At 37.7% G+C, this 144,179-nt stretch overlaps 1 protein-coding gene across 3 annotated transcripts; it reads right to left on the bottom strand.

Annotated features, from left to right (window-relative positions):
* Positions 1 to 45,448: 45,448 nt before the first annotated feature.
* On the bottom strand, positions 45,449 to 122,231 carry INO80D (INO80 complex subunit D). Of its 3 annotated transcripts, none has more exons than XM_020972803.2 (13): positions 122,143 to 122,231; positions 119,281 to 119,356; positions 108,666 to 108,761; positions 108,323 to 108,569; positions 102,542 to 103,287; positions 96,497 to 96,605; positions 72,325 to 72,549; positions 69,790 to 69,899; positions 66,957 to 67,090; positions 63,624 to 63,841; positions 59,124 to 59,281; positions 56,777 to 57,972; positions 45,449 to 51,022 (listed from the first exon to the last, which is right to left on the bottom strand). In XM_020972803.2, exons 4-12 carry the CDS (start codon positions 108,538 to 108,540, stop codon positions 56,804 to 56,806), a joined length of 3,087 nt encoding a protein of 1,028 aa, XP_020828462.1. In that variant the 5' UTR covers positions 108,541 to 108,569; positions 108,666 to 108,761; positions 119,281 to 119,356; positions 122,143 to 122,231; the 3' UTR covers positions 45,449 to 51,022; positions 56,777 to 56,803. The 3 variants fall into 3 exon arrangements, with proteins under 3 accessions (XP_020828462.1, XP_020828467.1, XP_078003597.1); XM_020972808.2 differs by having other exon boundaries at positions 56,860 to 57,972; XM_078147471.1 differs by lacking the exon at positions 122,143 to 122,231 and adding an exon at positions 119,568 to 121,049.
* Positions 122,232 to 144,179: the final 21,948 nt, after the last annotated feature.

Raw genomic sequence — 144,179 nt, 5'->3', positions numbered from 1 at the left:
TTCTACAATGGCCCTAACCTTTGATGCCCAGCACAGTGACACACACTTCAAGGGAACCTCATGTGGACTCCAGAAAAAGAGAGGAAAGAACTTCCATCCAACCAAGAGCTCTGGGTTATCCCTTGTTCACATGTTGTCTCTAAACTTGGTTACATTTTCCCCTGGACTCTATGTACTTATGGAAATGTGTTTCAGACTTTTGGGGAGGAACATTTTGTGCCATCTCAGTAAATACCCCTTCCTAAAAGCTAATTATCTCTAATCAATGATGAGCATGCCAGTGACAGAGGAAATTCCTCAAACCTTCCATTACTCCTAGAACCCTGAGAGATGAAGTAATCAGCTGTCCTCTGCAGTCTTAGCCCACCAATGTGAGTGGGAATTGGGAGGAATTAGCCCTTTATAGGTAAGAATTTATGTAGTCCCATGAAATTAACTGGTGCTTACACCACACCTTCTTCCCCTACCCCCATCCCAACGATTATTTACTCCAGAGTAAATGATAATGATGGTGGTTTGGGGAACAGAAAGATAAATAATAGTGATTCTGACCATAGCCATGCTTTCTCCCCCTTACTGAGAAACATAGAGACTATACAGAATACACCTTTGGATAGTTCAAAGCCTGAGAGGTGCACAGAGGGACACAAAGAAACTTTTTGATCAAGCATAGATCTGCCATAGCCCTTGCTCTTCTGGGCCATGTTGGAGACAGCGAGAAGACAGTGGAAGGGTGACTCCCTGGGGGTCAGCACTACATAGGTAAGTGAGATCCAAAGAGACCACGCTGTGTAAGCAAGAGCAATGACTGTCAATGTGGGACCAGACCTAGAAAGCAGACATTGAAGGACAGAAAAGAGAGACTTACCATGGAGATCCGCAACTTTAGCTAGGTTCAAAACAAAACCTCATCAACTGGTGAGAAGGCTGGGAAACTGACCCACACCCCCTGCTACTCCCTATTTTCCTTTTATTTTATTATTCTAGACTAATACCCACAGTAAAGCCTCAGCCATCAACCTCTCCTTCTACTTCCTTTCTGTAACCTACAGGTGCAAGAGAAGTTTCCTGATATAGGGGTGGGGGGGGATCTATATAGGATCACTGAAACCATTTTCCTTGTATTTACATCATGTTAAATTAAACCATGTAGCTTCAGAAAGTTGATTTTTGGTGCATTCTAAATGGAGTGGGGGAAGAAATTCCAGATTAAGAAATAAGAGATGTGGCAAATATTGCTTTTTTCTAGAATTTTCTAATAATTGGGGACCATATTTTGTTATCTCCTTGTCTGAATTCAGAATCCAGTCTACATGCTAGTGGTAGTGTTGTTGTTGTTGTTGTTGTTGTTGTTGTTGTTGTTGTTGTTGTTGTTGAATTGTTCCTCTCCCCTCCCTGGACCCATGTACCCTGGGATGTGAGAGGCTCATTCCACATAAGTACCAACCATAGTGCTTCTGCCTACTATCCCTGTTGCTTGGAGTAGAGCACCACCTGGTGAGCTAACGATAGATTACACTCCTTTGCTAGTTAATGCAGTGACAACATAGCCTTCTTTAAGGAATACACCTCATACCCCAGTTTGAGTTGCCTGACTACCAAAGGGCCCAAGTGTCTCATGAGGTACCCACCAAGTAGCCCACACAGCCTAGAGTACTGTTATATTTGGAGGAAGGATTAGATCTACGATTTCACTGACATTGTGAACATTCTCTAAGGAAGCTCCCTCTATCAATTGAGATTATGTGTGTTTGATGGACTTACTTCAGGAAACACTTGATAAAACATGTAATGGAATGCCCCGTGCTCCACTTCAGAGTATGAATGTTTCCAGTCCACTAACCATGAAATGAAGAAGCCAACATAAAGAAACAGACTTGATTGGTTACTGAGTCAGAACTGGGAGTGTATAGTAGACTCCCTCAGGGAGGAGTCAGTTCCTTTCCTCCTTCCTTGGTGTCCAGCAAGTCATGCTACTGTGGACTTCTGGACGGGCTTCAGACAGCTCAGATTAGAGAGAATACACAGGAATGATTTTCATTGAGGGGAGTTTGCTGGTGCCATGATTTAAGTCCTCATTCTAGTGTGTTCACCCTATATTAGCTGCCATTGCTTGATATTACTGCTCACTTAACCAATGAACATCAGTTGCTTTTACACAGAGTTATTTACTGAGAAAATAGAGCAAGAATGGACATACAAAACATTCCCCAAAGCACCCAGGGCATGCACTTCCTTATGCCACTTCCTTTCCTAAGGAGAGTCAGTTCACGCTTAACTCAGCTACATGAAACCTTTGCCCTACCAGGCTCATTTCCCAATTAGAATTTGGCATAGAATTTGGATAGAATGTCTTCCTTGCTCGTAGGACTCAGCATGTTGGTTTCAGGGTCAATTCAATGAGACGCTGGATACTGGTTGCTCCTTTGGGTTGAGCTGCCAGCCACCTGTAAATTCCAGCCTTGACTCAGGCTCTCTGACCTCTGGGCTCATTCTCCCGGCCTTTCAAAGCTCACAGTATTACAGTCTAGTCCATTCTGTTTCCCATACTCCACCTAAGGCAGGAAAGAAGAGATGCAATTAGGACAGAGGAATAAACAAGTCATACACTTATGGTTCCATAACTTGAATGGTGAGATGAGGCTACTGTTGGGCATTACCTCTCTCAGTAACAGCAAGGTATGCACTCGTGGCTTTGTACTAGCTCCCAAGTGAGATCCCTCGAGCACCAAGAGGCCCACAGCAGCTTGTTCTACTTGTCCCCGCTGGACGAGAAAGCAACAATTGGAGTTTGAATTGCTCCCATTGAGTCTTTGGAATGCACTCCCCAGTCTAAAGTCTGCAGCCAACCAAAAGTCCATTTACCTGCTCATGCTCTGAAGTGGATAGCAGGGCCTCTTCCAGGACACTTCCAAGATTGAGTCCTCAAATGGCCAATCCCTCATCCCCACCCCATATAGCAATGCTGATAATAGTGTCTACTTTGTTTACAACCCAGAATCTCTGATAAAAGTCTCATCTTTAAAATATACAGAGAATTGGGAGCAACTAGGTGATGCAGTAGATAGAGCACTGGCCCTGAAGTCAGGAGAACCTGAGTTCAAATCTGCCCTCAGACACATAACACTCACTAGCTATGTGACCATGGGCAAGTCACTTAACCCCAATTGCCTCACCAAAAAAAAAAAGAGCTATGGAGTCTGAATTCAGATTGAAGCATACTATTGAGGCAGCTAGGTAGATACTTCCTAACTATGTGACCTTGGGCAAGTCACTTAACCCCACTTGCCTAAAAACAACAACAAAAAAAAATACAGAGAACTGAGTCAAATGTATAAGAATACAAGTCTTTCCCCAACTGATAAATGGTCAAAGGATATGAACAGGCAGTTTTCAAATGTAGAAATTAAAGCCATCTATAGTCATATGAAAAAATGTTCTAAATCACTATTGATTAGAGAAATGCAAATCAAAACAGTTCTGAGGTACCACATTACACCTATCAGATTGACTAACATGACAAAACAGGAAAATGATAAATGTTGGAGAAGATGTGGGAAAATTGGAACACTAATACATTGTTGGTGGAGTTGTGAAATGATCCAACCATTCTGGAGAGCAATTTGGAACTATGACCAAAGGGCTACAAAAATGTACACCCTTTGATCCAGCAATAGCACTTCTAGGCTATATCCCAAAGAGATCATACAAATGGGAAAAGAACCCACATGTACAAAAATATTCATAACAGCTCTTTCTGTGGTGACAAAGAATTGGAAATTGAGGGGATGTCCATCAATTGGGGAATGATTGAACAAGTTGTGGTATATGAATGTAATGGAATACTATTGTGCTATAAGAAATGATGAATGGGCAGTTTTCAGAAAAACTGGAAAGACTTATGTAAACTAATGCTGAGTGAAGTGAGCAGAACCAGGAGAACATTGTACACAGTAACAGCCACAATGTGAGGTCACTAACTTTGATAGACTTATCTCTTCTTAGCAATGCAAGGATCTAAGATAACTCCAAAAGACTCATGATAAAAAATGCTATCCACATCCAGAGAAAGAACTATGGAGTCTGAAGGTAGATGGAGGCATACTATTTGCTCCCTCTTTTTTTTTGTTTCTTCTTTCTTGTGGTTTCTCCCATAGGTAATCTTATTCTTCTTTACAACATGACTAATGTGAAAATATATTTAATATGAATGTATATGTAGAGCCTATATTGCATGCTGTCTGGGAGAGGGGAGGGAGGGGATTTAGAACTCAAAAGTAAATGCTGAAAACTAAAAATAAATACTTTTTTTTAAAAAAATAGCATTTTGGGTTTTTTTTCTTTGCAAAAAGGGATCTTATAGAATTACCCGAGGGCACTACAGGGTTAAAAAAAAAAACCCTGCTGTGAGACACACACATTATATATCAAAGCAGGATTTAAATCTAGGTCTTTCTGGCTCTCAGGCTGGCTCTCTATTCACTAAGCTATGTTGCCACTCAGTGTCATATTTCATATTGCTTAGAATAAATTAGTTAATGGCAGCTAAGCTATGTGGGAAACCCCTCCTGCATGTTCCCCCACGCACACCCAAACTTCCATGGTCCCTAGGAATGGAGCATGTTCCTAAGAGGGGAGCAGGCACAGAACAGCAGCTGCTACCCCGGAATTTGAATGTTCAGCCTCTACCCTTACACAGTATTACCCAACATGGTTCAAGGAGGCTCCTGGTAATGATGAAATTTTGAAAGAAAAGTAGCCAAGATCTTGGGAGGACACATTCACCCTCAACACTAAGGGGTTGCTACATCGATTCAGAAGTTCTGGGAAGGCACACATATCTGCTAAGAAAACCCACCTATATGCAACATTTAGGCTTCACATATGATCAAATGTCCTGTTAGGTGCCCCAAGAGCTAGGTTACCTCTGAGAAGCCATGGTGGCTGATATAATTAAGCGTTTTCTTGATTACTCCTCTTCCTAAATCTGCAGTCCAATCAAAATGACCCCCTCTCTCTCTTCCTCATATACAGCTCCTGTGCCTGGAGTGCACTTCCACCTCACAGAATCCCTCTCTTCCTTTGGAATACTATTCTGTTGCCATATTCTGCACGAAGTTGCATCATACTCTGTATTTGTGTCAGGTAGCATACATAGCAGAATATTATTGATTAATGCCTTTCTTACTTTGGTGTTAAAGAACTTTCCTATTAACCGCTTCTCATAGAACTATTCAAAGTATGGCAGGGCAGCTAGGTGGCACAGTGGATAGAGCTAGAGTAGCCCTGAAGTCGGGAGGACCTGAGTTCAAATCCAGCCTTGGACACTTACTAGCTGTATGACCCTGGGCAAGTCACTTACTCCAGATTGCCCTCAAGAAAACAAAACAAAAGTATTGCTAAGTAAAACAAGTCAACATATTGGTTATGAATGATACTAAATAAATTTCTCATCCCTCATGATTTCTCTGGCAAGAAACCTCAAAGCTTGATGTACTTACCTGGCAGTCCTCTGAAGTCAAGACTGGGGATCACATTCTGATGCATCCATTTCCTTTAGCATACTATAGTGGAAACATCACTTGAAGTCAGGAGAGACCTGGGCAGGAATATGCTGGAGAGGACTGTTAAATTTTCAGTGTGAGCATTTACACCTTGATTTATTGTTTTGTTTATTATCTAGTCAAGAAAGTGATGGAGAAAATGTTAATAATGCAAAATAAATTTTTTTTGAGCTGGAGGCAGTCGGGGTTAAGTATTTGCCCAGGGTCATACACACAGCTAGTAAGTGTATGAGACCAGATTTAATTCAGGTCCTCCTGATTCCAAGGCCAGCACTCTACTATACCACCTAGCTGCCCCCCAGATTAAACCTTTGGTGGTTTAGTTTTGTTTTTGGTGAGGCAATCGGGGTGAAGTGACTTGCCCAGGGTCACAGAACTACTACATGTCAAGTGTCTGAGACCAGATTTGAACTCAGGTCCTCTGACTCCAGGGCCCATGCTGTATCCACTACACCACCTAGCTGTCCCCAGATTAAATTTTCAAAAGTGTACCTTGTATATGTTTTTTTCCAGAGAACCTGGTGCTAAACTGGCAAAATTTACCAACATATCCCTGGAACTGGATTTGAATCCCACCCACGTTAGATGCTATATATGTATCTATATAGCTACAGATACATCTCTATATATCTAGATATCTCTATCTATCAGGGGTGGGGAACCAGCATCCTCAAGGCCGCATGGCCTTCTAGGTCCTTGGGTATGGCCTTATGACTGAGTCCAAGTTTTACAGAACAAATCCTTTTATTAAAGGGATTTGTTCTGTGAAGTTTGGATTCAGGCAAAGGGCCACACCTGAGGACCTAGAAGGTCACATATGGCCTTGAGGCCACAGGTTTCCTATCCCTGATCTATCTGTCTATCTATTTATCTATCTATCTATCTATCTATCTATCTCTATCTATCTATCTATCTATCTATCTGTCTGTCTGTCTATCTATCTATCTATCTATCTGTCTGTCTGTCTATAGATATAGATATAGATACAGAAATCTTTTTATCTATAGTTAGATACCTTGGACTAACCTTGGGCTAGTCACTTAGTCTTTCTAAGCTTCTGTTTTTTTTTTAAAAGGATAATACTCCAAACATGTCAGTCAGAGGCCTTTTCTGAGGATCAGATGAAATAATGTATGCAAAGTGCTTTGTTACTCCTGATAAAGCGGCTGTCTGCCTCACAGACTGTACCTTCTTTCCCCTTGCACGTCCTTAAGCACCAATGAGAGATAGGATGCTTGTCAGAGGTCAAACTCAGACAAAACTTTTCTTTTCCTTTTTAAAAAAATATATTTATTTTCTATTGGACAAGACTTTTCAAGGAGGCCAGACCCATTGCTTCTGAGGTGTCATTATTATGATATCAATCACACTGAAACAAATTCGTGTTTTCAAAATAAGCGTTATAGCAGAACTGCCAGAAAATACACTTAGCCTGTTTATCTCATGCATGAGGTCTCTGGAGCTATGCCAAGAAGAGAAACAGCACTGGGGACTCCAAATGAGGGTGACAGCCATTTTGACAAATTATGCTTTTTGAGGAAAACAACCCTACCCCTAGGTAAAAATGGGAACCCAGAAACACTAACAGACATACAAAGGTTGGGAGACAACCGGAAAGTACACGAACATGGCAGGTTTGCCGAGAGCTGGTGTAGCTAACAGTTCAAACAGCACCTGGTGACATGCACAGAAAGCAACTGTAGCCATTGATTCAGTGGAGAAACACTGTACAAGTGTACTGTATCCATTATGTCAAGTGTTTTAGCTTTATAAGCTTCAAAGAGCTATCTCAGGGTCAACTGTTATTTTTTGGGTTAGTTACTGGCCCCTTCTTTGGTTATGAACACTCTACAGTTTGGTGGGCTATAATGCTAGTGCGAACTCATAGGAGATATATAATACACATAAATATATGTACATATATACACACATATGCATAGATACATATATACCATGCATGCCTATATACATATGCACACATATACATGCATACATGTATGTATACATATACACACATAGGCACAGACACACATATATGCCATGCATATATGTGCCTATATACACATATACATACATATGCATGTACATGTCTGTATACAAATATGCACATACACACACATATACATATATGCCAACATCTAAGAAACTGAAGCTTAGACACATTAAGTTACCTTCCCAAGGGCACATGGGTTGAATAGAGTCTGGATTTGAACCCAGGTCCTCTGACTTCAAATCTGCTGCTCTTTCAACGATGCCAACTATTCTGGCAAGGACTAATGAAACAACCTTAATGATCCAACCTTAGTACTTAAATAAGGAACTGCCATTCAGAGAAAACAAGGCAAGTCCCAAGGCTACTCCTTCTTCCGCGCAAGCCTGTTGGCCAAAATAATTGTCAGGTATCATCCCTGAGACCTGCTGATAGCTGTAAAGTAAAATGGCAGGGAAAGAGAAAAGAAGGGATAGATTTTCTCTGTCTTACTTCAGCTGCAAATTTTCTAGGCTCTATGACCATGACAATTGATTTATTTTTCATTTAATACAGATTTATTCTGTGCAGCTTTGAACACTCTCTACCTGAGAGTGGGGAATTTTCACTTTAGCAAAGCAAACGCTCAATAAATATGATTGGATGTGAAATTTGTTAATCTACACTTTCCCTGTTTGGAGATAACCAGGTTTTCTGCTGCCCCATTTGACATATCTCCAACATTTAGCATTTCAATGTTAATCTGAAATGATAAATAATCAAAGCCCATAACCCATTTTCTTTTCAAAACTTAGAACTAACATTAAAAAATAAAACAACCCCCCCCATCAATTTTTAAATTTCCCAAAGAGCTAGTCAGGAATCCCTAGAGAAATCTAAGCAGATCTATTATGTTGATCATAAAGGATGCTCCCACCCCAGGAAAGAAAAGGGATTTTTCAAGACTAGAAAGCAAATTGCCAAGTCTAATGGATTCACCATGTGACCAAATCATTGTATTATTTCTCATGTTTGAGGATACATACACATTTCATGGATAGGCTCACTGGCTGCATCAATACTCCTGCTTTTACAGCTGTTGACCGTTCTAGTATCTAAGGTCAAGCCTGCCAAAGGTAGAGCCCAGCAGCTCTTTACAGAATTGGGCCAAAGACATGAATGAATAAAATAATTTTTTGTGGTTTTATCTTAATACTTCAAGAACTCTTTCCACCTTGCCCCAGGGTGGAAAAGTACCTGATGGGAAGAAGGGAAGAAAGGAGAAAAAAATCTCTCCAGCTCATGATGGGAGGTGGAGAGGATTAAGGGATGGTAGTAGATGATGAAAAGTTCTTAAGGGTCTGGGAAGCATGAGATGGTTCAATGAGGTAGGATCATAGGATTTAGAACTGGAAGGGACTTGAAGGGACCCTCTAATCCAATCACCTCATTTTACAGATGAAGAAACCGATGCCCAGAGAGATGCAATGACCTTGGCCTTCCTCTACAGAAGCTAGAAGGTGCCCTAGCACTAAGTTTACACTGCCAAGCTGCCCCTCCCATGTTTTCTCCAGCTTTGTCCTTCCTTTTTAACTTTCCTTTTTCAACCTTCCTTTTCAACCTTCACGATTGCTTCTTCTGACTCTTTAGTGATCATTACTTGCACTCACTCCAAGGAAACACAGTCTTTTATCCTGGCACTTTTCTTATACTATATATCCAGAAAGCTCTACTTTCATCTCACTATAACTTAAATATCAAATATAAGCTGGCCTTCAAGGCAATCCCCAAACTACTGTATTCTCCCATCCCATTTCCCTCCTCAGAAGGTTTGACTCCAGCCCTGCTAATCTGTTTACACACAACTTGCTCATTTCTATGGCCAAGTCTTTGAACATGCCATTCCCTCAGCCTGGAATGTTCTCCCCCTCTTCTTTTCAGTCCACATCCTCACCTCCTTCAAACCCCAAATCAAATCAAGATTCCAAGAGGTCTCCCATGCCCTGAGAACAAAATAATGGCTGCTAGAAGCAGACGCTTTGATCTCTGTTCAAGAATGTGCTTCTTACCAAGATGTGGGAAAGGTGGGAAACACAAGGCAGATCCAAATCTCAAGTGCCTCTTTGGTCAAGAAAACAGGAATTGCAGTAGGATTTTCTTATTCTGAAACAAGAATAAAAGGCACTATCTTGGAAGAAAAGTCCCTAATGGAATATTTGGTCAGAATTAGATCTAAGAAATAGATCACTGGAACTAAAATGATTTTTTGCTGGTCTTAAAAAGGAGGGAAAAGGTCACTGTCCCACTTGGCTTCCCTAAATATGTTAAAATATGTGCTAGTTGATAAGCTCCTTTATGAATTTTCTTTAGTTAATACATCTAACTAATAATAAGTCACATTTTTCTTTTTTTATTATTAATTAATGTGTTTTTAGTTTTCAACAATCACTCCCATAAGCTTTTGAGTTTTAAATTCTCTCCCACTCCCTCCCCAAGAAGGCATGCAATCTGATATAGGCTATACATGTATATTCCTAGTAAACATATTTTCATATTAGTCATGTTGTAAAGAAGAATTTAGAACCAATAGGAGGAACCACAAGAAAGAAGAAACAAAACAGAAGGAAAAAAAAGAGCAAATAGTATGCTTCAATCTGCATTCAAACTCTACAATCCTTTTTCTGAGTGTGGATAGCATTTTCCATTATGAGCCTTTTGGAGATGTCTTAGATCCTTGCATTGCTGAGAAGGGCTAAGTCTATCAAAGCTAGTCATCGCACAATGTGGCTGTTACTGTGTACAACGTTCTCCTGCTTCTGCTCACTTCACTCAACATCAGGCCATACAAGTCTTTCCAGGTTTTTCTGAATAAGTCATATTTATATTGCACTGTGAGGTTTGCAAAGCACTTTCCTCATAATAAATCTCTGAGGAAATTCTGAGAATCTAGACAACTTCTTCATGGTCACACAGCTTGTAGGCATCTAAGATAGGATTTGAACCAGGTCTCTTGAATCTGAGCGCTTCTTCCTCGACACCACGTTATCTCTCAATCTGATTATAAATTCCATAAGAACAGGAATCATGTCTTCAATATCAGTGGTATCCTGACTACAAGGCCTCTACAATCTTCTGAACTTGGCGAGTTCAGGTAACAAAAGTCAATTGACTTTCAAAGTTAGCCACTCTGGGAATTTTTGCCTAGGAAGCCCAATAGTTTCTATGAAATTGTTTCCATTCCCCAACATCAGTTTGAATACTGATTAAGTAGGGGTTCTGAAAATAACGATACCTACATATTAGAAAGGGAAATCAGGAAACACCTCTGTTCCTTCTCAGACTGCTCCTTTTCCTATCAAATTGTCATTTGGGATGGGCAAAGGAAAGGAAAAGAAATGTTTGAGAGCCACAAATGAAAAGCGCAGCAGCTTAGGAAGGTTCATTACACCTGAAAATGAGATAGACAATCCGAAAGCAGGAATCACTATCTGTCTTCAGAGCAGAGGAGAGCTCACCCTGAATAACAATTTCAGGTTAAATCCCAAAGGCCGCTAGCAGGCAGAGAGGAACTAAAGCCAGCCCCAGAACACACACAAAATAAAGTCAATCGACCAACAAGCATTTATAAAACACTTACTATGTGCCCGGCACAGTGCTAAGCACTGGGGGGGATACAAATAAAGACAAAAGGACAGCCTCTGCCTTCAAAGAGTTTGTTTTAGAATAGGGCAGACCAAGGCGGCAGCTAGATGGCGCAGTGGATAGAGCACCAGTCCTGGAGTCAGGAGGACCTGAGTTCAGATGTGACCTCAGACCAAACACTTGACACTTACTACCTGTGTGACCCTGGGCAAGTCACTTAACCCCAATTGCCCAAGGGAAAAAAAAAAAAGAAAAGGGTAGACCAAGGGAAAATTACTTAGGTACAAATGAGATGTATGTGGAGCAGATGAAAAGTAACCTCATAGGGGAGGCACTAAGCAACAAATGCAATCGGTTTTGAGTTCAGGTTGCATTCTCATAGTGATACTCACAACTCTGAGACAAAGACAAATAAAACAGAAAGAACAGGTCTAAGAAAACACTTAGAGCTGGCAGCGGATCCCCATGTGACTTCTCCAGACCTTGAATTTCCTCCTCTGTAAAATGTAATTTTAAGGGGCAGCTAGGTGGCGCAGTGGATAGAGCTCTGACCTTGAAGTCAGGAGGACTCGAGTTCAAATCCACTGTCAGACACATGACACTTACTAGCTGTGTGACCCTGGGCAAGTCACTTAATCCTAATTGCCTCACCAAAAAATATATATATATAATTTCATTTTAGATTATGGTTCCAGTTCAGTCATTTTCAGTAGTGTCTAGGTCTTTGTGACCCTATTTGGGGTTTTCTTGGCAAAGACACTGGAGTGGTCTGCCATTTCCTTTTCTGGGTCATTTTATAGGTGAGGAAATTGAGGCAAACGGGATTAAGTGACTTCCCCAGGGTCACACAACTAGTAAGTGCTTGAGGCTAGATTTGAACATTAGAAGATAAGACTTCCTGACTCCAGGCCCAGTGCCCTATCTACTGTACCCCCTATCTGCCCTAAATATGGTTCCAATAACTGCATCCAAATTGAAAAGGGTCTCTTAATAAACCCTCTGCCTTCCTTTTCTGATAAGATACACAGATGACATTTTGGAAAGGTGTGCTCATATACGCTTGAAAAATAAGAAGGAAAGCCTGTGGTATTTAATAAAATCAAGACTCATGATGTGCTTTAGGAAGACAACAGCGCCTTCTGAGTTTTATTTCCCTTCCTATACTATCAGTTAGTCACACAGCATTTTTCCAATGTGAGATGTGGTTGGTTTTTGGTTTTTTGTTTTTTTCCCATCAGTTCAAGTGAAGCTTCTCTTGGGGCCTTCAGTTTCCAACAACTTTCATTTGGTGAAAGAATGATAACACCTGAATCTTGAAAAGTTACAAGATACAAGGGAAAGAAAAGACAAAAGAGCTATTAGGCAGACTTCTTGAAGAACCAATTAAAAAAAAAACCCTCACAAAAATGGCTGGAAGCAGCTTTATCCTGAAAATCTGGGACTGTGAGCCTTTGAGTTGTCAAGATAATCGAGGAAAAGCAATTTCCTAAATGATAATGAACTAAAGTGGAAGAAATGGATTTCTTTAGCACTGGAAACAGGTTGTACCGAAATATCAAATTTAGGGAGATCCCAGTGAGACAGCTTGACATGTGTAGCTCTGGGACTTTAAAAAATGGCATCCCACACAGCAAATTCTGTTACAGAAATCAAAATGAAAATATTTAACCAGTTCCAGAAGAAGGTGTGGCCAGGAGTGATGAGGTCAATTCAACCACATGAAAGGATAAGGCCTTTGCTCTGAATCTCCTTGATGGGCATAGACAAGGTATCCTTGCTGACCCATAACTCTAAACTTTGAACCTTTGAAACCCTTGAACTAGGACTTTAAAAGGGAGCAGATTGGACTTGAGTCCCTAGGAGGCTCTCCTCAATAAGGTTTCAAAAGTATCAAAAGGTATCCAAAGCAAGGATATTTGTCTCCATCAAGGAGACTTGGCAAAATCCCAAATGTGGCACCAATGAGAAGCCTGGTGCCCATCTAGGAGACACAACCAAAGTCAGAACAAAGGCCTTATCTTTAACCCGATGAAGCTGATCAGATTAATCCTGGTCATACCATGTATATCCCTTTAATACTAGAAGTTCTCCCAGTGCACGTTGTTGTTGTTGTTATTTGTGACTCCCAGGGATCATACTGGCCGTGGGGTTTTCTTGGCAAAGAAAGTTTGGAGTAGTTTGCCATTTTCCTTTTCCAGTAGATTAAGGCAAACACAGACAAAGTGTTCACAAGTTAGCTAGTAAGTTGTCTGAAGCTGGATTTGAACTCCTGACTCCAGGCCCAGCACTCTAACCACTGAGATACCTAGCTGCCTCCTAGGCAAACAGAGGTTAAGAGACTTGACCAAAGTTGTTGTTTGGTTGTTTCAGTTGTGTCCAACTCTTCATGACCCTATTTGGGATTTTCTTGGCAAGGATACTGGAGTGGTTTGCCATTTTCTTCTCCAGCTCATTTTACAGATGAGGAAACTGAGGCAAACAGGGTTAAGAAGCTTGCCCAAGGTCACACAGGTAGTAAGTGTCTGGGGCCAGATTTGAGCTCAGGTCTTCTGACTCCAGGCCCAGAGCTCCATCCACTGAGCCACCTAGCTGCCCCACCTGACACAGAGTAGCTGCCTATTAAATACTTGTTGATTGATTCAGCCAGTGGGAACTGCCTGCTATAAACAGCTCATCCTTCTTTTAAGAAGAGCTCGGAGGCAGTCCATAGGCAGGGAAGGGGACACTCAGTTTCATAATGGGGAAACCATTTGATTAAGAGTCTCCCTAGAGGATATAATGTTAAACTTCTTGATCTTTCAATCAATCAATGAACAGGCATTTATTAATGGAACCAAGCACTGTGCTAGGTACTGGGGATTCAAAGACAAAAATAAAATGATCCTTGCCTTCAAGGGGCTTATATTCTAACAGGGGAGACAAAAATATACACAAATACAGAGCCTTCAGAAGGGGATCTACAGTCAGTCAGAGGAGTTTGTCCTATCTCAGACTGTACGCAGTCTTGAGGAGGGAGGAAGAGACGGAGGGGGAAAAAAATTTAAAACTCAGGGATTGTTGATAAATAAAAATAAATTAGTTTTTAAAAAGGGGGGAAAAAGGAGTTTGTCAAGGAAAGACCAAGTGTATAAAGAATATCTATTGTTCATTTTTTTCAACATTCATCTGAACGGACATCCAAATGGGTCATCCAACAGAGAGACAAAGAGCTGAACCCAGAGTTGAAAAGGAGGAAAGAGTGGGCTGGATTGCTTTTGGGAATTTGAAAAGCACTTTTACTGACGCCAGACTTCCCACAAGAACGAAAGCCCATCTTTTCTGAATTCTTCCTTTTTCAAGAAATTACAAGGCAGAAAGAATAGATGGGCTGGCTGTGAGGTAAGAATGAAGGATGATGGCTGGATGACCAGATTGTTCCACTGGAATCTCAGATCTCTCTGTGGTGAACTTCTAGGAGAACATGCAAGAAAGTCATCTTGGATAGGAGATTTTTAAAAATGGGGGAGAGAAAACACTGGTATCTAGGGGGAATCATGTAAAAGGGAACATGAGCAGAGTTCTGAAGGTAAAAAAAGGAATTCTTAGAAGTGAAAGCAAGGTGGGAGTGCTCGTGCAATGGGATGGAGGCAGAAAATGGGTGGTCCAGTGAAGTCCAAGAAGCCCAGTTTGGTCAATCAATCAATTAATGAACATTTATTAGGCACCTACTACATGCCAGACACTGCTAAATGCTGGGGATACAAAAGCAGACGAAAGAGTGCCCCTGCCCTTCATGGTGGCCCACACAGAGTGCAAGACAAGTTGCATTGTTTAGCAGGACTGGAAAGGCAGATTGAAGTCACGTAGTGAAGGACTTTAAAAGCCAAACAGAGGAGCTTATATTCGATCTAAGTTTGAGAACTCTTAAGCGAATGGCATCTCTTCCAGTACTATACCTCTGCTATTTCACAAATGAAATAGGTTAGCGTTCTAAGCTTCAGTTCCAAAGAAAGCAATGTCAAGTTTAAAAAAAAGGAAAAAAAACATACCCAGTTTTATTTCCCCTACTATCAGGAATATCCCTTTTTATTTTCTCTGAATTAGGTGTGGTTTGTGATTGGAGCCTAGGGGAAGGAATTCTGGGCCTGGAGCCAGGGAAAACCAGGCTTTGGCTCTCACTCTGACTCTGGTTCCGCCATCAAGACATCCAATGTGACCTTAAATAGGACCCAGCCTCAATTCCCCACTCTGTAAACAGGTATAACAATGCATGTTGCAGCTGACTGCTGATGGGGTGGGGATAAGGGAATGCTGTTTGGGGAACATATATTCACAGCTATGGGATATGTATGCTCTTACTTTTTCTATTAAAAAAAAGAGCAGGAAAGTAATAGAGGAAAGACAGAGTGGAGAAAACATGCTATAGAAAATGAATCAAATTTGGAAGCCATTCTTGTACCATATCAGAAAAATCATTCCAACCCACACAAAACACAAATATAGAAAGGAAACAAAAACGGAAATGAGAGGTGGAGGAGAGACTTCACTTTAGAAAGTAATAAAGACTGCTATTCTCCACCTCCACCCTCCTTTTCCTGTTCCTTTCCTTATCTCCCTCTGCCTCTCAGCTCTCTGTCCTGTGTGTTCTATCTGCAGATGGATCCTGTACTGAATGCCACAAAATAGGCTACTTTTTACTTCTAAAAGGAATTCAATAAAAATGAAATACATTAAAAGCCATGCTTATAGATTTTTTTATTAAGATCCTTTTTGATAGGTTTTTGAAAGATTCTCTGATGTTGGGAGAAGTGGAAGAACCAGTGTATACTTATTGGAGGTTCCGAGACATAAGAAAACAAAGCTGGATTGTCTACACAAATAGTCTCCCAGCCAAAAATAAGAAGTCAGCCTTCTGCAGGAGCCCTGCTCATCATCATGCTTCCTTAGCAGACTCTTGCTGCTGAGTGAGCCTTGACCAGTTGGGATACTGAGGAGGCATCCCCCAAAGGTTAGAGACCTTTCAAGAATTTTTCATGGACATATATGTTTTTTGGACATGACCGATGTCTTAATTTGCTTTGTCTGACCATACATATTTTTTTTAATAAGGATTTTGTTTTTCTTCCTTTCCCCCTCCCATTCCCAGCGTTAGGATGGAAGTGGAGGGTATAATGGGAATGCCTAACTCAGGCTATTATCCAAGTTTGATATTGGAATGAAATGAGACACAACCTGCACTAGTAGATTGTTAGTTAACAGAAGGAGATTTACTTAATCTTAGCACAGAAAGGATATTTAAGAAGTATATTGCAGCACTTAGCTTAAGTAGACGGTCCTCATCTTCATATGGAAATGCATCTGGTTAGCAGGGCAAGGTGTGGCAACTTGTGAGGTCTTGGGATATCTGCCATGTTTAACAGGCCCTGACTCTATGTGACTCGGTCTCTTTATGCCCGTAGGTAACGATGAAGCCATGTCACTATAACCAAAGGTTACAGGAGGCTGCTTCCAGGGAAGCCAAGGTGAGCCTTAGCTCCCTAGCTCAGTCAAGACCGAGGGACAACTTAGTCACCTCTTAGGGAAAAACTAGTCTGTCATGGAAAAGGGCAAAATATTGGTTCCATCAGAGAAAGATACACACACATACACACAGAGAAAATACTTTTTTGCTAATTAAAAAGATTAAATGTTTAAAAAATAATTTCTCATGAATGCACTTTTTTTTTAAAGCAGCAATAGACAGGGAAAAGTTTGTGTGGACTGATGGACTTGGTTGTCTATAGGAAATTAGATAAACGGAGATTGAGGTGAAAGATGTACTCCTAATGCTTATGTAGCCTCATCAATTGACAGGGCTCAAAATATAACAAGCACTAAATCTATGGTGTGGGGAAGGACCTTGGGAAAGGTTATCTGTCACTTTATTCTTCCCACTTCTCTCCCAAAGCTTGATGTTTCTGTTCAGTGAAGGTAAACAGCTAAGTCTAAGTTGGCTCTAGTGTGGTACCATGGGGAAAGTAATGGATCTGGAATTAGGATACTAGAATACCATATTTGCTACTTACTAGCTCTATGAATTTGGGCAAGTCCACTTTAATTCTCTGGGCTTTCCTCAGCTAGAAAATGAGAGAGGCAATTAGTTAGGTGGCTGCAGCAGACACAGCACTAACCTTAAAGTCAGGAAGAATCTGAGTTCAAATCCAGACCCAGGAACTTACTAGCTATGTGATTTAGGCAAGTCACTTAACCTCTCAACCTTAGTTTTCGTATCTATGAAATGGAGAGATTGGACTTGACAGCTTCTAAGTTTCTTTCAAGCACTAGATCTATGATCCTATGAGTCTGATGACTTATGTGACTTCCAAAATTCCTTCTAGCTCTAAATTCTATGAAATTTTTGTTATGCGATAAACTTTGCTTTTACTATAACAGACTGGTAGAAGCATTCAAATATATGACTATATGAAGGAAAAATACTGCCAGCAAAATAACAAGAAACGTAAAACATCCTTCCTCCTCACCCCCAACTAATTCCTCAAAAAAAACTAATCGGGGGGGGGGGCCAAACAAAAAAATCCATCACAAATCTTGAAAACAATTAAGTAAAACATTTGGGGGGGGGCAGGATCTGGACCTGCCACTTTATCTATGTGGGTAACTCCCAGAATGGAAATTTCCTTCACTAAAAACCATAACTAAGAATTTGGGGGCTGAAGGCAAGTAACAAATTTCTGCCTAGGAGGCAAAAATAAGAAAACCTAGGTATATCCTGAACAACAACAACCCCCTCCCCAAACCCAAGGGGAAAACTTTAGGCTGTTTGGTTTGGTTTGATTTGGAGAATAGGTCTCCTTCTTTCATCCAGACTGGAAGTGCAGGGGTCATTCATAGGCTCAGTCCCAATATTGATAAGCACAGAAGCATTTTGCATTTTGATGATCTAGGCTGGTTCACCCTTCGTCAGGTAGCCTAATGGCCTTTGGCTCCCACAGGGCCCACCATGTTTGTAACCTTAGCCCTATTCTGTTTGGCTCAGAACTCTGGAGCTCAAAAGAATCCATCATCTTCAGCCTCCAGCTAGCAGGAGTTACAGTCATGGGCCATCATGCCTGGCTAGGCTACTGCTTTAACTAATTATTCTTGAAGCTAGGGCCCTACAATAGTTATTTGTTCATATTTGCCAACAAAGAAGTCTGATTACAGGGGGAAAGATAGTGAGTAGGGAGCCCTTCAGTAAAAAGACCACTTTCCTGTGACTGCCTCACTTACCTCAATAGGTGATCTTACAGCTATGGGCACTTCCTCCCAAAACTCTAGGTGAAACCCATCCATGCTTTCTCCTCCTGTGTGAACTTTGTCCAAGCCCTCCCCAAAATTATCTACCCAACATTCAAGAGGCTTTCCTCTGGATTTCTTAATACCAGTGCCTCCACAGCTGTCCTTGAATTATCCCTCATTCACATGATATGCCCAGCTTGCCCCTTTTTTCCAGTCATATATATGCATGATAATGTCCTTTAGACAATTTATTTTTTTTTCCAGTTTTCTGTATGTGGAATTAGACAAACATCAACTGACATGAACAACATTTCACTATATAAAGAACAGAAAATGAAGGTTGTATATAAAACTGTGGAATTCTCTTATTTGTGGGTTTTTTAACATGATTTTAAACTTAACATGGTAGTAATAAAATTGCCCTGCTTATCTATATCCACTTCTCAACTTCCTTCTTCTTGTATCTTCCCTCTTGTATTTATGCTACTTTTCCTGTGCAAATCTTCGCTGGTAATATGTTGCAGTCCACTGATAACCTACCACATGGCCTTTCCATGGCTCTTGGACCCAGGAAGCCCCTAGTATATATGGATCACCAGGGCATACTGCTGCCACCAGTCTGATCCTATTCACCATAAGAACCAGTTAGGGCTGGCAAGTCAGCCTAGCTAAAGCAGCATGGGATCCTGAGGAACAGACAGGAGGTAGCATGTGCCAGGCAACAATCACCACCTTGACTGAACTCAAGGGCATTGGGAATACCCAAGCTTCCAGCCCAGTGCTCTCAGTCATCATCCTAGAAAGCAAGCCCTATGGAGATTTAGCCCAGCAGTTACTCTTAAAGGTTTTACACCACAGCTACTGAAGACCCAGGAAAGAAAGTCTTTGCCATTAAAGTCCTTGGCCCTGACAAATAGTTCAACATCAAACCCTGATGTGATTTTATCAGTGGGAATGACGTTAAGGAAGAGGCATCATTGTCTACTTTGCTGATGCACCCTAAGGACCAGGGGACCTTCTCATCTAACTTGCAGTTGAAACCTTCCATAGGTGGGGTCTCCACCATTAGACTGTGAGCTCATTGAGAGCAAGGGATGTCTTACTTTTTTATTTGTATCCCCAGCTCTTGGCCAGTGCTTTGCACATGGTAAGCATTTAATAAATGCTTCATTCAGAAGTGACAGAATCATCCTGGCACTCCAGAAGGTGCTCAGGTGAAGTTACCCAGCTCTCTTTGGTTCTAAGAGATATGTTACCACCAACTGTCAACTCCATCCTGTCCTTGGTGGCCACTGCTCACCTCTTTAGTCTAGGTTAGTAATGGTTAGTGCACATTGTCCAATCAGAATCTAAGGTCTCAAGCACCCAGCCACTGGAAAAACTCTACCTTATTCCCTGACTTGTTTGCATTGCAATGAACCCTAATCACTTAGCCTTGGTAACATGAAGTTAATCGCACAAGCATGGTATTTGGCAGTATGTAACTTCTTTATTCATGACCACAAAATGAGAATAACTACTGCCTGAGTTACTAGCCCACACCTTCTCCTAGATCCAGGCCACCCACAGCACCTCTTTCCATGCTCCAAACCCAAGCACGAGAAAGCCACATCCACCAAGAGTGGGCAAACATCCCAAATGTTACATTTTGCTGGAAGATCAATCCTGTAAGGCCAATGGAATAGGAATCATTATTCTCATTTTGCAGATGAGAAAACAGATTCAAGTTAAATGACTTGTCCAAGGTCAACGACAACTACTAATAGGCAGAGGGGAACTGAAACTTAAGTCATCAAACCTAAGGCCAGTTAGTAGTAACTATATAACAGGCTTCCAATCCAAGGGAAAGAAATCCAGACCAGGTATACTCTCATAAAACATCTAGCTCCTGTTTGCACTTGGATCTTCTGCCACTGTTGTTGAAGCTTATGCCAAAACAGGTGGCTTATGGAACTTGGTTGCCTCATTTCATTAGGAGGGAAGTGAAGCTTCCCAGCTCCCCAGCTTCCCATTCAGAAGCAGGAGGTTCATGTCACTAAGGGATGAAGAAATCGGGTTCTGAGGATCCTTGGATTTAACTCCAGAAGGAACCTTAGAAATCATTTGCAGTTTCACATACAATCCTCTTTGTTCTATTTTGTATATGCAAATGTTGGCTTTATTTGGTGTTTAAGTTCCAAATAAAAATAAAATTAGAAATCAACTTAGTCCAATCCTTTTATAGAAGGGATGAAGAAACTGAGGTGAGGGTCCTCCTGGTGGCATCTGGGACTGTCTAGATCAGAGGTTCCCAAAGTGGGCCATACCATCCCCTGTGGGGGGTGCTGGAATGATGGGGTGGTGGTGGTAGTAGTCTTGGGTGCAGCTGGGGGCACTGAATAAAAATAAGGTGATGGTAGAAGCATAAGGAAAGAAGAGAACAAAATTTTGAAAACTCATTCGTATGTGTTTCATCTGTTGTATAAGAGTTAAAATCATAGTGATTATATTATTTTCCAAATAAACAGACAAAATGCAAGTTATAACCAATGGTCAAGTCTACCAATCAGGCTTAACAAGCAAGTGTTGGCAGGCTAATTTGTTACATATTGGTGAGAAGTATGGCATGCATCAGCACATATCATATTATACACATACATATGTGTATAATATGATACTATACAAGGTACATGTATACATGATATAATATTGCATTATCAAAATTTCAATGCAGGAAAAAACCCACAAATTTGCAATAAATTATTAAATTTAAGATGCACCATTTTTAAAAAAATATTTTTTCTGTTTTTTTGAAATGATGCAAATTTAAAAAACAAACAAACAAACATTAAAGGGTTAAAGTTTCCAGGGGGGTGCTGAGTAATTTTTTTTTTTGAAAAGGGGGCAGTAGGCCAAATAAGTTTGGGAATTTATGGTCTAGATGGAGGTAAACATGTAGGAAAGAGAGGCTGATTACATATCTAAAGCACAACACAGTCAGATAGACAATTAGCATTAATTAAATGCCTACTAAGTGCCAGGCACTGTGCTTAGTGCTGGGGATACAAAGACAAAAAAAGTCCCTGCTCTCAAGGAGCTCACATTCTAAACAGGAACAAACAACAGGAAAACAACTATGTACAAACAGGACAAATCAGAAATAGTCTCACAGGGAAGGCAGGAAGATAAAGAAGGACCTGCAAAGGCTTCTTGCAGAAGATGGGACTTCAGCTGAATCTTGAGGGGAGCTAGGGAAGGTAGGAGTTGGAGATGAGGAGGAAGAGCATTCTAGGCCTGGGAAACATTAGAAGGTAGTGTCCGTAAGTAATCTCCATAATAATAACTGATATAAATTTGTATGGTGATATAAAGTTTGCAAAGCATTTTAAATTTATTAGCTCACTTGAGCCTCACAAAAACCCCTGAGGTAGATACCACATGTATTATTCACATTTTACAGATGAGGAGACTGAGGCTCAGAGGTTAAGTGACCTCCACCATTACACAAATAGGAAGTGTCAAAGACAGATCTGCTTGAATCCAGGTCTAGGACCCTACCCACTATATTTTGTTGCCTCTTCATTAAAAATCATCATCATCATCATCATTATCCTTCTTTGGTCTTTGGGAAAAGGGTGACTACAAAACCTTCCTTGGTAACCCACTACAATGTTTCATAGCCCTGGCAGTTAATTTTTCTCATCAAAAATCGATAGTGCGCACATTCCGTGTTGTCGCCAAACTGGACTACTTATGGTTGCCTAAATTCAGCACAGGCTGACCCCCATGTCTCCTTACTTCTGCCACTTCTAATAGGTGGCCTCCCTGAAGGCTCAGCTCAGGTGCTGCCTTCTATGGGAAGCGTTCCCAGACTCTAGTGGTCTTTCTCTTCTCAAACTATCATGCGTTTACTTACCTGTGCAAATGTTGAGACCTCTCAGTAGAATGAAAGCTCCTTCAAGACTGGTTTTTGTTTTCTCTATGTATACCCAGCTGCTGGCACACGGCATATGCTTAATAAGTGCTTGTTGAATTGAATTATATTTTTAGTACTTTCTTACAGCAAAACTTTATCCCAGACAGAATCTTCTGGCATCACGATTTCAATTTAAAAACTATGCTCTGAGGCTGAGGCAACTCTCCCAATACCTGGGGAGTGCAAGCTCCTTGTGGGCAGGAACTGGTTTTTGTCTCTGTATTGCCAGTGCCTCATAAGGTGCTGATGGAGATGGGATCTGGACCCCAAAAAAGAAAAGGCCCTAGACTTTCCCAAGTGGCCAAGGTCCCTGGCATTTCTCTAAGGCTCATCTCAGTATAATCCTTCTAACGGTCCTTGCATTGTGACTGTGACCCTGCCCCAAACTCCAATTCTCTGTTACCTCTAACCCAGCCTGGCCCCACCCTAGACCACCACTCCTTAATTCCATCTGGACCCCTTCCAGGAAGGCCCAGGTCCCGGCTGATTGCCTGGGGCACCTGCTCTTCCCAGCTTCTCTTCCATCTCCTCCCAGTCAGCCCAAGCTATTGGCCACAGTATAAAAAACTCAGTCTGGGCTAACAAATTGTTCAGATTCGTTAGGCCCCTTTGTTAAAAAAAAAAAAAGCTTGACAATGCAAGGATTCTTAAAATCTTGCCTACCTCAGTTGGTGTTTTAATAAACCTTGCCTCTGACTGAAAGAAGGCTTGAGTCGAATTCATTCTAGGCAGGACCTGCATCTTTTGCCCTTGAATTTCAGGGTTCCCAGCATCCCTAGACCTCAACAGTGCTTCAAATATAATAGGAAGTAAATAAATGATTGTTGGGTAGGATTTAAGTAGAATGAATGCAATAGTGATCTGTAGGATGAAAAGGATGCAGAAAAGAAAGAAAATTTCTCCTGCCTACATATTTCCTAAAGCTGAATTAAAGGGTAGAGGAATAGGAAGGGTGTTGGGGGAAGAACCTTATGCTCCTGCTGCTGCTGGACCTCGTTGGCACCCTTTTCGGGTGCCATATACATTTTCTTAGTAGGGGACATTTCTTTGCACATATTATTTACACACACAATAATCATGGGCTTGAGTTGAAGAGAAGGTCTTAGAATCCTGTTGTGCATTGAGCTTTGCCTATTTTTCTTCATTTGAGGCATTATTGGTCTCTGTAGAGCACACATCCACATATGGCTTCATAAACCCAGCTATCCCAGTCCCAACACTTGCACTAGGATTTTGAAACCTCAGTAAAGCTTCCTCTCTTCTCTCCTGGCATTTCTCCCTTCCTCCCCTCAGGGTTCTGCCTGTTTTGCACTCCATTTGCATGGATACATTGGATATAGCATTGGCCAGGGAACAAGGAAAGCCTAGGTTCAAATACTACCTCTGATACTTAATAAGTACGTGGCCATGGGCAAGTTATTTAAACTCTCTGTGCCTCAGTTCATTCATCTGTAATTCCTCTGTAATTCATTTGTAATCTCTACAAAAACTGGTTGATCACTTGAACTTGGGAGTTTCTGAGATGCAGTGGAACTAAAGCTAACCAGGTGGTCTTATTCATTCTGGCACCAAAAGGATGAGCCCCTGGGAACACAGCTGCCTAAGGAAAGGCAAACTGATTCAGTCAGAAAAACAGTGCAGGTCAAAGCTTCCATGCCAATGGGCAGTGGGATTGGGCCCATGAATGGCAGCTGTACCTCCAGCCTAGGCATGACTATGGAGATTACTCAAAAAAAAAAAAAGATATATGTAAATCACTTTGCAAAATTTAATGTGAGTTATGATGGTGGTGGTTGTGATGACAGTAATAATTATCCACAAGATAGTCCTTTCTTTCACTAAAAAAGCAGAACTCCTATAAGCATTTCTCTGGTACTAAGATTCTCGCTCTCCAAAGTAGAGAGGAGACCATGCAATTTCTCTCATCTAGCCTGTAAAAAGTAACCTGCGTCAATTTTCTTCATCTATTTGTCCCATTAAAAAAAAAACAACACCAATAGAAACAACAGCTGAAGTTGTATTCTATCAGAAAGAAAATGTGTTTTTTAAAAACTATACATAAATAAATAATGCTGAGCAAACAAATATTGGCAGAGTGAGGTTGCATTGAGGGGATGTTGGTAGGGAGATCTATTTATGGTACCCTAGCAAAAAACATCACCAGCATCTAAGACAAAACAACACTAGATTTAACTTTCCAAAGTGCTTCCAAAAAGTAACATTTTTTTAAAACAAATCCACTAGCATAAATCTAGAGCAGCAGTATATGGTTTCCTCCAGGTATTTCAAGAGATGAGGAAAGCCACTTTCAATAATTTTCTAATGTCACTGCTGCACCATCTGGTGGCCAAAAGTGAAATTATCTTATCTACACCACATTTTAACGAAAATGAATACTTAGGGGCTGCCAAAAACTGCCCCAAGCATGGGTTTGACTAGAAGGAAAATTGAACCAAAGGTACTAAGCATCTCTTGCTCTAAACCTATCCAGGAGATAGGATTAATAATTATTGTTGCAATCATCAGACCACAGGTACACCTTCCAGCAACATAGAAGGGAAGGAAAAAGGAGGAAGGATTTATTAAGCAGCAACTACGTATTAGGCATTGTGCTAAGTACTTTACAAATATTATCTCTCTCTCTCTCTGACTCTCACAACAACTTTTCACAGTCGAGGAAACTCAAGTAAGCAGAGGCTAAATGACTTGACTGGTTCACAAAGCTAGTCAGTGAGTGAGGCTGGATTTGAACTCAAGTCTTCTTGATTCCAGGGCTAAATGCTATATCCATTGTAGCGCCTAGCTGCCTCAATGTAGAGCATAATCCATCCATGTTGGCCCTTCTTCAGTGACTTTTGCCCATGCCCTCCAATAAATCCCCCAAAAGAAGTCCACCCAACGTGCTAAGGGCCTTCTCTAGTTCTTTTGACATCAATGGAACACAAAGGCTATACATGGGCAACAATGACTCACTTTGTGACTGGGCCATACATTTCTCAGATGACATTCTTTGCATATCTTCTCCTGCATAATTCTTTGTTTACAGTGTATTTTTACCTGCTCATGTCCACCATGGGCCTCTCCATTTCCCTTTGGGGGACCCTCAAATTCAGTTTGTCACAGACTCTGATATTCCATGACTCAGGGCTATACAACATTATCAGGAGAATAATAGCATTTTAAAAGATGGGCTTTTGTTTCAGAGACAATATTGAAGTCACTGAAAAAACTGCAGTCTTCCAAAGGAGGCCTGCTTCTTTCTTCCTGTTCAGTTCTGGGGACACACACACACACACACACACACACACACACACATACCCCTTACCTGGGCTCTGAAGCATTTTGAGCCTAATAACCAATCACAAAATATAAAGGTAATAATAAATATAAAATATGGATACGCTTTACTAATATGGAAACTCTTCAGGTTTACAGATGCTGTTGGGTTCTCTATTGTTAGCAAAAAGGTGAACAAGAAAAGTTTTCTTGTGATGGTAAAATTGGAAGAGGTAAAGAAGTAGAGCGAGAGCAAGGCCATAAATGAGACTCTGTAAGCAGATACCAGAAAGAGCAGGGTGCATGTGCCTCTTGTGAGGCAGTATTTTCTAGCAGAAAGAGCATTATTGGATTTAGAATCACAAAATGGTGGTTATTGTCCTAGCTCTGCTATTTACTAGGTTTGTGACTTTAAGCGGGTCCCTTCTATCAGAGCCTTGATTTCTTCATCTTTAAAAAGAGGGGATTGGACTAGATGGCCTTTAAGGCACTTTCCAGACCTAAATCTATGATCCTGTGAGTCTCTTCTGGGAATTGGGAATCAACTTTGGAAAAGAGATGTGGCAGCAACAGGCAAACCTAGCTAAGGAAAAATGGGTAGAGGAAGGAACGCCACTTGGGTGTAAGAATAGCAGCAAAAGAAGCAACAGCAAATAGACCACCTTTCTAATGGCTTCATCCAAAATTAATCTAGAGAATCTAGAGCTGACCTACTTGTCAAATAAACTGGGTCAAACTTTGGCCCATTGGTGGAAAGGTCTACCTGTAAATGGGCCAAATGCCCCTGCTCTACTATATGCATTTTAGAGATATCCTAAAATACCCCTTGCACAATATATCCCTTTTTTATTTTAAGTCCAATTTCCCACAGGAAATTGGAGGCGGTGAAGGTGAAATCCATACTACAGAGAAAAGCAATCTAAGGGGAAATATCTATAGCTAAAAAGAAGACAGGCAATATTAGTTTTCTTTCTAGTGTTCAAAAGAACATGTGACATCCCACAAATGGAGTTTTTGTTGTTGTTAGGAGGATAAATATTATGTACTTAATTATAATCTTACAATAAACCTAAAGAAAGTGCTAGGAGATAGGGAGTAAGATTCAATCATAAAGTCTTTATCCTTCTTGATTTCTCTGTAGGTATCTGACTTGCAGATTACCCTTTCTCTTTCTCTCTGCCCTTGAATTTTGCAACACTGCATTCTCATGGTTCTCCCACCTGTTTGATAACTTCTTTGTTTTTATTACCGGCTCCTCCCACCCCTTAAAAGTAGGTGCTCCCCCAAGGTCATTGATCTCCCTCTAGACTCTCTCCCTTGGGAATCTCACTGTTCTCATGGTTTTAATTATTACCTTCAACCCAGTGATTTCCACATCTGTTTCTACCCTGAACCCTGCCCTGAACTTTGAGTTCCAACTGTTTGCCAGATCTGTCTTCATCTGAATATCCAACTAACCCCTCAAATGGTCTAAAATTGAACTACTTTCTTTCTCTTTTTTTTGGTGAGGCAATTGGGGTTAAGTGACTTACTTACCTAGGGTCACACAGCTAGTGTCAAGTGTCCGAGGCCAGATTTGAACTCACGTCCCCCTGACTCCAGGGCCGGTGTTCTATCATTGTGCCACCTAGCTGCCCACTACATTCTTTCAAGACCTGTCCCTCCTCCCTAATTTTTCCAGTGATGGCGCTAGCGTCCTGACAAAAAGTAAGCTCCTTGAGGACAAATGAGGAACTGAGGCAAACTTGCTTGGGGTCATACAGCTAGTAAGTGTTTGAGATTGGATTTGAACTCAGAGTCTCCTGGCAAAATATCCACTGCACCATGCCTGACAGAGGTCCTAGAATCCTCCTAAGAGGATTCCTCCCACCTTAGTGAGGTTGACTAAAGGTCAATAAATCAAGAAGTAAGGCTAGAATATTAAAAAGGTTAATTAGCATCAGCTGATGGGCAACTGCCTAGTGACTGGCAGTTCTTCAAAACAGAGACACACACACATACATACAGGGTTTGACACAGTCTTAGGGCAACATTACAGGCTACAAAAGGAGCCTATGAGGTGAGGCTGCTCACCCACTTTCCTTATTTGGAAGGTTGAATAATAGGGACAGGATGTCAGGTAATTTGTGGGAAGAATGTCTTAATTGGGGGGTTGTAACTTGTTGATCTTTGTGCCTTGGGAGTTGCCCAAGATCAGTCTTATTCTAGTGGTGATGTTTCTTTGTAGTTAATCCCATCAGAACATCTTGGTGGGGTAGAAGGTCTCTGGCTGATCCCATCAGAATATTTAGGTGGAAGAGGTGGTCTTTAAGATAATAAAGGTTTTCTTCCAGACAAAACAATGGGTTTATCCTGCTGTTGAATAAAATACAGACTGAGGGACTATTTACACAACTCTGTGGCATTTTATTTTATTTTAACCACTAAGGTTGCTTTTAAAGGGGAAAAGATGTTTCTTCCAAACTCAGAGCACACAGATTTTGTTTCCTCCACAGAATCATTCCCCCAATGGACAAGTGGTAAAAGGACATAAACAGTTTTCAGTCACATAAATTTTTTCATTAATAATGAAATAAATGCAAATCAAAACATCTCTGATATTTCCCCTCACATGCAGGAAACTAGCAAGGGTGACAAAACATGGAAATAATCAGTGCAAGAGGGGCTGAGGGAAGATAGGACACTAACATACTCTTGATGGAACTATGTAATGACCCAATTATTCTAGAAAGCAATTTGAAATCATGCTAAAATTGTGATTAAAATGTCTACACCCTTCCAACAGCTAGATTAGTCCCATAGAAATCCAAATATTCATAGCAGCATTTTGAATTTCACAAAGAACTGGAAACAAAGCAGATTCCCATCAAATAGGGAATGGGCTAGACAAACTGTGGTCCATGGATATAATGGAACATTATTGTTCTGTAAGAAACAATGAATATGATGAATACTAGGAAGACATATGAACTGATGCCAGATGAAATAAGTCAAACCAGAAAAGCAATATGTGTGATTACAACAGTATAAATGGAAAGAAGAGTAGCAACAACAAAATCAACACTGAATGCTGTAAAATTATAATTATAATGACCAAGCTTGGCCCCAAAGAAGGCCAAGACACTTTTTTTTTGGAAGACACAGGCGATCATGATTGTAGAAAACAACACAATGTCAGACTTCTCCATATGTTGGTTAGTTCTGCTCAACTTTTTTTCTTTTTAATTTTTTTTATTATAAGGACTGACTCTGGGAGAGGACAAGGGAAAGGATAAAATGGGAAATATAGATAATATAAAAAATAGAAGATATCAACAATAATTTTTTAAAATTCTGAGGTACTCTATCAAATCCCCTATTTAAATCCAGATAAAGTATAGCTATAGCATTCCCCAAAGCAAACCTGTCAAAAAAGGAAATAAGGTGAATCTAAAATGACCTGGTTTTTTTTTTTGCTTTCTTTTTTTAAAAAAAACATTTAAGGGCAGCTAGGTGGCACAGTGGATAGAGCACCAGCCCTGAAGTCAGGAGTACTTGAGTTCAAATCCAGCCTCAGACATATAATACCCACTAGCTGTGTGACTCTGGGCAAGTCACTTAACCCCAATTGCCTCACTAAAAAAAAAAATAAAATATATATATATATATATTTATTTATTTATTTATTTATTTATTTATTTATTTTGAGTTTTCAACATTCACTTCCATAAGATTTTGAGTTTAAATTTTCTCCCCTTCCCCTCTTTCTTCTTCCCCAAGATGGCACACAGTCTGATATAGGCTCTACATATACATTCATATTAAACACTTCTCACACTAGTCACGTTGTAAAGAAGTATTAGAACCCATGGGAGGAACCATGGGAAAGAAGAAACGAAACAAAACAATGAAAGAAAAAAAAGAGATCAAATATTATGTTTTGATCTGCATTCAGACTCCATAGTTCTTTCTCTGGATGTGGATAACATTTTCCATCATGAGTCTTTTGGAGTTGTCTTAGATCCTTGCATTGCTGAGAGAGTCAAATCTGTGAAAGTTAGTCATCACACAATGTGGCTGTTACTGGGTATAATGTTCTCCTGGTTCTGCTCACTTCACTCAGTCTCAGACCATACAAGTCTTTCCAGGTTTTTCTGAAGTCAGCCTGTTCCTCATTTCTTACAGCACAATAGTATTCCATTACATTCATATACCACAACTTGTTCAGCCATTCCCCAATGGATGGGCATCTCCTCAATTTCCAATTCTTGGCCACCACAAATAGAGCTGCTATAAATATGTTTGTACATGTGGTCCTTTTCTCATTTTTATGATCTCTTTGGGGTACAGACCTAGAAGTGGTATTGCTAGATCAAAAGAACAAGAACCAGTCTGCCTCTTTGGAATTACCTTTCCTTTTCTAGATGTTCTCTAGTCATCTGTTCTAGGATTTTCCCAGGAATTGAAATCAGCTCACTGACCTGTAGTTTTGTGCTTTTCCCTTTTTGGAAAATTGAGTAATTTGACCTTCTGAGATGCCTCTTCAGGTCTCTGTGGTCTTTGAAATACCACTAACTCAGAACATTTCCCAGTTATTTCAGCACCTAAGGGTACAATTTATTTGGCTCAGGTCACTTGAATTCATTAAGAGCAATAAGATGTTCTCTTGACTTATTCTGGGAATCAATCAGTCAGTAATTTTTCATTAGGCACTGTGTTAAGCCCTAGAGATACAATCAAAGGCAAAAGATAATCCCTGCTCTCAAGGAGCTCACAGTCTTACAGGGAGACAACATACATACGAGTATATATAAACAAGATATATACAGGATAAATTAGGGCAGGGGTGGGGAACCTGCCACATGTGGTCCACTAGGTCCTCAAGTGTGGCCCACTGACTGAATCCAAACTACACAGAACAAATCCCCTTAATAAAAGGATTTGTTCTGTAAAACTTGGACTCAGTCAAAAAGCCGCACCCAAGGACCTAGAAGGCCACATGTAGCCTCAAGGCTGCAGGTTCCCCTCCCCTGAACTAGGGGTAATCTAGTGGGAATTAAGTGTAGAGGGAATACACTAGCTTCAAGGGGGATAAAAACAATATCACTCCACCCAGAGGCAGCAGGGAGCAGAACCCAGCTCTGTAACAAAACTAGTTCATAGAAACTAAGTTTGAAGTGATGATAAAGGAAAGAAAACATTGACCTGTATAAAGAATTACTAGATCTAGAGATGCCTAAAAATCCATCTTGGAAGGAATGAGTCCTGCCATAACAACTCCAGGCAGAGACGAAAAGGAACAAATGGATTTTCCACAAGGATTATATTGTGCAAGTATATTTTAAAAACCTCCTTTTTGGTTTCCTCAGCACTATGAAGAAATAACATTTTCCTCTAACACCCTTTCCAGACTCCTGGGAAAAGGACCTTGAATAGGTGGGTGATACTCAGGACAAAAGAACAAAAAGACTTTTTCTTAGGGAAAAAGATTAAAGTGATAACAAATCTTATAACAAAAAATAACTCCAGTCCAGTTTACCCTTGAAATGCTTTGGCTATTGACCCAAGTAAGTGCAGTCTCCAGAAGTGATGTGCAGGCCACCCTTTTCCATTGAAAAAGGATTAAGATATCCATGAAAGGGAAGTGGTCCAGGGAAGAATGGGACTGTGATTTGGTTAATCAATTGATTAATTAAGTAATAGTGTTTAACTAATCAGTTCTAGATAGTTAACCCTGACTCTATTTTAAGATATCTTTTGCTTATTCAAAATTCCTATAAATGTTATCTGAAATCTTCTAGGGGCAGAATTATTTATAGGGCATGGTGGGCATGATGGACTATGTCAGTTTGCACATCTCTCTCTCCAAACTCCAATGTATTGAAAATGGATGAGCATAAAATTAAATAAAGATGTTTCTGGCAGACTTGAGCCTAAACTGCAGAATATAGTTTTAGTATTAACATCTTTTTCTTTGACAACACAAATCCTAGAATAAATGAAGCAAGAATTTTTTTAAAAAAGCTATTGAAGGAAGATTTGGAAGGAGAATAAGTGGCTAAGAAGAGAAAGTGGTAATAGAGTCCCTGGGAAATAGAGTCCCTGAAAAATAGAATGATCCAAAAAAATTTTTTTAAAAATTAGTGACTCCATGAGACAGCAAACAATATTAGAAATAAAAATTCCAAACATTGGAAAAATAGAAAGGAAAGAGAATCTAAAGCCAAACCTTAGCAAAAAGATAAAAGAAGGATGGAGACAAAGACAAAAGTGAGAGAAAGGGAGAGGGAAGAGATTCATAGAGAAACCAGATGCAGAACAGGAACGTATACTGTCAAGGATGGTAATAAGAACAGAGTAAGTACATGGTATCATAAGCCACAGACAAGTCAAGAAGGTTAAGTACTTACCAAAAAAGACATAATAATAGCTACTATTTATATAGTGCTTTACATGTTATATCATTTGATCATTATAATAGCCTTGTAAGGTGCTACAGGAATACTGCAGAGATATTGTAGGTTGGGTTCCAGATCACCATAATAAAGTAAATATCGCAATAAAGTGAATTTGCATGAATTTTTCTGTTTCCCAGTGGCATATAAAAGTTACATTTGTACTATACTGCAAGTATAAAATAGTATTATGTCTAAAAAATTGTAAGTGTGCAAAAGTATTATGCTAAAAAAAGTACATACCTTAATTAAAAAATACTTTATAGCTTAAAAAAATAGTAATCATCATCTGAGCCTGCAGCAAGCTGTGATCTTTTTGCTGGTAGAGTGTCTTGCCTCCATGTTGCTGGCTGCTGACTACTCAGGGTGGTGGTTGCTGAAGGTTGGGGGGGCTGTGGCAATTTCTTAAAATAAGACAACAATGAAATTCGCCACATCAATTGACTCCTTTCACTTGAACACTCAGAGGCCATTGTAGGGTTATTCATTGGCCTGATTTCAATATTGTTGTGTCTCAGAGAAGAGGGAAGCCGGAGGAGAGGGAGAGAAACAGGTATAGTTGGTCAGTGGAGCAGTAGAGCATACACAACATTTATTAAGTTTGCTATCTTATATGGGGCATGGTTCATAGTGTCCCAAAACAATTACAAAAGTTACATGAAAGATCACTGATCACAGATCACTGTCATATAATATAATGATATAATGATAATGAAAAAGTTTGAAATATTGTAAGAATTACCAAAATGTGACATGGAGATACAACATGAGCACATGCTGTTGGAAAAATGGCACCAATAGATTTGCTCAAAACAGGGTTACCACAAACCTTCAATTTGTAAAAAACACAGTATCTGTGAAATGCAATAGAGCAAAATGCAATAAAATGAGGCATTCCTGTATATATTTTCCCCATTTTACAGATGAGGGAACTGAAACTGAGAAAGGACAAGTGACCTGCCCAGGGTCACACAGCTAGTGAGTGTCTGAGGTGGGATTTGAGCTCAGGTCTTCCTAATTCCAAATCTAGCACTCTGTCCACCCAGATACCTAACTTTTTATATTGGGTTTGGTGATAAAAAGCCCACTAATGGCCTTATAAAGAATTGTTACAGCAGAGTGCTGAGAAGAGAAATCAAATTTCAAAGGGTGGAGCAGTGAGTAGGTGTAGATGAAGTGGGAAGAAGGAGGAAAAAGAGTGCTTTATACTCTTCCAAAGGAAAGCGCCTTACATATGAAAGATATTATTTTTAAAATTCCCACCACTCAAGAATTTGGCCATAATGCCCCTGGGAAGATCAAGGAGTCAGTCATGGGAAGATCAGCAAGTGACTCCTTTCTGCCCTCCTTCCGTCTTCTTTACATGCCTCGATGAATTCAAAAATGAAGGATAGAAAGACTGAAGGAACGCCTGGTCACACTGGCTGTCTGGCCACTGAGAGACATCAGAATGACTCTGCTATCTACAGAAAGCAGAGAAAACAGCTGTGGTTGGCCTTATTGCTCACAGCTATTTGGGTCACTGTTCCTCCTTCAGGGAGTTCGCACTGTGAGCTATCCAAGGTCCTAGGAAGTAATGGTCATAATGGATATTTTCGGGGAGGAATTAAGAGGTGGGAACTGAGGGACCAGAGAAAGATTGGGGTTGAGGGAGGAACACTGAGTTAGCACAAGAAAGAAGGAAGTCAATAATATATGGGAATAATATTTAAGTATGAGGATCACAGAAAAGAGAAGGGGAAAAAAATGATGAGTGACCATTAGGAAGCCATATTCTTAAAAGATTGAGTGAAAAGAGAACTGAAAAATCATTTAAGGCAATTTTAAAATCCTTAAGATCCTTAACGCAAAAGGAGAATATGGAAAAAGGAAGAGGATGAAAATTAAAAATTGCAATAATCATTAGCAATATATTCTCAAATTTCAATAGTAATATAGATGGGAAAAAGGCGAAGCAGAAAAATGCCAGACTTGGCACCTCCTAGATTGCCAAACCTGGCCAGGACTATTTCTCAGAATTTCAGTTTCCTCATCTATAGAATAAGGATAATAGAAACAGGTATATGGTATAGTGGATAGAGCACTGGACACATACTCAGGAAGACCTGCTTTCAAATCTGATCTTAGACAATTACTAGCTGTGTGTCCCTGGGCAAATCACTTGACCTGTCTGTGCCTCAGCTTCTTCATCTATAAAATGGGGTTAATAATAGTAGTTATTCATCCCTCCCTCCACAATGGTTGTGAGGATAAAATGAGATATATTTGCAAAGCACTTTGCAAATCCTGAAGTGCTACATGAATGCTAGCTATTATCATTACTTTACAAGGATTATTATAAGGAAGAGTTTGTCCTTAAAGCTCTGTAGAACTGTGAGTTAATCTAATGATGTTGATGATATATAAGAATAACAATAATAACAACACATAATTGTCATGTCAGGAGAAAATAAGCCTCCCCTTCTCCCCCCTTAGTGTACAAATTAAATCTGAAAACAGAAAATAAAACTTGATTTCCAATCACAATCTTTTCTTCCCTTCATAATATCTTACAATCTATGATTAAAGTAACAACTTTCTCATAGATGAGAGAACTGAATCTGAGAAAGGATAAGGGCCTCCTTTTCATGTAGTCACTTGCATGGTGTCTCTGCCATTAGAATGTGAGCTCCTGGAGGGCAAGGAACGATTTTTTTTGGCTTTATTTGTATTCCCCTCACCCACCCCCGAGCCCTGCTTAGCACTGAGGCCTGCCACAGAGAGCTTGATAAATGCTTGTAGATTGACGCTGACCAGCTGAATATCCCAAGTCTCATTAAGGGGAACAAGAATACTGTACAGGGGAGCATTTGCATATGTCCAAGGCTTACCTCCCAGTCAAGAGAACCTTGAGCCTATCAGAGTTTCATTGGCCATGGCTGCTAAGGTAGGAGGTAACAGATATAGATATAGACTTATTTACATATATACACGTTACACAGAGATAGACAGTAGATAGATATGCATTTGTCTATCACCTCCCTCCTTTAGTATCCAGGCAAGAAGGGCAGTGATAGACAAATGCATATCTATAGACATGTATATAGATGTGAGCCCTAAGATTCCTTCCAGCCCTAAATGCCGAATCTTATATATCTTGTTTAGGCAGTTTCCTGGTGGTCTGGCCACCAAGTGATATCAGAAAATTAGGCTAGCATGGGATCTGGAGTCAGGAATACCTGAGTTTAAATCCAGCCTCAGACACTTACTAGTTGGGTGAGCCTAGCCAAGTTAATCTTAGTTGATCTCAGTTTCCTCATCTGTAAAACAAGGATCATAATAGTATCTACCTCCCAGGGTTGTTGTGAGAGGTACTTTGCAAACATTGATGTGCTCCATAAATGCTATTATTATTATTATTACATATTATCATGTATTGTATAGTATATATTAAATATATTATATTGTGTGTTATATATATATCATATAATATATTATATATGTATATTATGTAACATGTAGTATTATATATATCTGTGTGTATGTACATATGACTGTATATGTATATGTATGTATTAGTTTATATATATGTAACTGGACCTGTGATTTCATCCAGTCAGGAGCTCCACGTAAGGAATTTCTTATTATAATGTAGATCAACACTTTCTCTGCAACTTACAATCCCAGAGTTTCCTAGGGGCACTGAGGACATAAGACGAGGCTGGATTTGAATCCAGGTGTTTAAGAAGGCTTAAAAATACTAAAGTAGACAAAACCTTAATGAGAAGATGGGGGCAGGGAATAAAGATAAAACATAAATTGGGAAGATAGAAAGAGAAGGGTATTTAGATTTAACCTTTCAATTACTTTAAGCTGTTCCCCTCATTTACCTATGGAGTTATGCAAATTTCTCTTGGGTTATACTTAGAGGAAATCTTTTGATTGAAAATTGGTATTCTTTTTATACATAAAGGGAGGAACCACCTACTTAGATGCAGGGTATAAAATTGTTAAGCTAGAGTACACAGCAGGATATGCCTTATTGGGCATGAATGTGCCAATGAATGCTTTGTCCTTGTCAAGTCTTTACTGTAATTATACATCTCCTTAGCGATTTCAATGGAAATGAAGCTCTGAGGGGTTCTTAAGGAAGAAATGCACAAACCACAGAGCAAATCTCTTTGCTTCAGACTGGTAAAAGCCAGGTAACTTGGGACTCCCCTCAGCTTGATTTCTGGAGAGGAAAAAGGAAAAAATAACTAAAATAAATCTCCTCTTTAGAAAGGCCTAAAAACCTTCGAAAGCACAGAGGGCTAAATTTACATTTTCTACCTCCACAACCTACCTTCTTTTCTTATAACAACCCAGATTTGAGGTTCTATAAAAATGAACCAGTCTGCAGGAAAATGTGGTTGATATGGTATTAGGGAGATGAGCAAGAAGACAATTAGACCCAGGTAACCCCTCTCCCCCCCACAAAAAAAAAAAAGATCAGTGCTATAATGTGAAAGCTACACTGTGAGTGCCCAGAATTTACAGTACATCTTATTTACAGTGTTTGCAATACAGCTCCTGAGGAAAGTGGTGGAGCAGTGTGGATGGAGTGCTGGGCTTGGAGTCAGGAAGACCAGAGTTTGAGCATGGCCTTATCCACTTACTAGCTGTGTGTTTGCCTCAGTTTCCTCCACTGTAAAATGGGCATAATACCTACAACTTGATGGAGTGTTTCTCACCATCTCTGTTTCCATGCTACGATTTATGGAAGAAAGTATGAAATTGTGGAAGGAGAGAAAGACCTGGCCTTGAATCCCAGTTCTGTGACCCACTATCTGTTACCATGGCAAATCATTTCATGCTTCGGTTTTCCGGACTATAAAATGAAGGGCTTGATCTGGATAAGGGGTTCTTAACCTGTGTTCCATGAACTTTTTAAAAAATGTATTTTTTTTGACGAGGTAATCTAGTTTAAGTGACTTGCCCAGGGTCACACAGCTAATAAGTGTCAAGTGTCTGAGGCCACATTTGAACTCAGGTCCTCCTGACTCCAGAGCTGATGCTCTCTCTGTTGTGCCTGGCTGCCCCTAAAAATACATATTTTGAAAACTCCATTTCAATATAATTGGGGTGTTTTTATATATGTTTCCTTTCTTTCCTATGTCTTTTATCTTACACATTTAAAAACATTCTGAGACATGGTCCAGTGCCTTCACCAGACCCTGTCAAAGAGGACTATGACATAAAGAGGTTAAGGACCCCTGAAAGACGTGGTCACTAAGCTTCTTTCCAGCTTTTACTAGTCAGTAAAACTCTGTGGTCTTTATTCAGGTAAAGATGTAAGAATGTAAGCCCTCTGTGGAAGAGTCTGCTTGGCTTTTGTCCTTGCAACCTCCTTTGCTTAGGATAATGCTACGCATACACTAGGCATTTCATCTATGCTAACTGACTGACTGACATGTACTTTTTCCCATAGACTTCACCTTTAGGTCTAAAACATTGCATAGAGAATTTGACCAACTTGACTTTCTCAGCTGAACAAAACAGGATTAGGAAACATAGCAGAAAAGAAGTGGGAAAGCACCTTATCCTCAACTAGGTTAATGGCAGAGCAGCTGCCCAAGCTCACCAATGCCATCAGAAGCTTAGAGATGAAAGATGCATAGTTTACCCACAATGCAATACCCAATAAAGCCCAGTTTTCTCTGTTTGTTCTTTTTATCAAATGGCACAAAAATACCCCTTGGAAAATTTCTGTCAAGAAGTTACAGGAAAATGATTTAGGATTGAAAAATGTCATTATCTGTTTTTAGCCAAGAAGGAAAGGAAAATACACACATATAAATGAAATGAGTATTCATAACTACCGTCAAATATGCATTTCCCAATTGTGTTATCAAGGAATTTAGAATAAAAATGAAATAGTGTTTTAATATTCCACATTTCTGTTTCAGTTGGAAAGGCCCATTTGGCATGTTAAAGCATGAAGACTTTGACTGTTTTTCCTCTGCATGTATTAATCATTTTGATATTTACATTTGTGCCATACATTTATATGTATATTTGTTTTCCTTATGAAAACTATAAAATGTTTTTCCTTCAAAAAGCAAAAATATCCTTACATGTTGGGGTGTCCCTTGAGATTCTCAGCTCCCTTTTACACGTTAGGAAGAAATATGGTTTTCAAGAAAAGTTGATTATTAGATTTGTTTATTTGCTGAAAAAATAATCCATTTTCCAGCTTTAAAATGAATTAGAATATGAAAAAAAGTTACTTGGTAAAATCTGACTGTCAAGTCTAGGTTTAGCTAACATATCTCTGCTACAGTTTACTTCTACAAGAGATGTGATCTATGAGATGATGCCAGATTAACTGGAAATTTTCAGAGAAAATGTTTTCTAGCCCTCAATCAATCTTGACGTAAGCATTTTCAAATACAAGAGGGCTGATGAGAACACCATCAGTTTTCTGCCTCATGATAATAAAAGTAATATCAGTGGCATGGCTGGATGGAGTAGGCAAACCCCAGTTTGCCCCAATTTCTTCATCTGTAAAATCAGGAAAATCTTGCTGACTCCAAGCCCAGTGCTCTATCCACAGTGCGACCTAGCTGCCCTTTACAACCTCATGGCATATATTCCCATAAATGCACTGTATCGAGTGCATGTGTTTACACACATACACAGGTGGGAAAAATTTTTATTGCGACTTTGCACCAAATCCTTAGCATCTGAGCAGAAAAGGGAGCATCCTGTAGAAGGCAAGTCTTCATTAAAATACAGGAGCCCATGGTGGAAAAGTGAAACATTAGAGTGAAAAAAGACAAAGTTCTTATTTTAAGCCCTTGAGTTAATGCTCAAGCACTCAAAGAAAAGGGACAGTTAAGCCAGTGGACTTTAGTTTCTGGTTATTTTCCTAGGAATTTATATGGCCCTCATGGCACTACATATCCAGGCTGGTGAACTGCAGGCACCCAGAGAAGACTGAGCTCAACAAAACCAGCAAATCATATAAACCAGATTGTTGAGCCAAGAAAAGAAGGAAAATTTTGAACTTTGTAATTCCCTTTAGCTCCTATGATCTAAAAAAAAGCCTCTTTGTGCTCCAGTGTTTCTTTCTGTAAGAAAAAAGGGTGGATGGGAAGGTAGAGGTGACCCAGTGGGTCAGGAGTCAGGAGGACCTGAGTTCAAATATGGCCTTAGACACTTGACAGCTGTGTGATGCTGGGTAAGTCACTTAACCCTGTTTGCCTCAGTTTCCTCATCTGTAAAATGAGCTGGAGGAAATGGAAAACCACTCTAATATCTCTGCCAAGAAAATCACAAAGAGTCAGACTTAATCCTGTTTGTCTCAGTTTCTTCTTCTGTAAAATGAGCTGGAGGAGGAAATGGCAAATCACTATAGTAGCTTTGCCAGTGGAGTCACAAAGAGTCAGACACAACTGAAATGACTGAACAACAACAAAAAAGGGGGAAGGAGGGTAAGGCTATATCCCCATGCTAGCAGTTTATAGATTTGCTGGAAGAACATAACCCACAACTTAAATAACTGGGGCTATATTTCATAATATGCCAGATACTAGAAGGCATACTGTTGTATACTTGGGAAAAAAAAAAAAACATTGGCCCCTCGTTTAGTCAGGAAACCTAGACTCTAGTCCTGGATCTACAAGTAATTTTGTAAGCTTGGGTTAATTAATCCACTGCTCCTGGCTTCAGTTTTATTAACTGTTTAAAAAAAAATTGACCTCGATTATCTCTTAGGTCCTTTCCAATATTAAAAGCACTTTCCTAGCAAATAGTGGGCACTCTGTGTAGTTTAGGGGGCAGGTATGTATCATCTAATCCAAAGACCTTAATAGATATGGAAAATGAAACCCAGCAAGATCCTACAGAACCACCCAGAACAAATCAAGTCCCTCTTTCCCAGCAAAGACTGAAAAACACTTCCAGGAAATCATCACGTCTCACCATCCCCCTCTTCCACAACCATTAAAAAAAAAAACCCTTGCCTAGTCAAATTTACAGGAGGGGGCAAAGTACATCTAATTATGCAACAGTAAAACTCTGGTAGAAAACAAGAGAGCCTCTTCTCTCCCTCCCCCCACTCCTATCCCACACCAAAAGTTTTACTCTTAGGCCTCATCTCAGCATGAATGTGACTCTGGGTCCTCAAGGTTATGCAATGGAACGTGGATTCTATCCACCTGGAAAGGGGTTGAGTATGGGTTCTGTGACAGAGTGTGTACCTCCTTTCTGAGGGCCAGGTCAATTAAGCTCCAAGGTTTCTCATTGGAAAGGTGTCCACTAGGTGATGAGTTAATTAGCCACAGCAACACACAGTTCACATCTACTAATGCCTAATGAAGCTGTCCTGCATATTTTGAGATATGGAAATATGAAGTCATCATGAAGCATTTATTAAGCCCCTACTATGTGCTAAGCATTGTGCTAAGTCCTGGGGATATTGTGAAAAATAGCACCTGTTTTCAAGAAGCTCAGTCAGATGGGGAAGGGGGAAAGGAGCTGACTAGTTGCTAGTTTAAACCTGTGCTTTGATTATAGACAGCAAAATGTGAAAAAATTTAAGTGATTTGGCTGGGATTGATCCTGCAGGAATCATTCAGTGTTAGTGAAGGATAGAACATAGACTAGACCCCAAGCTTCAGTGCTCTTCGGGGAAATGCTAGTCTTGTGATATTCAATAACATATTTGTGGAATTCAAGATCCTTCACTGACAGCCACTCACGCTTTAAGGAGAAAGACTTTAAACAGTCAAAAGATTAGCATTAAAGTGACAGAAGTGTGTATAAAGGGCACTAATGACTTTACAAATTAGGCCCTCTGTTATACATGTACAGTAATACTCCATTGCATCAGTGATCCCATCTAATTGAGTATTTTCTCCAACAATGCAGATCAACCCATCCATTCTCATTCATATCCTTCAATAAATCTTCCATAGACGGTACACTCGATGTGGAAGGGACCCTTCTGGTGTGCTTTTGAGGCTGTCTGGGTACCACCAAAGTTTGATGCTGACTATCCCTCACTGTCCCTATATGACTTGGCCAACTTTTTCCCCTCCACTCATACATTCATTTGATTGCATCCTTTACACAGCTCCTCCTGCGTAATTCCATATTGTAACATGTTACGTAGCTTGAGCATACCTACCATGCCCTTTGTGTGACTCTCAACCTCATAATTACAAAATTCATCTATTATACCTATTGACAGAGAATGCTTGCCCATCTTCTCACTCATTCTGTTATAGCTAACTCTCACGTGAGGGGATTTGATCCACAGTACATCAGGTTACTGTCCACTTTGCAAATTGGCAGACAAGGCAGAAAGTGGGAAGTGGCCCGGCTAATAGGAGAAAGGAACAACTGAAATATACAAATCACTTCAAAGCTACTTCCCTCACAAAAACTCTTCCCAGAGCTGCCGAGAAACTAAAAACTGAAAAATAATACTAAGTTTTATCTTCCTTCACTTCCCCAGATCATTCCCAGGTCAAGGTACATAAGCAGAATGAAGTATCTAGATAGAAGACAAGTAGCCAGAAAGAGAAGTAAATGATTTATATAGTTTGGAGAACAAACAGATCCAATAATTAATCCCTGAATAGTTGATTAATCAGACTCCAAGGTGGTTATTTTGACAAGCATTCTAATTGGTAATAAAATTAGAGTTTTCCCTAACCCCAATAAGTAAATAGGTATACAGGTATATTCCAATGAAAGGAAACTTAATTTACCGAAATGCATGCTTAAGAAATCAGGACATAATTAAATTGAAATACCCATGGGTAAAAGGAGTGGCTGCCACAGAGAAGAGATTCTCTTTTAGATACTGTAAATAAGGGATTCCCAACCTTTTTCCTTTCAGATCATGCTTGTAAATTTCTAAATTTGATACAGTAAATTTGGAGGAGTGCTGGAAGCAAAAGATGCACTATATCCAATAATGAAAAGTAGTATAATATTGTAAAGATTATGAGGGGCAGCTAGGGGTGCAGTGGATAGAGCACAGGTCCTGGAGTCAGGAGGACCTGAGTTCAAATCCGGCCTCAGACACATAACACTCACTAGCTGTGTGACTCCGGGCAAGTCACTTACCCCCAATTGCCTCACCCCCCAAAAAAAAAATTTTACATATATATATATATATATATATATATATATATATGTATATGAAGGAGAATACCAGGAGGACAGGCTGAAGGGGTTCAAATTAGGAACCAAAGATCAACTGTGACCAATTTAAGATGGTGGAAGAAGGGACATAGGGGAGGGATAAAGGACACTATGGAGGTAATCCAAATGAGAGAAATGGTACAGGAAAACTTAACCATGACACAGTGTAATGTCTGAATTTTGATTTCTAAAGACCCTTAAAACTCCAACAAATGAGATAGGACTCAAGCTGCACATTGAAGGAAAGGTCATATTTGGAGAGGTAGAAAGGATGAGGAAAAACATTTCAGATAGAAGATAGTATGAACAAAGATACAGGTATGGGCATGGCATTTTTAGGAACAGCTTAGAGCTACTCAAGGTGGGAAAAAAGTGAAGGTTCAGCACTGTGCTGGGTACTATGGAGGATACAAAAACATGGTTTTCCTAGCCCTCAAGCAGTTTTTAACTGCTTAAGGAGAATTAGAGTAATAAGACAGTTAAAGAGAATTAGGGTAATAAGACTCAAACCTAAAATGTATTGTACTGACAGTAAGTATGCAATGGGATACTATATATTGTACCCCTAAGTATAATAACGGACATGTTACCTTATAGTTTTGTTTCAATTCAATTTTGTTATTTGTAATTTCTAGGTTAGTAGTTAGTATGGTGATAGCCTTTATTCATTAAACTTGACATATGTAGGAGATATCAGGACTCTATTCTGTCAAATTCATATTAGTAGTAGATTTTCCATCCCAGTGCACAGTAGTATGGCTACAATATTTTGCTCCATTAAATGGTACTTTGTATTACATAAGATGCAGGGGAAAAGGAAAAGAAAAGAAAAAGAACAGGCCAAATTGTAATTTAAATAAATGGAATTTTAAGAACTAGATGTGTTCGGAAAGACAGGGAGCTTGCTTGTTTAGGTAAGTTACCCTTTGTGATATTTCCTCTTTTATTTTCTAAAAAAATATAGACAAATGTCAAATTGCCCAGCATACCACAGAGTTCCCTCATTCAGAAAGCTGAACCACTGGGCAGCTTCTCATTCACGTGGCTTTTAAATAACTATAGTAGAAAAGGTTTGGATAAAGAATTTCCCAGTGAGTCACCTCTAAGAAGAGAACAGATTAATATTGTCTTAAGCTTCAGGTCCACATATTCATGAAAGGTATAAATTAATGCAAATAACAGGTTTCCAATAATGCAGGCTGATGTTTTTAAAAGAATTGCTGCTAAATTTCAACAAAGCAGAGAAAGAAGGCCAAGGAGGTAGTGCAATGTTCAAGAAGAGAAGTAAAAAGAAAATATATTCTTCTCAAAACTCTAATTTTTGCTTTCACTTGCCAATCCATCCAAGATTCCAATGTTACCCTTTCAAAGAGATCAGTTCAATGTGGACGTTAAGTTAATGAACATGTCACATAAGGGTATGATTTTTTATTTTTAAAAATCTGAGGCAAGAATTAAACTAGTTTCTAAATATCTGTACTGCATTTTTGAAAAGCCTAATATGCAAAGGCAGGAAAAAAAACAAACAGTCAAAAGTTGACAACTCCATCTCTACATAATAGAGTAGGACTGAGTTGATCAAAAGACCATAAATTTAGAGCTAAAAGGGACCTTAGAGGCCTATTCCCCTCTTTTTGTAGATGAGAAAAATCTGAGGCTCAGGGAGGTTCTCGCATTTATACAGCAAGGATTTGACTCCAGGTTTTCTTTACTGCAAGTTCAGCACTTGGTGATGCTGATGATGCCTCACCACTTTCAAGTGGTGGAATGAATGAAGCTCTAGCATCAGTGGGTCATTGGTTGGATTTGCTACATTCATATACACGTCTCTGGACTCATACATGTCAAGCCTTGTGTGTACTAGAGGTTATAGCAGGCATATGGCATGCATCTTGCAGTCTATTAAAGATATAAGAACAATACCAAAAGGGCAGAATACACATGTATACACAAACACAAATGAGAGTCTGGTCTTAGTCTATTTCCAGAGATTCATGATTTAATTAGTATGGGAACTCCCTCTACTGACCCATCGCAAAGTAGAGGCATTTGCTACTGTGCACAAAAAAAAAAAAGCTGTCATTTGTGGCCAATCTTTGGGTAATGAGACTCTCCATAGGTAGAGATGGTCCTTAGATGACATTTTCCATTCCTAGGATGGTTCCATCCTAGGACCATATGCCTTAAACCTTTCTAGTTTGATAGGAATTGCTGTCATGTCTTGAAAGAATGCCTTTCAAGGATCCAAGGTCACCTCTAGGCTATGATGAAATGTATGAGTAGGATTCAGGGAGGAAGTGAGAACTAATTTTAAATATTTACGGCAGTCCCTTGGAAGAGGGATTAGACACGATTCTACTTGGCTGCAGAATCAGGAACAATGGGGTGGCAGTGGGGAAGAAGAAAACTTAGGCTTTATGTAAGGAAACACTTGTTTGCCATAGGAGCTACCCCACAATGTACAGGGCCCCTTTGGGAAGAGGTAGATTTCCTCTCCCTTGAGGCTTCTGAACACAGTTTGAATGTTAACTTGTTGGAATGTCACAAAGAGGGCTCTTGTTTAAGTGCAGGATGGACTGGGTGAGGTCTCTTCCAACTCTGACACTCTGGGACTTTAATGGAGGCTTAACCTTCCTCTCTATATTTTTTTAAATGTACACAAAAGCTTCCCACACAAAGAAAAGGAAGTACGGAGAAATTTTCCAATCAATAAACACTTAAAATTCTAAACATATGGAAGGCAAGCTCTTTTGCATCATTCCTGAATAAAGAGGTTGTATCTTGAGAGAAAAAATAATTTTTGCCTTTGGCCATATAGCCTTTACAGTCAATCTTGTACCTGTGGATATCCTGGGAAAATCTGGGAGGTGTGGTTTTTTGATGAAGTAAATTTTGGGGATATTTATGTCAGGTAATGACACCTTAAAATAGTTTTGGGAACGAACAGTAACATATTAGATTTCAAGGTTAGAAACAAAAGAGAAAAGTGTTGCAACATCATTAAGTTGGTCACCAACTACTAAATAAATTAATGTTAGTTCAATCACAGAGGCATGAAAATAAAGAACAGACAAGCTTATCAAAAAATGAGGGTTATTCAAATAACAAAGAATAAAAATGCAGTAGATAAATATCAACTTACATCAAATCCCCAGTAATGGAAATTACACCAAAGTAAAACGAGGCTATTTCACAGCAAGATTTATTAATACATCCAAAAGAAAGAAAGAAAAATCATTTTGTCACACTATATACAGATAATACATACAGTGTTTTATACACATATTACATCAGTTTTTACACAAGAAAAATATACATAAAAATGTAAACTTTTGTATACAAAAACCCTTAAACAAATTAAACAAGGACCAGATAACAAAAGGAGACCAATCCATTATTATTTCATCAAATTTTTTAAAATGGTCATACAGTACATTCATTGAGAAATATATGGAAAATGTGAGCCAAGTCTTCCTGTTTAAAGGGAAAATACAAACCAGAAGCCTACCTGCTCCTAAAATGTGGTCCTCCAGCACACCTGCTTTAAAAGCCATTGGTGTGAATTTTGATCAGAACTGGGGGCTCTGGCCAAAAACCATTTCTCTCCTCATCTTGCTCCCACACACTGTTTAAAAGCGGTCTCTGCAGAAACAAATGGCATCAGGCTTTTGTGCATACTAACTAAGCTTTCAGCCACTAGTAAGACAGAGGAGAATTGAAGTTTGTATGTTCCCTTTAAGCAATTATTATTTTTCTTTTTTGTGAGCATTTTTAATGTATGGCATGTTAGCAAACTTTGTGTGCCAAGGTGAGAGGGGACAATGAAAAAGAAGGATTGGGGAAAGGACTGCTAGTCCTTGCTACCGTGCAGCTACTTTAAAAAAAAAAAAAAGAAAGAAAGAAAATGAAAGTGTGCAAGCTGTCATTCACTGTTCGTATGTGCTGCCTCCTATTGACTTCCCCACCGCAGCTGGTTCATATTCTATAGCCTTCTAGCAGTTACACAACTACCAAAAGGCTTTCTGGTGTAAGGCTGCTTCTGATATCTGGCTGTGGCTAAGCTAACTTTCCAAATGACAGAAACACGAACCTCTCTAGGACAGTCTTACAGTGTACTCTTAGTTAAGTCCACTGTTTCCTGTAACATCTTGAAATGTACGATTGTCCATCTACTTTGTTTCTCTATTATGTCTTGAGGAGGTAATCTGTTCTGCCATTCAATCACAAAATCAAATGGCAATTAAGAGCTTTCTTAATGTTCTTGCAATCAGCATGATAAATCACTGAAAAACACTTGAGGCTGTGGGTCTAACAAAGAGTTAGGCCTATGTCCAGTATGAACAGTCTCAAAATTCCTTTAACAGAATTCTTAGTGAAGATACTTTTAATTAAATAAATGAAAGGCTCACTTCAGACAGCTTCATGAGAAATCCACACTCTCTAAGGTGTATTTTGAGCAAGGCTAGGTAACAATGAGGTGATATTTTCTCCCTGCAGCAGGAGGAGAATATTTAACTCTCCTCAGTCAAATCAATTTTAGTTATCATTATATATTAATGAAATAAACAGGCAACCAATGGTGGACCACTATTGATCTAGGGGATAGTAGACAAAGTGTACTAAAGGAAAGGTTAGGGTGTCTTTGTAATTGAAATGACCAGACTGGTTGTAGCACATCTCTGTTCAGAGACAGGAAAAACCACACAAGTTCTTCAAGTGCACCTCCAGCTCTCTCTCACTCCCTTTGAACAGATGACAACTTTTAGGACCGCTTCCCTTGCAATTTAATTTATAACAACAACAATAAGGAAACAAACAAAAATAATAAATAAATAATTTTGCAATGACTTTAGATGATTTAAAATTTTTAAATGTTTTTTAAATATTTTTTTATAATGTTACATTTTTTGACAATTTGTTACATACACCTGCCACTGCAGGGACAATATTCCAGTAGGGGCAGCATTTTGCTAAATGTAAAAGATTGCCATCCAAAACTCATACATATACATGTGTATATACAGTATATCCACACTACTTATATACATATATTAATATACATATGCATGAGTATATATCAGAAGGACAATTATTTATTGTCTCTGAATATCTATATATTCACTCACATAATATATACTAAAGACATACTGTGTGAGTATAGATGCTAGTATATGTACACATGCTCCAACATGTATATATACACTTTGTTTCGTGTGTGCATAAGAGTTTAGAAGGCACAATTATAAATGGATGTAAGTTTTCTATAAAACTGCAGCAAAGTTAAAACTCAATGTCACTACTGTGAGAATATCAAAGGCCATATTGCCAAGAATTTATCATATAAGAATGAGATTTCACTAGAAGAGATGAGAATTTAAAGAACGATTATAACATGAATTAAAGTATGGGTTGGCCACAGATTTTAAGAGGCTTACATGTGATTGAGTAGGCTTTTAACTGTCAAGGAAAAAGAAAGTGAAAATGCCAAGCTAACTATAACGTGAACCAAAATTTTCAAATGCCAATAAATTAACAATATAAAGGTGGGAATAAACATGTTTTCTCTACAGACACTAGTGTAACTTATGAAAAGCTTTAACTGTTACAATTCTTACTCTTTTAGCAATGACCTTATAAAATTTTCTAGATAAAATTCCTAAATTGGTGGGACATTTTTTCAGATAGACAGAATTTAAACAACCACCTTTCCAAATCTGTGCAGTGTATACTACCGAGACCTAAAGTTTCTAGGAAACCTCTAAAATAAAGGCCTTTTAAAGGAACAAACAACAGTGACACCCAGGAAAGACGGGGTGGTTAAACCAAATGCTTTGGGCTGGAATGGAAGTGATTAAAGTGAGAGAAGCATTGAAGTCTGGCTTTTAAATGATGAAAGTGAACAACAGTTGGTGATGACAGTAATAAGGATCGGGGGAAATGGAAAACAGAAGTAATTTTTATAGGGCATCAATTGATTATAAACAGAAACAAGACTATAGTCCAAGGGACTTCTATCCCAGGGAGTTATGGTGATGTGCCCTAGATAGTCATTTTGTCTGGTTTGCAGTTTCATCTAGAACCCCACTGCTGACATACTAATCTTGTTAACAAAGGCTATTTGTCTATTATACACACACTTTTGGGGAAATATATGTATATAGCTCTATCTATATACACACATATACATACGTGTATATATAGATTTAGATTATACAAATGTATAAATAAACATAATACTTTTTAATCTTTCCATTGACAAGGGCAAGTTTACATTCAGCAAAGTGCCACCACATCTGATATACACATCTCTATACAAATATACATTAAAAGGGTCTTTTTCCCTCCATTGATGAATGGGGAATTTATTTTGGTAAATCCCATTACAAACAACTGAAGGGAGAATGGCACCAGTACAAACTCTCCTCTTTCATTTGCATGCTTATGTACAAGAAATATGCAGGAAACAAATTTTTTAAAAATCCACAGAGAGAGTGAACTTCGGAGATGCTGGAAAAGTACAACTGTAAAAAGAACCACATACAGAGCTTTCCTAGGTTTTGACTGCATTTAAGCAAATGTGGCTTCAAAATCAAATGACAAATATCTGTGTATTATGAGAAGCTGTTTTAAAAGATTTTAAAAATACATGATTTTCATTATTAAAAATATGAATGAAAAATTCAGTAACATCTATGGTTTTAGTTACTTCAGACTTCTGGATATTACAGTGAAGTATAACAGAACAATGACTTTAAAAACCAAAATAAATAGGAATGTCTCTTCTGAAGTTAACTCTTAGATAAAGGTCTAAGAGCAAGCATCATCATCCCCTTGGACAAAATATGGAAAATAAAATTGTCCTAAATTCAAAATGGATAGCCCAGTTGAGATAAAAATATGTTTAAAATAATTTAAACTCTCCCTAGCTTTGAAGCATAGTGAAATGATCCCACCAAGTCCTCAGTAAAACAAAGCAGTCACCTATGAAAATGGCATTCTTAAAAAAAAATGACTACCACAATATTTGTCAAATCAAAATAAGGATGATGGGAAATATTTTAAAGTCAGAGTATAAAGTAATTTACTATTAACTTAAAAATTTACAACGGATATCTGGTCCCACTACCCCACAATAAAATATAGAAACACCTCATTTCCTCTCTCATTTAAAACAAAACAAAACACACAAAAAAAAGAGGGGACAGAAGGGTGTCTTAGAGCCTGGTATTTCTCATGCCATTTTAAAAAAATGGAGCACAATGCAAGTCAATCAAAAGTTTTAAAATAAAATGCACATGATATCAGAGCTAGCCTTTTAACATAACATAATAAAGAATTTGGTGTATTTATACAATAGTGACAATGAGAAAGTAAGTCCAATCCCCTCAACTAAATAAATCATATTTCTACAATACATTCCATCACCTTGTGTTACTACTTTTCTCTATTTTACCCTACACACACATTCATCATCACACACACACTCCCCCAATGCATATTTTTGCATGTGTGTAAAACACAAATACATACATGCACACAAGTAATTTAATTCTATTTTTAAGTCACAGTGGGAATTCCTTAGTGAGGAGGGGTAAAAAGTTCCTGAATAAGACACTGAGAACATCTAGATTTGACATTTTCTCTCTTTTTGATTTCCCAACTTACAGAATGAACTGTAAATTAAAGAATAAATCCATAGGAAAAAAAAGAGGTCTTACAAACTTAGTTCACAATTCCAGCTACAGTAGTTGGAGTTTTTATTTGATCTATGTATTTTTCTATTTACCCTGTAACTAAGCTTCTAGCCGTCTTAAGTGTAAACCACGATCATTTATTTACTAAAGAATGAAGTACTCAAGAATTCTATGAGCAGTAATAAATGGGCTAAAAGATGTTCTACATTTTGAGACTGCAGGATACCATTTTACTTTATATATCTGCAAGGTAGCAAAGAATAGCTATACACCTTGACACGGCAGAGATCCAGTGTAAAAAGGTGCTTCACTAGTTTGTTTTTCACCAAAAAAAAAAAGCTTGTATATAATTTTATAGCTATTAAAACACATAGGAAACATAATTCATTACACTCAATACAGCTTTAGTATAAAACTTATAATTTATGAGGTGATGTTAATAGCATAAATTAATATACCTTTTTCTCTTAAAATCTACAATAAGTATTCTGAAAGCTCATTGGGGAAGGGAACTTTTAAATAAAACTTTTAAAGCTGAGCGTGATGGAAAAATATTCTGTATGCTGAAATTGAGATGAGAGCTCCAAGGAGAAAGAAAGAGTCCCTAGGCAAAACACTGTGGACTACAAAACTCAATGTGTTTTCTCTTACTTGCGCTCTCTTTGATGATATTCTACCTTTATTTTCTTTTAAAACTACTTAGTTTTTTTTGTTTTTTATTAAATTGCCCTTATTTCCACAAGGAATCCCTGAGACATACTCAAACTGTACAGTGAAAATAATCATCACTGTTCAGAGGAACTGGTTCAACCCATCCAAGCAGATGAAGATACTATCAACAAGTATCAAACTTTCCATCATTGCAGCATTGATCCACTGGAACCAACTGTACCTTAATGCTGAAGATTGGAGTCATTTCAGGGCAAATCAGTCTACTCCCAAAGTAAAAGCAATGGTGTGGCATTTAGCTGCATTGAAGCCTTCTGCACTGCATGTTGAAAATTTTCCATGGGGAACTCTGGGTGCATATAGAGCTTAACTTCAGTGGTCCCCAGCTTTAAAAAAAAAAAGTGAAAGATGTTTCTATTACTCAGACCAGAATAAGGTATAGCTCATACACTACGTGTATGCGTTTCATTACTGAGAAGTGGGCAGAGGCAAGTAGGCAGAAGAGAAAGAAAAGAACTGTGCTGTCTTAAATAGATTATATATAGATTTCTAAGTTTTTCTCACATAGATTTTTCTGTAGACTAAACTCTAGAAGAGCAAAAAAACGTGTTAGACAAACTAGCCAAAATCCCTCAGTGATAGGAGATGACGGATAAAAAGGAAATGATGTCATATTCTCCCTCCAAACTGCCATATAGAATATATTTCCTTCTACCAGATGCAAGACATATAACACCTTATCATTAATACCAAAGTAATGAGAGATCTAAAGCAGGTGATACCACAAAAAGTAAAAGCAGTGAGGAAAGCCAACAACCAAAAACAGAGTGAAAATGTTTGTTGTTTAGAAAAAAACTCCCTGAAGTTGATTCATATTCAGCATTTACTGACATAGCAACTGGCAATAAGGAAAAGAATCCATATTGCCATGTGTTTCTGGTTTTTTTCCCTAAGTAAATGTTTAGAGGAAAAACAATAGAGCTACATGAACAAACTCAGCTCCTTTCTAGTATGCCAGTAAAAATCATCCATTGAGAGCTATTATTTCTAAAATACTCAGTTATTTTTAACATGGATTTTCTCCTGGCCATGTTTTAAATCTTGGGTTTGAATCTTCTAAAATGTTACTCTACTAAGAAGAAATGTTTAAATGGTTCTACTTCTACGCAGACTGACAGAGAGAAGGATAATTGCTTCCAAATTGAAATAAAACATCTACTCTATTTCTGAGCTGTCATATATACACTGTGTGTGTGTGTGTACATACACATATGTATATATGTACGTATACACACACACCCCTACATACATATGAATGAAAACATTTAATGTGATAGCTTTTTCTTCCAGTCAGGAGAAAATTACTCCAAAAAGAATACATTGTCTGTCAGACATTCAATGTTTGGTACAGGGAAGCCTTTCCACTTAATCACAATTACTTATAAATTTTGAAGTGATTATAAAAGAATCTATCTGCATCATTCTGACTATCCTAAAACCCCAACCTTTGGTGTAGTCTGAAGGGCCTCTGAGAAGGGGCAGACACACATGCAAATTGTCGAATGTGACTAGATTTTCTTTTAAGGTATCCTCAGAAATGTTCCACAAAACCTCAGGTTCTGTAAGCCACATTGAGAAAAGGACTGCATTTAAGGCCTTAAAATACACCAAATTAAAAACTTTTGGCATACTTCATTCACAAAGGAAGGGGCAAGAGCTAGAGAGGAACAGGAGGAAGAAAACAAATTACAGACATTAAAAGTTAAAAGAAAAAAACAATTTAAATGGATTGCAAAATTATTGAACAATTAGTGTTGTAAATCTTCCTACCTGTCCTTTTTGCAAGCACTGTACACACATTTTACTCAAAATTGGTAGAAACACTTATTCCTGCATCATTAATACTCCCTCTTAAATGCTGTTCAAGATCTCAGAAAGGATGAGAGGGAAGTTCCTAATAACAAAATATCTATGATTTCAAAATTCCTATGACTATAATTTCTCATACAAATGTGCCCAAAGTTTACAGTTCCAATTTACACAGCTGGTTGGTCCAAGTCACTAGTAAGATAAATTCTTTGATATAAGCAATTATTCAAGAGGGAAACTGAACTGAAGGGACACCAATATGCAGCAAATATTTCATTTTCTTACCTTTTAATGAATAAAACTCGTCTCTATGGATTAATGTAATCATAGGCTGAAAATGAGCTTGAGTTTAGTGTCATTAAAGAAAACAATACTGATCATTCTGAACTTTGTAGTTCAAGATTCATTGAGCTTTTAAGTATGCAGTCAACTACATAAACATTTCTTTATAAGAAATAAATTCCCTACTGAATTATTGGCTGAAGAAAAAAGCTGTTAGCTTTCTTTAGACTTAAACTACAAGCTATACCACCACCAAAAACAAAATAAAACAAACAAAAAAACACACACAACACTTCGTACTTGATCTCCATATCCACTACCTTTTTTTTTTTCAATAAATTATAATTTTCTCATGGAGGGGCATTTTATACATATGCCACATTGCTTGCCAACATGAAATTGCTCAGAAAAGTTATTTACAAGCAATTTTCCCACAAATGGTAGGCTACTCAAGAAAATAATCCTTCACTATATAACCTACAGAACAAATATTAGAAAATCCTTCCATTGCATAGTCTGTTACTTGGTGGGTTAAGTGTAACCGCCATTCATTATTGTGAACAACTGTATACTAGCTACATAACCTACCCAGATGTGCAAAATGCTAAGCCAATTCCACAGAGGAAATGAAATAGTATTTTAACTCAAATAATAATAATTATTATTGTGTGGGGGTAATAAAGGAGAGAAAATACAACTTTTCTTCAGATGCTAAATTAGATTAGTAATATAATATACCAGCAGAAGATAGCATACATTGAAATGGTGATTCTGACTCCTACAGCACATAGGATACTTCCATTAACTGCAGCAACTCTGTAAACGAAATCAGTATTAACTGTACCTAACTGGCCTTTTACAAATGGTCCCAAACCACTGCAGAAACAAAGTGACTCTTCTTGTGTCATGGTATTATTTTACTATGCATTCTGTACCTCGTTCTAAAATACCAGCAATTTTCCACCCAAAGAGGACCATATTCCTAATGCAAGATTTGCTTTTGATGCCAGTATTACCTCTAAACATTCCACAGAAGTAGCTTATTTTTAGATTTTCAGAATGAAAAAAAAAAGCTTTACTCCATTGTTTTCATATAAATAAATATATCTCCCAAGAGATTAAAATTGCTACACTGACTCTTTGGCAAGAGGGTAATTGTTCTAACCTCTTGGTATTATAGAAATGTACTTCTCTTTTCAACCAAGGGAACAATCCAGGCAAATGGCAAGAGCAAATCAAATCAAAATCTATGCAATCTTTCAACTGGGTGAGATGTGAGGAAAGGGAGTACTTGCGCTATCTTCAACCCTGCACCAGTGCTTTCTAAAGGTGTTCCTCCCACTGGCCTCAGCACGGAGGACTCCATGAACACTAATTTACTCAAAGTTTTTGGTGTGAAGCTATAACTGGCAACATTCCTGACCACTGCATGCCTCCTTACTAGAAAGCAGAAAAGGGCTTTTCAATGCACACAAAAAAGAAAATCGCAAACAACATAATGTGCAACTTACTACAAGTTTTGTTAACTGAAGAGTTTTAAGCAGCCAATGCACAGGACAAAGAGCCAGGATAGATAAAATTCCAATCTATGATTACCATGATTATGAATTTCCCTTTGCTAAAAAAGGAGAAGTGATGAGGAAGACATATTATTTTGCAATAAGCTTTAATTAGTACATAATGGGAACTGAGTTAAATCTATGGGAATGGATGACAATTATCCAATGATACTTACATCTGTACTAAAAATTGGAAAATAGTCCAGAAAACTAAATGACACTTTCTGAGCCAAGGTTAACTACCCATAATCATGCCAATACAGAAAGGAGAGCTCACTAACATAAGGTTCACTGAAGAAAAACTGTCAAATTATCTGTCTTCCTCACCACTGCAGAATAAATTTATGGTAAGAAATCTTGCTTCATAACATGATTTATAATTTAGAAATTTCTCAATATGAAGACAAAGCTATTCAAAAAAATAAATCTTCCAACCAACTTTTCATGATTAAAAAAATTAAATACATTACAAACACTTTTTTTGGCCCCTAAACGTAAAAGAGTTTAATAAATACTTGTTTTAAAAGTAGGCCATATAAGGATTAAAGACAGTTATGACATTTCCCCTCCATAAGCTCAGGCACATGGTTTCAGCATAGTACATGCTGATCACTGCCATTCCTTTAAAAAGCAAAGAAAAGAAGCTTTCAAAAGAAGGGAGTGGCTAAAACTAGCATGGCATAAAGAGATACATACATGAAGTAGGAAAATATATCCAAAACTTCACTCATTTGGAAGGAATTAAATTCAAATATTCCCTGACTCAAAGGAACCTATTGTCCCACCTCACTAAAGGTTATGTTCTACCTGGGTTGTTTTTTTTTAAATATATAAATTAGGCTAGATTCAGTAATAAACAGCCAATAACCTATCTCATGGGATGGCGAAACCTCTCTGCAAAAAAGAAGAAGCAGATTGCTTTTTAAATCTCTTTCATCACACATCTAAAAGATACAAAAGCAGGCAATAGAGAACCCTCGTACGTAATTTTATAGTCACTAAATTACTAAATCACCCAATATTTTAATCTTACTAATCATGAATAAACCTATAATTTTAAAAAATTTCCCAAAACCAATTTTGAACTTCCTTTGCAAAGAGAACACCACACAGGTCCAATTCTACTTACACTAACAAATCCAAATTTACTTTGCACCTAAGTATTTAAATTACTTTAATAAAATTAGGAGGTAGGTGAATTTAAGAATAATTTCTAATTTCCAGGTTTGCTTTAACAAAAAACTATCAGTGTACCCTTCAGGTAGTACAATTAATTCATAATTGGAACATTGATTTCATAAGCATCTTCAACATTTTTACAACTCCTATTGAAAAGACACTACTAAGAAAATGAAAAAATTCTAAAGCAATAAATGGCTTAAGGAATTCATAGATTCCCAATTATTTGAAATCCATTTGACTTATCCTGCTTTACACACCAAAATAATTTGTTCTGTTATTCTGGCAAATAGATTCATGAAAAGGATTTAAAAACAAATGCTAGCCTGACAAATGCTGCTATGAGGCCACAGAAACCTTACAATAATTCTGGTCAGTTTTTCCTGGGACTATTAAGTCTCTCATTCCATTTACCAATCAAATTTTTCCTTTTACTTTTTTTCCCCTTGGGCTGCTAACCTTCAGAAAAAAAGGCTGCTGATTACAAAAGTGCAACTCATATGACCAGGTCACTTCCCTCCCTTAATCAATTCAAGTTAACACACAGTAGGAAAGAATGATGGATTTCAGTAAGGTTGGGAATTGGGAAAAAGGAGGAAAGCAAGCAAAAACAACCTTTTTTCCTTATTAGAAAAATATGGGACTGTTGCTTCCTGCCTATACATTCATACACACAAGCACACGTAGACAAACATACACAGAGGAGGTCAAAAGACTTTTTTTTTCTTCTTAAGCACTATCCTACTTAAGAATGGAACTCTAGCCTCAATGCAGTGTTTCAGCAGACTAGGACTAGTGCTAAGTTAGAGGCCTAATCCACCTCTCCACACCATTAGCTATTTTCTTCAACGGGGACTCAGTAAATTAGCAATCTATCCAGAACCGCCTCTTCTAAAATCTGGCAATGGGATGGAAAGTATTGATCTGAACCCTAGGAAGTAGTAAAGGGCACTGGTTATCTGAGGTATCTTCTCATTTCTCAGTCTCACTGCTAAAAATCAATGGCATCCAGTCACTGTGCTGAACCGCTAAGGAAAACGTGAGGGTAACGTGAACCTGTCAAGAGGAAAGGAGCACCGGTGGACAGAGCACACGTCAACACTGAAGCAAGGTTCGCTTCAGGGGAACCCGCCCAACTGCGAAGCCAGGCTTCCCGCTGGCCCCGACCTTATTTTTTTAAATGCTGAAGAAGGGGAAGCGGGAAGGGATGCCTAAAGAGGAAACTAAAGACAGAAAACACACGGTCCCCACCTGCCTGCAAACACACAGACACGCCGCTCAGTTAGGGGCGGTGAAGGGAGAAGATGAATTATTGGTACTTGTAGCAGTGGCACCTGTTACTGTGAAGCCTGTCGGAGGGGCTATCGAGCTGTGGCTGGGCTGCAGGTCCTTCGGAATGCCACTGTGAGAACTCAGCTGGTGGCCAAAGGCCGCACTGAACTGAGGGAGCTGCTGCTTAGGAGAGGTGGAGGCCATCAGGTCAGCAGAAGAAGGTCCCATGCCACTGAAGCTGGTCTGGGGTAACCCCGGAAGCACACTAGAGCTGTTTGGGGTCACGGTGGCGAAGGCAGGCTGTGTGGTCTCTGAGTTCGAGGTGGTAGGCGGTGTGGACAGGGAAGTGGAAAGGAGATGTCCATCTGCGCCGAGAAGGTTACTAAATGGAGAAGGATCACCAAGATTGACAGGGAGATTGCCCCAGTGAGTTCTGGGGTTCACCACTCCACCAAGGGGCACCTCGAGTTGGGTTGGGAGCAAGTGCTGTGCCATGATGGGCATTTCTGCTGAGAAGGTAGCTGCCATGTTATCACCAGAGAAGGTCGTGGCATGGGGAGAGGTGATATGATCACTGTAGGGAGACGGCACATGCTCGCTGTCATAATGGCTTCCGTGGGGCGAGGAGTGTGAATGATCACTGCTATATTGCTGTCGTGAGGTGATTAGGTCATCTGCCTTGCTCAGCAGCTGGGCAGGGTGTGGCCTCTGGGAGGCATGGCTGCCATCATGAAGTCCATGAAACTGTCCTGGGAAGGCTCTCTCCCCAAGCGCACTCTGGCTTATCAGAGTAGCAGAAGTAAGGCCAACATTGGCTGGGGCAGAAAACTGCCCCTGGATCTGCCCTGCCAGGGGCGTAGGTGGGTTAGACAAAGTAGCAGAACGGAGCAAGTTCTCATCCAGCTCTAGACTAGAGAAATTATCGTGCACTATACGGCCATTCAATAGCTCCCCTAGGTCTGTGTTAACTTCTCGGCTCAAGGACTGTATTCCTGAAGCTCCAGTACCTGTGGAGAACACCCCTATGCCTCTGTCTGAAAGCTCCTGAACTGGCACACCGTCTGACTGGGTAAGTACTCCAATGGTACTCAGGCACTCAAGGGAAGTTACAGCCTGCAAAGCCCGCTCGAGCTCCTCCGCCTCTTCTGTTGTAGGAAGGAGGTCTCCATTCTTACCTAAGGAAACAAAAGTCACCAAAAGGATCAACCCTGTCACCTGACATTGATGCAATACATTTAAACTGTTGTAAACAGTACTCTAATCAAAGAACTGGATGAAATAAAATATTTCGATGAATTGGACTGGAAAGAGAAAAAATAAATACTAAACTGTGGAACACAACTCAGATTTCAGACTGTCATAGCAACTGAATCACCAACAATTTTATACATGAGAATCTAGATCTCCAACTCATAAAACTAAACAATCAAATTATTCAATATCAGTTCAAAACTCCCAACTGTTTACTTGCTCATAGGCTTCGCATAAACCTAGATTATATTAACATTATGAATCACAGCAAACATATCATATAAGTTGAGCTTTGAGACAAAAAGTTCAGAAGGGAAGGTCCACCCTTAGCTCCTCCACCTGGAATGGTAGCTGTGAAAAACTAGAACAAAGATTTACATTTCATGCAAGACTTAAAGTGTTTGGCTCATTTCGCAGATTATCTTTTAAAATTCTTTTCTTTATTCTCCAAATCTCCCCTCTACTCTTCCATGTGCTACCAAAACTTTCATAAAACTGAAGTCCATGAAACTATTTTGTTCTGCTTTATGATGACATTACAAGGAATCTGACTGATCCTAAGGGGGAAATAACTCCAATCCAAAAGGCTGACAGAAACATTCAAAAGGGCACGAAACCAATAACTAAAAAGTTAAATTCTGCAATGTCTAGGAACATTTCTAAAAAGAACAAAATTTCTGTGGGATAAGCAAACATAATTTTTGAAATGTATACTTCAACTGAGGTTGGGGTAATAAAGTTAGGACAGGTATTCATTTCTTTGAAGATCTATAATAAACTTTTTTTTAACATTTAAAATGACTAATTTCAAATGACTCTTACAAGGGTACCTACCAAACAAATAATCAATCACCAAAACAACATTACAGTCATGCAGACAACAAATACTACAACTTTTAAAGAGGGTGAAAACAGCTTTTAGCATTTTGTAGTCTCTACCTAAAATGAGACACTATTAGTTGATAAGAATGTTTCAACTACATCTCAAAAAGAAAAATCTGCTTCTTCCTTTTCAACTCATTTTTGGAACTTGTTTCCTGAAAAATAAATAATCAAAACAAGGAATCAAAAATACCTTCAAAAAAATCAAAATCTTGTAAGTCATCGGGCAGCCGTGGCAGGACATCTGAAAAGTCCTCCTGATTTAATTCCAAGTCATGTGGAATGTCAGTGATCTCATTGGCAATGTCATCAGGCAGCTCGTCAGTACTCAGCTCCGGTGTGGAAGGACTCCTGGGAGAAGAGAGGAAACTGCATCTTTAATTAGTTTCCCTCAACTTCTTATGTTTGTTACTAAAACAGATTCATTCATCCTTAGAAAGTTTTCTATATTCATCACAAAAGTGGAAAATAATAATCTATTAATAAGTTTCATATTTTCCTATATGAATAGAAAACATATGCTAAAGTAGACAATTCCTACAAGACAAGTAGGAAGACTGGCTTGACAGAAACTACCCTAACACTGTTCTAAAATGAGCAATTCCATAAAACAAGATTCTGTTCAATGGTATACAGATAACAGATAACTTTTGCCAGGTATTAATGATATATACTAAAAACTATATTAAATATGCCCATTTGAAAACTTTTATTTGCTATAATTTCAATTATTATTATTAAATTTGCATAAATACAAGAACAACAAAGAAAAATTTGGCCAAGAGAATTTCTTACATATAGAATAAAAGGAGGGATTTCCACCTGGCACCCCTCATTTTTCTAAAAGAATAGTAAAAAAAAAAAAAAGGAAAAATAAAAACTTTTCTTTCTCCTTTAGTTACTGAAAAAATGCATCTCAAAGAGTAGTTTGTAAATTCAACAATCATGCTGACTCCGGTATCCTCATCACTTCTACCCAAATTAATAACGTACAAGATTATATAATTTACTTATTCAACGCCATACCAATCAAACTACCAAAAAATTACTTTATAGAATGAGAAAAAAAAATTCATCTGAAAGAACAAAAGGTTAAGACTATGAAGTGAATCAGTGAAAAAAAAATGTTTAGCAAGGAGGCCTAGCAGTATCAAATCACATTGCAAATGATAATCATCAAAACAATTTGGCACTGGATAAGAAATAGAGTGGTCACTCAGTGAGATACAGCAGGTACATGATACACATGACTAAATGAGCACAGTAGTCTAGTGTTTGATAAGCCCACAGACTGCAGCTACTGAGATAAGAACCCACTATTTGACAAAAACTGCTGGGAAACCTGGAAAGCAGCAGGGCAGAAACTAGGCACAGACCAACACTGATACCATATAGCAAGATAAAGTCAAAATGGGTACAAAATTTATACATAAAGAGTGATAAGGGGATCATGGAAGAAATTACCTATCAGATCTATGGATAGGGGAAGAGTTCATGACCAAACAATAGAGGAGTTCATGAAAGGTAAAATGGGTAATTTTGATTATATAAAATTTAAAAAGTTTTTGCACAAATAAAACTAATGCAGCCAAAATTAGAAGAAAAGCAGGAAACTGGGCGGTGAGTAGGGGAGGCTGCATCAAGTTTCTCTGATAAAGGTCTCAGAGAACCGGGCCAAATTTATAAAAAGTAAGAACTACTCCTCAATTTATAAATGGTCAAAAATATGAATGGGTGGTTTCCAGGAAAGAAATCAAAAGCTATCAATATGAAAAAATGCTCTAAATTGCTAGCAATTTATACAACTCTGAGGTATCACCTCACACCTATCAGACTGGCTAAGATGTCAGAAAAGAAAAATAACGAATGCTGGAGGGGATGTGGGAAATTAGGTACACTAATGCACTGCTGGAGTTGTGAACTGGTTCAATGATTCTGTAGAACAATTTGAAATTATGCCCAAAGGACTATAAAACTTTTCTAGCCCAAAGGGCTATCAAACTGCATACCCTTTGATCCAGCAATACTACTACTATATCTATACTCCAAGGAGATCAGAGAAAAAGGAAAAAGACCCCACATAAAAAATATTTATAGCAACTCTATTTGTGGTGGTAAAGAATTGGAAACTAAAGGGATGCCCAGCAACCATGGAATGGTTGAACAAGTTAGGGTATAGGAATGTGACGGATTACTATTGTTCTATAAGAAATGAGGAAGGGGATGGTTTTAGTAAAACCTGGGAAGACTTGTATGAACTGACGCAAAGTGCAGTGAGCAGAACCAAGAGAACAATCTACACAATAATAGCAACATCATAAAAACAATCAACTATGAAAGACTTAGCAACTCTGATCAATACAATGATCCACCACAACTTCAAAGGACCCGTGATGTAACATGCTATCCATCCCCAGATAGAGAACTGATAGACACGGGATACAGATTGAAGCATATTTTTTCTTTCTTATTTTTCTTGCTTCCCCACTCAACCCAAGGCATGGCTAATATGGAAATATTTTGCATGATTTCACATTATAAGGCATATAACATTTCTTGCCTTTTCAATGGGTGGGGAAGGGGTTAGAGAGGAGAGAATTTGGAATAAAAAATATTTTAAAGAATGCATATGATTTTTCATTATATACTTAGTTTATGATAAAAGTAGCTTATTCTCAAGTAGTTTTTATAAATAATCTCATCTGCTCCTGATGACAACACTGTGAAGTGAGCAGGGAAAGAATTGTACTTCTCATTTTAAATAGAAGAACAGGTCCATTAAACTTTAATGACTTAGCCAGAGTCACATAATTAAGAAAAGGAAGAGCCAAGACTTAACTCCAATGCTCCTGGGTTCAGATGCAATGCTCTTTTCACTGTCTTGCCACATTACTCCCCAAAACATAGCTGGTAAAATAGAATAATTAGACACTACTCCCCAATTTTCCATTTCTGCACCTGTTCTCCTTATCTTAATAGAAAGTTTTGCTTTAGATCTAATATAACTAGATGCCATAGAGATATAATTAAGTATTATAATGTTAGTAATTGAGATTTTTCTCTCTTTTTAAAAAAAATTTATTCTGAATTTAAGAGATACAACAAGTATTTTCATAACAGAACAGAAAGAAAAAAAAGATGATTATACATGAAACTGCAAATCTTTTATGTACAATTTGCTATTCCTTTTAAATATATGCTAACTTTTTTTTGGTAACTTTCTTTTTTTCCCTTTCTTTCCTTCCACTCCCCTACCCTTGCTCTAGAGATGGCTACCATTAGACACAAATATGCATATATGTAAAATTATTCAATACACACTTCTATTTATCAGTTCTTTCTCTAGATGCATATAGCATCTTCGTTCATAGATCCTTTGTAGTTAATTTGGGTACTTATAATAGTCAAAATGATTTAGTTACACAAAGTTGTTCTTAAAACAATACTGCTATGGGCATCTAGGTGGTGCTATGGATAGAGCTCCAGCCTTGGAATCAGGAGGACCTGAGTTCAAATCCGACCTCAGACACTTGAGTGTACTAGTTGTGTGACCCTGGACAAGTCACTTAACTCCAATTGCCTCACAAAAAGCAAAAGAACAAAACAAAACAAAAAAAACCCCAATATTGCTGTTACTGTATACAATGTTCTCTTCGTTCTCCTCATTTCACTCTTTGTTATTTCGTTCAACTCTATCCATGTTTTTCTAATATCATCAAACTCTTTATTTCTTATAGTACAATGGTATTCCATCGAAATCATATGCCACAACTCGTTCAGCCAGTCCCCAACTCACTGGCATCCCTGCAATTTCCAGTTCTTTACCACTACAAAGAGAGCTACTATAAATATTTTGCAACATACAGGTTCTTTTCCCTTTTCCATATTTATCTTTGGAAACAGACCTAATAGTGGTACTGCTAGGTCACAGGGTATAGGCAGTTTAATAACTTTTAGGCATAATTCCAAATTGTTCTCTAAAATGGATGGGATCAGTTCACAATTACACCAACAATGAATTAGTGTCCCAATTTTTCCACATCCCCTCCAACATTTGTTGCTCTCCCCTTCAATCATTTTAGCCAATCTGACAGGTGCGAGATATGTCAAAAGTTGTTTTAATTTGTATTTCTCTAATCAATAATGATTTAGAGCATTTTTATATGACTGTAAGTCATTTTCATTTTTCATGAGAAAACTGCCTGTTCATATCCTTTGACCATGTATCAATTGGGGAATGACTCATAATCTAATAGATTTGACAGTTCTTTATATATTTAAGGTATGAGACCCTTATCTGAGAAACTGTCTATAAAATTGTTTTCCCCAATTTTTTGCTTTTGGCCACACTTGTTTTATTTGTACAAAACATTTTTAATTTTATATAATTGAAAAAGTTCTTGGAAGAACTTAAAAAGGACTTCAAAAATCAAATAACAGAGACTGAGGAAAATTTAGGAAAAAATAAAAGCAATCTAAGAAAATCAAGAAAATTATGAAAAGAAAGGAACTGAGATTTACGTAGCTGCAAAAACAAAGTGATCAGCTTTTCTCTTCCAGAATGGACTGCTCCAAAGGTACAGGTACTAGAATGATCTGGATGCTATGTTTTAGACCTAATTTCTTCCATCTCCTCTAACCACATTCTTCTTCCTGCAGAGAAGTAAACACTCTAATAATGAAGGTAACTGACCGCATCTGGGAGATTTCCACTGGCAGTGAGACGCTGGTGGGCATGCTGAGGTTTCCTTGGGGCACTGCAGGGGGAATGGGTTTCTGTGGCCGACGTGGTCCACGCCTTCTTTTCTTCTTATGTTTTTTGGTAAGTGCAGGTGGCTTTGTTTTTTTCCTGGGTTTCCTCTGCTGCTGGTGCTGAACTTTACGGGAGTTATCTCCTCTCAAAAAATTATCCTTTTGTAAAGAGTATGATATAGAAACAGTAAATATCATGGTTTCAGTTGGGCTGTTTACTTTTTTAAAAATTAATTCACTGTAAAAAAAAAAACTACAAACAAACCCCAAACTTTAAAATCCTCCCTAAGAAAACACCTATCTTGTTACACTTGTTAATTTTAATAATGATTTCAATAGAATCATTATTAACAATTTGTATAAAAGACAATTATAAGAGAGGAACAAAGGAATCACTAAAAGTAAGTCCTGCAGTATCTCACCTAAATTTTCTACCTCCTGTAGCACTAAGCCTAGGGTTCTGCAACACAGAACTGAATTAGACTACAAATGGATTTCTCCAAACCAATTAAACACCTGAGATCATTTATTCTAACCTTCATAAACACTTTGGAGCACAGAAACCAAATTAGTTGTATTTACCTAATAAATACAAGGTCAGGACAAAAAATGTATTAGTGGTAGCAGTTCTACAAAATGCTTTGAGCCACATGCCTCATGCACAAAGTCAGGGTCAAGAAATATGTCACTAGGGAACATGTTTGGAGAGAGAGAAAAGAAGTTCAAGAAGTTCAAAAGTACAGTGCACATCTTGGCACTCATAATGAAATCCCATAAACAATTCTATGGGAATACAAACCAACAGAGTTTATATTCTCATTTTAACCTAAAAAACCTAAAATTCATGTCACTATAGGTAGTCAGATGCATAGATACAAAGAATGCATATGAGCAAAGTAACTGCAACAAATTATGGAAACTCTCAACATCTAGAAGAAATTAAGAGATGAATGTAAATGGATTAACAGGCTTCTTGGAGACTAGAAAGAATGTCTCTCATCATAAACTTGATTTCTTTCGGATATTTTATGTTAAATCCAGCTATGGAGAGGTAAAGAAATACTTTTGGCAAGATGAATGTAGAAGTAGCTCTGAACAAGGAGGAGTTAGGAGTCCTGAGACTCATCTCTTCAATTATTCAACTATGTAAATCTGGGCATATCCCAACCTTTCTGGGCTTCTATTTGTTTATCTAGAAAAAGAGCAGGACTAGATGATGCCAAGACCTCTTCTGGTTCTAAAGTGCCAGCCGCCGCCTCCTCCTCCTCCTCTTCAATTTTATCAATAACAAACAGGGAGTAATGGCAAAATGAGCCCCCAGGGCAGCTAGGTGGTACAATGGATAGAGCACCTGGATTCAGGAGGACCTGAGTTCAAATCCGGCCTCAGATACATAACACTTCCTAGCTGTGTGACCCTGGGCAAGTCACTTAACCCCACTGCCTAGCCAAAAAAAAACAAAAAACAAAAGAGCCCCCAGGGGACCTTCTCACTTCCCATTTTGAGCATTTCTAAAATGTACTATGCCAAACCATACTTTCTTCCCCCTTACTTCATTCCTTGCACAGGACTGACAGTGCTTAGGCTCTTCCACTTTTTCCCCACAGTGGGTATTACAATTGTAAGGAAGGAGTAAGGACTGAGAAAACGGCAAAGTTTATGGTGGAAGAGCTCAAACAGCACTCAAGAAAACATCACATTATAACCTGTCAGAACATGGCCTCCTTGGTCAATTATACTTTCTTTTTTTTTTTTCCCTACAAAAAGATTTCACATCATGGTGGAGCTTTTCTGGTCTCTTTTTTAAGGGTACATGAAACTTGAAGCTGATTCTCCCTACTTGGCACATGCCCGAAGGCCCAGTATTCAAAGATGTTTGTCCTCTGGAGAATCCCAGAAACAGTCACCCATGTATGTGAAGGATAACCTGTATAGTTTTACTACTGAATAAAAATTAACAATAAGATAAATTAACTTTTAAAGATTCTGTAGCTCCCTTTGGATAGAAACATAAAGGATACTGCTTAATCTACTTAAGACAACTGCCTCTAAACCCCTTTTAGGAGCACTCATTTTCCCAGAAAATTGATGGTATTTATAAACTATCCTTATCAATACAAAGCAGGTTCTGAAATACTATACCTTTATTTGGAAACAGTTAGCCTAGGTGGTGTTACTATATTCAAAAATATTTAACAGGTATTTATGAAGTGTTTACTACATGCAAGACATTGCCCGTATTATATCATAGCATGTTAGAGCTGAAAGGAATATTAAAGAACATCATCTAGCCTAAAACTCTTTAAATGACACATGATAAAAATGAAAGCTAGGATTGAGGCTGCTAGTGACACACTGGACAGAGCTTTGGTGCTGGATTCAGGAAGATCTGAATTCAAATCTAGCATCAAACACTTACTAGCCGTGTGACTCTGGGGAAGTCATTTAACTTCTGTTTGTCTCAGTTCCCTCAACTGTAAAATGGGGATGGCAATAATAGCACCTGCCACACAGGGTTTTTGTGAGGATTAAATGAGATAATACTTGTAAAGTACTTAGCATAGGGCCTGGCACAGAGTAGGCATTACTACATAAAATGTTAGCTATCATTATTATTATGACCCTGGTCTTCTCTTAGTTGAGGGACCTCTATATCTTTAAAACATCACAACAATATTTCTTTAAAGAATTTTTAAATTTGGATACTTCACTAAATCATATGGGCTTCTTTCTTTCTACTCCTCCCACTCCTCAATTGCTCTGAATCAGAGCTTAATATATTAGCATGGGCAAAAGCAATAATTAAGTCCATTTTTCAGAATTATACAAAAGCAAATGTGGAAAAAACTGTGAATATAAAAACTTTGGAATATACTCAATTTGATACTGTAATGGCTCTAGTTAAGAAAACATATGTTTTAGGGATACTAGAGTAATGGGGGAGAAGCAGGGAGCAGAGTTATTGGTAAACAGGGAAGAGAATGCTCAGTTTTTTCATCTGTAAAATGGAGGAGTTGGCCATGATAGACTACTAAGTTCTCTTTCAGCTATAAATTTGGTGATCTATCACATAAAAGGAACCTTATTTCTTCTGGGTTTGTTTTTTTATTTTTGAGGGGTCTGAACCTGCGAATTCATAAGTATGGTAAACTCTCTTTACTAACACAGATATGCAACTTTCTAGAACGTAAAGACCAGCCTAAGTAAGATGAGAGAGTAAAGTGATTTGCCCTTGGTCACAGAGATATGTCATAAAAATAAAACCTGAACTTACCATTTTTTTGGCATGTTCTTCACACAGAGGCGTCTGGTGTGTAATGTCAAAAACTGGCACACAACACTGCTGCCCATCTGCAAACTTAGCTGTGCAACTTGAGAAGAGCTGCTGAGAGCGGTTCAAGAGGATATCTGTGTTTTTTAATATCAGGAACAACACACAGCAAGCCATGATGGAAAATTCCATTTAATTTTTCTAACAATAATAATAATAATGGTGTACAGTATATAAAAATATATTTTAAAATAAATATATGACATATAAATAAAACACATAAAATATTTAAGAAAATGCACCTCTTTTCATCAGAGAGGTGGGAGGCAATTAGTCTGGAATGATGCCTGTGCTATCACATGTAGCTAATGTATATTGTTTGTTTTTGCTGCATTTTTAAAAACGTTGTTATAAAGAGATGATGTATTGGGAAATGAAAGGAATATATTCAGAAATGAATGTGAAATTTTAAAAGAGATCAATAAAATTTCTTTTTAAAAGGAAACATTTTTAATGTACCTCACAATGCTTGTGAAATATAACTTTCTGAATTTTATCATTAAGACAAAAATTAAGACAGCAGCCCAATTACTAATGCAGGGGAAATGGTAAAGCTGAATGTCCAGTCATTTATTAGGATATGTTTCTGGAGGTAGTCCATTTTGCTAATTGTCTTCCAACAAGAGATTCCTTGAACAGTACACTCTTTAATCAATTTTGTCATTTTGGAAAAACATGGCCAATATGTACATTTCCTTAGAAATTCACTAGTTCATAAAAGCCTATGACAGTAAGAAGCTTTTTTTCCAAAAGAAGAATACTTTCACAAGCAATCTAACTCAAGGGTAAAATCTTATACACAAATAACAGATCCAAATCACTGAAAGCCAATCAGCATAGAAGTGAATTTTATATTTCACATTTCCAAACAAAAACCCAAATTTAAAGATGGCATTTTTATGCCAAAATATTGCTTTAAATTATAACTATTCAGCGATTGGTTCCCCAAAACTAAGTTAATATCCTATACTAAGACTTGAAATACTGCCCCAAGCAACATGGGCACAAAACAAGTTGAAAAATAAAACTATCATAGTGAAATAGACAATACTAAATTTGGAAAGTCAATATCCTTCTCAGGGTGAACTTATACCCAAAGAAATATCTTTCCATTTTTCACATGTGAACTACTAATAATTTTTTTTTAACTTTAGGATAAATGCCAAAAAAAACTATAAAGAAGGAGAACTCAAAATTATGAAAAGGGAAAAAAACCCAGGAAAATATGAATTTTTTTTAAAAAATTGTTTCTACAGGGCAGCTAGCAGGCACAGTGGAGTCAGGAGGACCTGAGTTCAAATCCGGCCTCAGACACATAATACTTCCTAACTGTGTGACTCTGAGCAAGTCACTTAACCCCAAATGCCTCACTAAAAAAAACAATTTGTTTCTACCACTAAAAGAATCAAAATAGAAAGCTTGTTAATAAAGAATATAAGACTCCTGTAATAGCTAAAGGTGGAAGCACCCAAATCTAAATGTCCTTCGGTTAGCCCCCAATGGAAGAAATCTCATTTCCTAGACATTGCCTTTCATTCATTCCAGACTACCTCTTCAGTCACTAACTCTAACAAGGGCTTACACAACTTTTCTCATAGCAAAAGGTACATTATTAAATTATACAGTTATTCTACAGGATCTATAAGCGGTTGTTGAAATTGTTGAAATGTAATCTATAGAATTACAGAATTGTCATCTCTTAATAGCTACTTATATCACTAATAATCACAGAAATGCAAATTAAAGTAACTCTGAGGTTCTCTCTCACATCCGTTACATTGTCAAAAGTGAAAAAAAAGAAAAGAAAAATGACAAATACTGGAGGTGCTATGGGAAAACAGGTATATTAATGCACTATTAGTAGGCTCCGAATTTGTATAGCAATTCTGAAAAGCAATTTGGAACTATAGCCCAAAAGTCATTAAACTGTTTATACCATTTTGACCTAGTGATACTACCACTGGGTCTAAACTCCAAAGAGATCAAAGAAAGAGGAATAGGGTCCATATGTACAAAAAGATTTACTAAAGCTCTATTTATTTTGGCAGAGAATTGGAAACTAAGAGAGTTCTCATCAATTGGCAAATGGCTGAAAAACTATGGCATATGAACTCAAAAGAATTCTATCGTGCCATAAAACATGAGGAAAAGGATGGGTTCAATGAAAACTGGAAAGACTAGCATGAACTGATGCACAGCGATGTGCACAGTATCAGGAGAAAAATGTATACAACAACAACATTGTAAAGACTAACAACTTTGAAAGATTTCACTCTAATCAATGAAATGACTAACCATGATTCCAGAGGACCAGGATGAAGTATGTGAATCATCACTTGACAGGCAAGGTGATGGATTCAGGAAGCAGAATGAGACATACTTATAGACATGGACAATATGGGAATTTTTTTTGCTTGACTATGCATAATTGCTACAGGGGTTTTATTTTTTCTTTTCAATTGGGGGGTCATAGGAAGAGAAAACAAATGCTTCTTGTGCAACTGAATTTGTTTATTCTGAAATGACTATTTAATACAATACTGCAGCAATTTCCTTAAAAGTAGGAAAGAGTAGTCAATTAATTCTTATGGCTATCACAAGAAAATAAGAAGAATGGGTAATATTTATGCTAAACCTATTACAGTTTTGCAAACTATAATTTTAAACATTAAATAATCCTGATACCAAGTTCACTTGTCACTGACTAAAGAATGAAAAACTGTAGTACAAATAGGTTGCGGCTTCCAGCACACACTGAATTCTAATAAGAGGATACGTTGAAAACAATGTCTGGTGAATGGAAGGGCTTTATTAGTGCATGGTTCCCCCTTCACCATTCCACTACATGGTGCTGGTTCCACCTCCCTCAATTGAGCCCGATTTGTGCTGAGGGAGGAAAAAGAGAGAGAAAGACATTTCATGAAAAAATACATTAAGCGTCTCCCAGTATAGCATTTGAATATAAAGCTGCTATAAAATGTAAACTATATAACATAATTAACACAGATATTTCTATTACACGTAATTCACTAATGTTTATTATATCAGGTTATCTATCCATTATAAGCTACCATTTAGATTTTGTGCCAAAATACGGAAATGATTTCACTTGAATTATTTGCTAAATGTATTTATCAATAAATAAGAAATTGATGAAGTAAGAGTATGTTAATATCAATCAACTTACAATCACATACTTTTTTTAAATGGATTCATAAGCAGCAGTAAGGCAGTGAACAGAATGCTAGACCAAGTCAGGAAGACCCCCTTTCCCACACTGCCTCTGACATTTACTAGCTGTGCAGCTATGAACAAGCTACTTAACCTCAAGTTTTAGATAGTTCTATATGACTAGATACTTTCCAATATGAAATACAATGTTCTATTCTAGCTCGAATAGTCTATGATTTAAAGACAGAGCCCAATGCAAAGCTATACCTCGGTCTGCATATTTTTTTAATTATTAACTTACGGAGGCTCATTGCCTGGAGTCACCACTATAAGACCAAGGCAGTTTGTCACATATACAAAGCAAAATGATGACTACTAATAAAATAGCACTGGTGAACCATTAACTTTTCTCAAGTAAGCTGACCAAATTAAGTGAAGAACTATACTGGAATTTACTTTTTACCTGCTTATTATGAACTAAGATTCCATGCATATTAAAAACAACAACAACAACTATTACTGAAGTTAACTTTGTATAAATTTCTATATGCTAGAAGTAGCTTCTGCCTAATATATCTCCTTCATTTAATGTTTATGGGCAAAAAGCAACTTCCCACTAATACCAAACTGTCCCTACCTCATAGTATAACTGCATTGGCAGGGTCCATACAAACACTATACTAGAACCAAAATATATAACTTGCCACAGATTCAGTTCATGCTAGAAGGATAACAAATGCAATCTTAACTTCATGGTTGTGCCATGAGCAATGAGCAATTCCAAACTCAGCTGAGATAACTATTTTGGGGACTTACAACAGTTCATTCACTGAATAGAGATAAGACATTGGTTTACCTAGTTCTGGATGAAGTATTCCCTCCACAGGCCTTGAAAGCTATGAGAAGCAAAGAACTAGAAAATGGGAACTGCTACCACCAGACATAGCACCAAAGGCTGCCTTTGTTCTGTCCCAGCCCATCACATTCATACGAGTACTGAACAATGATGTATGCCAAGAATTACAGTACTCTCAGGGGGCACACCATGTGAAATGCACAATTAAAAATTAAGATACTTAGTTTGCATATACTGAAAGAGCTGACAAGAAAACCAAAACAGATCATTTAGTGAATGTTTACAGAGCAGGAAACACAATCAACAATTACATGGCTGAGATTTTATTCAAAGAAAAATATCCACATGTAGCCATAAACTATATTAAGGAAACAAGTATTCTAGTTTTAGAACTCCAATTTCTGGCTCAAATGGGGGAAAATCTTGAAAATTCTAAAAAGCATTCAAATTAGTATGTTAAAAGTACACAGTGGCCTACATATAAGGAAATACATGATCAAATAGCTCTTTCACACACACACACACACACACACACACATATACACACAACAAAATTCTACAAAGCAAAACAAGTTATATAAAGTGGTTTCAAAGTTTTCTGTATATGTTGTTATATCTAAACAAGTTTATTTATATTCTTTAAAATGATGTACTTATAACTAGACCACCAAAGCTGCTAAGTAGCACAATAATTATATGAGTCAAAAAAAAACAATGTTTTTGATGAATTTTCAAAGAATTGCTTTATATATAAAATTTAACTTAGGAGAGTTTTGTAGAGAGTGAACAAAGTTACCTAGCTATAAGACAATAAATTTGCAACAGACATTAATATATACTCTGCATTATTAATATATTAATTTATTTTCTGCATATCACAACAAAGGCTAAAAATGTTTTTTTAGTATTTTGGATTTTTTTAATTGGATAACTAATCACAAATGATCCAACTGTTAATAAGCAGTAAGTACATAGCAAAATGACTGTGACATTTCAAATTTTATGTGAGATTTATTTTTTATTTTGCTTACTTAATGAGAAAACTACCTTAAAATGTATATCTGATTTAAAGTTATGCATTAATTTACTGGCATAATTTGTCACATAGAAATGTAATTAGGGTTATTTTGGCTTTGCCACTGAGATAAAGAGCTGTGCACCACCCCTTTTATTAGGGTGCTCAATCTTCCCCTGGGTCTCAGTCACAGTAAGAAACTCACAACTAAAACAAAGCTGGAGACGACAATGCTCCTACAGAGCCGAACATGACATCTTTGCTCTAACCTGGTTCGAGTGCATGCAGCTTTTCGGAGTTCTTGTATCAATTGCCCAGCACATTCTGGTTCTCTACTGGCCGCCTGCAGCAAGGCTTTTCGAAACGTATGCCGGCATTTCTTTTGACGAGATTCTGCCCGCTCCAGGCGGCAGAGGTGCTTATATTTCTGCTGAAAGTAAGTGCAAAGTTGGGTCACCCTGGAGCTCCTGCTATCTGTATCATCATCATCTGACCTGGAAGGATAAGGAAGAAGAAAGGAAAAAAGTAACTTTATTAAGCTTTCAATTCATTTTACAGAAGTAAAATTAGGGGAACAGAGAAACAAATTTCATAACTTATACAATGTGCATTAACACCCATCTATCAAAGCAAGACTTGAGAGAAATCCACTAAATAGAAACAAACCCAGTTTTCACATAAGAACCAGACAGTGCAGACACTTTAATATGCCTTCTGAATTTTAAAATGCTTAACCTTCTTAGCACATCATAATTAGAGACTGAACCAATACATCATAGCATCTTCGACATATTTAATTGTCAAGGGACTTCTGGAAAAAAAAGAAATCCATATCTTTACCTTTACTTACTGTAAATGTCTCAGTAAAAGACATGCCTTTAAATCAAGCAACAGTTATGAGGAAGCACTCAGCATAATTTCACAAAAGAAAGGTCACGACAGAAACACTGCTTTGAATTTTAGCAGTAGAATATCAAAGAGTTGACCTTTTTGCCTGACATTTTTTTTTTTGGTGCTATATTCAACTCCTCCCCTCCTCAATATAAAAGGAGCAATCTTTGAGCTAGTTTTACTGCCCTAATTCTGACAGACCCTTAGTCTTTGTGTACTATCAATTGACCTCTGCTGTGATAAAAGAGAGAGCAAGACTATAGGATAGGAACAATTTCAGTTTCTAAGTCTTTTGCATTTATGGGAAGATGTGGTCAAGAGGCTAAGAAAGCACGGGGCAGTTGTGCTCTGCATCATTGAAGGGGACTGCCCACATTGGTAAGATGATAGATTAGCTCCACTTTCTTCCATATTACAAAACTACTGATATCACTTTAGGATCCTAAGATCCCAGAATCTAGCATTTGAAAGATCTTCTTTGTGACATATGACTCTAACTACAGGTAGGATTCTGAAAACTCACATAGTCCAGTGCAATTCCAATTCAGCTTTCTCTTCCCATCTAGAACTAAAAGCACCATATTTTCTTTCTTTTGTGATACCACAGTGCCCAAAATAGTGCAACCAACAGTACACTACTAGTAATTTTTTGATTAAAGTAGGATGACAAAGCTTTCAAATGTTTCTCTTTCAGTCACTTAGTACAGATAGGCAAATCAAAGAATCCACTTCATTCTTTCATTCAATCAATAAATACATAGTGAATGTGTACTTTGCTATTTGCAATAGGTGCCAATAAAGAAATATAAAGCAAGGTTCCTTTCCTTAAGCAACTTACAATCTAGTTGAGAAGCAAGGTATTTTTGGATGTATGCATGTATGTGTATACCCATATATATTTTTTAAACTTACATATTTATGTATGTGTATGTATGTATACACATACACACATATATGAAAACATACATCACACTGTTAAGGAGCAAGAGTGGTATAACTAATAAGTGTTACAGGAAGTCAAAGATAGGACCTATTGCTGCAGTCTGAAGTGATCTTAATGGTTTACTGAAGAATAAGAGTAAGGAATGAAGTGGAGGAGATGAGCATTTTTAGAGGAGGTACAGCACAGTACAGTGGAAGACCACAGGATGGGTGGTCAGTGGTCAGTTCCACTTCTGCCACTGATTAAGTTGGTCACTTACTCTTCTGGTCATTAGCTTCTTCTCCTACAAAATGACACAACTGGACAGAGATCCCTTCTAGCTCCAGATGCTATAAGCAATATTGGTTCAAAGGACAGAGAGAAGAATAACCTGCCAGGAACAGAGCTGATGCTGAGGGATAATGGGAAATCTGCTTAAAGGAAAAAAAGGGCAAGAGGCAAAATGTGGAAGGTCTTGAATACTAGGGCTAAAAGTTGTCTGGAAGACAACGGAAAGTCAGTGAAGTTTTTTGAACAAGAAAGCAAAAAGGATAGAGTGATCTATCAGGAATATTAGTATGACAGTACTAAAGGGGGAAGAGACTAGAGGAAGAGAACAATTAGGAAGTTTTGTAGTAAATCTAAATGTAACATTATGAGAGCCTGGATCAGGTATTAGCAGGGAGAATGGAAAAGAAGAAATACATGTGAGAAATAGTAGGAAGGAAAAATGGTCAGAATTTGATAGCTGACTAGATATGGAAGATGAAGAAGCAAAGAAGGTTATGACCTTGAAATAGGATAACTCAGAGAATGGTGATATGAATGATGGCTATGGAAGTTGGAAGGAAAAGCCGGCTTTCCAGGAAGGAGATGAGGACTTTGATTTTAAGGTGATGATGGAAAAATGAGAGGCTGGAATGTGGGTAAGAGGTCAGGGCCAGAATTGGTCATTTGGGCATTATCAGCAGAGATGACAAGATACAAGAATAGATATTTTGTAAATGGCAGGATAGGAAAGTCAAGTGCAGTAAAGGGATATAGTTTACTGAGCTGAGAGAGGATTATGAGCATAGCTCTGGAGGATTTACTAAGTAGGGAGTAGGTTATTTGAAAAGCAAAGGGGGAAAAAATTGGCTGGAGAGGGTGTTTACAGAGTTGGCCAAAGAGCAGACATATACATTCACCATTCTAAAAGTAAACTGTGTAAGATACATGATGATGAAAATTATCTGTTATATTCCCTTTAAATGATTTAGAAACTCCATTGTGAATTATGAAAATGCAAAGCATCACTTAATATTCATAAATTAGAAAAAATAAAAGTAATCAGCACTGCAAAATGGTGATGAACCTACCAAAGCAAAATTCTTTCCTTCTTTCTGTAAGTACATAACTTACTGTTAAGTAAATCTCAGTTTACATTCGATTCCCTTGACAAATCACACCACACTCCTACCCCTTCCCACCAACAAATAAACCACAGGTATATGATGCACTAGACTCAGCCATTTAATATTTCTGGATTATCCCTAGAGGGCAACAGACCAGGGCAAATTCCATGGAATGCTTTCCCTCCACATTTCCATAGAGGCAGAAATCAAGTTAAAGTTAACAACAAAAGCAAAACTGATGCAGTTAGGAGAATTTCCTTGAGTTAAGTATGCTTGTAGTCTAGAAGGGGGAAGTGGCTGACCAGAAACATTTGCCTAGGGGCTGAGGAAAAGGGAAGAGATAAAGAGCTTAGGAGGTATTGGTTTTAATTTTTACTTACAACTTCACTAATGTGAAAATAGGTTTCATGGGTATGTAAATGTAAAGCCTATATCAGATTGTGCACTGTCTTGGGGAGGGTTGGGGGGAGGAAGGGGGAGAAAAATTTTCAACTCAAAAGCATGTGGAAGAGATTGTTGATAAATCAAAATAAATTAATAAAATTTTTTTAAAAAGAGCTTAGAAGGGGGCCTTAGGTGATTAGATAACTGTAACTAATAGCCTCAAGTCTTTCAAATTCTGCCACAAGTTTTTTTCAGTGAAGGGAGAACCAACTCAGCAATACTGTATAATTGCAGAGAGCTGACTGGGGCACTAAGAGATTTGCGACTTACTGCAGGTCCCTCAGATGGGGGGGGGGGCCCAAGCTAGACTCAGCTCAGATCCTTGGCACTTGGAGGTGTTGCCATAGGATCCCAGAATCTAGCGTTTGAAAGCTCTTTAAAGCTCACTGGTCCAAATTCCCATTTTACAGCTCAAGAAACAGGGCAGGAAAGAGCCTGAAGGTGATTTACTCAAGGACATCAGATAGTGAATAGCCTGGGTGTGACCCACGTCTGCCAAGGTGTAGCACAGAATAATGAAAAGAACCCAGATTGGGGGTCTGGAGGGCCAATGCCAGTTCAGATCCTAGCTGCCACTTAGTGATCTCAAGCAAGATGCTTTCTCTTTCTGGATTTCAGTGTCCTTACCTGTAAAAATGAGGGGAAGCAACGGCAGTGGGGGGTGGGAGGGGTGTCGAGGGGAGACAAGAAGATGCTGAGGTCCCTTGCAGCTCTAGAGCTATGATCAGTATGTAAACCATAAGTACTACATAGAGATGTTTTCTGCACAAAAGTACTGACTCTCAAGCTTTTCAGTGGTGCTGAGACAGCCTTGAGATCTGCAAGGCTCTGTCAGTGAAACACAAGCTCTGACAGGTTCTACTTAACTGAAAGAGCTTTGAGCAGGATCTGAGGCAGATCATGTTAACTGTCCATCCTCAATAAGTGAAAAGAGGCTCACTAGGAGAGCCAGGATATCTACGCTTATGGAGGATTTATAGAAACAAAGACAGAATTGTGTAAGAAGAGAAGGCATGAATGGGCTGTACTTTACATGAATTGAGGAATTTTCCACATGGATTAAATCAGAGATCATCAAAGTGTCAAAATAAGTATGGATACATACGAGACATCTTGCAATCCTACTTCTGAAGAGGCTTTTTACCTTTAAATAAAGCTAATGAGCTTTGTAACAGATTTGTTTTTACCTTTTCAACTACAATTCAAAATGAAATATGCTATCCCTACAACGGCATACTCCCAAAATTGAGATTAAAAAAAAAAGTTGACGAAATGCTGACTCATCCAGACATACCCTTCAAATGAATAAACAAATAAACAAAAAATCAGCTTAGGAAAAATCCCTTAGAAAACCTAAAGTCTGATGAAAACTGCAAATATAAATTTCTACAGTGGTTGAAGATCTATTGTAACATTAATTTTCTATAGATAATACCATACAGACAACGGTAACATTCCCATACAAAACACTACAAAGGAAAAAAAAATAAGACTGCAACAATTGGAGATTTACCACAAGAAATCCCTTAGGTTTTAGAATTAGTTCATGCCTTCCTATTCTCATTGGAAGGGATCATATTGTAGTATGATCACAAGTACATTCTCCTGAGGAATCTTTTACAAACCACATTTTTTTCAGTGTTAATATTCACATATTCAGAGTATCAAGTTTCACTTTTACATATTGACTCATTTAGCTAAGAAATTAACTACAAGGGAATCAGCTGTCTACATCACGTTGAAAGCATTCTTGCTAACTGAACTGGGAATACAGTATTGTTTATACAGTAGCCAGTTTTTTAGGCCACTGACCCTATTTCAATTTAACCATCTAAAGAAAACAAGATGACTTCTAAAACTAGTCTCTTATCTCAAGAAGGTTAAAAAAAATACCTTAAAGACAGGATTTATATTGCCTGCAACACAACAGAAGATATTCAGTATACCGATCTAAGTAAAAATATCTATGAGGAGGTGGGTGTGTTCTATTAGAGCAGATGCCACTAAAATAATTACAGCTTAGTGTGTGGAAACTACAGGTTCAAGAAAGAATTTTAGGAATGTACTTTTTATACCCCTGGGCCTAAAAAGTCTAGCTATCAAGAATAGCTTTGCTTTGATGTAAACATCTGTTTATGTAAATTCTTTAACTAGGAATAGGGCAAAGAAAGTAGAAAGACATGAAGGAGAAAAATGGAGATATCTTTTATAGCTCTAGCTAGGAGAGTTTTTTTAAAAGGGATAAAGAAAATGCAAAAGATAAAAGGACAATTTTAATTATACAAATTTAAAAGCTTTTACATGCAAATAGGATAATATGGGAAACTCAAATGGGGGGAATCTTTTAATCAAATATCTCTACTTAAGATCAGACATACTTTAGATATATAGGGAATTAACACAAATATATATTAGGAAGAATCAATTCCCAAAACAGCACTGTAGTAGAATATTGGTGGGATGGAGAATTGGTCCAATCACTCTAGAAAATAATTTAGAATTATGTGAATTAAAAAAAAAACCCTAAAACGTTCATACTCTTTGACTCAAGAGATCTCAATGTCAAAAAACAGAAAAGTTCCATACATACCTACTAGTGAAGAAAAACAAGCTCACAAGAATGGCTTTTTGTTAATGTCCTAAAATATCCATCGTGGCACTTTTGCGGTCAGCCAGGGACTAGGAACAAAAGTAGGTGCCCATTGACTGAGAAATGGCCAAAGTGTGGTATATGAATATAACAATACTACATTGCTGTAAGAAGTGATGAACACAATGAAAAGAGAAAACTATGCAAAGATTTAAGTGAACTAATAAAGCAAAGTGAAGTAAAACAGAACCAGAAAATAATATTACAATGATATAAATGAAAAGAACTGGGAGTGGGAGTAGGAAGTGGGGAAGGAAACTACCACAAAATTATAAAGACTGAAGCTTGGAAGAGATATCAGACGGCAAGTAGTCCCATTCCTCGTAGAGTTGGGGGGCAATGAAGATGTAGAATACTGCAGATAACATCAGATTTCATTTCCTATCTCTACATCTTCCTGACCATCATCTCTACTTCCTCCACACCTGAACCTTGAGACCACAGAACCACCCTGGGCTCTGCTAAGCCATCTTTGACTCCATCCTGCCAGGATCTGGAGTTCCAACACACTTTCAGGACATCTCCATACCAATCACTGTTGCACACGCAGAACTTATTCTCTTTTAATGTCCCCCATTAGAATATAAACTTTTTGAAGGCAACTGCCTTGGTCACTTGCTTGCCTTTATATCTCCAGCTCCTAGTATAATGACTTGACATAAGCATCAAATAAATGTTCTGTCCATCTAACATGTTAGCTATGCTGAAATTTTTTTACCTCTTTTTAATTCTTTGTTACAAGAAGAGATGGCGAGGCAAGGCTATGTTGGTGATATAAAAAATATATTTTGAAAAAGCAACAATAAAAAAGGAAAAATTGTTTTTTGGCGTATTTTAGTAGATCTGTGATCTAATCAGTGTCAACATTTCTAATGAGTTTTTTTTTCAACATTTCTTTTAGCACAGGTATAGAATACTAGACTTGGAATCAAGAAGACCAAGATACAAAACCTGCTTCAATATTTACTAGCTATGTGACTCCAGAGCAAGTCATTTAAGCCCTCTTAGCCTCAGTTATCTAATTTACATAATGGGAATAATAATAGCACCTATTTCACTGGGTAGTTGAGGTCAAATAAGGTGATATATATGTGTGCATACACACACACACACATAAAATAGATAATATATATGTATATATGTGTGTATAGAAAACTATTTAAACAGATCACTTCACCCTTTTAAGTTAGCACTCTATGTAATTTTGTGGAAATGAGTATATAAAACTAAAACCTCCTGTCCTAATGGCATGATACATTTGGGACAGTACTTGCATATTTTATATATTTTTCTATCCCTCTAAGTTTTGTGTGCTCTAAGCAAGTGTCTCACTTATAGCTCATATTCAATTTTAATTAATATGTGATTTTACTGTATCTCAGTTGCCTGACCTTGTTATACTTCTGTTCTAAACCTTTTTCCAAGGTTACCTTCTATTAGTGCCCGAGCCATGTTGAAAACCTAGGTCATTTAACTCATATTTTTTTTCACTAGATCATGGTGACTTACAGGAAATTTATTAGCTAGAGGTATGAAATGCAGACGACTAGAATCAAGCAAATATGACAATTTTTCATTATAAACAAAATTAGAAAAGATGCTGAGTTGAAGAATAAGTGAGTTTAATTGATTAGAGTGCAAAGGCATGTAAGTGTCATTTAAGAATTTATCAGTTACAGGTTTGCAAAAATGGTGATTAATTGAAGTGCATAAAGTATCAAATTTACATACTGATGGCCATTTACATTTCTACTTTGGATCAGCATATAAAAAGAATAAGGAAAATTAAATGTAAAATGAATTTTAAAGTGTTGGCAAAGAATGCAGATTTTTAGAAATAATCAACTTAGGTCAGAGAAAAACTATAAAAAACACATGATAGACAAATAACCTAATTTTAATTACTTCTAGCATTACTCACTCAGACCTACATCATTTCCATAAGCTGATTTCTTGAAGAATTCAATTATTACAAACCTTGCCTTGTACCTACCACTACTTAATAATGGGTTCTTCTAATATTTAAAAAAAAATACTTCAAACTCATCATTAACAATATGTATAACATAAGTTTATCCTACCTTACCTGAAACAAGCAAATGAAAGTTTTTGACATAAGAAAGATATAGAAGCAGATGAAGTTAAATTAATTTAAATGCAAGAAAAATTAATTTCTGCCACATTTTAAATTTAGAATCTAAAACTTCTAAAATGTATACTATAATTATCATATTGTATATCATATTATGTATCATTATATCATATCTTATCATATTATATTATAATAATTATGCGATCAAATCCTTTGTCATTCCATTTTTCCCTATGCCTTGTTTTTTGTCCTTAGTAAGACCTCCATTCCCTTTACCTCTTAGTTCTTTGCTAGGCTATCACCTATGCACTGACTAGACTTTGTTCCTTTCCCTATACTGACCCCTTGATGAAAGAATTTAATTATACCATCTTCTACTCTAGAATCTCATGCCCCCATATCTTATCACCAATCATATCTTTCCAAATCCCAACTCTTTATTACTCCTACCATCCACTTTCTTTCCTCCTATTCATACTCTCCTGAACACAGCTGGAGGAAATAATGAAATCATGAGCACTGGTTTCTGCACTATAAATTTATGTTATCCAATCTGAATTGGGCCCTCACTGAAGCATGGCAACAATTCCACTCCTCCCTAACAGAATGGACTATTCCACTCTCCACAAGTACTGTTGTAAACATTCTCATCACTCCCAGTTTAGCTCACTTGCAGGACTACTCCACTTCATCACTAGCAGCCCTGTCCAGGCAACTCTTGCTTTCTCTCTCTACCTTCTCAAACCTTCCTTCTACCCCTCCCACCTCTCCTTTATATTTTGTCTTCTCTGATTAGAAAGTAAGCTCCTTAAGAGCTACAGTCCTTTTTTCTTTTTTACAGGTATTTCCTTTTTTTAAATAATATTTTTTCCAACTACATGTAAAGACAATTTTTAACACTTTTTTTAAGTGAGGCAATTGGGGTTGACTCGTCCAGAATCACACAGGTAGGAAGTATTATGTGTCAGAGGCCGGATTTGAACTCAGGTCCTCCTGACTCCACGGCCAGTGCTCTATTCACTGCGCCACCTCGCTGCCCCTAACATTCATTTTTTAAAAATTTTGAGCTCCAGATTTCTCCTTTCCTTCCTCAACTCTCCCCTCCCTGAGACAGTAAACAATTTGATACAGGATATACACATGCAGTTATGCAAAACATGTTTCCATATTAGCCATGTTGTGAAAGACACAGACCAAAAGAAAAAACACTAAACAAATTTAAAAAAACTTTTAAAATAGTATGCTTTGATCCTACAGTCTCATTTTCTTGTATTTATATCCCCCATTCCTCAAGAGTTCCCTTTTCCTTCTGCAACTTATATCATGCAGGTGTCTTTCCTCATTATATTCTCCTTCACTCTAGACTTCATAAAAAGGCCCTTTTCCTTGCCAAGACCAACCCCTTTCACTTCATACTCCTTTGATCCTATCTCCTCCTCAATTTTCTACCTGATAGCTCCCAGTATTATCACTATCCTTTTTCTTATCTTCAGGTTCTCTCTATCTACAGGCTCCTTCCCAGCAACCTACAAACACACCCATGTCTTCTGATCCAATATCTCTGCTGTTCTCAGCTAAAAAACTAGAGAAAGCCACCTAGACTAAACGTCTCACTTCCCTCTCTTTGTGTTTTCTCCTAAACCCTCATTATTCAATTCAATTTGCTCTCTGCAAAGTTGCCAATGATCTCTTTATTCTTCTTTTAAAAGTAAATTATTTTAGTTCTGAACTTAAACACTAAAGAAAATGGACATTTATTTCCAAATACATAGTACAAAGGGAAAAGGGATGGTATATCAAACTGTAGATCTCTATTACGTAGTTCATTTTAAAATTCTATAATAAATTCAACCTGTAGCTTCCAAAGTTATTCTACTTGGCTAATGTTTTCTGAACTTCCATCTGTTCTCTTCTTTACATCAAAAAAAAAACCACAATGACCCCCTTCTCATTCTCTAAATTTTTTATTTTGCTACTGTATCCTTGATCCTTAACTTCCTTTCCCTACCCATGGAAAAAAGAAAACCTTTATAACTAATATGCCTAGTTAACAAAACAAATTCTGACATTAGCCATGTCCCAAAAATAGGCATCTTATTCTAGATTTTGAGTCTATCATCTGTTTGTCAAGAGGTGGGCAGCACACTTCATCATCAGTCCTCTGCATTTGTGATTGATCATTTCTTTGGTTAGCGGTCTTAAATTTTAAAAGTTGTTTGTCTTTACAATGTTCTTACTATTGTATAAATTGTTTCGGTCTTGTTCATTTCATTATATCAATTCATAAAAGTATGCAAAAGTCTCTGTGAACCTATCTTTTTTGTCATTTCTTACTGTACAATAATACTCCATAAAATTCATATGTCATAGCCATTTGTTTGGCCATTTCCCAAATGTGGAGTACCCCTTAGTTTCCAGATCTTTGCCACTACACAACACCTATAAATGTTTTCATAAATATAGGTAATTTCCTCTTTCTTTGAATTATTTAGGTTACAGACCTAGTAATAGTATTGCTGGATCAAAGGGCATGCAGTTTACTGACTCTGGGGGAATAGCTCCAAAGAGCTTTCCAGCCAGACCAATTCACAGTTCCAATAGTGTACTGGTGTGCCTCTTTACTCTGGTGTGAAGTTGATACAATTTTCACTTCTCTAATTATTAATGGTTTGAAGCATTTCTCTCTGGTTGTTGATACCTTGGATTTCTTCATTGGAAAACTGCTTGTACCTATCCTTTGATATTTTGGGGAATGGCTCTTGTTCATACAAATCTGAATCAGTTCCTTGTATATCCCTCTTGGATATGAGACCTCAATCAGAGAAACTTGCTACAAAGATTTTTCCCCACAGTCACCTGTTTCCTTTCTAATTTTAATTGCATTGGTTTTGTCTGCACAAAACATTTTACTTTTATCTCATCAAAATTGTCCATTTTATCTCCTGTGATCCTCTCTTCCTTTATCCACAGATCTAAAAGGTAGCTTCTTCCTCACTCCTCTAATTTGTTTATGATTTCTTTTTTTATGTATAAATTATGTGCCCATTTAGACTCTTATCTTAATAGCTAGCATCTATTTATATAACCTCTAAGGTTTGCAAAGCACTTTCCATGGTACCTCATTTGATAACCACAACAACCCTGTGAGGTAGGTGCTATTATCCATTTTACAGAAGAGGAAATTGAGGCAGAGTGAGGCTAACCGACCCGAGATCAGAAAGCTAATAAGAATCCGAGGCTAGATTTAAACTCAGATTTTCCTGACTCAGGTCCATCATCCCATTCTCTGCACCACCTAGCTGGTTGGTACCTTGCTCTGTGGTTTGAGATGTTTGGTCTATGCCTAATTTTTGCCAGACAGACTGCTTTCCAATTTTCACAGCAGTTTTTGTTACTTAGTGAGTTGTGGTCTCTGGATTTCCTGCTATGCTTCTGTATTTTGTGTATTTACTGTTTTCTAATGACCAACCTCTTGATTTTTTAACTAGTACTAAGCCATTTTGGTGATTATTGCTTCATAGAGCAATCTGAGATTTGGCACTATTAGACCCTCTTCCCAAGGTTCTTTTAATCTAAAGACATTTCCTCAATCCTCTTCCTCTTTAACCTTCCTGTAGAATTCATCAGTGTAGAGCTACCTCTTCTTCTGGATAGTCAAGTCAACAAGAATTTATTAAGCACCTACTAGGTGCCAGGCCACGTACTAAGTACTGAGGCTATAAATAAAGACAAAAGCAGTACCTGCTCCTAGAGAGCTCACAGTCTAAAGAGGGAGACAACTGGCAAACACTTACACATGAACAAGTTATACAGAGAATAAACTGGGATAATCTCAGAGGGAAAAATACTAGCAATAAGGGGGGAATATCTCATGACTACTCCTTCCAGTTTCCTCCTATCTAACCAGTCCTTCTCTGTCTCCTTTGCTGGTTCATCATCCATGTTACTAACCACAGATGTCACCAGATCACAAATTTAGAACTGTAAATACTTTCAAGAGGCCATCTAGCCCAACACCCTCATATTTCAGACAAGGAAACAAAGTCCTGGGGAAGTTATATGACTTGCCCTAGGTCGCATAGGCAGTCAGCATTAAAAGTGAGTTTTGAAGCCAGGTCCTCCAACTCCTCCAACCAGCCCCCATCCCATCCCAGCCCCAACTCCCACCTCCCACTCTCTGGCATGAGCTCTCTTCTCTTCTTTATACTAACTGCCTTGGTGGGATCACTAATTCCAATTCATTCCATTATCATTTCTATGCATATGATTCCCAGACGTATAAATCTTGTCTTACTCTCTTGGACTACAGTCTCAAAACACCAACTCCCTTTGGAGATCTTAAACTGGATGCTGCATAGTCATCTCAAACTAAACATATCCAAAACAGAACTCACTGTCCCCTCTCTTTCAACTATTCTATTACTCATCAAGAATGCTACCGTTCTCCAAGACACTGAGGCTCATGATAACTTTGATATGTCATCTCTCTGGTTACTAGTGCCTATGCCCCTGAGATTATTTCCTATCTGCTCTGTATATAGCTCATGTGTAACCTATGTAAACTCATGGGAGCTTCTTGAGGGTACAGAATTTTTTTTTTAACCTTTCTTTGTATCCCTAGCTCTTAGCCTAGTACCCGACACATAATAAATGACTAATAAATGCTTTTTTTTAGGGGCAGCTAGGATACTGGGCCTGCAGTCAGGAAGACCAAGTCTCTGATGCTTACTAGCTGTTATGTCCTTAGGCAAATCACTTAACTTCAGTTTCCTCATCTGTAAAATGGAGATGATAATAACAGCACCTATCTCCCAGGGTGGTTGTAAGGATCAAATGAGATAATGTTTGTAAATGAAGACAGCTAGAGAAAAGGAATGTAGAAAACTTCCCAGTTCATTTCTCTTTACCATCCTTTCACATGTAATTCCACAAGGCAATGGTGAGAAAAGAGAATCCTCACTAGCCTTCTGAAGTAATTGGTGGACTCTTCAGAGGCTGACATTATTAGAATTCTTTTTCTTTTTGAATATTCACTTGCTCTATTTGAACAAGTAAGGTAAAAATTTTTAGAACTTAAGTTAGAATTTATCTCAGTAAAAATGAGTATCTCATGACTGGCTTTGATAGACTTGGTTCTTCTCAACAATACAAGGATCTAAGACAATTCCAAAAGACTCACAATGGAAAATGCTCTCCACATTCAGACAAAGAACTATGGAGTCTGAATACAGATTGAAGCATACTATTTGCTCTCCTTTTCCTTTATTATTTTGTTTTATTGCTTCATTCTTGTGGCTCCTCCTATTAGTTTTAATTGTTCTTTACATCATAACTAATGGGAAAATATGCTTAATACGAATTTATAAGTAGAACCTATATCATACTGCATGCTGTCTTGGGGGAGGGGAGAAGAGAGATAGGGGGAGAGGGGGCAGCTAGGTGGCGCATTGGATAGAGGACCGCCCCTGGATTCAGGAGGACCTGAGTTCAAATCTGGCCTCAGACACATAACACTTACTAGCTGTGTGACCCTGGGCAAATCACTTAACCCCACTGCCTAGCCAAAACAAAAAACAAAACAAAAAAAAGAGAGGTAGGGGAAGAAAATTAAAAACCCAAATCTTATGGAAGTGAATGTTGAAAACTAAAAATAATAGAGTACCAGCCCTGAAGTCAGGAGAACCTGAGTTCAAATCCGGCCTTAGACCAAACACTTGACACATACTAGCTGTGTGACCTTGGGCAAGTCACTTAACCCCAACTGCCTCACTAAAAACAAACCAAAAAAAACTAAAAAAGAAAACTGAATAATTTTTTAAAAAATGAGTATCTCAGAGGGAATTTTTCCAAAAGTAAAGGCTGATTCCTTTACCTTAGCTAAATGTCTTATAAACATGTGCTACTGTTCACTACAGTGAGAAGGAAAGAAAGTAACTATGATTTACACCATCATTACTACTGGTAAAACATTTCAAAGCACATTCTCTACTGATGGATCAATAAGCATCACCTCTGCACAAGGATGTATGTATGTATGCATAAACTATGACCTCTCAATAATTGTTGATTTTTAATGTACAATTCCTTTTGATCCATTCTTTTTTTTAAAATTAAGTTTCTGGACATCAGGCTAAGAATTATTGCATGAAAGATCCATTTTTCCCCTTGTAGGAATATACTCAGCTTTGCAAGGTAAGTTATTCTTGGTTGTAAACCTCTATTTTTTGCCTTTTGGAATACTGTATTCCAAGATCTCCCCTCATTTTAAGTAGAAGCTATCAGGATCTTGTGTGATCCTGAAAGTTGTCTGGAACTTGAACTATATGCATTCAGGATATTTTTATGTGGAAGCTCTGGATTTTAGCTTTAACATTCCTGGGAATTTTCCTTTTCGGGTGCTTTTCAGGAGGTAATGGGTGGATTCTTTCTATTTTTCTTTTGTCCTCTGGTTCTAATATATCCAAAGGTTTTCATTTATGATTTCTTGAAATATAATGTTCAGGCTTTTAAAAAAACATGGTTTTCATGGAGTCTCATCTTCTCTCCTTGAGCTATCCCAAGTCAATAGTTTTTAACCACTATCTTATATTTTCTTCTCTTTTTTTCATCTTTAGCCTACACAAGGGTAGTAACAGTGGGAATTCAATTTAATAAGCATTTATATTGTATTTATTCAAGAAGAAAAGCATTGTATGAGATGCTAGGAATACAAGAACAAAACAGTCCCCTCCCACAAGGAGTTAGCATTTTTCTGGGTAGAGACAAGTTATCCACTGATAAATAAATACTAAATAGATACAAAATATACAAAATAATGGGGAGGGCATTGGTTAGAATGTTAACAATAGGGAAAGATCAGGAAAGAACTTATATAGAAGGCAGCAGTTGAAGAGAATCTTGACAAGAACCAGATAATCCAAGAGGCAGAGGTGAAAAGGGAAAGCATTTTAGGAAAGGCAACAACATGTAAACAGGCACAGATCTGAGACAGGACGGAATGCACAGCCTGAAAAAACAGAGGGTCCTTAAGGGCAGGGACTGCTAGGCACTTAATAACTAGTGGTTGTTTGATTTAGAGAAGTCATGCTGTGTAAGAACAGTAAGGCTTGTTTGTATCAATTACCATATTTTATATAACTATAACTTCAAATAACATGAATTCGAAAACATGCAACCACTTTGTGGGATTCCTAATTTGTACTAATTGGAACCTAGCTGTAATGTGAAATGTCTTTAAAAAAAATAGGTTTGGCCAGATTTTGAAGATCCAAAGAATTCTATCATGGTGGCAATTAGGAGTCAGTGAACCAGAGGAGTGACATGATCAGACCTATGCTTCAATTTGAAAGCTATGTAGAAGATGGAATGGAGAAGGGAAAAGAGATGAACTATTATTACAACAGTCCTGGTAAGAGGTAAGAAAGGTCTCAAATTAGGACAGTGGCCAAGTGAGTGAAGAGAGTGAAGAGAAATGGGATATGTTGCAGGAACAGACTTTCTGAAAAGGCTTAGTATAAGCAGGTGGTTGGTTAGGAAGACAGAAGAGTTAAAGGTAACTGCATATTTTCAACTTAGGAAAATGGAAGGATGGTGAGATTCTCAATAGAAACAGGAAAGATGAGAAAAGGGATAGATTTAGGGGAAAAAATAATGACTTCTGCTTTGGACATAATGTACTTGAGATGAATATGAGTTATCCAGATGAAGAAATCTAGCAGAAGTTGGTAATGCAGAACTACTGCAAAGAAGAAAAATAAGGACTAGATGTGTAGATTTCAGAACCATCTTCATAGAAATGATTAATGAACTCCTAGGAGGTGAGATGCATAGGGAAAAGAAGACCCATACCCAAAATACACTCATGCTTAGAGAACAAGACATAGAAGATGAGCCAGCAAAAGATACTAACAAAGAGGTTAGACTACAATCAGTAAAGAGTGGAGTGGCAAAAACCCAGAGAAGAGAGAATATCCAGAAGGGAGTGATGAACACTTTAGAAAACTGCAGAGATATTCAAAGATGAGGACTGAAAAAAAGCCATGAGATTTAGCAATTAAGAGAAGACTGGTAACCTTGAAGAGTGCAGTTTCAGTCTAGTGGTGACAGCAAGATGACTGCAAGGAGTTAGAAAGTGAGGAAATGAAGGCAACAAGCCTAGATGGTATTTTCCAGGAACCTGGCTATGAAAGAGAAGGGAAACATAGAACTATAATTTGAGGCACTGGCATGGTCAAGTGAAGTTGGTCAGGAAGATTTTTTTTTTAAGTAAGGAAAAGGTTAAGTCATGTTTGTACACAGTAGAGAAGGTAGTGAATAGAGACAGAAAATTAGAGAGATTGTATGATCAAAGGGAATCAGATAAAGGGCACAAATACAGAGCATTTCAAAACTCTTTGTGAACTTTTAACCTACTAAAACTTAAAACTGCACAAGACATCCAGCTAACCCCATGCCTGGAATGATCTGCTTCTTTACCTCCATCTCTTAGCTTTCTTGGCTTCCTTCAAAACTCAGCTCTTAAGTCCCACCTTGTGAAGGAGGCTTTCCTCTCCCCCCTCCCACTCCAGTGCTTTTCTATATATCTCTTTTACATATCTACTTATTTAGGTGGTGTCTCCACCATTTGAATAAAAACTGCTTGAAGGCAGGGGCTCTTGGTATTCCCAGCACTTAGCACAGTGCTTGGCAACATTAAAGGATTAATAAATCCTTGCTGATTCACTGTTAACTAAGGAACAAGGCTTCAGAGAATAAAGTAAGGGCACAGTAGGGGTGATAAACAAGAAAAGCAGGGGGAGAGAATAGATTTAGAAGAAGTGAGGCAGAGGGAGAGATGAAAAGTATTGAGACACAAGAAAGGAATTTCAGCTTTTTACATCATGGAGGTCTAACAGTTATGAGAGATGGTAAGTTCAAATGTGTGACTAAGTAAGTTTTAAGCTAGTTTCAGCATATTTGGGAAATGATTGATGAGTAAGCCCCTTTCAGTGAATTCTTTTTTTAAAAAACAAACTGACAGCATTCATCTACAAAGCTAAAGTATTCATTTTGTACTTATTAAACTCCATATTTTCTTCTATTAAAAAAATTGAGATATGTATGTGATCTCTTTTAAATGGACCAGAACAAGTTGGCTACAATGGTAGGTGACTGTTATTTTTTGAAAAAGCTCTATTACTTACAACTTCACTAATGTGAAAACATGTTTAATGGGTATGTAAATGTAAAGCCTATATTAGATTGTGCGCTGTCTTGGGGAGGGTTGGGGGGGAGGAGAGGGGAGAAAAATTTTCAACTTAAAAGCATATGGAAGTGATTGTTGATAAATAAAAATAATTAATTTTAAAAAAAGAAAAAGTAAGCTGTATTTCATGGGATGGAATATTAACTAGTTATGTGGATTGGTGACATGCTGACATTGACACAATATCATATGGAATACTATACTGACTCTAGCCATTTTAATTCATACTCACTGTTTTATTTTTAATAACATACTTTAAAGTAGTACGTATTTTTATGTTCATTTGTCTAGTTCCCAAATTAGATTTATAAGCTCCATCAGGGTAAGAACTACACTGTAATTTTTGTATGTAGCAAAGCACCTAGGATAGTGCTTTGTATATGGTATGTATAATTTATGTAAATGTCATTTTCCTCAATAGTGTGTTAGTTCCTCAACCATAGGAACTGTTTCATTTTAGGCTTTTTATCTCCAGCACCTGGCACAGTAGGTGCCTGGCACATGGTAGATGTTTAATAAATGCTTAGTGGCTGACTGGGCAAGGTAGGATAAAGACGCAAATCATTGAAGCTGAGGAGGCTGACGAACTGGGAGGCCAAGGTGTGTTAGAGGAAACCAAAGTCCCCAAATATGATAGCAGGAGTTGAGGTAGAGAGGGAGACCATAAACCAGTTACAGAACTCTACTAGAAAGGAGGGAGAATGACCTAAGGGCAGATAGATAACAACCAGTATCTGCATAAACTGCATAAATCTGAAATAATATGAACCTAAAAGAAGGAGAAGTTGTTAAAAAATGGTTGGGAGAGATGGAAGAGATTGATCTAGAGGTGTCTGTGAGGAACATACCTACTTCTCATTCTGGTCCAATGAGTGGGGTAGGATGAGAGAAGGTACATCCAGTATTGGAAAGAGAGGCCAGGGAGGCACTCTCTTCTTGAAAAGGGTCAGGTTTCCAATTTGTACAAGAAGGAGTATGTTAGAAAGGAAGACTAATATTAAGGGAAGCTTGTTAACAACAGAATGGGATAGGGGGCAGAGCCAAGATGGGACAGTGAAAGCAGTGACTCGCTTGAGCTCTCCCCCAAACCCCTCCAAATACCCGTAAAAAAATGGCTCTAAACAAATTCTAAACCAGCAGAACCCACAAAAAGACAGAGTAAAACAAATTTCCAGTCCAAGACAGCCTGGATGGTTGATCAGAAAGGCATATCGCGCCAGGCAGAGAGAGGAGCACAGTTCGGTGTGGGTGCGCAGAATGCAGCAAATATGGAGCAGGCCTCAGAGGAGCGAATCACAGGCAGCTATGGTGGTTTCCAGACTCATCAATCCACGAACACCAAAGAAAACTTAGAAGGTTAGTGGGGGAAAGTCTGTTTTTTCGGTGAAAGAAGAGCTAGGTGAGAGCCAGTTCCAGAGCACAAAACACAAAGCACAGAGGGCACAGCACAGGGGCGGTGGCTGCATCCTGAGCTTCCAGCCCACTGACTGAGGGGGAATCAAGTAGTTGATCAGAGGGGGACTGCAGGGATCTCTTTGCCAGTGCTGAGGCAGGAATCTCTTGCTTTGCCCATGCTTCGATCTGGGTCACAGCTCTGGGTGGCGGACCTGGGGTGAGGAGGAGCACTGGCGTAGTGGAGCTTGTAGTGGCGGTGAGAGGAAACCCTCCTCACAGTTCCAAGAGAGAAAAGACAGCTTGTGGCCGGTCACTCAAAGACCAGAGCACAGGCCAGGAAAAGAGTAAATACCTCGACCCTTATCATACCACCCTGGAAGAACTGAAAATTTACAGGTCCCTAGAAGTATCTCTGAAAACAGCTATACAAACCCCTAAAGCTTGGGACAGTACATTCTCCACACTGGAAGCAGACTTTTACCTTAACAACGAGTTTAAAACTCAAGTACTTGGCTGGGATCACGAGCAAACCTCGCAAAAGGAGTCAGACTATATTATCTTACTTTGGTGACAAAGAAGATCAAAACATATAACCAGAAGAAGACAACAAAGTCAAAGCTCCCACATCCAAAGCCTCCAAGAAAAGAACCCGTTCCAGGCCTTGGAAGAGCTCAAAAGGGATTTTGAGAAGCAAATAAGAGAAGTAGAGGAAAAACTGGAAAGAGAAATGAAAGTGATGCAAGAAAATCATGAAAAACAAGTCAACAGCTTGCCAAAGGAGACCCAAAAAAATACTGAAGAAAATAACACCTGAAAAAATAGCCTAACCCAAATGGCAAAAGTGGTCCAAAAAGCCAATGAGGACAAGAATGCCCTAAAAAGCAAATTGGCCAAATGGAAAAGGAAGTCCAAAAGCTTACTGAAGAAAATACTTCCTTAAAAATTAGAATAGAGCAATTGGAAGATAGTGACTTTATGAGAAATCAAGACACAGTAGAACAAATCCAAAAGAATGAAAAATTAGAAAACAATGTGAAATATCTCATTGGAAAAACAACTGACCTGGAAAATAGATCCAGGAGAGAGAATTTAAAAATTATTGGACTATCTGAAAGCCATGATCAAAAAAAGAGCCTAGACATCATCTTTCAAGAAATTATCAAGGAAAACTGCCCTGATATTTTAGAACCAGAGGGCAAAATAGAAATTGAAAGAATCCACAGATCTCCCCCTGAAAGAGATCCCCAAAGGAAAACTCCTAGGAATATTGTAGCCAAATTCCAGAGTTCCCAGGTCAAGAGAAAATATTGCAAGCAGCCAGAAAGAAACAATTCAAGTATGGTGGAAACACAATCAGGATAACACAAGATTTAGCAGCTTCTACATTAAGGGACCGCAGGGTATGGAGTATAATATTCAGGAGGGCAAAGGAGATAGGATTACAACCAAGAATCACCTACCCAGCAAAACTGAGTATAATCCTTCAGGGGAAAAAATGGTCATTCAGTGCAAGAGAGGACTTTCAAGCATTCTTGATGAAAAGACCAAAGCTGAATAGAAAATTTGACTTTCAAATACAAGACTCAAGTGGCACATGAAAAGGTAAGCAGGAAAGAGAAATCATAAGAGACTTATTAAGACTGAACTGTTTACATTCCTGCACGAAAAGATATTATTTATAACTCATGAGACCTTTGTCAGTATTAGGGTAGTGGGAAGGGAAAAATTATATGTATGTATAGATAGACAGACAGACAGACAGACAGACAGACAGACAGACAGACAGATAGATAGATAGATAGATAGATAGATAGATAGATAGATAGATAGATGACGACAGACGATAGATGATGATGGCAGGCACAGGGTGAGTTGAAGATGAAGGGGTGATATCTGGAGAATAAAATTAAGGGTGAGAGAGGATTATACTAGGAGAAGGAGAAAGGGAGAGGTAGAATAGGGTACATTATCTCGCACAAAACAGACAAGAAAAGGGTCTTACAGTGCAGGGGAAACAGGGGAAGGTGAGAGGAAATGAGGGAATCTTATTTCATAGGATTTGGCTTAAGGAGAGAATAACATACACACTCAATTGGGTATGGAAATCTGTCGTACCCTAAGGGAAAAGAGGGGAGAAAGGGGACAAGAGAGCAGGGGGATGATAGACAGAAGGGCAGACTGGGAAAGGTGTAATCAGAAGGAAGTATTTCTGAGGAGGAACAGGGTCAAAAGAAAGAACAGAATAAATGGGGGGGGCAGGATAGGATTAAGGGAAATAGAGTTAGTTTTTCACAATATGTCTACTATGGAAGTGTTTTGCATAACTGCACATGTATGGCCTGTACTGACTTGCTTGCCTTTTCAATGAGGGTGGGGGGGTGGGAGGAAAGGAGAAAATTTGGAACCCAAAGTTTTAAAAACACATGTTTAAAAAAAATGTTTCCACTTGCAACTGGGAAATAAGAAATACAGGAAATGAGGTACAGAAATCTATCCTGCCCTACAGGAAAATAGAAGGGGAAGGGGATAAGAGAAGGTTGGGGAGAGATAGAAGGGAGGGCATACTAGGGGAAGGGGCATTCAGAATGCATGCCATCTTGGGGTGGGGGAGGGGCAAGATGGGGTGAAAATTTGGAATTCAAAATCTTGTGGAAGTAAATGTTGAAAACTAAAAATAAATTTATATTTTAAAAAAGCTTAAAAAAATCCCACCTTTTATAGGAAAAAATAGAATGGGATAGGGAACAATGGAAAGGGAAAGCAAAATAGGATAGCAATATGATAGCAAAAAATGGAATTTTCATTTAGACAATGAATCACAGAGATTCACAGGATAAAATAAAGAGACAGATTCAAGAGATATTTTAAAGGAAAAATATGAAGGATTCAGAGATACTCAGACATGTATGAAATGACAGAGTGGAAAAAGCAAAGTGGACAAATAATAATACATATAATGATTACAATATTAATAAAAGCCACAAAACTTTAAGGAAATATTTTAAGAACTGAGAAATTATTTTTAGGGAACATATTTTGAAGGCAGATTTGTTTAGGTTTCTGTTGGGAAATGACTGCCATGTAAAAACAAATTAAATCAAAACTTTTTAAAAGATAAAACAAGGGAAGAAAGGACTTTTGCTTTTTTTAAGCAAATGAATAGTTTTAAATTTGTTCTGTGTGCAGGGGAGAATCCTCGCAATTTTTTTAAAGAAATAGAATGATATGATGAAAATGGTGTTTGTGTACTTATTAAATAATTGTTGGATGAACAAATATGTGTGACTCAATTAGCCAACAAGCATTTATCAAATATCTTCTGTGCCAAGCAGTATACTTGGTGCTAATGATGAAATAATAAAAAGGTAATAGTTTCTGCCCTCAAGGAATTTACTTTCTGGAGAGACAGAATGCAGCAAACAAGAACATGCAATGTTCAAAATCTTCCCAAAAAGGCAGAGAAATGGAACTGGGTTTTTCTAGTCATCATAGTGCCTGTCCTAATAGGGCTCAATAACCAAACGTACCCAATATTTCCAGGGTATACAAGCTAGAGAACTACTATGGCACTAAAACATCTCTCCAATATTAAAGAAAAAGCAAGACTGTCTCTCAAAATTATATGGGGTAACTGGGAAAGAATTTTTACAACCAGTGTCTCTGATAAGGGCTTCACTTCCAAAATATAGAGAGAACTGAGTCAAATTTATAAGAATACAAGCCATTCCCCAGTTGATAAATGGTCAGAGGATATGAACAGGCAGTTTTCAGATGAAGAAATTAAAGTCATCTAAAGTCATATGAAAAAATGCTCTAAATCACTAGTGATTAGAGAAATGCAAATCAAAATGACTCTGAGGTACCACATCACACTTATCAGATTGGATAATATGATAAAACAGGAAAATGATAAATGTTGGAGAAGATGTGGGAAAACTGGAACACCAATGCCTTGTTGGTGGAGTTGTAAACTGATCCAACCATTTTGGAGAGCAATTTGGAACTATGCCCAAAAGGCTGTAAAAATGTACACATCCTTTGACTACTTCTAGGGATGTATCTCAAAGAGATCATAAAAATGGGAAAAGGACCCACATGTACAAAAATATTTATAGCAGCTCTTTCTGTGGTGGCAAAGAATTGAAAATTGAGGAGATGTCTATCCATTGGGGAATGGCTGAACAAGTTGTGGTATATGAACGTAATGGAATACTATTGTGCTATAAGGAATGATGAGCAAGAAGACTTCAGAAAAACCTTGAAAAGACTTGTACGGACTGATGCTGAGTGAAGTAAGCAGAACCAGGAGAATATTAGACACAGTAACAGCCATGCTGTGCAATAACTAACTTTGACAGACTTAGCTCTCCTCAGCAATGCAAGGATCTAAGACATCTCCAAAAGTCTCATGATGGAAAATGCTATCCACATGCAGAGAAAGAACTATGGAGTTTGAATGCGGATCAAAGCATACTATTTGCTCTTTTTTTCTCCCCTTCTGTTTTGTTTTGTTTCTTCTTTCTTGTGGTTCCTCCTATTGGTTCTAACTCTTCTTTACAACATGACTAATGTGAAAATATGTTTAACAGGAATATATATGTAGAGCCTATATCAGATTGCATACCGTCTTGGAGAGGCAGATGGGGAGGGAAGGGGAGAAAATTTAAAACTCAAAAGCTTATGGAAGTGAATGCTGAAAACTAAAAATAAATTAAGAAAAAAAATTATATGGGGTAAGAAAAATAGTAATCCTATATAAATGAAAGGACACTGCCTTTCCAAGTTCCTGCATGGAAGACAGAACTAAAAAAGAAAGGTCAAAGTATGTCTCAATTTTTTTTTGGTAAGGCTGAAAAAAAAAATAACACTACTGAAACTATCTTGTATAATACTAAACACAATAACTCAACAAATGTTAATTAAACAATAATGGGTCTAAATTTGCCAAAGATAAGGAAAATTCAAATATATTGCTCTGTTTCCTGGGGAAGGAAAAAAAGATGACATGGAAACTATTCATGATAAGTGGAAATAACACTGAACTGAGAGTTTGGAAACCAAGGCTCAAGTTCCTGCTCTTTCACTAAAAAGCTGAATTACTTTGCATGTGTAGCCCCTCTGGATTTCAATTCTCTCATCCATAAAAGAAGGGGTTGGGATTGATCATCTTTAAAGTCTTTCAGCACCAGCATTCTATAAAGTCAATGTCTGCTCCAACTGGGTTGTAGGGGAGAGATAAAAAAAAATGGGTTCTACCAGATGAAGTTAATTTCTTAGAAGAAACATATTTTACTATAGCTTCTTCTACCATAAGATCAAACCCAATGTGATGAACAAAGAAGTTTAATATCAACATATAAAATTGGTGTGTTACATCATTAATTTATTTTTAAAAAGAAAAAGACTTACTCTTGTCTCTCATATCTGAGGGTTTCTCGCATGGACCATGCAACCTGGTATGGTGAGGCTTGCTCTGATTCTTCCAATTCTTCTCCACTATCTTCAGACCAGTCCAGCCCTGTGGCAGATGAGCAGATAACATGCAGACAGAAAAAAAAAAATCAAAGAAATAATTTATCTTTGAATTTAGGAAATAAAAATTGTCCAAAATGTCTAAGCCAATACTAGCAAGTACTACCATAATGTAAGTAAATTCCACCTAAGACTGGGTTCAGTTCTAACACATTGCTAAAATAACTAATTAATATTCATTCACTATTTAAGAAAATTGATCATTAAATACAGTAATATCTCTTCCAACAAAAAAATGTTTTCTACTCTTTGTTGGAGAGAGATAGATAGATAGATAGATAGATAGATAGATAGATAGATAGATACAGATATATATAAATATATCTATCATTAGCAGGGATAAAAACAAGGAGTCACAGGATGTATTCTAAGATTTAAGAAAAGGAGATTTACAGAAAGAATATACTTCTAAGCATCTGTAGTTCACTGCTAATGCACATCACAACCCCTCTATGACTTGATAGACAGTCTGAAAGAGTTGGGGTAGTTGAAACAGCCACCACTGTTTAGCCACACTGGTAAAGAGCCTGTCAGAATTTAGCTAGGCTAGGCTAGTCTTTGGAGAACAAAATACATAACACATCAACATGTAGTATGAAAATATAATTAAATACTAACTAAAACAATATGAAATGTGCCACAAAACAGAAACACAAATCTGGGTCTCAAGGAGAAGACCCAAGGGTTGAGAGAAAAGATATAGGTACAACCTGTGCTCAGAAAAAGCAAAGAAGAGGGAGGTCTGCTAGGCTCCAAGTGCTCATGAAGCTTACAATAAATACACACTTCTCTTTTCTCAGCACTCAGAAAAGACAGGAGTACCCTGAGTACTTGAAGTGAAGGACAGTTACCACTGATAGGGATGCAAAAATGTACATGAAAAACAAATTTTGCCAATTTCTTGATTTCTCAGAATCAAGCCAGTTTATCTCCAACTGTTCGAATACAAACAAAAGCTATGCATGGAGTTATTTTTGTAATGCACAACTATTTAAGAATAATCCTGCCTCAATTGATTTATGAAAATTATATTAATTTTTTTACATGGCCTACTTTGTTATAAAAGAGCTTCAATCCAAGAGCACTTATTAATGAAGCTAAATCTTTCTTAAGTTTAACGAGCCTTTACTTATGCTCCAAGACAAAAAGAACTACCCTATCAATGAAAGTTAAATTATCTTTTTAAAAACTGAAAATATAGCACACCTCCAACCTCCAAAGAATGACTAAATTATAAATTTGAATACAATTAGTTTAAGAAGGGTAAAGGAAACAAGGTAAAAACCACCGATGGTCAAAAATTTGGCCATTTGTTCACCTTCTAACTCACAATAACATAACTATTCTTAAATGGTTTCAAAAAGACTTTCAAAAAAATAAAAACAAAAAACAAAAACAAACAAACAAAAAGATTTCAAAAGATTTTATTGAAGATGATGGATATAGATTTGGTTTTTGGACTTTATTCAATTCCTTCAGTTAAGAATTGTAAATTTTCACCCCTCAATTTTCTAGGATAAAAATTCAGAGAGGAGGAATAGTGGAGAAAAATACATGACATTTAATGTTACTTTAAGGAATGCTTAATTATTCTGACTTAATATAATTACTAAATTTGCTACAAACTAATTTCATTATGAACACTATAAATTTATATTATTTCTGTCCAAATAAATTTTTTTATATTTTAAAAACTGAGTTTTGTATCACCACTTTTTCTCTTTTAAAAAACATCTTATTTCTAAAATCATTTTTATTTTTTGAGAGAAGGAAATAAGCATTTAAATAGCTATGTGACAGGCACTGGGCTAAGCTCTTTACAAACATTATTTCATTGGAAATATCTCACAACAACCCTCAGAGGTGGGTGCTATTATTATCTCCATATTATAGTTGAGAAAACCAAGGCAAACAGAGGTTAAGTAACTTGTCCAGGGTCACATAGCCATTAAGTATCTAAGGCTGAATTTAAACTCAGGGCTTCCTGAGTCTAGGGCTAGCACTCTATCCACTGAATCATCTAGCCAGTGACACAAAGTCAGTCACAACCTTAACAACATGGAAATAGATTATTCAATCTTTCACATATATATGAAACTTACTGACATTGGCAATTACTATTACATTTATATGTTTATTCTTGAAGGTGTTTACTTTAGCCAAAGGACTATCATCCGATTTAATTAAACAAGTATTTATTAAGTATGTACTATGTGTCAGGCACTGTGTTGGCACTAGGGATACAAGGACAAAACCAGCCCCTGACAACAACTGGGAGGTCAGGGTGTGGAAGAAGACTGGGAAAACCTCTTTAAGGAGATAGCCCTTAAGTTAAATCTTGAAGAGTTAAGGATTCCAAAAGAATGAGATTAGGAGGAAGAACATTCAAGGCCTAGAAGGCAGTCCCTTCAAAGGCAAGGAACTAGAAGACAGCATGTTATGTACATCATGTCAGAATATTTTGCTATCAGCATAGCAAGCAGGCCAGTTTGGCTGGAATATAGAATGTATGAGCAGGAATAATGGGAAACAGGTTTAGAAAAATAGGCTGTAGTCATATCTGAAGGATCAAAACAGGAGTTTGTGTTTGATTCTAGAACTGGTAAGGAACTACTGCAACTTTTTAAGTAGAAAAGTGTTAGACAGACCTGTATTTTAAGAATATCAATATGGCAACCATATGAGGGATGGAGTTTTATTTATTTATCTGTTTGTTTGTTTTTTTGCTTTTAGGCAATTGGGTTTAAGTGATTTGCCCAGGGTCACACAGCTAGTAAGTGTCAAGTGTCTGGTCTGAGGCCGCATTTGAACTCAGGTCCTCCTGTCTCCAGGGCCGGTGCTCTCTCCACTGCGCCACCTAGCTGCCCCTTGAGGGATGGATTTTAAAAAGGGAAGAAAATAGAGGCTACCACAATAATCTTGTCAAGATGTCACAAAGACCTGAAGTAGCAGGGTACCAAGGGAGCAGAGGGACGCAAGAAATGTTGTGGAGGTATCAAACTACAGTAACTGGAAGACAGTAGTGCCCTTGGCAAAATAGGGAAGTTATCCTTAAAGTGGATTCTTCATAAAAAATGTGAAAGAATAGTCATTCTCTCAAAGATTATTTTAATTGAGCTTACACATGCCAAGAATAATTAAGAAAAAGTTAACTGAAAAATTTATTGCGATTTAAGATGAAATAATACCTTGCCACCAACATAAAGAAATGTTTAAATCTACACTTGAAATTACTGGCAAATGTAAGGTCACCTCAAAAGGCACATTACTTTCCTCTGCCTAACAGAAAATTCTAATTTACCAAAAAAAGATGCAGGGTTGATAATGAAATGATCACAATGGCAATTTCATTCTATATATCCTAAGCATAACATGCTGTCCTTCACACACAAAAGTGATGTCTCAGATCTACCATTAGTAGCAAAATTGTAATGGGTTTATACTAAGCCATCCAGACCCACTCAACTGGTTACTCTGTAATCAATGCCACATACCTATGAAATGCCTAGGATGAGGAATGCTGTCTGTGTCATGGGAATGTCTGTCCTAACATGAAACTATCTGAGCCTTAAGATCAAAAATTTTCTTGACCTTGGCCTCATTTCCACTAGCTCTAATGTAACCAGCTAAGCTAAACAGTAACAGATTATGGGTGGGCAAAATCCCCTAATTTGGTCTTCCAGCTTCTACAACTTTTCTTTTTGCTCTTGGCAAAACAAATATGATTTAGATAATATCTGATAATGGAATTATTACTACTACTTTTCCCAAAAACATATGGATTTCAGTTAGAGAAGACAAAATAAATTTTTCCTGTTTCTTTTGTTTGTAACACCAAAGATTAACTCAGAGGTACTATATTCTCATATTCTCATATGTTCTCTCAAAGATTATTTTTAATAGGCTTAAACTTTAAGATTAAATTTTCCAAAGCCCTATGACAAACACTTAAATAACTTTTTCCTTAGATTTTTAGTTCATATACACTAGCTGAATTTCTATTTCTATTTACGAAACTACAAATATATTTCCCATTTTAACAACAGCCTTCATACACTAGTGCACTGTTGGTAGAGATGTGATTTGGTTTAGCCATTCTGGAAAGCAATTTAGAACTTTGTCCCCAGAATTACTAAATTGCAAATACTCTCACTCTCATTTATTTATTTGTTTGTTTATTTAGGGCAATTGGGGTTAAGTGACTTGCCCAGGGTCATACAGCTAGTAAGTGTCAAGTGTTTGGTCTGAGGCCAGATTTGAACTCAGGTCTTCCTGACTTCAGGACTGGTGCTCTATCTAGTGTGCCTCTTAGCTGCCCCTAAATTGCAAATACTCTTAAAGTCAACTATACCATCACTGATCCTACATCCCACGGAGATCAAAGGAAAAGGAAAAGAATCTATATGTTCAAAAATACTCATACCAGCTTTTCATACTAGCAAAAATTTGGAGAATATAAAGAGTATGTATTGGGGAATGGACAAACAAATTATGACATATGGATGGAATGGGAAATTCTTGTGACATAAGAAATGATAAAATGGACAGTTTCAAAGAGAACTGGGAAGACCACTATGAAATGATGCAGAAGGAAGCAAGCAAAACTAGAAAAAATAATTTATACAAAGATAACAAAGAAAAACAACTTTGAAGGACTTTAGAACTCTGGTCAATGCAATAATAAGCCACAAATCAGAAGACTAATGATAAAACACATCACTCCTGATAGAGATAAGCTTAAAATTCAGAGACATACATTTTCATGTAGGCTAATGCAGCAATTTGCCTTGCAGAACTATGAACATTTGCTATGCATAGTTTATTATGAAAGCGGCTGCCTCCAATGCCTGGAATTCTTCCCCTCCTCATCTCTGTCTTCTGACCTCCTTCAAGAACCTGACAAAATCCCACCTTCTACAATAAGCCTTTTCTAACCCCACTTAATTAATACTAGTGCCTTCTCTTTGTCAATTATCTCCAATTTATTTTGAATATGCCTTGTTTGCATAGTTGTTTTTGTATGTTGTCTGCCCCATTAGATTGTGAGCTTGTTGAGAGTCCTAGTTTTGGAGTCAGGAAGATATGAGTTCATATCCAGCTTCTGACACTTGCTTGCTGTGTGATCCTGGGCAAGTCACTTGTCTCAGTTTCTTCATCTGCAAAATGGGGATAATAATAGCAACCTCCAGGGTTTTTGTGAGGATAAAACCAGGTAATATTTGTAAAATGCTTGCAAACTATAAAGCACTACATAAATATTAGTTCCCCACCCCTGTACTAGTTATTATGAGGCAGCTAGGTGGTGCAGTGGATGGAGCACTAAACCTAGCTCTGTGACCCAGGGCAAATCATTTAACCTCTGTTTTCCTGAGTTTCTTTCCTCATTTGTAAAATGAAGATGATAATAAATATAAATGCTAGATACTGTTACTTTGTGGCCTTTTCTTGTATCCCAGCACTTAGTACATAATAAGAGCTTAATAAATGTTGAAATGATATTTCATTTTGTTGTTGTTATTATCCAAATGGGGAAAGGGTGGGAATGGGAGGAAGAGATTATAAATGAATGTAAAAATACATTTTTAAAAATTTAGCTCTCACAGAACACTTTATATTTACACAACATTCTAACAGAATAATTTGCTTTATAAAGAAATGTATACACAAAATAAAACAACAACATCAAAACTCAAAAGCAATGATGAGACATATAGGTTCCCAATTCCAAAATCTGTCCCTAGATCACTAGGCCACATCACTGCCTCAAACACTTAATACAAAAGGGCTTTAAATGGAGACGTCAGATATCCCACTCTATCGAGACATTTTACCTTCATTCTGTACATGGAGGCAAAAGAAATAAAGGCCTCACACAACAGTGCACACTTTGTCTCTGTCATCCTTAGTGCTAAGTCAGCTTACCTAAATGGGGAAACAGATCTGTGTCCAGCTGCTGTCTTCGAGTGCACAGTTTCACCAGTCTCTGCAGCCGACTCATGCAAGCTGAGTGCGGAGAGAAGGCTGTGGCTTTCATGAGGACCCGGTCAGTCCTGGGTGGGTCCCCAGAAGGAGCCCTAGCGGATGGCAGGAGAGGCAGAGGTCTCTTCTGGGACCACTGCCTTGCTTGTGCTATAGTGTGTGTGGTGGGCGCCACTCCCTGCATTGGTAGGCTGGTGTTCTGAGGTGGAGGGGACTTGCAGACTAAACCCTGCGGCAGCCCTGGAGGCTTTAAAGAAGTGGATAAAGGTGGCAGATGGGAGTGCTGCTGCAGAGGCTGCTGCTGCAAAGGTGCAGGAGGGGGGCTAAAGTGCTCTTGGCGGACTTTTAAAATCTCTGTCTCTCTCTGGCGTTGCCGATTCTGGGCCAACTTACTCTGCAACTTCTTCCTCACAGTTGCCCCTTTCTTTAGGTCATCATCTTCCTCATTGAAAGCAAATGGATCTTCCAACTCTGTCTCCAGGTAGTGGAGAGGGACCCTTGCCCCTGGTGGTGACAGGGACATTCCATCAAGTCCATTGGGCATCTTCAAGGCCAGTGTGGGCACCGTCAGGCTGAAGGCCATGGTATCCATTTGGTGCCTGGCCTTCACCTCCTCTACTGGATCATTCTTTTTCTTCCTCTCTTTTTTCGGTATAAAGCCAAGTACCTGCAAGTGGCTATTGCAGTACCTTTAAAAAAAAAAAATAGACAGATAGATACACAAACAGTAAGTTCTGGCTTTCTTTCGCCTTAATGGGAAAACTACACAGAGTAAATATAGCTAAATTAAAGCCCCCAAACCCATTTGGCTACTTTGGTTAAAATCCACATTCACTAAATAATCGGGATTCTTACACTTATAAGTTTATCATTTAATGATAATTAACAGGACTAGGCTTAAATGGTCTTTTAAAAAAGACCCAAATAGGGCAGCTGGGTGGCGCAGTGGATAGAGCACTGGCCCTGAAGTCAGGAGGACCTGAGTTCAAATCCGGCCTCAGACCAAACACTTAACACTTACTAGCTGTGTGACCCTGGGCAAGTCACTTAACCCCAATTGCCTAAAAGCAAAAAACAAAACAAACCAAAAAAAAGACCCAAACAACAAAAATAGATGTTCTTTTCATAGAACAGAGGAAAGTAGTGTCTTCAGTTTAAAAGGGTTTTGGTCCTGCATTGCTATGAGCCCCATGCTTCTTGTAGTAGTCTTCAGCTAAAGAAATAACAAAGCATGGCTAGCTAAGCCAAGAGCCCAGGCTTCTCTCCTATTTATTTTACTTCACTAGCAGAAAAATAGTTGGGTAAAGCAGGCAAGATTTTCATTCTACATGAACGATCACACTTCTCAACAATGTTTTACAAAGTTCTCTTTAAAGAAAGGGATAACAGTAACAGTATTCCACAAACATTTTAATGGAATTTATAGGGGCCATAATTGCCATGTCTGATTGGTCTGTATATAGATACATGGAAGCAAAATAATCTATTTAGGGATGTTTGCAGTTTGGCATGCTTACATTACAGAGAAGGGTGTGTACATACATCATCTTTACTTATACTTCTATTGTCAATTATTAACCTATTTGTTTCAATTAATGTCTCTTTAGTCTGTTACTGACATTACTGACTTTCAGTAAGAGATAATGAATTTGGGCAGATGTGATTATTTAAGTAAATCCCAGCAGGGACCAGTCTCTCACTTTTTACAGAATAATTCCTAGCAAAGATAGAAAAAAATAGAGAAGTCTTACACTAATTAATAGTTGTCTTTCAAAGCAGAACACAAACAAGAATCTAATTTGAAAGTGCTTAGGCTTAAGAACAACTGGACTGCAGCACCCCTGACAAGGACCAACTAAAGGAAGGAGTGCAAGGCGATGAATGCTGCCAACATGCACGTATAACTTTGATTCAGTAAACTGAAAATTTTAATCTCACTAATTTTAAAAGTAAATTTAAAATAATTTCATTGCTTTTATTTAGGTTTCAAATCAATCTTCTCTCTTCACTTGAACAGGTCTCTTTTGCCAATCCACATATGGATTGTCACAACTACAAATGACCCTACGTTTTGTTTTATATGAATATAACAGAGTCCATGTATAGACACATCCCCATCCTTATCATAATTAATTCTTTAAAAAAGAATAATAACAATTCTGTTAATCTATCATATAATTTTCCTATATAGTATAACTCTAGTGAGCCTCTAAATCAGGGATGTTTAGTCTTTTTTGTGCCACAGATCCCTTTTGGCAGTCTGGTGAAACTGTGGATCCCTTTTCAGAATATTATTTTTAAATTCATATAAGATGTAGGATTACAATAGAAACAATTATAATGAAATACAGTCATCACAATATTTTTTTAAAAAGTTCATGAACGGGCAAGTCACTTAACCCTGATTGCCTCACCAAAAAAAAAAAAGTTCGTGAATGAACCCCAGGTAAAGACCTCCTGTTTTAAAATTATTTACAAAAATACTAATTTCTAGTCTATGTGTACAAAGCATGACAATGGATAGAGGCTATCATGGAAATGGAAAAACCTGGGTTCAAGTTCCCCTTCTGACATAATGACTATTACCCTAGGCAAGTCATTTAATTTTTCAGTGCCTCACCTAACTGTCTAAATTGTTACAGACCTGTATTGGTGGGGGTTTCCTCACCCAAAGTTCTGTATACTTATGAAATAAAAGTACAGACCCCTCCCCTCCAAATGTATAAATACACAGAAGTTCTGTGGGAATATTAATAGGAAAATTATCAATTAAAATGTAGTTTACATGTGTTGCTAATTATTTATCATTTTTGGTAATCTATGCCAATAAATGTCCATACTGCTTTAAATATTCAAGAACTGACTTTCTGACATCATTGAAAATTTAATACAAAATTAAAACAAGTTTGAAAAAGAATGCTTGTTAACATAATTATTAAAAATAAAAACCTTTGGCAAAAACCTCAGCTTGTTGAATGACAAAATTGTTTGTATACTGTCTCCCCCAGCTCCTCCTCCCATTAGACTACAATTTCCTTGAAAGCAGTTCCTGTTTTTTGCTTTTCTTTGTATCCTCAGTGTTGAGAGGCACGGTGCCTAGAGTACCATAGCAGGCACTTAATAAATGCTGTTGACTTGGTAATTCAAAGTAAGAAAAAAAACCCAAGAAAAAATAAAATTTACTCTCTAACCACCCTGGTCATCCCATTGAGTATAATACAACATAATTCAGTCAGTTTCAGCAAGGTAGGAAGGCTTTTAAGGCTGAACCTCTAATACGTTCAGCCAAATTGTAAGCCAATTATTAAGAAGTTTACTAAACATTCCACTCACCAAAATGATAACTGTAAATTCTTGTCCTTAGTAGTCTGATTTTAAAAAAAAACTATAAAAACAATCTTAAAATATTTATCCTAACTATTCAAAGAGATCTTTATCACAAATACTAATAAATCTTTTTTTTAAAGTTACCTATAGAATAGGCAAACAAATATAGTCTGTAGCCAAGCATAACAGCTGTAAATGGGTTTAGGCATGATACTAAATATTAGGGCCTAGACTTCTTCAGGTTATTTTAAAACATCAACCCTCTCCCGAGTTCTGGTCTGACAAATTAGAAGTAACTGATTTAGATTTTTTTTATGATTTGAAAAACAACAGACTCTAATGACATATAAGTCAATACAGAAAAAGAAGATACGAATATTGGGTTATGGGTCCTATCCTGTAAATTACTATTTAATCACAGCACCTCCTAAAAGATTTATAAGTCTATTCCTAGTCTATCTTTACAGTCTATCCCTAGTCTACCTTTGCCTTTAAAAAAATCTTAAGTCTACTTCAGAACTAAAAAGTGAAGGAAAAGTCTGTCTAGGATGCTTGTAACAGTGTGGGGAAGTTCTGATTACCCTCTCATTTTAATTTGTGCTCTTAACCCTGGTAATAATACTAAGTCTTTAGTATTGGCCCTTGGGAAAATATCCAGGATTGGCAAATGCGTCAATGCTGAACTAAATTTAAAGGCAAAATTATATAGATATTAAAAAATGCTACTTAAGGCAATGAATTAATTTATGTTCATCTGTCATCCTCAAATAAAGAGTAATGAGAAATTGCAATTCTGGGGCTACTTATTAATCTCTAAAATCAAATTCTGACATGCACATTAGATACAAAGTATGTTTTTTTTTCACCTAAGATTAAACTCACTAACCAGCTGTCTGTAACTTTCAGGTACTGTAATTTAAAGCCTGAAGTGCTGATTAGTAATTCTAAGGGAGTACTCCCAAATCACTATATTATACCACACTCATTTTGGCATGATCTCACTTTATACAAATTATTTATTTCACACATTAAATGTAAATTACAGGTCTGATTGCTCACCAGAACAACTTTTATAATCCATTCAAACAGATATTTACTTGAACACAGAGAGGTTGAAGGTCGAGTGTCAGTTATTTTCCCCCGATGAAAATATGATACATGAGAAAAATGCAAAGCTAAAATTGCAATTTTAAGTTATCTATATAAAAACAGTATAATCAGGTTTTTAAGGAATAGCTAGAACTGTTGGAAAAATATGCAGCATTTGCTCTACTGTATAATTCTCTACATGAGTGAATAAAGTAATCAATAGCATGGACATTGCTCTTTAGAGATGAGAGGAAACCATGAAGGGAAAAGTACCCTGTAAAAAAAAAAGTATGAGTTCTCTTAAGAATATAAAAGATGTGTGGTGACCAGCAGCAGATCATCTCTTTCAATGCATATGCACATTTTATTTTAAAATATATTTCCACGACAATGTTTTCTTAGAAAGAATTTGCTTGGGCACCATTTTTCAGTTTTTATCTTAGATCCACCTTAGATGTAAAAGTATAGTTTTCTGTTCTATGAGTACACTATATACTGCACTTTTTAATAACAAACTCAATGCTACAAAAAGGCTTTTAAAAAGGCAGCTAGATGGCGTAGTGGATAGAGCACCCACTCTGGAGTCAGAAGGACCTAAGTTCAAATCTGGCCTCAGACACATGATACTCACTAACTACTTGACCCTGGGCAAGTCACTTAACCCCAACTGCCTCACAAAAAAAAAAGGCTTTAAAAATCATTTGAAAGAATACAAAATTTACATAATATCTTTAATGGGACAGATTAAGGCATAATTCAATGACATTTCTGGTCTTTCCTTTTTTAAAGAAATACATGCCTATAACTCTACCATCTTTTAGCCAAGAATGTCAAAATCCTTAAAAATATTTGATTAATAATATTTCCTACACCCAAATGTTTTCTATTATTTTCATTTAAATAACTAATAAAGAAGTCAGAGCCTACTGCAAGGCCTTAATAAGTTGTATAAATAATAGCATAGACTTTTAAGTAGCAAACTTTGTGGAAAAAAAAGTTTAATAGTAATTCTGGATTGCCTACAAAATTAAGGGAAAAAAACAACTTGAACATACTTTACTGGAATGCTCCTTTTAAAAATAACTTCCCTCTCCCTGCAAATCTTGGCATTCACATATTTAAATGGGGGGGAAGGGGCGGTGGGGATGGTAATATTCCCAATTCTTATACAGAAGTTCTCTTGTATATCCCTAATCCCCAAAGGCATAAAAATGCAACCTAAGCAAAACATAATAATAATAACAACAAAAACAAAAAATCCAAATCATAGTCCATCCTCGTTATGTTTATGCCCTCATTAACTCTTACCTGCGATCCTCAGATTTGGGGATGGGGTTGGTGCAGCGTTGGCTGTTATACTTGGCCACATATTCACATTGCTTGAAGGGGGCAGTCTTGTCCTCCAGAACGTGTCTGATACAGAAAGCGTAGCCGTTGAGCCGCCGCTGCTTGCACAGTTTGGGGCTATATGAGCACAAGGGCTTATTGTCAACCTCAGAGAAGTGTATGTGTTTCCCTTCATACATCACGTGACTCTATTCCTTGTGAACATCAGCTAAAAGATAGCCAAAAAAAGAATCAATATATAATAAAAATGTGTCCAAATGTGTAAAGTTTATTTCATTGAAGGGTTCTGGCCATAAAGTCATACCTGATTTTAAATCTTCTGTACCATATCAATGTTAAGAAAGCGCCCCAAGGACACCACTATCCTGGAATGCTGCAGAATCAAGATGTAGCAGATTGTCTGTGAAAATATAAAAAAGACCTAGTTGATTACTTCAAATAAACAGAACTACATCATTTAATTAAAAATGTGATTTCTTCAATGTAATCCAACACCTTAACCAAGAGAGTTTAATTCCCACTAAGAAACCAAGGCATATTACAAAACTTAGAAATTATTCCAAGATTCCAAATTTAATAATTTGAATTCAAGTTAAATTTTGCAAATACCAGAAAACAGAAAAACTTTTCCATAAATTAGGAATATTATCACTGGTTACCAGTGTCACATCTTGTATCCTGTTCAGATCCTAAACTCCCTTTATATGCAAAAGAAATTAGTTAGCCCCAACACTAAAAGTATTCATCAAAAACTTACTGTTGGGTCAGTTTGTAAAACCAATGGCAGACTAGTTAAACTGTTAAAAAAAATTTCCATGGAATGTTCAAGTAGCTAATTCACTACAACAATAAAACACAACACTTTGTGATTTACAAAGCACTTTCCTCACAATAGTCCTGTTAAGGCAGGCAGATAAAATAGTGCTTTATACACATTATCTCATTTGATCTTACTGCAGACTAAGGCAGGCAGTTACATGTTACTATTCCCATTCTGCAGGTGGGAAAATTAAGGTACAAAGTGATTAAGTGATTTGCTCAAGGTAACACTTCTCATAAATGGCAGCATCAGGTCATCTGCCTCCAGATAAAGGGTTCTTTCCCCTACACCACAATGTTTCCTAATAGCAAAAGCTCCTTTCTTCATTAAATACCCCATCCTTCTTAAGTAATTTTGCATTTGTTTTATATTCCCACTGAAACTGTGGATTCTTAGAGGACTAAACCCAGGCCCCTACTCTTCGGGTAACACCATATTACTTAACATAGTGGGTTCTTTATGAATGTTATTAGTAATAATAGTGTTATATGAGTACTTAAGTAATTTTTTTCCTCCCTTCTTTTCCAGAGGAATTTCCAATAGCTACCTCTACATATACAATGTCCATAGGTTATTAGTGATATTTTATAGTCTAGGCTACAGTATCCATAATGAATCAATCATGGACTGTTAAGAGCTGAAACATATTAAAGATCATCTAATAAACATTCATTTTACAGCTGAAGATACTGAAGCTGGAGAAGTGACTTGCTCACAGACACTAGGTCAGCCAACAGCATCATTTAATTTCAAGGAATGAAACATTCCCTCTTATGAAACTGGATAGGAAAAGCTTAGAACCACAGAATGATAATACAAGGATAAACACAGGTTTTCCTTCATACTGCCAGTTAGCTCTGAGTGAAGAGATAAGGGCAGTGTAGGAAGGGGAAGATTTAAAGAAATATTTCTTGAATCAACCAGGTTCTCAGTGAACCTGGGGAATCCCCTAGACAATTTTCAGTCATGTCCTACTCTTCATGACCTCATTTGGGGTTTTCTTAGCAAAAATACTGAAGTAGTTTGCTATTTCCATCTCCAGCTCATTTTACAGATGAGGAACTAAGGCAAAGAGAGTTAAATGACTTGCCCAGGGACACAAAGCTATTAAGTGTCTGAGGCCATATTTGAATTCAAGAAAATGAGTCTTCTTGACTCTAGGCTTGGCACTCTATTCACTGCACCACCCAGCAGCCCTCTGAAGGGGTACATGAGATCAAAACTATTTTCATAACAAAAAAGCATCTTAATTTCTAAGAGAGTAAATGTTAATAGATGTAACCCACACAGACAAAAGCACCTTGAAGTTCTCAATCATTTTAAAGAGTGTATAGGAATCCTAAAACCAAAAAGTTTGAGAACTACTGAACTAGGGAACATCCAAAGGTTCTTTTCAGTAGATTTTTCAAGTAAATCTTAAGTGAAGAGGCAGATAAAAGTTTCATTTTTCTCTAAGTAGATTTTTCCTTCCTAAACAATCATGATAGTTGACTAAGATTCTTTGCTTCTTCCAAAAAAGCATCCAGGGAATTTCAAATTGTATCTTTAAAAAGTGGCTAGTTATGGGGGCAGCTAGGTGTCACAGCGAATAGAGCACCAGCCCTGGATTCAGGAGAACCTGAGTTCAAATCCAGCCTCAGACACATAACACTTACTAGCTGTGTGACCCTGAGCAAGTCCCTTAACCCCATTGCCTAAGCCAAAAAAAAAAGGGTCTAATTACCCAAATAGTTATTTCCTACTGAAAATATGTGTGCGCTGGGAAAAAAAATTAACCAGAAGAATCGGATTTATTTACGTCTCCACAGCCTAGTTGTTATTCCTTAGCAGATTCAGAACTTAACTGTATTTGGAAATTTAATTTTACATAAGAGATCTTTTCTACTTGGTACAGATTGGGGAAAGACCTGAAAACATCTCTTGTAACATATATGTATATATGTTACTGAAAATTGTCTAGGGGGATTCCCCAGGTTCACCATTATTTTTGTTCACCATTACCAGACAAGTAAAACTAGAAAGCACATGTCCTGGGTCCATTTAATTCAGCAAGCATTTATGAAGTGCCTGCTGCATAGAGAGATCAGTGCTGGATGACAGATATATAGATATAGATAAAGATGCATTTCCTGGCCTCAAATTTACAGCCTTGTGGGATATATGATATACACACAAGAAATCTGATAAGAAACTACAGTAATTTCTTCCATTCCTGAATCACACAAAAATCCAGCCATTGTCCCTCCAGCAAAGTCAGTGTTCATTCAGCTAACCTCTAAGCAAGCTCAGAAACAACAGAGTCTGTATAGCCTGTAAAGGTGCATGTCTGGAGGTAGCAAAAGCTGAGGGCTCCACTAAGTGAGCCCCAGTATGATAAAAAAACAAAAAACAAAAAACTCAGGCATAGGGACTCTGAGGTACCTAACACTCTATCCCGGGATTCCAGAGAGGAACCAGAAAATTATTTGAAACCTCAAATAATACAGAAAGGCAAATACTGGAAGGCAAAAGTCAGTCCAGAGATCCAGGTGACTCAGGACATCCAGAAAAAAGCAGTTCAATTACCACAGAATTATAGTTAGGTTCATAAAAGACCTGGCAACTTCTGCTAAAAACCAGAGATCATGGAATATGATATTTTGAAAGGTAAAAGATAAAGGTATACAACCATTTATTTTGCAAAAACTTAGTATATAATTGGGGGCAAGAAATGATCCTTTAGTGGAATAGACCACTTTCAAGCATTCCTGATGAAAATACAAGAGCTAAGTAGAAACTCTGAAATACAAAAACATGAGTCCAGAAAAACCTAGAAAGATAAATTTATTTGAGCAAATGGAAAGAGTTATACAATGATGTAGTACCAACAATCTAATCAGGGGAAGGGAGGATAGAAACAAGTGTTACCCTCCTCCTGACAGAGAGGTGATGGACACAAGATATACATTTTTGGATATGGCCTCTGCATGGATTTATTTTGCTTGACTATGCTTACCATTACAAAGGGTCTTTTCCCTGTTTCTTTAGGATAATTAGGGTAAAGGATTGGAAGGAAGCAGGAATGCCAAAAAAAGAGGAACAACGTAACATTTTTTTTTAAATGCACCGAAGAAAACAGAAGGAATTTCAGAAGGAAACATAGGCAGGCAGGCAGTTTTGAAAATAAGAGTAGAATTTATGATATAATTTTTTTTTTTGCTTTTTGGTGAGGCAATTGGGGTTAAGCGACTTACCCTGGGTCACAGAGCTAGTAAGTGTCGCCACCTAGCCGCCCCATTATGATATACTTTAAAAAAAAAGCATAAAATGGAAATTCATAGTTTTATACAGAATCTTTTTGGTTTTTTCTTTGCTCTTTTGGGGGATGTTCTAAGTTCCAAATTTAAAATAAAAATAGAGCAGCTGATTCTATAACTTCTTACAGAAAAAGGGGGGGGGAATCTATCAGGTGTCTAGCACTTTGCTAGAGACTGGGAAGCATAAGAAAAGAAGTGAATTTCATAATCACTGCCCTCAACAGTTTACAATCTAGTGAGGACAAGACTTAGAAAAATGAAAGGGGAAAAGGAAAATGGGGGTGGCACAACTCATGGAAGAGAGTAGAACGTAGCTATTGGCAACAGTTTGCCAATATCTTCCTACCAAAATATGTTCACCAGAAGAGAAAGTCATTAAAATATACCTGATTGTTGTTTGTGGTGTGTTTTTGAGTATAGATTAATAAAATAATTTCTCATGCACAAAAATTATGAGTCTGAAGCTTAAGGAATTCTGAAGATTGCAAAAAACTTGGAAAGTTCTTATATAACTGTAGAATATTTGAAATGTTTCAATAATTCATCATACCTACACATGTGGTACCCCTATAATTAGTATTTAGCACTTAGCATCAAGGAATCAGAATTTTACATAAATTCTTAGTTCTAACAACATCCTTACAATGTTTACTGCCCATGTATTCAATTTTCTCCCCACTTTCCCAGCATAGAAATCGATTCAGCTGTCAGGATTTCTCCATATGTTACTATAAAGAAGTCAAAAGCTGACATAAGTTATCTCTTATCTTTCATAATCACATAAATAGTACAGCACATAATTTCTGTCCTTAATATTCCTTAAAATAACAACAACTCTTCATCTTTAGTATCTTTTAGTGAACATCTTTTCTTCACCTTTAAGATTTTAGACAGCATACCTTTAGCTAGGTCTTTTTTGCTGTGTCCTCTGAATTTCTAGCGCTCTTCTCTACCAGAACAAATGTTTCACATGTTGTATTCTCATGTGCTACCTTAAGATCGCCTAACTGTTCCTACGATTGCTACCTTTGATTCTTCAGATCTTTCTTTAGTAATGTCATTTCTCTAGAAAAGACTTAGAATCTTTACATTTATGACTTCAGCTCCCTGCTATAGTCAGTCTTACCCCATGCACTATTAGAATAAATGAATGGTAAGAAATAAAGGCCCTTAATTTAACTACCTTCTAAATGCATATTTTTAAAATATCCAAATTATCTCATCTCTAAAGCTGGAAACAAATATACATCATGTCTTTGAGAGTTTATATAGAATCAGTATTCAACTTGTTTTTTAAATTATGGAAAAGGAGATGGGAGGAAGGGGTCCAATACAAAAATAGAGCTAGGAAAACAATCCTAAATCATTTGCCCCTGATATAACCATTTCTCAAGATCTGAGGTCCCCGAATCCCCCCAAAATATTTCATATAGAAGTCCTATCATCTCCAGCCTTTCCTATGTGACATAAAGAAAGGAGAAAACAAAAAAGAAGCCTATGAAATCTAGTTAGGTACTTTAAAGATTCTACCATATAGAAATTATATTTAAATTTCCCAATGTTGCTTCAGAATAAAAGTCAATTCTATCCTATGAAGAAAAATGGCTATAACTAAACTCTGGTTATTAACATATGTTGCTACGGATTAAAAATGTGAAATACTAGAGGTGAGGGACCTCTATCTTTAGCTATGAAGTAGAGTCAACTAAATCATTCCTGCTTACAGAATCTAGATTGGTTTATGTTCCTTAAAAAAGAGGAAAATAGGTGATTAAACTCAGGTACTTAAGCACAAGCAAACCATTACTTAACATTAATAAAGCTAAAAACAACTATTATAGAAAAAAGATAATATGCGAGCAGATCTTTTCAAAATAAAATAACACTTTCAACATCTGTAGGTGCATTAGACATTGGAACTGTAATGTAATAATGATATAAGCAATGCTTTATGGCAAATATAAATGAGTTTAAAAGACCTTGAAACTAGGTGTTACATTTTCTAAACAGAAAACAATTCACTTCTATAGCTATGTTTTTAGTGAAAGCTACAGTGGAATAAGACATCATCAAGAGGAACAGAAGTGAGAAGAGGGGAGAAAAGCTTTTAACAAAAGCTGTCTGACAGCACTTTTAGGCTTCCAAAAGCAAGCATAAAACAATTTGACAAAAATATGGAGATTATACTCTTTGGGACTACCAATGTGTCACCGCAATATGGAATCACTGATATGTCATTTCTGTTCTTTTGACTCTCATGTTTCAGAAGTATGGTCGTTTCACTGACACAGCATTTTTCTTTTCCATTTGTAATTTTATATCACACCACCTTTTAAAATTTGAGAGCAACTATATGCATGACGCCTTTCCTAAAATGGATATAAATCCAAGTTCTCACAATGACAGAATAACAACAACAACAATAATAGTATATATATAGCTCGATGTTGCAGGCACAGTGCTAAGCATTTTACAATTATCTCATTTGATCCTTACAACAACTCTGGAAGGTAGGTACTGTTATATTCCCATTTTACAGTTGAGGAAACTGAGGCAAAAAGAGGTTAAGTGACTTGCCCAGAGTTACCCAGCTAGTAAGTGTCTAAGGTAAAATTTGAACTCAAGTCTTCCTGATGCCAGGCCCAATACTCTGTACTCTATGGCACCACCTAGATGCCTCACATGCAAGTGAAAAGAATCTTATTGAAGGAATAACTAAAGTCAAGATCATATTAGCTAACATGATTTTTTTAAGGTATTAAAAATATTTATCACTTTTTTATGTCATTTTAATCCTTAAATAAATCAGGATATTAACAAATATAATGTTAACCAGCATTTTTAAATACATTAACTTTTAATAGTTAACAGCAAATAGATGAAAGTGAAACTGGTAAGCCTATCTGGCTTATAACAGAACTCATTCATTTATTCTGTATTAACTTGTGAAATAAAGTCTAAATTCTCTGCTCTAAAGGCTATCAACCTAGTATGATTCAGACAGCAGAAAAGATCTGTTGTGTAGAGCAGGGGAGGAAGAGAGCCTTATACATATTGCCCCAAATCATGAGCAATAGTTAGCATGCACTTAAACATTATTCAAGTTATTCAAACTGCAATAAAAGAATTCAAGTAGCAATAATGCTTAAACACCTTAAAATAAAACAAAAACATATATTAAATCATTCAAATGGTCTATTATACTAGTTCTCTCTTATTTGTCATATTGTCTTAATTCTAATATCTACAAGCCTAAAGAGCAGTTTGCAAGTAAGTGGTGTTCTGGATGGATCAGGTCAGTATAGTTCCTTACTGCTATCAGCCATATATCCTCTCCATATTTATGCCTACCTCTTTTAATACTAATTCCCAGTTTGTGGTCATTAGGGACTTTGTAATTATCAACCTAGAAAATACACCAGGAAGAATTACCTTCTCTTTGAAGCCCCTGACACACAGATTAAATTATATTACAACAAATATAACAAAGTGTTCTGTGTTATAATGTTATTTACATGAACTATGCTTGCAGATAATCAATAATAAGAACAGTCTTTTGATGATCTGTTAATAACAAATTCTCTACAATGAATAACTCTGTATAACAAATAGTATCTCAGTTCCTTATCAAGGTTAACTCCCTCTCTCCTATAAAAGTATCTATGTTAGAAAAGAGAAGACAAGAACTAGGTTACAGTACAGCTCTTTAAAGCTCTTTTTACTTCTAATGGGCTAACGGCCCATTTCTCATATCTCAATCAAAGTTGTCCACCTAAATCTCCAAACCATCAATCAACATAAAAACATACTAAACAAATACTCCTGGAGCTTTAAAGAAGAAGGGACTGAGTAACACAAAATGTCCCTCTTTGCCCATCTGCGCCCAGAACACTCTTTTCACTATGTGGAGGCTGGGCATCTGTTTCCTCTCCAGATTATAAAAATCTCAAATATTATATTCATTTAAAAAGTTTACTGCAACAAAAATATTTAGATCGTTCATAGAATTTGTTATAACGGAATTTTATCGAAGATCATAAATTTTTAAAGCTGGAAGGGACCTCTGATACCATCTGGTCCAACCTCCCTCATGTTAGAGACAGGAAAACTGCAGCCCCTGCTCCACACAATAGATCTTTTCTGCTGTCTGCATCATACCAGGTTGCTAGCCTTTAGAACAGAGAACTTATTTCACAAGAGAAGTTTCTTGTCCAAGGTCACACAACAAGTTAACAGAGCGACTCTTTCCAGTCTAACAACTGTCTCTTTAGCTGCTTTGGTACAGGTTCCTTTACTGCCTATGCATAACATTGAGTTGATTCATGAAGACCCAATCCCCCTAGTCCAAATATTTCATTCCACCAATGAAGAACCCAAAGGTCAGGGAAGTTAAAGAGTCTTGCCAAAAGTTATGAAGGTAGGGGCAGCTAGGTGGGGCAGTGGATAGAGCACCAGCCCTGGAGTCAAGAGGACCTGAGTTCAAATCTGGCCTCAGACTCGTAACACTCACTACCTGTGTGACTCTAAGCAAGTCACTTAACCCCCAACTGCCTCACCAAAAAAAAAAAGTTATGAAGCTAGTCAGTAGCAGAACTGAAGGGCTATAAGTCTCATCAACCTTCTTTAACTGTGACACTGTCTTCCCTGTACTTAAGAAGTTCAATATTATCTAAAGATTCAAATTATCTAAAGAAAACATTCAAAATATAAATCCTAAATAGTAATTTATAACTTTGGGGATAAAATCTCTATATCCATCATCTCCCTGCAGATGATTCATAAATATCCAGCCCCAATCCTTCCCCTGGGCTCCTACATCACCAGTTACCTATTACACATGACAAACTGGATGTCCCAGAGACATCTCAGATTCACAAACGTTTTGCTCCTAATCCCTGCCCTCTTCCAAATTTTCCTATCTCTACCCAAGGTACTACCATCCCCCAAGCCTTTCAACTCTGGACTAGGGCTCCAGTGCTCCCACTCCGCTCTGCTGACAAACTTTCCTTAAGAGTAAATCTGACTCTGTGACTCTCCAACTTGACAAACTCCAGTGGCTCCATTACCTCAAGGATCAAATATAAACTCTGTTTAGCTTGCAAAACCCTAGATAAGTCAGCTTCAGCCTACCTTTTCAGCCTTACCGGATTTTACTACTCCTTCCACACTGAGTCCGACCAAACTGGACACTCTTCGTTCCTCATATGCAATACTTCATTTCCTGTCTGTATGCCTTCATGTCCCATATGCCTGGAATGAACTACCTCCTTACCTTTCCCTCCTAGTGTTCAGCATTCCTTTCTTCCCTTAAGACAGAGCTCAAACATAGTCTTCTGTATGAAGCCTTTCCTAAGTCTGCCCAAATTGTTCCTGCCCTACCTTGCATTTGACTACTTTGTATATATTTACTTTGTATTTATTTACTTTATATTTAGGCTATACAGATTGATGTATGTCTACTTGTCTCTCCCATTAGATTATAATTCTTTCCAGTAGGGATTGTTTTATTCATTTTACTTGTATCCAGTGTTGGTTAACTGAATGCTAGAGCCAGAATCTGTAGTATCTGGTTTAAATGTGCAACCAAAGGCAAGTCTCTGATTCTGAGTTTCCTCACCAGTAAAATGGGAATAATACTGAGGTATCTCCCTCAAAGAGTTGTTGTGAGGCTCAAATGACTATGTATATAATGTCTTTTGCAAACTTTTAAGTGATATATGTGTCAGTTATCATAACAAAGGGTAAAAATTTGAAAAAAAGCCTGTCTCAGCTAAAAATACAAAAAAACGCTTTCAAAGCTTTTACTTATTGTTATGGAATTCAAAATTTTAAACTCCACCTTACCAAAAAAAAATTAGTTACATATATATGTAAGAAAGAAAAATACAAGAATTTTCAGTAATTGTCCTAGTCTTTAAATGGCATAAAAGTTTGATTATTTAAATCTTTTATAATAGAACAAAACATTCTATTCTTAAGAATTGAACCAGATGATCTCCAATCTTCTGGCTCTGACAATCTATGATATTCTGTGACCTACTTATTAAACTAAAATACCAATGGTGAAAAAGAATATAACTTTACTAATCTGAAGTCAATCCAATACTTATTCCTCCTGAGTCTTGTGCTTTCACTAGTTTCAAGTACAAGTAACTTTCTTTTTTAAGTGAAACCTACCATTTCTCTTGGAAGAAAAGATACTCATCATGAACAAATTAGATGAATTGGGCTGGAGTAGGAAAAGGGAAAAATGGGAATACAATGTTTGTGTGCACCTATATGCACACTTTAAAATACTTGTAACTTTCTCAAAAGCAATGTGAAATCCCATACATCTATTGTTGCTGTTCAGTCATGTCTGATTCTTCATGACCCCATTTGAGGTTTTCTTGACAAAGATACTAGAGTGGTTTGCCATTTCCTTCTCCAGTACATTTTATAGATAAGGAAACTGAGGCAAACAGGGTGAAATGGCTTGCACAGTGTTACACAGCTAGTGTCTGAGGCCAGATTTGAACTCGGATCTTCCTGATTCCCAGCTCAGTTCTCTATCCAGTGCTGCCCTGTGCCACCTATTTGCCCAACATCTATAAATCAAATAATAAGAATGCAAGCAGTTGCTTTTAAAAGTATCAAATTAAAAAAAAAACTAACCTCTCCACTAGTTCACTAAAATAAAACTCTGCTCTTTTCTTTTTGGAATGACACCAAACAATTTTAGCATCTACAATTCTGAAACCATCAATTTGGAGGCTGCAAGGGATATGACCCAAATCAAAATGTAAACAAACTGCTGTTGGTACCTGTTTAACTCCTTTTAGAGGCTGAGTGGTAGTGGGAAAGCACTGGACCTGGAGTCAGGAGAACCTGAGTTCGAATCTGTAGAAAACAGATCATAAGTTTAGAGCTGGAAGGGACTTGAAAGGGATCAGAGATTTAGAGCAAAAATGAATCTTAAAAAAAAATTAACCTTAGAGATAATCTAGCTCAACTACCTCATTTTACAGATAAGGAAACTGAGGCCAAGAGTTTTCAAGCAATTTTTCCAAGGCCACACTAACAGAAAGAGCCACAAATCCTAAATTCATACCTGGGCCCTCCAACTCCACAACCAATTTTTTTTTCAATTACACCACATTACTTTCTTGCCTCTTAATATTCATGGGCAGTCTGACCAAATCAGCACGTTTTCTCATCTGCAAAATTTGAATATCTTATGTAAGATAATGTGTATAAAGTACTTTGCAAAAGTTAAAATGCTGTCAGTTATTTTTATTTCACCAGCAAAATTGTAATTGCTGAATGACACCGACCTTTTTGTACACGTAAGTCACAAGATACTGTAACAGTTTAGTACACCAAAAAAAAAACCCCTCAAGTCTATTTAAAGAAGTTAAATAGGTATCAGATGCAGTTGCTATTATAATTTGTATCAACTCCAGGCAATCTTTGCATTCAAGATCTTCAGGGCTGTGCTTAAAAAAAAAGGCTTGGAGTCACTCAGATTAAATTATTTCACCTTTGTTTTGTTTTTAAGAAAGAATGAAATACTTAATAAAAGTCACCTAAAGGGTCTCACTTAGAAGTTGGACATAAGTAAGCAATGGGAGGAAAAATATCATAGTGTTTTCAAAGTGTCCGATTTTCACTACTTAATAGTATTCTGGAGGTCGAATTGTCAGGAAGTGAAATAATCTGCCAGCAAAATCCCAGCATGAAGCATTGGTACAGGACAGGAGGAGTGTGTGTGTGGAGACATACTGCCCTAAATTTACAAAAATAGCAACAACAACAAATTGGGGGTGTGGGGGGGCAACACTGGAGAAGGAACTTGGCAAAATCATAAACACTTTAAACACTATGTAACGATATCAAAGGTAACTGTAGCTCCAGGAAAGCACACCCTGAAAAGTAAGAAACCTGGGTTTCAAATTAAAACAATATGTCTTCTATATAGCTCTTTCAAGGATCACAGACCCCAAATATAGCTAAAAAAAAATATTGAAACACATATTATGAAAAAGTAAGCAAGATCACATTCATCAAAGATCCTTTAGGTTCCCTTCTTCTGACCCTACTACAGGCACAAGAAGTGTCCTTAAAATTCTCATTTTCCTATTCTGATGGCACCGCTAAGAATATTACATAAACCCAAATGACTATCTATTAAGGTAAATTTTCACAGATGGAAAGAACCTTAATTCATGAGTTGCTATAACTATGAATCAATCAAGAAGCATTTTTAAATGTATTCAGTGTACCTTTCTCCTCTTCCTCCTCCTCGTCCCACCCTCAGCTATTTCTAACCCTTCATAGTGTCTCAGAACAGGGCATTTCCTTAACTTGTACCAGACACGGACTAAATAGTAACGAGAACCCCTGGATATCGGGGCTGGATCCAGAAATCCCTGCCCACTATCAGTGACAATCTCCTCACTGCTCCCTAATCACATCCCTAAGCCCAAGAACTACCCAGACCGGTGCTATGCCTTCCCCTCAACACCACTATCCCCCAAGAAATCACAAGAGCTTGGCATAGGGGGATTTCGGTGTGAAAGGAGCCAAGCCAAGACTCAGGCTGGGAGGAGGTCCTGGGTCCCCCTCCCTTCCCGCCGCCGCCCCCACCCCCACCCCCACCCCAAAGCAAGCCCACAGGGTTGAACAGGCAAACTTTTCCCTAAGGAGGAGGTTCGCCCCCTGGGAGTTCGGGGGGGGTGTTCTGTGGGGGAAGTGGGGAGAAGGCTGGGTCGGGGTCCTGGTCTGGGAAGGGCTCTCCGGGGAGCGGGGTGGGGCAAGGTTGGAGTGGGGGACGCCGGGGAGGGATTACCCTTAGAAACCCGGAGCCGGCAAAGAGTTTCTAAAAACCCCACCCCGCGCGCTCCCTACCCGCACCCCAGCCGGAGATAGGGGGCTCGGGCGCAAATTCCGGGGTCCCCCGCGGGGAGGCCAGCCCCCCAACGCGGGCCTGAAAGGAAACTTTCGGGGCCGCGGCTGCACCTGCCTCCCCACGCCCGCCCCACCCACCCACCCACGGCGGCCATCCCGGGTCACGGCTCCGAGCTGGAGGGGGCGATGATGGCGGGGGGGGCTGAGGATGGGCCGCTTGCCCCCCATTTCTGCCCCTGCCAGGCCCCGCCGCCCCACGGGGGCCGCTCCCGGGCTGGAGCGTGGGGTCTGGCCCAGGGCCGGGGCTCCCGGGTGCCAGCCCCAGGCCAGGGTGGGCCTGCTCCCCCTTGCTGTGGGTGTGTGTGTGGGGGGGTATCCTGGAGCCTCAACGGGGGGTCCCGGGGCGCCAGGGGGGCCCGTGGTCACGGGGGTCCCGCCGGCCTGAGGCCTAAGCGGCGCCTCCCCCTCCCCTCCCCCACGCACTTTCACCCCCCCATCCCCAAGGCCCGGCTCCCCAGCCCCGCAGCCCTCGTTCCCCTCCCGCGGCGGAGGCCCCTGTGCGGTGAGCGGGGGTCCCGAGACCCCCAGCCCCTGGGCGGCCGCCGCCCCAGCCCCCGGCCCCCTTACCCGGGCATTCCCGGCCCCCGGGCCTGCGGCGGCCCGGCGCCTCCCCGGCCTCACGTGAGCACGTCCGGCGCCCGCCCTGCCTCCCCGGGCCGGCCCGGTGCCCTACGGGAGCCCGGGGATGGGGGGCCGGGCCTGGGGCCGCCTCCGCTTACCTTGGAGCTGCTTTTTTTCCCCTCCTCTTCCCCCCTTTCCCCTCGGCTTGGGCTGACAGACGAGAGGCGCGGAGAGAGGCGCTGGCCGAGGGCGAGGAGCCGCCGCCGCCGCCGCCGCCGCTCCCCCCCGGGCTCCCCGAGAGCCTCTCCCGCTCAGGCCGGGGCGCCGAGCATCATCTTTTTATTGGGGAAACTCCGGAGCGCTCCCGGGGTCGGTGATTATTGAGGGGAAATCCCTGAAACTAGGCTCCAGCCAAGAAGGCAGGGCTGCTGGGGCTGCACCACAAGAGGAGCCAGCAGCCTCCTACAGCACCACTACCGGCACTGAGAGGACATAACACCAGACAGCCGCTCCTCGGCCCTGCGAAACGACAACTTTCCTACCATCTTGGAGCTAGAGAGAGGGGGGCAGGGGCGCAGAGGGCACCGCGCCGCTGCCCAGGTACAGGACGGGGGCGGCGGCCCGCGACCCCCCGAGCCCAAGGACGAGTGCCCGGCGGGGCGGGGGCGGCGGCCCCTGCTCGGCCGGCCTGGCGTGGCCGGGGAGGGCCAAAAGGCTCCTGCTCTCCTGCTCGAATGACTTTTTTTTTTTTGCAAGAAACAGGTGTTTCTCTTTTCTCCACCACCCCCACCCCCTTCCTATCGTGATTCCCCCTTCCGCCTGAATCTCAGGGGTGATTTTAATTTTTTTTAAGGTAATATTTTTTTTCTGCCACTCCTTTACAGGTCCAACTTCAGTGGCTGGTGGCTGGTTGTTATTCCTACTTCCACTAACCACTTTTATCATCCCTTCCTTTCTCCCTCTTCATCCTCATCCTCCCTCCTCATTTTTATCCTCTCTTCATCTTTATGCTTATCCTTCCTTCTCCTCCTTATCCTTATGCTCGTCATCCTGTCTCCTCTTTATGATCATTCTCTCTCCTCATCCTGATTTTCACTTCTCTTCCTCATCCTCCCTCCCCATTCTCATCCTCTCTCCTCCTCCTTATGCTCGTCCTCCCTTCTCATCCTTATCCTCTCTTCTTGTCTTTTATGTTCCTCATCCTTATGCCTATCCATCCCTCTTCATCCTTATACTCCTCCTCTCCTCATCAATATGCTTATTCTCTCTCCTCATCTTCATCCTCTTCCTCTCTATATATCCTCAAAACTGAGATTCTTGTAAGACCAAGGTAAAGAAAAGGATGCTTCCAGCTTTTTTTTTTCCAGGCAGTGTAAATAGAACTGTCCAGGAGAAAATAAGACACAGCCGTTCTTTGTTGGGGTTTTTTGTTTGTTTGTTTGTTTTCTTTTGTTTGCCTCCTCTCAATCTTCAGTGCAAAGAGATGTAGTCTTAAGAACTCTCCCTCATCTAAGTAAGTATAACCAATTACCTTTCTGGAAAAGTATTCTTATTCTGGTGTGTTTTCTGACCATGAAGGGAGGGAAGACTTGAACACTGATAGTTTCAAGATAGCAGGTGGATTTTTGGTTGGATTTTTTTTTATAGGATGAAAAAGTTATTTTAGAGCCCTGTCCACTGGAAAATATTTGTTTGGGTTCCAATTGTTTGGACTCTTTTTGCTCTTGGTAACTATGAATACTTATGTCATAGAAGGAAGAGAGCCAGACAAATTACTTTTTGGGGTTGTAGAAATGCTATCTTTATAAATAATAGCATTTATTCTGTTGCAAATAAAGGTGGTTAATTCTAATTTTTTTAAAGAGCAAAGCTGCCTTGATTAAGTTGGACCAAAAGTACATCCATGCTTTTAAAAAAAAAGTATATAGAGGTGAAAGACTAAGAGTTTGTACACTAGCGACTGCAAGCGTGGTTTTTTCCAGCAGAATTCTTCTGGGGAGGTGAGCAAGTGGGCATAGACCTTTCTGGTTTTGTATAAGAGGAATGTGCACTAAGAAAACTACAATCTTCTTGTTTAGCTTATGGGAAATAAATGTTAATTAAAGCACATGTTAAAGTTACTTGATACAGTTTGGCTAATGTGGAGGAAATCTAAAAGTGAAATTGATGTTTTTTTGTAGTGGTGGTTTTGAGATGGCATGCTATATAGTTTTACTCAACTTAAGTTTCACTTAATTTAATAGAGTCATATTAGGTATTTTTGGATGACTTCACTCATAGTGTTTGTTTCCAAACCTCTAAAAATTTGTTTATCTGCAACTTTAAGTTGAGCTCTAAAAAATTATAAATTAACATAGGCACGTCAGCTATAGATAATACATATATATATATATATAGTATTATAGATTAAGTAATATATACACACACTTCATCACATAAGATTGGGCTTTTCAATGATGTTCCTTTTTTTGTGAGAATAGAATAAAATGCAGATTACCAGTCCTCTTTATCATTAGAAAACTCATAGCCATGACTTTGTGTTCTGTTTATTACTAAGGCATAATAAGCTGGCACACAGAGCTTGGCTGTAGTGACTGTTTAATAAACAAGTTCTTGTTTGACTGAAATAAACTGAAAGACCTCTTCTTTAAAAAAAAAAGCATAATAAGCACAGCAGTTTAAAAAACCAAATTCTAATAAGATAAACAAGGGATTTAGACCTAAGAATTCATTTCTTCCCACTCCACCTTTTGTAGAGTTCCAGTTTAACTGAAAAAGCATTATATTCTCCTCTACTAGATTGTATACTCCTTGGAGGGTATAGACTGTATGTATTCATCTTTATAGCCCCTTAGCACCAAATGCTGTCCAGTGCATATAGCGTGCATTTAATAAATGTTTGGATGAATTCTAGAAGAAAAACCACAGAAAGATAATAGCATGTAGTGGTGTGTATATCACTACACTTTACTGATTCACCATCAGGAACGACACATATTTGAGTTTGTCTGGTAGTAGTGATAGGCTTTTTCATTAAACTGTTCACACATTTATTTCAGTCCCCTTTGTAGTCACAAAGATCCAAATTTGCAAAGCTTCTGTCTAAGGCTGCAGTTCTCAGAGAACCAGAACCCTTTCAGAAGGTTCGTAAGATCTATTTTCGTAATAAAAAGAAGACATTTAATTTCTAATACTGTAACTATCAATTGATATAACCCACATAAACAAAAGTTCTTTATGGGGTCCTCAGTCATTTTTAATAGTGGAAAGGGGTCCCGAGACCAAAAAGTATGAGAAACACTAGACTAAGGAAAGGATGCAATTTCTGGTCATGGGGTAGATATTTTTCTCTTTATAAATCTTTGTAAGGACCTTTCTATAAATCTTTTTAAGTGCATTACTGACTGCATTAGCACCAGGCTTCAGCCAACTTAACTAAACAACTAAGACCAAAAGGGCTGAAAAAAATGCCATTGAATTTGAAGTATCAGAAAAACCAAAATAAGTGCGGTACCAAACACCTCATTTGTAGGTCAGTCTTTGCCCTTTACCTTCACCTTAGCACTGGGGGATACCAAAGGATCTGACATAAGTTGAGAAACAGTAGACTGCTCTTGCAGAACAGAGCTCCAACAAGCTTGCCAAAGGGTTTTTCAGTACCACTGTTGATTCTCTTTAGTCCAGGAACTGTTCTTTATTGCCCTATATGTGGTCAGCCAGTGCTATGGGGAGTCCCACTCTATTCCTGCAGTCCAGGGGAGCATATCAAGACTTTATGTCATGTTATGGTAAGATACCAAGTTTCCCCAAATGATGGTGGAATGCTAACACGACTGTATTCCACAAATGAGGTTTGGGCCATTGATCCAGTGAGACCAAGACAAGTTCAGAAGGACTCTGACACCTCTGTGAAACTTAGCCTCTGTTGTGGCAAATTTCTAATCTTGGAGAGAAATTCCAAATTTTAACCAATTCTAATGCTCATTATTTAGGAAAAAAGAATTCCTTTGTGACTTCTGCAGTTCAGTTTGTATTCTGGAGCATGAAAATAGATTGTCTTTCATTCAGTTATATAATTATAACAGTTCCTTAGGATTATAAAGTAATATAGTTATTTTTAAAATCTAGCCTAGTTTTGAAGAGCTCTCCAATGCCAAACACAGAACTTTATATCTGATTCTGGAGGAAATAGGGAGCCAGTGGCATTTATTGGGGGTGGAAACATGGTCATACATACACTTTAGGAAAATAATTTTTCCAGATGAGTGGAAAATGGAATGGAAATAAGATAACATATGTAAAGCATTTTGTAAACTTTAAAGCACCATATAAATGCTAGGTATTATTATAAATTTAGTTATTCAACTGACTGAAAAAAATGTAATTAACTGGTCATTATCTTCTGTATTCTTTACTTATATTCCTTTTAATTCTTACTTATATTCCTGTACTATAATTCCTTTTAATGTATTTCCCCAATACTTAAAAGTACCTGTGATTTTGTACATGTGGGAACTACTTTTACTAAAATGGAGATTGTAATCCTTCCATATCTTAATAAACAGTTTCATGAGTTGCTGTGGCTTTAAAAAAAAAACTTATAATTTGATTATAATCCTACTGGTTGGTAATGAACATTTTCAAATTTAGTTAGATCCCTGGCTATTGGCAAATCTGTATCCAGACCATTTCCAGAGTGGTCTCTTATGTTGAGCTTATGGCTAGCTTATGTTCCATTGGCATAGACGTGGAGAACCTAGGGCCTTTCTATATTATGACAAAGTGTTAGAATAGTAATTTAGTGCAGACTTCTTGTATGACAAATTCATCAACTCCAAGACCCAGGCTGACATTCTGTCTGCCAAACAACTTCAGTTTCTTTAAGATTTAAATATACTGATATATGATGCCAAATTTTTAGAAGTAACTGAACAAATTGATGGAATTTTAAATTGTCATTATGACATACAGCAAAGATAGTTACTACCTCCTTTCAGATTTCTAGTCATTCATTCATTCATTCAGTAAGGACTTATTAAACATTTGTGTGGTGATACTATATTCACCTATATGGGTACTGAAAAGAGCAAAAGATAAGAGCTTAGGTAATTGAAGAGACAAAAACCATAACATTATAGGATTTAGAGGTCAAAGGTAGGTAACTTGAAATCAAATAGTAGCTCATAATGGCTCACATTTATATTACTTTAAGGTTTGAAAAGTGCTTGACATCTAATCCAGCCTGTTCATTCACTCAGGAAGCTGAGGCCCAGAGAGGTACAGTCTTACCCTAAGCCACAATAGAACTGACAAGGTCTTCTACCTCCAAATTAATTTCTCTTTCCACAATCTCAGAACTGCCTCTCATGTGCATATATAAAATAACCAGAGAACAATTCAAAGTTAAGAAAAATATTGTCAAGTACTAGGAAGTTTCATGAAAGATTAGGACCATGTTGTGTAGGAAGTGAATCAACAGAGAGAAGAATGGAATTTGAGGAAATGTTATAAAGGCATGAAGGCAGCAAGGAGCCCCATTTCTGTGGGATTTATTAAGAACTAGGTTAACTGAGCTGAATGGATGATGAAAAGTAAGACTAGATGATAGCTTTTTCCCTTTAAAAAGGTGGTGTTCAAATATTCTATTTCCTTCTGTCTACATTATTCTCTTCTAACCTTGCCTTTTCTTTAAAAATAAAACCAAAAACCCTTTATGTTTAGTTACATATAAACCATAAAAATGATTATACAAAAAAGTTAGGGAGGTAAAAGTTGCAACAGTCAAAATAAAGTGGTTTCCTGACTTCCACATGCTTAAGGTATGATGACATAATTATCTAGCTTCATATTGCACTAGTATCAGCTTTTTCATTTTATGTATTTGATGGGTTTCCTTATCATAACGTACTTCACAGTACCATGATTTCAGTACTGTGGGTATTCCCTCTGTTGATACAGATCTTGACCCCTTCATGCTTTAGCAAACTCAACATCAAAGCACCTTATAAAAATTTAATCAGTAAATGTATAAATTGTTTAATATTGTTTCCTTTAATCCTTTAGAAAATCACTTCTATGTAGATCAAGAGATGTTGATTTTTCTACTTTCAAAGTTCAGATTGGAAATCTATAATAAAAACCATGTATCTAGGATGTTACAAGTATAGGAAGTACTAAATTTACAAATGTATTATCTTCTTAAAGTTTGTTAATGAATTATTTGTCAGTCAATCGTCAATAAATATTTGTTAAGTACCAGGCACTGTGCTATACACTGGGGATACAAAGAAATGAAAAATACAGTCCCTGCCCTTGAGGAGCCCAAAATCTAATGGGAGAGACAACATACAAACAACTATATACAAAAAAGCTATATACAGGATGAACAGGAAATAATTAACAGAGGGATATGAGAGATTGGAAAGGCTTCTGTAGAATCTGGTAGGATATAAGGTGGGACTTAAAGGAACCCAGAAAGCACAGATGAGGAGGGAGAGCATTCTAGGTTTAGAGGACCGCTAGCAAAAAATGACTTGAGTGAAGAGATGGAGTGTCTTCTGTGAGGAACAGCAAGAAGGCCAATGTCACTAGATTGAGCAGTACATGGAAGAAGATTGGAAAGGGGTGGAGGTGGGGATGCAGGCAGAACATGTTATGAAGCACTTTTGATGCCAAACAGAAGATTTTGCACTTGATCCTACAAGTGATAGGGAGACACTGAAGTTTATTGAGGTGGGGAGTGGGTGTGACATGATTGGACCTGTGCCTTTAAAAAAATCATTTTGGTTCCTCCTATTGGTTTTAATTTTTACTTACAACTTCACTAATGTGAAAATATGTTTAATGGGTATGTAAATGTAAAGCCTTTATCAGATTGTGTGCCATCTTGGGGAGGGTGGGGGGGAGGGGGAGAAAAATTTTCAACTCAAAAGCATATGGAAGTGATTGTTGATAAATCAAAATAAATTAATAAAAAAATATCATTTTGCCTGAGAAACTTTAGCCTCACTTAAGACATCCTATGTGCCACCTCCTAAGGGAAGCCTTTCTTCATCACCCTTGCTGTTAGTGACCTAGGCCTCATATATCTTTGTGAATCTTGTGTCTTTCAAATGGAATATAAACTGCCTGAAGACAGAAGCTGTTTTTTCTTTCTTTTTTTTTTTGTTCTTAGTGTCTTGCACATAGAAGGCACTTAAACACTTTTTAAAATTATTAATAAAGAACTTGATGGTACATCAAAAGTGCTTTATCAAACCTTTCTAAAAAGGAAACTGATTGTGACAACATTCAGAAGTCATTCTCAACTCATTTTGTTTGTTTTAATTCTGTAAATAAAAATAATTCTACCCTATTTCAAAATTATTTAAATTGAGAAAGGGTGACGGGTAGAGGAAGAGTTGTGCTGAATCAGATATTTTTGTGACCCTCACAAAACAATGATGTATTACTATGTAAATACTTCCATACCATTTTGTTGTACTTATATTTGAATGCAACAAAATATATTGTTAATAAAATTTGATGTCTTCCTAAAAAACAAATTGCTTTGCCAGCTAAGTGGAGGATGAATTGAAATGGGAAGAGATTTGTGGCAGGCGGACCAACCAGGAGGCTATTGCAATGGTCCAAGTGTGAGGAGATGAGGACCTGCATCAGAGTGGTGGTAGTATCGGGGTGGAAGAAGGGAACATGTTGGAGAGATGTTGAAATCGACAGGCCTTGCCAATAGATTGGATATGGCAGGTGAGAAAGAGTGAGGAATGAAGGATAACACCTGGGTTGTGAGCCTAGGGGCCTGGAAAGATGGTGGTACCCTTAATAATAATAGGAATGTTTGGAAAGAGAGAATTTGAGGGGAACCTGGAATACATTTTCCTATAGAAACAATGTTATAAATATTGGTTAGATTCCTAGATTATCCACAGAAGCCTCTTTGAGCACAATGTACGTGAAATTAACTTACATTTCCCCTTCTAGTTGAGTCACCTACTGTGAGTCATCTGCTGCTCTATGGGGTCTATTTCCTTCCTCTAGAATCTTTCAACTACATTATGGGTAAATAAAACCTTTGTTTTAGGTAGAAACACTGCCAACAAACATTTCCAAAATAGAAATGTTTAAGGTGAAACAAACATTTGTCTTTGGTTTTCATAAACATTTCCATAAACTGAATGCCACTCATCCCAACTGCCCCTTCCCTATAAATCTGGCCTAGGAAATTTTAACAAATCCATCTGTACCCTTAGGTACACATCAAAACACAAACCACATTCAATCCAATAAACATTTGCTAAGTGTCTACTGTGTGCAAAGAATCGGAGGGGGAAAAGTGAGTGACATGGTGCTTGCTTTTAAGGAACTTACCATGGGGAAGAGGTAGAAAGGAGGACTACCAAGTCATACACAATCATAAGAATTCATAGCAAATAGGCATCACTTCTGAGTTGGCAGGAACTATCAGGCAAAGCTGCATAGAGGTAGCCACGTTTGAGCTAGGCCTTGCAGAATAAGTAGGATTTCACAGAAGTGGAGCTAACACAGGGCACATTGGACTTTGACATTTTTAGACATGGAGTGAGGAAGGGGCACAGCTTCCTCTCAATGCAACCATTAGCTGAGTTTCCTGTCCTGCAAGGATGCCACCACTAGGGTACCTTCTTAGGGTCTCACTGTATCATAGTTTCTCATCCCTTCTCTTTCTAATTTTCCCCAGGTGAAAATATTCCTAGTTATGTCTCTAGGATTTCAACTATTAGAGATGAAATGGAGGACATTACTATGATCAAAGGGTGTATAGCTAAAAAGGATCATCTAGATCAATGCTCTTATTGACAGAAGAGGAAACTGAAGCTCAGGGAGATTGTGGCTTTCAAGCACAGGGAACAAAAAAAGACATGGTTGGGAAATGGTAACTAAACTGGTTTAGCTAAATCACAGGACATGTACAAAGGAAAAACAATGAGATAAGATCAGGCAGGTTGACATTAACAGAGGGTCTTGAATGCTAGGCTAATAACTAAATCTTTTCTTTGGCAACTTTATCTATTCTCAAGTTCAATTATCATCCCTACACAGGTGATTCCCAAACCTATATTTGTTGTTCAGTTTTTTCATTCATGTTGGACTCTTTGTGACCCCATCTGTAGTTTTCTTGGCAAAGATACTGGGGTGGTTTGCCATTTCCTTCTCCAGCTTATCTTATAGATGAAGGAACTGAGGCAAAGAGGTAAAGTGACTTGCCCACACAGCTAGTAAGAGTCTGAGGCAGAATTTGAACTCAGGAGGACTTGTCTTCCTGACTCCAGAATTGACACTCTATCCACTGCGCTACCTAGCTGCCCCCAAACCTATATATCCAACTATAAAATTCCCCCTAAACTCCATTCTTCATTACCTGTTGCTTGCTGGATATTCTTACCTATATGTCCCAACTGCATCTCTAACTCAACAAGTCCAAAATTCAACTCATTGTCTTTTCCTCCAAACTTGTCACTCCTCTGTACTATCCCATTTCTAATAAAATACTGGTGCTGTTGATACCCAGGTTTCTATCTTTGGGATCTTTCTTGACTTCTCTCTTCTTCAAAACAGTTGCCAGGTTTTGACCAATCACCTCTGCAACATTTATTACAGCTATTTATTTCTCTTCTCTCACAGTGCTACCACCCAAGTTCAGGTTCTCACCTATCACTTAAACTATTGTAATAGAACCAGTTGATCTCCCTTCTTAAGTTTCTTCCCTCCCTTGTCTATTTTCCACAGAGCTGCCAAAATGATCTTTCCAAGCCACAGGTCTGACTATGTGACCTTCCCTACTTACCCCTTTCTACCACACCACCCTCCCAAATACCTTTCAGTGGCTGCCTGTTGCTTCTAGGGTAAAAATATTCAACCTGTCATCTAAAGCCCTCACCTTTCCAGTCTGCTTTCAATCAAGCCTTTAGGTCTTTACTATGTCCTACATGCTGGTGATATAAAGACATATATGAAGTAATATTACATATTATTTTCCTTCATACACACTGTGTTCTTTCCAAATTAGACTACTAATTGGGTTCTAAAACTTGACATTCCATCTTGTTTCTATGTTTTTGCACATGTTTTCCCTTATGCTTAGAATACACTACACAATCTCTTTACCTTGGTCTCTCATAATCCTTATCTTCAAAGTTTGACTCAGGTTCTTCCTAAGAGAAACCTTCCGTGATTTCCCTAGTTGTTGATACTGTGTTCTTCATCAAATTACCTTTTATTCACTTATCTGTGTATAATTTGCCTTCCCTGAGTAGAATGTATTCTCCTTGAGGAGATAGGCAGTATGTTTTGTCTTTGTGTCTCTAGCACAATACCTGAACATATCAGGGGCTTAAAAAATATTTATAGAATTGAATTATTCAGTTGGCATGAAGGAATCACAACACGTTTTATTTATAAATATGGTAATAGCCAATATGAAACAATGTACCTACTTCTGAAAATTTGGGGGTCCTTCCTGCAGCAAAGACTTACTGGCATATACACTGTTCGAGTGTTTCTAAAAGTATACTCTTCACATGGAACATTCACAATTGCTCATTTTACTTTAAAACAAAGATTAAAACATCTACGAGTTAAAGCTTTTTTTAGGGCATAGGTTATAATAATAAAATTGCTGACATTTATATAGTACTATAAGCTTGACAAAATACTTTTCATACATCATTTCATTGAATTCTCACAATCCTGTGGGGTAGGTACTACTCTGGATAGCTTTAGTACAATATTCAAATAGGATACTAAAGAATGCTGTCAGGTTTTACAAAAACTAAAAATCATTACAATTAGAAGGTAGATTCAACAGCAAATTCAAAAATAAGGGTGTAATAGAAATTATCCGATAATCCTATTTCAATGAAAGAGAGAAGGTCCTGTGAAATTAGTCACTGGTAACAAGTAAAATACTATTTCAGATTAAAAAAAAAGTTGGATTTTGAAATTCATTCCTGAAGGAGGCAACTGAATGGGCAAAGACTTAAGACAGGGAGTCCAGATAGAATGCTGTTGCAATAATCCAGATATTGCTAAGGTCCTGAACTGAGGCGATGGCTGTGTAACAGGAGAGAAAGGGATCTATAAGAGAGATGTTGTCAAGGAAAATTACAGATTTAGCAACTGATTAGGCATATAGAGTGGCCCAGAGAAAGGAATCAAGGTTGACATCAAGGATGAACCTGGGTGACTAGAAAGATGATAGTGCCTTTGACAGTAATAGGGAAGTTCAGATGAGCAGTGACTTTGGGAGAAAAGATGAATTCTATTTAGACAGTTTGAAGTTGAGATGCCCGGTAGCCAATTGGTGATGTGAGATTTGACAAGCTCAAGAGAGAGTCTAGGGCTGGATAAATAGATCTGGGAATCACTTGTATAGAGATGATAATTGAATCCATGTTAGCTAATGATATCACCAGGTAATTGAGTATAGAGAGAACTGAGGAGAGGTCTCAAAAACAGAGCTTTGAGGGACACCTATAATTAGTGTGTATATATGACTATAGTATGATATGGAAGAAGATCAAGAAAAGAGACTGAGAGGACACCGGAGGAGAACCCAAAGAGAACAGTCATAAAAAACCCATAGAGAGTGTTTAAGAAATAAATTAATTATTAGGGTATTGTTAATATTTCCTAAACTATTATTATTATAAGATTATCTGTCTTGATTAAAGCTGATAGTATCATGAGTAAATTAAAAAGATTTCATTTTCATATAATTTTAATTTTGTAAAGATTGGATCATTGCTATTACCATCTAGCATAGGTTCAAAATCCAAGGGCCACTTAGGGGCCTAGTCTTCCCCCTGGGCTAGTTCCTTTCCATAATCCTTCCACTATTCCCTATAGATCACCATATTAATGCTGAACTTAGCTCAGGTAAGATCCTCCAGCCTGGGTTTGCAACTTCCCCAACAAAGACAGATTCATGTAATACAAATGCTGTTTTATACTTTGAATACAGATTCATAGTACCTGAAACATGTGTAGTTCTGATCACCACACCTCAAAAGTTATGTGACAATACTGGAGAAGACCTGGTGAATGGCAAAGGGAAAGATCAAGTCAATGGAGGCATTGCCCATGAGGACAGATTGAAGTCATTAGGATGAATCCAAGATCTAAACTGAGGAAATATGATTAAAACATATGAAAATGAGAAGAATATGAATCAGGTAAATAAACATTCACCAAATCCTACAATGGCCCTTTGTCCCTCACAGGGGCAAAAGGAAGTATATCTTTATCTGTTACCTTGGAATTAACACTATCTGAAATTGTCTCAAAGGTTAACTTAACAACTCAAGATAATGACAATAATAATAGCATTGACAACAATAGCATTTATTTATTGTTTTAAGGTGTGCAAAGTGTTTACATATATTATCTCATTTGATGGTAGAAACTTTGTACTTTTTTCCATTTAATCAATAAGTTAAATGTGTATAAAACATTGTGCTAATTGCTATGGGAAATACAAAAGGAGCATAGAATATTATACTTCAAAGCATTTATTGTCTAGCTGCAGAGTATATGGTCTACAATTGCATGAAGAGACACTGGGCCTTTCATTCCTGGGATCTTTTCTAGGACCAGATTCCTCAGACACCACACTTAATCAGGACACAAATATATACTTAAGTAGTAATATTTATTGGCTATGCAGTTGGAAGTGTACAATAGACTATTGGTGATACAGGGCTGGAGCTTAGAAGAGACACTAGGACTAGGATTTATATGGATATATGTCTGGGAGTAATATGCCTAGAGATGATAATTGATCGCATGGAAGCTTATGTAATCACTGAGAGATTGCACAGACAAGGCAAAGGTCCAGGACTGTACCTTAAGATGTACCTTGAGAAGAAATACAAATAATGATCTAGCAAAAGAGCTTGAAGAGAGGCCAAACAAGTAGAAGATGGGCAGGTAGAAAGAAAATTAAGAAAATATTGCCACCAAAAAAGCATGGAAAGAGTTTCCAAGAAGAGAGACTAGTTAACTATGCCAAATGCTTCAAAGAGGTCAAAAAAGGAAGAAGGCTGAGAAAAGACCATCAAATTTGGCAATTAAGACATTGGAAAGAATAGCTTCTGTTGAGTATTGAGGTCAGAAACCAGACTGTAAGAGTTGATAAAGTGATTGAGAAGTGAGGAAAGAGACAAATGTAGACAGCTTTTTCTTTTAAACAAAGTTTGAAAACAAAACAAAATAAAATAAAAAACAAAAAATAAAGTTTGCTATTTAAGGGAGTATGAGTGACAAGCAAGTTGAGTGTTTAAGAGGGTGTGGTTAACAGGTAAGGTGAATTTAGAGATTCTAAGCAAACTTTACCCCGTAGGTAACACAGGGACTTGATAGAATGAGATTTATTTTGCTCTGAAAGGACGTAGTTTATACAAAAGGAATAGGATGGCTAAAACTTCAGATAACAGAATCAGGATCTTCAAATGATCTTGATAGACTAGAACATTGCCTGACTCTAAGATAATATTTAGTAAGAATACATGTAAAGTTTTACACTTGGATTTTTTAAAAAATTAACTATAAATATAAGATGAGGGTTGTATGGCTGGACAGGTTTGTCTAAAAAAGACGTGGGGATTTTAGTGGATCACCAGGTCAATATAAATCAACAGCATGATACAGCAGCCCAAAAGGCTATTGTAATTTTGTACTATATTAAAAGTGGCCTAGTGTAGATTACTAGGGAAGCAACAATTCCACTGCACTCTGCTATTATCAGACTACATCTTGAGGGTTGTGCTCATTTCTGGGCATCATATTTTAGAATGCTCTCCAGAAGAGAGCAACCAAGATAAGGAAATGCCTTGAGATTATGGCAGAAAAGGCTTGGTTGAAAAACCTGAGGACATTTAGCCTGGTAGAAGAGAAGGCTCAAGGGGAATGTGCCAAGAAGATTGTTTAGACTTGTTCTGCTTGGGCCTTAGAGCACAAAAATTAGTAGCAAAGGGTAGAAGTTGCAATGAAGCAAGTTTACGCTTGAGTAGGAAAGACTCCCTAACAATCAGAGACTTCAAAAGTAGAATAGTCTGCTTCAGGAAGTCATGGGCTCCCCCTTATTGGAACTCTTGCAGAAGACTGGATGACTATTTCCCATGCATATTTTAGAAGGGATTCTTGTTCATGTATGGGTTGGACTAAATGGTCTCTGAAATCCCTTCCAACTTGGAAATTCTTTGATTCTTCTTGAATTCTAAGAAACCCAACCACATGGAAAACAAAAAGTGTGCCTGGTTATCCTTTGCAATACTGACTGGTCCTTTCAAGCCCATAACACAGCTCCTCAGCAGCAGGGATGTTCTTTCTTTTACCTATTAGTACAGTGCTTGATTCATAGTAGGCACTTAACATTGGTTGATTGATTAATTGGGGCTAGACCTATGATTTCATTTGTATAGGGAACTCCTAGATGAAAAAAATATATCATCTATCAATGTAGGTCATCATCTTCTCTGCAACATATAGTCTTGGAGAATCGCCTATAGCCCAGAGAAGCTAAGTGACTTGGTTAGGGTCCTCCAGTCAGTGTGTGTCATTGGCAGAACTTGAATACACATTTTTCTGACTTGGAAGCTGGTGGCTCTTTACCTGCTATGCTCTGCTGCCTCTCTTTGTTGAAATAATGATAACTAGGAACTCGGAGAATTTGAATACAACAAACATTAAGGGCTTACAATGTGCAAGACACTCTGTTAAACACTGAGAATGCAAAGATAAAAGTGACACAGTGCTTGTCCTTAAGGAATTTATCTTTCTTCTGGGGCAGACACAAAATGTACATAGATAAATGTGTAGAAGGTGGGGAATTATGGAAGCAAATGAGAGATAGAGGTAAAATACTCAAGGAATATTAATAAAAGAGGAAATATGGCATACTGGATAGAGCACTGGACTTGGAATAAGAGAGACTTCATGTTGAATCTTTTCTTAGACTTTTTTAGATATGTGATCTTGGGAAAAGTTACTTAATATCTCTGAGTCTCAGTTTCCTTACCTGTGACATAATGACATCTACCGCAAAGCGTTGTTGGGAGGAACAAATAATACAATGTTTGTATTGTAACACACTTTGTGCACTTCCAAGCATTAAATACGTGTGCTCTGATTATAGTTGAGGAGGAATTCCTCTTAGCTTGGAGCATCAGGGAAGGATATGCAGAAGAGGTAGCACTTAAACTGAGCCTTGAAAGGAAAAATGAGGAAGAAATATGTTCCAGGAAGAGGGGGGGAGGGTCAACAAATTCCCTGGAGAAAGGAGATAGAACATCAAGTTTGGGGAACAGTTGCTAATCTTGATAAGGTCTAGAGGTTTAGGGATGCTGGGACTCTGAGATCACAACACGTGGATCCTGTGCAAAAGAATTCAACCCAAGACTTCTTTCAGCCAAAGACAAGTTTTATTAAAGATCCGCAATATTAGCCAGACTCTTAAGGAATCTGAGCATCTGTGAAGTATTGGCTAGATTGTAAAAATCTGAGCAGTGACTAGATTATAAGAATCAGAGCCCCTTAATGGAGACAAGATAGACCTTATATAACAGAAACACTATGGGAGGGATCTAGGAGTAGCCAAGTAGTCTATGAGGTGGCCCACAGGCTAAAAGAATGCAGTTTAGGTAGGATTAAGGGTAGGAAGTGGCTGGAGGCCATGGGGGGGTAATACAATAGAGAGCTAGGCTAGGTTAAAGGTAACAGAATTGGGAGATTAGGTGTAAACACAGTGAAAGGCCAGTTGATGGGATTATAGCCTCAGGCAAATGCCAGAGATTTGGCCATGTGGGAAAATCCAGGGTTTTTCCTTTTTGGAGTCTAGCTCCCATCCTCATCAATCTGGTTCAACTGGAATGGGTGAAGAGAAGTAATTTGAAATAATTTGAATTATATCTGGAAAAGTTAGTTAGAGTCTGCTTTGTGGAGGGCCTTAAATGCCTTGCTAATAAGGTAGTAGTCACCCACTGAATGGTTCTTTGTGCAGGAGAGTGACATGATCAGAGTTTGGCCTTAGGAAAATTATTTTGTAAGCATTGTGGAAAATGCATTGAAAAGTGAAAGAAACTGAAAGCAAGGAGAACACTTAAGATGCTCTTATAGTAGTCCGGGTAAGTAATGATTAGAGTTGCAATTACAACATGGCAGCAGTGTGGTTGGAGAAAAGAAACTGAACATGAGAGGCATGGAGTTAGAATTGTCAGGACTTGACAACTAATTGGATGTGGGAGCAGAGGAAGAGGAAAGAACCAAAGATAACTCAAGTTAAGCACTTCAATAGCTATAGGGATAATGAAAGAAAATGACCAAAAGAAAGTAGGGGAAAGTGAGTTCAGTTTTAGATGTTGAGTTTGAGATGCTAGAGGAACATTCAGGTGCAGATTTCCAGAAAGCAATTAGAAACACACTACTACAGTTTTGTAGATTGGTTGAGGGTGGAGATACAGAAGTAATAATTGACCAAACCTAAATAACATCTTTGCAAAAGAATCAAGAGGAAGATGAATCTGTGTATGAAATAGGATAGGACCAGCATTAGAGAACCTTGAGATTGTAAAGAACCCAAAGAAAGAGAGGGTGTCAAGGAGAAGGTGATCAATACTATTAAATACTACAGAGAGGTCAAGAAAGATGACCTCTAGATATGGTGATAATGTAGTCATTAGTGACATTAGAGAGAGCTATTTGATCAGAATGATGGGGATTAGATTGCAGGTAGTTGTGGAATGATTAACTGGTAGGGAAATGAAGTGAGGATTGTCTTCTCTTCCTAGAAATGTGGTAAGCAAGTGCAAGAAAGAGAGGATGGTAGTGAGATTAAGGGATGCTTTTAGGACTGGGGAAATCTAAATATGTTTCTACCCAGAGGAATAATAGCATATAGAGAAACAAAGAAGGGATGTTTGATGGAGCAGTATTAGACGATACTAGAGGAAATAGGTGACAAAATTTACCCCATTAAGAAGGGCACCTTATTCTCTGAAACTGAAGGGAAGAAAATGCATGAGGATTTTGAGAGATTTGGAGGTGGGAAGTTGAAGGGTTTGACATGGGATGGCTTTGTTCTCAGTGGAGCAGGAAAAGTCGTCTGCTGATGGTGAGTGGGGAGAGTTCCAAAGAAGAGAAGATGTATAGCATAATATAGCAGAAATAGGACTAGATGTAGAGTAGAAGACTCAAGTTTGAATGTTTGCTTTGCTAATCACTTACCTATGCAATCTTGGGAAGGTCTCTTAACCTTCTGGGCTTGTTCTTTCTTCTATAAACTGAGGGGATAAGACTAAACCCAAACTCAAAATCTTTCATATTCAGAGCTCAAAAGGATGTTAGATTATGAAATTGAACCACTTCATTTTACAGATCATTTCTAAATTCCCTTCTACCTCTTAAATCCCTAGAACCTATGAACTGCTGGGAATGTAATGCAGTCAATAAGAGGTGAATGAAAGAATTGTTGTACAGCATTGAGGACCCCGTTGAAACTATATAGCATATGTCTGTAGTGAATACAGACAGCATATTTTATGTGAAAATATATTGAGGTTTTGTACCCTACTGAAGATTTTTTTTAATAAGTGCAATCTCTTTGTGACTGCTGTTGCTTAATTAAGATATGGCTTTTAATTAGATTTAAATGAAATTTGCTCTAAGAAAATGAACATAAATTTTCTGTTTATGATCCTCTAAGGAAGACCAGACTGATTAGAAGCATAACTACAAAATTCTGATTATTGCAATAACCCTTAAGTATAATATTCCAATTAAGACATTCAAGAGTCACATTTAAATATTGCACTCTTTATTTTGTATATTTCTGTTGTGAGTTATGTTGCTAAAGATAACTAAAATGTGTGTATGTTAATATATTTTTAATGGTCAGAATGCAGTTTAATATTAGAAACCTATAGATCCAAAAAAGGAAGAGGAAGGAGCAGTCTTAACAGGTCTTTGAATATAAAACCTGGAGTAAGAAGGCATGCATAGTGTCTATTGTACAGTAGAAAAGTGTTTTTTCGTGTAGTATTGTCACGGGAGCTCTCAATCATGTTTGATTATGATGCCTTCAAATCTTCCCTTTTCCCACTATGTTGGACGTGATGAACCAGAGTATTTGTTATTCCAGTAATTTGGTAGGTGTTACTCAGCAAGCATTATTCCCTGAACTTTGCCGACTTTATGAATGACAGAACACAAGTACCCAAAGGCTGCCATGGCCACACCACTTTTGATCAAAACATAGGAAAAAAAAGAATGATTACTACATGGAAAGAACTAAACAAAATGATATACACAAGTCATTTCAGTCTTCTCAGATTATTCCCAATGACTAATCTGACTAATTGTACTGTAGGAGCCAGTGATAACTTTCCTCCATACTGTTTCCTGTATAAGACACTCCATCTCCAAAATGTACTATCCCCCATCCCAGGAATTGTCTCCCTCTTCACTGCTGTCTCCTGGCTCCCTTCAAATGTCAACTAAAATCCCTCCTTCCGCAAGATACCTTTCCTTATCCTCCTTAATATTAGTGCCTACTCTCTGAAATTATCCTGCATTTATCCTTTGTATATCATTTGTACATAATTGTTTGGATATCATCTCCCTCATTAGAATGTAAGCTCCTTGAGGGCAGGGACTGGCTTTTTCAATTTATCTTACTTTATTTTTTAACTTTTCTTTGGATCCTCAGTTCTTAGCACAATCCCTGACCCATGGTAGGTATTCAATAGATGCTTCTTGACTTGACAACTTGGTTTTTTAAAAATGCATAAATTGATTGTTTAAACTTTTAAAACCTTGAGCAATTAAATGATTTTGCAATTCAACAGAAGTTTCTGTTTCAAATGGGAAAGAATTGACCATCCTATTTTGCCAGCAAGGTTGTGGTGTGATACACAGATGCTTCCTGTTGCCCTATTGAAAATGATTAACCTCAGAGGAGATCCGTTAAGCCACCCTAAAGTTAGGTAAGGAATGCTGTTTTCCTCTACAAATGTAAAAAATATTTCAGGGGTGGGGAACCTGTGGCCTTGAGGTGACATGTGTCCCTCTAGGTCCTCAAGTGTGGCCCTTTGAATCCAAACCTCACAGAACAAAGTTTATTAAGGGGATAATACTAGGTAATAATATCTAGTGTCAGAGTAAAAATTCTCAGTGTTTTAATATACTAAACAACTTAGTGAAAACTCCAGTCCTTAGGAAATAGTTCTTTTAGAAAACTCATGCAAATATGTTACACAGGCTAATATTATCTTTCATTTCTTAAGATTTGAAGAGAGTTTCTGTGTATTCTACATCTAATACAGATGAACTGGCATTATTAAAGTTCTTGATTTGTTTTTTTTTCTTGCATCCAGGAAAACTTGAAAAAAAGTTCTTGAGCTATAAAATTTTATATATAATTTGATTCTTTTTTATTAATTAATTTATTTTTAGTTTCCAACATTAACTTCCACAAGATTTTTGAGTTCCAAATTTTCTCCCTGTCTCTCCCCTTCCCTACCCCAAGACTGTGTGCATTCTAAATACCCCTTGCCCCAATATGCCCTCCCTTCTATCACACCCCCCGTTCTCTTATCCCCTTCCCTTTCTATTTTCCTGTAGAGCAGCATAGATTTCTATACCCTTTTGCCTGTATATCTTATTTCTCATTAATTTTTAACATTCGTTTTTTAAAACCTTGTGTTCCAAATTCTCTCCCTTCCTCTCCACCCACCCTCATTGAGAAGGCAAGCAATTCAATATAAGTTATGCATGTATAGTCATACAAAACACTTCCATAATAGTCATGTTGTGAAAGACTAAGGAACTATATTTCCCTCCATCCTATCCCACCCCCTGTTTATTCTATTCTCTCCTTTGACCCTGTCCCTTCTCTAGTGTTTGCTTCTCATTATCCCCTCCCCAAATCTGCCCTCCGTTCTATCATCCCTCCCCCTTATCCTCTTCACCCCTATTTTCCTGTAAGGTAAGATAGATTTCCATACCCAATTGAGTGTGTATGTTATTCTCTCCTTAAGCCAAATCCAATGAGAGGAAGGTCATAATTTGATTCTTAAATGACCCGCCCTCCCCTCCCCTCCCCCCAAGAGTTACTCCTTTCCGGTTAGTCAAAGTATTCAAATGCCATTATCAAGTTGAGAGCACTGGTACTTAACAATTATTTTTATTAACATATAATGTATGCATTAAAATGTCAAGGCCTATAAATCCTATAAGGGGTGTCAAATCTTACCAAATTATGTCATCCTGAAGATGAATGAAAATACTTAGATTGAAATCTTAGATGATTATTACTAACATTTAGTTCTAAATTTTATCTAAGTACAACTTAATAGCCTTTTCTTAAAAGTGGAAAATAATGAGACATTAATAAGTGATTTGCCCATTATCATTTAAACTATTGTTGTGTAGTCATTTCAGTCATGTGCAACTCTTGGTAACCACATTTAGGATTTTCTTGGCAAAGATACTGGAGTGGTTTGCCATTTCCTTCTCCAGATCATTTTATAGATAAGGAAATTGAGGCAAATGAGGTGAAGTAACTTGCTCAGGATCACACAAGTAGTAAATATCTGAGGTCAAATTTGAACTCAGGTCTTCCTGACTCCAGGTCCAGCACTCTATCCCCCTGTTCCACCTAGCTGCCTCATTTAAACTAACTCTGTTCTGAAAAAGTATGAATTCAAGAGTCATGGAATTCTGTCATTTTAAAAATGTTTAATTTATATATTTTGTTTTTACATCACCTAGATTTCCCCTTATATACCTTCTCCTCCCTCCCTTAGTATAAACTCATCACTTATGATAAAGACTTTTTTTAAAAGAAAAAGGGAGGGGCAGTCAGCAACACCAATTAATATCATTTAAAAGTCTAATGTCATATGCAGTCATATGCAGTCCACAACCATGGACTCTCCCACCTCTGCAAAAGAGCAGGGAGAGGTTTCTTCTCATACCTCTTCTCTGAAGTCAAGTTTATTCTTTAAGATTGCACAACATTATTCCAGATCTTAAATTGTATTATAAAGCAGCAATCATCAAAACTGCTTGGTACTGGCTAAGAAATAGGGAGGTGGATCAGTGGAATAGGTTAAATATGCAAGACACAGTAGTCAATGACTATAGTAATCTATTATTTGATAAACCCAAAGACCCCAGCTTCTGAGATAAGAACCCACTCTTTGAAAAAAAACTGCTGGGAAAACTGGAAAAGAGTATGGCAGAAACTAGGCATAGACCCAAATCTCACACCATATACCAAAATAAAGTCAAAATGGGTTCAGGACTTAGATATAAAGGCTGATACCATAAGTAAACTGGGAGAACAAGGAATAGTTTACCTATCAGATCTATGGAGAACAGAAGAATTCATGACCAAACAGGAGATAGAGAACATTATGAAAAGCAGAATGGATAATTTTGATTACATTAAATTGAAAAGTTTTTAAAAGAAAAAGGGAGGGGCAGTCAGGAAAGGGGATAAAAATTTTCAACTAAAAAGCATATGGAAGTGATTGTTGATAAATCAAAATAAATTAATAAAATTTAAAAAAAAGATTGCACAACATAAATCTCCATCTGCTTTGTGGTGGTTATTCTTTCCATTCACATTATGTTATTGTGTATGTTGTTTTCCTCAGTCTAGTTCGGTTTGCATTAGTTCATTTAAGTCTTTACACACTTCTCTGTATCCATCATATTCATTATTTCTTACATCATAGTAATTAATATTCCATGATATTCTTGTGCTATAATTTGTTTAACCATTCTCCAGTCAATGGGAATTTGCTTTATATTCAGTTTTTCCTGCCACAAAAAGTGCTGCTATAAACATTTTGATGTGTCTAGAGCCTTTCTTTTTGTCACTGACCTCTCTGAGGCCTGTACCCAAGTGATCTAGCTGTCAAAGAGTTTGGCCATTTTACTTACTTTATTTTCATAATCCCAAATTGCTTTCCATATTGGTGTACTAATGTACAGCTCCACCTACAATGCATTAGTAGGTCTGTCTTTCCATACCACCTCCATCATGAGCTATTCTTGTTTTTTGTTATCTTAGCCAATTAGGTGAGTATGAGGTAAAACCTCAGAGTTGTTTTAATATGCATTTCCCTTATGCTTAATGATCTGGAGTATTTGTTCTTAT

This window comes from Phascolarctos cinereus, unplaced genomic scaffold, assembly GCF_003287225.1.
Source record: "Phascolarctos cinereus isolate Bilbo 61053 unplaced genomic scaffold, phaCin_HiC Scaffold_7;HRSCAF=346, whole genome shotgun sequence".
Taxonomy (NCBI): domain Eukaryota; kingdom Metazoa; phylum Chordata; class Mammalia; order Diprotodontia; family Phascolarctidae; genus Phascolarctos; species Phascolarctos cinereus.
Note: the sequence above shows the minus strand (reverse complement) of the source record. Positions and strands in the feature narration are given on the sequence as shown.

What these genes read in the sequence shown, in the direction of transcription:
- INO80D (XM_020972803.2), bottom strand. Translation starts at nt 108,540, where the DNA reads ATGTATGAAGGGAAACACATACACTTCTCTGAGGTTGACAATAAGCCC. An exon ending in GCTGCATGCACTCGAACCAG is followed by an intron (nt 69,900 to 72,324) that starts GTTAGAGCAAAG and finishes TTCCTCCCTCAG; the next exon opens with CACAAATCGGGCTCAATTGA. An exon ending in AGATTTTGATTTTTTTGAAG is followed by an intron (nt 57,973 to 59,123) that starts GTATTTTTGATT and finishes TTGTTTCCTTAG; the next exon opens with GTAAGAATGGAGACCTCCTT.